General features: G+C 39.4%; 1 protein-coding gene across 4 annotated transcripts; it reads right to left on the reverse strand.

Annotated features, from left to right (window-relative positions):
- Window positions 1–20,082: 20,082 nt before the first annotated feature.
- GABRG2 (gamma-aminobutyric acid type A receptor subunit gamma2) lies at window positions 20,083–115,536 on the reverse strand. 4 transcript variants are annotated; one of them, XM_038740084.1, is made up of 10 exons: window positions 114,664–115,527; window positions 91,176–91,324; window positions 84,840–84,907; window positions 81,555–81,775; window positions 79,487–79,569; window positions 74,581–74,718; window positions 35,424–35,576; window positions 29,309–29,514; window positions 23,553–23,576; window positions 20,083–22,175 (listed from the first exon to the last, which is right to left on the reverse strand). In XM_038740084.1, the coding sequence occupies exons 1-10, from the start codon at window positions 114,702–114,704 to the stop codon at window positions 21,900–21,902; spliced, it is 1,359 nt and encodes a 452-aa protein (XP_038596012.1). In that variant the 5' UTR covers window positions 114,705–115,527; the 3' UTR covers window positions 20,083–21,899. The 4 variants fall into 4 exon arrangements, with proteins under 4 accessions (XP_038596012.1, XP_038596011.1, XP_038596013.1 ...); XM_038740083.1 differs by having other exon boundaries at window positions 91,176–91,327; XM_038740085.1 differs by lacking the exon at window positions 23,553–23,576 and having other exon boundaries at window positions 91,176–91,327; window positions 114,664–115,529.
- Between the last annotated feature and the right edge of the window lie 28,643 nt (window positions 115,537–144,179).

Below are 144,179 nucleotides of genomic sequence, written 5' to 3' on the forward strand. Positions count from 1 at the left end.
TTGATTCCCTATGCTTACTGGCTCAAGGATATCTGTGAATTGATCAATCAGTTATATTTATTGAGTGCTTACTGTGTACAGTGTACTATACTAAGTGCTTGGTAGAATAGACATAGTTCTTCCCCACAACAAGTTTACAGTCTAGAGGGCAAGACAGACATTTATCTAAATACATGAAATTATGGAAACGTACATAAGTGCTATGGGCTGAGGGTGAGGAAGAAAGGATGGCCAAGACACTTTGCCTTCCACCATCTAATTTAGCTTTTGTTGGTTCTGCTGTGCCTTTCATGTTTTTCCTTTCATCCTGAATGCCTCTTTTACCCTACTGTTTCTATGAAGTCTGGCAGCAGGCAGCACAAGTCCCTCACTTTCAAGGTTCTGGCATGTTTGAGAAGTGGAGTGATGGAGCAATAGAGAAGACAAAATCTGTCATTTCCCATCTCCCTCCTGCAGGAGCACAGGATGAGCAAAAAACCTATTTTCACCACATTTTTTATAGAAATTTCACAAACATTGGAAGGATTTTGGAGATTTGTATTTGGGGGGTATTGTTTACTTTACCAAGTGCTTACTAGAATATTCTGCACCCAGTAAACAGTCAATATATGCCATTGATTGATTGATTGAAGATCAAATATTCAGTAAAAATGATAGTATTTTTAAATACCCACTTTAGGCCAAATACAAATATCAGATTGGACACTACTCCCATCTCGTATGGGGCTGACAGTCGAAGGAGTAATGGAGAAAAGATATTTCATCCTCATTTTACAGATGAAGAAACCAAAGCACAGAGAGGTTACGTGGCTTGCCCAGGGTCACATAACAGACAAGGAAAAGGGCCTGGGGCAGACCACTGGTCTCCTAATTCCCAATCTTCTGGTTTTTCCACTAGGCCAGTCTTCTTTTCAGGAAAGTTTATATGGGATTGCTGAGGCTTGCTAAACTATGACTTCTTCAACAATGCAGCTTTTTTAAAATTATTATTGCTCTCCATTGCAGGATCAGCATCATGGAACTTCAGCAAACAATCCTGGATAGCTCAGATATGTGGTGATCTAATTGATCTTATAGATTCCTACCTAAGCTGGACAAAAGAATCAAAAGCACCATATTGAGGGACCCCCAAAGTTATGGAAAGGAAAGCAGGGCTGTTAAAAGAGAGCAAGAAAGAGCAGTCAGAGAGGTAGGAGGAGAACCAGGCGAAAACAGTGTCAGAGAAAACAGCATTAGGTAGTGTTTCCAGGAGAGAAGAGTGGTCCACCCTTCAGCCATCAACCAGTCAGACTTGGAAGCTTTTGTTTTTGATTTAGAGTTTGACAAAAGTAAAGTTATGAAAAGGCAGTCAAAGAGGAAGCTGCAACTAGTAGCTTAGATTCTGTGAATGATTGCAATTCACAGTTTCTTTTTGTGCTTGATCTCACTTTCTCAAAATATAAATGCCTCAGATTCTAGCATTTGCATTTCTATTAATAAAAGCCTTTTGACAAGGAGTGAGTTGGATGAGGTCATAAATTGGTTAGACTAAAAGCATACTGTCTGGTATGCATCAAAACTACCACTGAGGAGAAAAACCCAACATCACACTATATCTGCTCCTGTTTCCAAATACATACATTAGTTGAGTCAAGCAAACAAAATTTTGGTAAAATTCACTCCATTTCACTACTGAGGATATATTTCATGAACTAATAAGCCTGTTTTTTCCCACCAGGGACTTACACATGGGTGGCAACTTTTTCAAATACAAAGGATTATTGTATTATAAACTGTCTTCGTGAGAAGTTATTGCAAAGTAGCTGCCAACTTTATTCACAGTCTGAGATGTGACTCAGTATGGAGACTGAACGGCCAGTGTACATTAAAGCTCTAAACCTTAATGCTCCACCAGTGTTTGCTTACCCACTCCAAGATTCATGTAACCTGGGGATACAGTAATTAACCCAACAGTCCAGTGTACTGTTGCAAGATTAAAAAACAGATCATTTGTTTTGTGTGACTCCCCTACTTTGTTATGAATTCCTCTAAGGCAGGGATCACAGCTACTACTACTACTACTAACGTACTCTCCCAAACAGAACAGTGCGCTGCATAGAGTAGGCACTGAATTAATATTACTGGTTGATTTTTCCCAGGATTTCTCCACCACCAGATCACATTTGGGGATTAAAAGTCTTGTATCAATTTAACAGAAAGCAGATTAACCTTTGAAAAGATTGAAGATACCATAATGAGATTTTCAGAAAATGTTGGCCTACTGCAAAGACAAAAAAAGACTGCTGTGAATTGCAGAAATCTTCACTAAAAGTTGAAAAACCACTACTACAGAGGGATGGGAAGGAAGAAGAAGGAAAAGTACTCACCAGTGTGTTTCCTCCTCCTCCTCCACTGGGTCTTCGATGGGCACTAGGGCTGGGCAGAGAGAAGGCCAGTATTCCTAGGTTGTTGGCTGGCTAGAAGCAATCAGTTCTTATAGCACTGCTCCAAAATCCCTTGGGGAAGGGAACCCAGGAAATGCTCAACAAATACCAGTGATTTCTTGAATAGAAGCAGCTTGGCTTGGGAGTCAAAGGTCCTGGGTTCTAATCCCAGCTCTGCCACTTGTCTGCTGTGTGACCTTGGGAAAGTCACTTGAATTTTCTATGCCTCAGTTACCTCATCTGTAAATTGGTATGTGGAATAGAGACTATGTCCATCCTGATTATCTTGTAGCTACCCTCCCAGTGCTGAGTACAGTGCCTTCCTGGCACATAGAAAGTGCTTAACAAATATGTCACAGCAGAGGCATCGTCTTCCAATACGGCTGCTCTGATTTAGCTCATCCAGGCCAGGACAGAGTTGTATCTCCTTCACAATGTGCAGCCTGCCCAGCTTAGCTAGTTCACTTTAGTGCTGTTACTATTTGCTTTGGCTGCTGGGGGTGAAAAAGGGTAGAAAGAGCTGGGAAAGCTCATCCTCATGGGAGTTGCATAGTATGTGGCTCACTCCCACAGATCCTTGGGCCAGGGGCTGTGGACAGCAGTGCAAGGAAGTGAGCCTCCATCCTTGCTCAGTCTCTGGCCACTTTCCGGTTCCAACCAGAGGTACAAACTAGCCCAATAAAGGTACAAACTAGTCCAATAAACCTTTGGCAGGAGGCAAATGGCCTCATTCCCAATGTACCAAGTCTGAAGAGGCTACGACTCCTATAGCTTCTGTGCTGTAGATACCTATGAAACAAAAAAATCAAGAAAATTGCGTCCAACCTGATTATCTTGTATGTGCTCTAGCATTAAATATAAAGTGCCCTGCAAGTAGTAAATACTTAACAAGTACCATTAAAAAATAAAGCTGAATAGCAAGCACCTGGTATGCTGCAAAATACCAAACCCACAAGGTACTTAGCAGTGCAGGACCAGTGGGACAAAGGAAACCCATTTATAAGTAAATAGACAATTAATATTTATCTGAGACCCTGAAAGACAGATAATGGTGTATAAGGGGGTCTGTGACTCTGGAAAGATGAATGTAGGATAATTATTAGCTCAGTTTAGAGGGAATCCGTTCTGGTTTTATGGTGCTCTTGGGATTGTCTATCAATCCGCTTAGATCCACTACTTTAGAGAGCATTATTACCCTAGTTCTAAATTTCTAAATGTGAATTATTGTCACATTCTCTATTCTTGACTTATTTACTATCACTTTATTTTTCCCTTAGTAGTGTTAATGTCAGAAAGTTAAGAGGCTGAAAAAGAAAATAATTTTGCAACAGCTTCCAGTCTTTATTTCCTGTTACTTATGCTCTATTCTCTCAAACTCATTCTCTACTGCCAGTCTGAAGTTCCTGTGAAGCAGCAGCATTAAAATGGCAACTCAACTGAAAGATAGGATAGGGAACAGCAGCGGAAAATAGTTTTTAATGGGTCTATTTTTATTTAGAAAATCTATTTTTTAGTCTGGCTATGAGAGCATGTTGCTGAAGCAGTCCTAGCTCTACATATATTAAGAAAGAATGAGTCACAGTCCTACTTTTTGACTCTAAGTTGGTTTGAAGTTGATTTCCACGTGGCAATGCCCTGAGAGGATGTATTTATCAATTAATCAATCAATTATATTCATTGAGCAGTTACTGTGTTCAGGACATTGTACTAAGCACATGGAAGAGTAACAATGCAAGTGAGTTGAATATGTTCCCTGCTCACAAGACGTTTATAATCCAGAGTGGAGAAAAACACTAAAATAAATTATGGATATGTACGGATACATTCTATGGGGCTGAGGGTGGGGTGAATATCAAGTTCTTAACGGATGCCTACCCAAGTTCAAGGGGGATGCAGAAGGGAGAAGGACTAGAGGAAAGGTGGAGGGCCAGGATGAGTCAGCGGATGAGATAGGAAAGGCAAGGTGATTGAATGCTTTAAAGCCAATGGTAAAGAGTTTATGTTGGATAAAATGGTGAATGGTTGTCTGTCTACCTCTTCTAGACTGTGAGCCCGCTGTTGGGTAGGGACCATCTCTATATGTTGCCAACTTGTACTTCCCAAGTGCTTAGTACAGTGCTCTGCAGACAGGAAGCGCTCAATAAATACGATTGAATGAATGAATGAATAAGAAAGTTCTTCAGGTGAAGGGAAACATGGACCGAACAGTTTTTTAGAAAAATGATCCAAACAGCAGAATGAAGTATGGAATGGGAAGAAACAGAATTTAGGGAGGTCAGCAAGAAGGTTGATGCAGTAGTCAATACAGGGATAGGATAAGTGAAATATCAGTTAGGATGGAGAGAAAAAGGTGGATTTTAGCAATGGAGAGGAGCATACATGTAGGCTCCACATTCTTCCCATGTCCACCATGTCCTCTTTTGCTTGTCTCTTCTCTGCTTCCTCCTGAAGAGTGGAGTCTGAAAGGGCTGGTTCATTTACCCTAGCCGATCCTTCCTAACTACCACTGTTTCAGTCTCAGTTCCACCTCCCAAAAGATTCTAGAGGTGCTCTCTTTGAGAAGAAGATGGCAAGGCAACAGTTAAATGGCCAAGGAATACATATTTACTTTGCACTCTGTAGATATGTTATTACAAACTGGGGGAAGAACAAGGAAAGGATAGGTTAGCATAAGGTAATGTAATTGCTAGAAATGCACTATTGATAGGGAGAAAGAGAAAATAAGAAAGTATTCAAATACAGCTAGTAGTACTGTAGCATTTTAAAAAACAGGGCACATCACTGAAATGCTAACATGACAATTTGTCTTTCTTTGTCTTACCCTCACAGTAGTTACATTGCTTTTAAAGAAAATGTAATCTGATAGGACTGGGTCAGAGCATGGGATTGGGTAAGAGCATGAAGCAGAGAGAATTGAAATGGGGATTTGAAGAAGGTAGACAATTAGCATCCTCTTGTGGGGTCAGGGGGCTAATTCCATGTGGTCCAACTAGACAACAACTCCTTTGCAGTTTAAATTTGGTCTATGAATAGATCAATCAATCAGTGATATTTAGTGACTGCTTCCTGGGTACAGAGCACCATACAAAGTGCTTGGGAGCATAAATACAACAGGGTATTCCCTGTCTACAAAGAGTTTGTGGTCTATGGGGGAGAAAGATATTATTATAAATTATGGATATGTGAATAAGTGCTGTGTGGGTGAGAAGGAGGTGAATATCAAGTACTTAAAGGGTAGAGATTCAAGTGCATAGGATATTGAAATCTTATTGTAAATAGAGCTGGATTAACTATTCAAAGGGGACATCTTTTCAAAATGGTCTGACTGTTATGGTTTTAGAATTAGGGCGATGCCAAAGTCCCCAGATGTCAGTATTTTTTGATATACAGTTCACTTAATCCTTCATGTTTTTATTGACTAATGTGTTGTGTGTTTTGATGGCTCTGTCCCAAAAAGGATATTAGACTCTTGTCCAGTGTGAAGCGATCTGGACTGCCCACAATCCTGCCTAGAATTTGCAGTGGGAGTGGCAGAAATAAATAGGATACTAAAATAGTAAGCTATCTAGATATGCACAATCCTTTAAAAATTCATGAAACTATAGTATAATAGTATCTCTACACACAATACGTTCATGAAAGTAGGGGGTGGAAAATCGGATTTCCCGACAGTCCCCTCAAGGTATTAAAAAAACCAATAGATCTGTAATGGTTTCAGAATATGATTTGGCTATTATGATGTATGCTTCGCCCTCACACTCACTGTCAACTAAGTGATTTCTGACTTTATCCTCTGGTATGAAACATGTTGATGCATTTCATTTTCAAGGCTTTTCTCCCTGTTTTAATTCATCCATCGTAGCCTTCGTGGAGGTAGGATTATAAGGAGCTTTGAAGGTAGTAGTGACTATGGGGAAAAGCGAGTTCTGGGCCCCAGGGATAATTTAAGCAAGGGGTCTGAAGGAGGCACTACAAGAGGGGAATACAGCCAGGTGGTAGACTGGGCAATCAATTCAAAATTTTATAAAGGTTTTAGGAATGGATATGGGAATTATAATCTTGGGTCCAGTTGTCTGTATTACTGGGATATTTCATCAATCAAATTGTATTTTTTAATACTAAAAATTGTGGTATTTCATTCAATCGTATTTATTGAGCTCTTACTGCATGCAGAGCACTGAACTAAGCACTTAGTACCGTATAACAATAGACAGACAGATTTCCTGAATTGTTAAGCACTTACTACGGGCCAGACACTGTACCGAGTGCTGGGGTGGATAGAAGAAAATCAAGGTGGACACAATCCTTGTCCCACATGGGGCTCACAGTCTTAATCCCCATTTTACTGATGAGGTAACTGGAAACACAGAGAAGCTAAGTGGCTTGCACCAGGTCACACAGCAGACAAGCAGTGGGGATCGAATTTGAACCCAGGTCTTTATGACTCCCAGGCACATTCTCTATCCACTAGGCCACATTGCCTATCTGTTGAGCACCAAGTACATGTAGAGTACTGTACTGAACTCTGGGGAGAGTACAGCAGAGCTAGAAGACATGACCTCTTTTAACGGCAATTAATTGAGTTTAATTTATGGCAAGACAGGACCAAAGCAAGACAGAATGAGTCAGAAAAGTGAAAAGGTGAGATGAATTTGGGAAAGGGTGGCAGGTTAAACATCACTATCAGGAGAGAGCAGGTCTTTGTAACAGTGAGGAAATGGAATTACTATTTAGTTCAGTGCTCTGCACACAGTAAATGCCTAATAACTATGATTGAATGAAGTTTAGAAACAGGCCCTGGGTAAATACGAGTTTGCCCCCAACAGAATTAGAGTTCCTCAGTGTAAATAGTACTGACGGAGAGGTGAATATAAGTTGGGATTGGTCAGGAAGAGGGAAGCACAAGGTAAATGCTCAGTAAGTAGCACTGACTGATTTATCTGGAAAAGGGACATACAGACATGCATCCCTTCCAGACTGTAAGCCCCTTGTGGGCAGGGAACATGTCTACCTACTCTGTTATATTGTAATAATAATAATAATGATGGTATTTGTTAAGCACTTACTATGTGCAAAGCACTATTCTAAGCGCTTGGGGGATACAAAGTAATCAGGTTGTCCCATGTGGGGCTCACAGTCTTAACCCCATTTTACAGATGAGGGAACTGAGGCCTAGAGAAGTTAAGTGGCTTGCCCAAGGTCACACAGCTGACAAGTGGCAGGGCAGGGATTAGTGGCGGCGCAGGTGCTGTGCACAAAGTACGTGTTCAATAAATAGCACTGATTGATTGATGCAGCCCCAGCGGAGGTGAGACCTGTGTCGAGGAGGTGACCGAAAAGGCTCAGGTGCTGAATCACATTTCATGCACATTAACCACTCATTCCCACACATTCACAGTCATTCACAGTCCTACAGTCGAACACACACACAAACACTCATACGCACGCGCACACACACACACACACACACACACACACACACACATAACTGTTCTCACCCAGCCAGCTGCTTGGTTCTGTTGGTGCAAAGTTATCATATGAGGTGTTAAAACAATTTAAAGAACAGGAGCAGCCCATATTGAGAGAATTGTAAACATTCCCTAATTGCTGTTCGTGAAACTGCATGTCATCTTAATAAATTATAGGAGTGGATTGTTCCCAATATCAAGGTTCACTAAAGAATAATCCGTCTAATGTGATTATTTAAAGAGTTCTAGCTAGACATAGCCTGAAAGACATCAAACATTTTAAGTGTCTTCAGTCATTTTTATCCCTGGCATGGAGGAATGGGTAGGAGTAGGGCATGGAGCCTCACTGAATCTGTTTCTGTCACTTTTCCTTGAGTTCATTCGGTCACCCACTCCTTTCCAATTTACCTAATTCAAGAGTACATGAAGAGCAGTCCTGAAACACTAGAAATCACAACCTCAGTAGTAGTCATGAAAGGAAAAATGTTTGGGAGGCAACTACTACAGTTCCGACCAATCAGTCTCTGAAGGTTATATTGGGCTATATCAATCAATCAATTGTATTTACTGAGCACTTACTGTGTGCAGAGCACTGTACTAAGTGCTTGGGAAGTACAAATTGGCAACATATAGAGACGGTCCCTACCCAACAGTGGGCTCACAGTCTATATGATGAGAAGCGGTCACATCTTGAATCCCTGTCCCTGATTCCTTTTTTTTCTGAATAATTCCAATTCCTTTAATGACTAACACTATTAATTACTCTTCTGGGTTGAGCTGAAGTTATCACATTTCATTTAGAGCCTTGACTCATCCAGACACTGAAAGAATAAGGAAATGCTTAATTTAATGGAAGGTAGAGATAATGTCAGAGACCTGGAAGTTTGATGAGTAATAGCAATTCAGTTATTCTATGCAGCATGTTATACACATCATTCCTGTTTTCGCCGACAGTAAAATAGAAAATGATTATTTGGCCTCGGTTTTCCAGAGTGCACTTTTTTTTTTCATTTTTCATTTAATCAGATTTATTGAGCGCTTACTATGTGCACAGCACTGTACTAAGCGCTTGGGAAGTACAAGTTGGCAACATACAGAGACGGTCCCTGCCCAACAACAGGCTTACCTTTACCCCTAAGCCTAGCCTAAATAAAGCTTTTGAAGAAGAGTTGATTGGGAAGAAATTCCCTAAAGACAGGAAGACTCAGTGACACCAGCTTAGAAAATGAATAGGCACTTGTTTTCTCCATGAGTCATGGACTCACTACCGAAGCTCAAATCCCTCTTACCCCAGTGCCTGTGCCCAGCTGTACATGATGACATTTCCTCCAGATTCCATACCAGGAAAAGAAAAAACAATCCTGAGTCTATATTATTTAAAAATACATTTCCATCAGCATTCCGAATTGTCTCTTTAAAAGCTATTCATTCATTCATTCATTCAATCGTATTTATTGAGCACTTTCTGTGTGCAGAGCACTGTACTAAGCGCTTGGGAAGTACAAGTCGGCAACATATAGAGACGGTCCCTACTAACAACGGGCTTATAGTCTAGAAGGCTATCTGAACTGAACCATGAGGCAGCCAGGAAGACAATCCCCTTTCCAGGGCCCGGAGGCAGCACAATGGACCTCAATACCATAATTAATAATACTAATAATAATTGTGGTCTCTGTTGAGAGCTTACTCTTTGTGAAGTACTGTAGTAGGTCACTGGGGAGATATAAATGGCACCCATTCCCTGTCCCATTTGGGGCTCACAGTCTAAGTAAGAAGATATTGAACGACCATTTTACAGATGATACTGGGCTTCAAAGAAGTGGAGTGACTTGGCCCAGGTTACACAGCAGGCAAGTGACAGAGCCGGGACTAGAACTCAGGTCCTCCAACTCCTAGGCCTGGGCTCCTCCCGCAAGACCCCGCCGCTTCTACTCTCTCTGGCGACATACAGAGCCCAGGATATGGGAAGATCAAAGTTGTGCTGGGGCACTTTTGGGGTCCAAAGGAAATTTACCAAGAACTGGGTTTTTTTTTAAGCTTTTTGGAAAGTTGCTTTTGGATGTTACCAAGCTACTCTATCGGACATGCTGAGGTTCTTGTCTAGCAGACAAATGACTTTCTAATTCCCAGTGCCCTTCCAGGAGACTTGGACTGAGATGAATCACAGCCTGTTTTTTCCTCTTAGGTGAAAGGTGACTTTTACTAAAACCCTTTGTTTCTGAAAGTCTGGAGAGCACTCTCCCAACTCAATAAACTGACAGCTTTTGAAGAGGCAAAACTGAGCAGGTTTAACACATTCATGGCCTCTACTCACCCCGAAGTTGGATCCAGCTCGGCCGCTGAGGGCTCGTTTCCTCTGGGAAAGCCCAACTCTCTGGCCTTCTGACTGATAGCTCTCCTGATCTCTTGTCAGTGCAACCCATTCCAAGGCTGAGAAATGAGACACAGATCCTTGCAAGCCAAAAGTCACATAAATTCAGGGTGTTGTCTGAGGGGAAGCTCAGTAGACCCCCACTTAAATGCTATGGACAGAAGCACTGGATCACAGAGTTCTACCAACTCTGCTATACTGTACTCTCCCAAGTGCTTAATGCAGTGTTCTGCATGCAATAAGCGCTCAATAGACACCATTGATTAACTAACTCCAAGCAGCGTGGCCTAGTGGAAAGAGCCTGAATCTAGGAGTCGGAAGACCTAGTATAGGTCTGGTATGAGATTGGAAATGGTCTGTGATCTGCTCTAAATACAATCAGAGGTGGATGCCTATCACTCTTCCCCTAGAGAAATGAAATTAAATTCACACAAATGCCAGTTTGAGACCTAAAAACTCGAGTAAACCGCTCTCAGTGCCTTTCCCAGCTCCAACTCCCTGACTCCAACTGAAGACAACAGAAGGCAGTCAAACTAAAATTTTATAAAATATCTGTTTGTCAAGAGGGTCATGGGAATCAATCGATCAATCAATCAATCGTATTTATTGAGTGCTTACTGTGCGCAGAACACTGTACTAAGCTCTTGGGAAGTACAAGCTGGAAACATATAGAGACAGTCCCTACCCAACAGTGGGCTCACAGTCTAGAATGGGAATTATAAACCTGGTTTTACTTGTTTGGATTAGTGGGAAAGCACATCAGTATATCAAATACTATTTATTGAGAACCCACTATTGGTAGTAGTGATGATGATGATGATGGCATTTGTTAAGTGCTTACGATGTGCCAAGCACTGTTCTAAGCACTGGGGGAGATACAAGGTAATTAAGTTGTCCCATGTGGGGCTCACAGTCTTAATCCCCATTTTACAGATGAGGTAACTGAGGCACAGAGAAGTTGTGACTTGCCCAAGGTCACACAGCTGACAAGTGGCGGAGTCGGGATTAGAACCCATGACCTCTGATTCCCAAGCCCGGGCTCTTTCCACTGAGCCGCGCTGGTAGCGCACTGTTAAACTCTTGGGAGAGTACAACAGAGTTAGAAGACACAATCCCATGCCTTACGTAACAACAATGAATTGAGGTTAAATTTGTGGAAAGACAGAACCACAGCACATTTTCCACAAATGAGTATTCATTAAGGACTTCTTCTGGCCTTCAATGATACCATCATTATCATATTAAGACTGTGAGCTCCATGAAGGACAGGGATTGTGTCCAACCTGATTTGCTTGCATCCACCCCAGCACTTAGTACTATGCCTGGCACACAGTAAGCACTTAGCAATACTACAATTATTATTACTATTAGTATTTAGTATCAGAAGAATCAAATGTACTTATTGAAGGCTCACAATGTGCTCAGCACTCCAATAGGCACTGGGAAACATACAGATGTATTAGAAATTATTTTCAATCTAATGGGGCAAGCAGAGATAAGGCAATCTAAGAGGAAATACAAAGCAATTATAAATGAATCAACATATATATGCACACTTACCTGAGGTGACTCAGCAATGCCAAAATAATATTCCTCCGCTTTGAAAGATACAGTATAGGAGCTTTTAGACATATGGATATGTTGGCCAATCTTAGTACAGTGGCATTATCAATTTAGCATTTTAAAACTCTGCAAGTGAACTCATAAAATAGAACCAAATCAAATTGAATTCATTATATTTTCTATTCCCTGGGAAGAGAATGTTTAGGGCTGTAGAGAACAGAGACATGGTCTATCTGCTTCTTTTTGTTTCAGTTGTTTATGTGTTTTATGTGCACTTGTATACAGCCAAAGAAAACTGGAGAATTGATTTTTAATACGCACTTCTTGGTATCCTGAAACTTAAAGAAAAGTAGGCAAAAAACTATCATGACTTTTAAAGGAAAAAATATGATTTTTGAAATTAATTATCCATCTAGGACTGTCCAAAGGCCATATATATGATAAAACTCCCAAACTAAACATGAGCATGATTGAAATAAAGTTTCCTTATGTCAAGGCATCACTTGAAAAAAAGTGACACATTCTGACAGAATTTCTCTCTTGTGTTGATGAATAGCTTTGCAATCTGCACTGGAGTTATTTCCAAAATAGCTCTCTGTGGCAATGTACCATCAAAAAGGCAGTTTTCTCCTTTTTAAAACATAGAGCTAACACCTCAACAAATGAAATACATTTTTCTTGTCACCCTAGTTCACCCTGTGCTGAGTACAATGGTCAACTATTCAAGTGGATTCCATATCCTTGTTCAAATTTCTGTTCTCTGTGCTAATCTACATGACAATAGCCTTTCACTTTGTAATGTGAAGCTGTAAAATATCATGGTAAATAAGGATGTGCGATATGGGGAAGTCATGGCTGTTGTCATGGCTTCGGGGTTTAGGAATAACAAGGATATTTGGGTCTTCAAAGTGTCAATCTGCTACATTTCACCAGAATTAAATTCAGTTTGACAAAAGAATGAACAAAATGCGAAATCAGTTCTTACAGTCCATTAGCTGAATCCATAGAGTATAAGGAACACCATTACTGGGTCTGACCAGGTGTCTCTCTCTGACTGTAGCAACTGGATGTTGTTGAAAGGACAGTATGTTGGCTGCCTTCCTCGACATCCATCCCAATAGCTACCCATGAACCAGTTAACACAACCAGGGAGGCTCATCTTTGGTAGTATTTAATGGGATTGACTAATGCAAATTCAATTTGATGGTTTTCTGCAGTCCAGAACAAGTTTTAAAGGTAAGATGAATTGACAGTTCTGTCTAATAAAGGCATTAAGACAACCTAGGGCTAAAATCACAAGGTCCATAGCTTCCCAAGATCTCTTTATGCTATAAAACTTGAGTGGATTAGCTCCAGATATAATCTTTTAAAATATGATTCACTTATTTCATTAGGAATACTTCTGATTGTATAGAGTCCACGTAGAGACTGTAAGTCTATTTCAGGAAGTCATTTACCCATTTATCATGGAAAGTTTTGTTTTTGTTTATGTTTTAATCAGGACCTGCTGACTAAAGAGACAGGAGACAAATTTGTTATTTGTTCTTTTCATTGATCATATTCAGAGTACAATATTCAATTCAATCCAACAGTAGTTGGTGACAGAAGGCAGAAAAACCTGTGCAGGGAAAGAACGTCATGCTGCCCATTATTCATTCTGTGTTCCGGAGCACCCATGGTATATTCACCTTGTACCCTGGCATTATGGAGCCAATCATCTAAGGGGGAAGCTTCTAATGAAAAGTTGCATTCCACTGTGAACATGATTTAGTTTCATAAAAATTCAGTCATTTGTTAATGTTCTCCAAGAAGCTGGAATGCGACTTTCAGATAATCAGAGTCTGGCAGTGCTTTGTTATCCCTACAAGAATTTCCCAGGTGGGATTGAAAGGATTGAAGCAATAGTTCATATTACTCTACTTTTGTCAATGTTGTTCCTTTGTTCTCTTGAGGGAGACTTGGGCAGAGTAGTTGAAGAACGAATTGTGCTCACCTTTGAGTGAAGGAGGAAGAAGAGTTCTGAAGAAATGTAGACTAATGAGGAAGGAGAGCTTGATACTTTTCAAAGTGAATTCATGGAAGCATCCTTATTAAATATTCCATATAATGATAATCTGCCCAAACAAGTCCTGCTGTGATTTTGAAACAAGAGCTGTTCAACCTGGAAGTCAGACAGCTTTGTCCCCTGATGTGCTCCACGGCTATAAATGCCAATAGACAGCTGATATGTTTCCCAGATGGTTTTCTTGTAGTTATGAGAGTGGTCTGATGATTTGCATGCCAACCCATTTAATAGGTCTTAAAGGCATTCTGTTTTCATAAATAGAGTATCCAATTTGTTATGTTTAGCTGTTGACAGGATAGAGTAATTTCTCTGTGTCCCATTTCACTCTATTGCCAAATGATTTCTAGAAGTCAATAGATTTTTGTTGGTAAATGTATGAGTCGTGATGGAAGCTATAGGAAAATAATATATGTCTATAATGTTAATGTTCTGGGCCAAGTTACAGTAGCAATTATAAAATAAAATAGGAGCTAAATATATTTTGATCTCAATCACCCCAATATTTCCTGCCAAACCACCCACCAGAAATTAAAAAAGGCCTGAATTACCCAGGTAATTGAATTCATCATCATTTAAGAGCTCAAGGAACATTTGAAGTGTTCCAAGCAAGTGTTAGGACAGAAAGGCAAATAGATTTTTTCATTTTTTCCATTGCTTGCCCTACATGGGGAAACCCCTATTTGAGTGTTCATTAAAGTGAACTAGTGTTAAATCTTGAATTACCAGATAAAGACTTGGTACGTGGCTCAGTGGGGAGCAGTGTGGCTCAGTGGAAAGAGTCCAGGCTTTGGAGTCAGAGGTCATGGGTTCAAATCCCAGCTCCACCACTTGTCAGCTGTGTGACTTTGGGCAAGTCACTTCACTTCTCTGGGCCTCAGTTACCTCATCTGTAAAATGGGGATGAAGACTGTGAGCCCCCCGTGGGACAACCTGATCACCTTGTAACCTCCCTAGAGCTTAGAACAGTGCTTTGCACACAGTAAGTGCTTAATAAATGCTATCATTATTATTAAATTGGATTTGTTTTCCTGAAGATATGAAAATAGGGTTAGACCTGAAGAGTGAGGTGACTTTCAGGGAGAGATTATTCCAAATTTTCTTATATTTGGATTTAGTTTGGTATTTGACCTTGTTCAAGTGTCACGGCAATTGCTAGAACAAAAGGAACAAGTAGGATTTTTTTTTCTTGTTTTCCTTGCTTTTATTCTAGTACAAACTCACAATTGGAGTTATTAGAAAGGATTTTCTTATTTTCATTCGCATCATTTCCTTCTATTATTATACTAAAACACCAATAAAATCTTAACTATTGAGTCATAAGTGAAAGCCTTAGCTGTTTGCTTCTGTCAACAACTGTGCATTAAGAAGATGAAGGCACAGCAGTATCTCCTGTAAGGATATGCAATGTCAGGAGGCCCAGAAAGATACAAAGTTCTAGGACCACAGGCTAAGCCTCTACCTCAATATGAGATAATATGGATGGCTCACTGTATAATTTATCATCACTCCTGGAGAAATTATTCAAATGAATGTCCTATCATTGTTAAGGATCCCCAAGATGAACACCTAGCCAAGTTGGAGGCTCAGAGTATCACTGGTACACTCACTTGCTATGTATACAGTTAGAGCTTAATAGATTCCACTGATTGCTTGATTGATTGGCCACTGAAAATTGGAAACATTGTTCAGTAGCACCCTGTTATCTGAACAGTCGTATTTAAGAATAAGCTGTTCATCCTGACTATGCTTGAAAGGCTGATCTAAATGTTTTTGGGTAAGCACTTTAAAGAGGCAGTTTGGCTGGACTCTAGACATACACAGATTATCAGGGTTGCATTGTCAAGAAGCTCATTAAAACTGTACTCTCCCTCTTGAGATCACCTCCACACTTGGCTTCTACTCTCTGCAAGTGGAAACCTTGAGCATTCTGCAAACTCCATTTTTACATACACACTTGTTTCAGTTTGTCATCCTCATCTTCAGTGGTATTTATCGAGCACTTACTAAGAGCGTGGAAGAATGCAATACAACAGAGTTGGTAGACACATTCCCTGCTCACAGTGAAATCACAGTCTAGAGTGGTGCAGAGACGCTGCATTTAGTTGTGTGAGGTCAGCATCTCCAGTTTTTCCATCAATATGTTCTTCCATCTTTTCACTAAATCAATCAATTGTATTTATTGAGCACTTACTCTGTGCAGAGCACTGTACTAAGCGCTTGTAATGATCCTTCTGCAAGAAGCATCTCTACCTGTACTTCTTACTCCATTTCTTCTCTTATTTATGGTATTTGTTCAGCACTTACTATGTGCCAGGCACTGTTCTGCTCTTTGGTGTAGATACAAAGTAATCAGGTTGGACACAGTCCATGTCCCACATGGGGCTCACAGTCTTAATCCACATTTTACATACGAGGTAACTGAGGCCCAGAGAAGTTGAATGACTTGTCTGAGGTCACACAGCAGACAAGTGGCAGAGCTGGGATTAAACAGGTGCTTTTGACTCCTAGGCCCATGCTTAATCCAGTAGGCCATGCTGCTTCTAGAAACTCTTGTCTCCATTCTTCTCCCTTCCATCACCATTAGGCCCTATCAAGTTATCAGACTCTATTCTTTTCCTTCTGCCTTCAAATATGCCCATGTCTCCTATCCTTAAAAAAGCCTTTCTTGATTCTCCAGCCTCTTTCACCTATTACCAAATCTATCCACACTCCTGAAATGGGTTGTTTCTAATCATTGCCTCATGGTCCCTTCACCAACTCTCTTCTTGACCCACTACAATGAACCCCCTTTACTCCATTGAAATTGTGCTCTCTAATGTCACCAGTGACCTATTTAAGCCAAATCAAATGGGCTCTACTTTGCCCATTCCTCCTTCTCCTCTCAGCTGTCTTTAACACTGTGAACCAGTTCCTCCTTTTTGAAAGATGCTATTAAACTTGTTTTTTTTAGAAAACAGTACTAAACTGGTTCTCCTACTTCTCTGACCACTCCTTTTCTGTTTCATCCACTGGCTTCTCTTCCTTCTCTCTTGCCTTAACTGTCAATGGTCCTGCAAGGCTCTCTCCTGGTTCTACTATTCTTCTCACACATTAGCTGCTTTCTCAGAACTAAAGCTACCTAGCACCTTTAAGTAGATGATCCCAAAATCCAACTCTCCAGCCTTTAAGTAGATGATCTCAAAATCTAACTCTCCAGCCCCAACCTCTCATCTAACCTGTAATCCTGGATCTCAGTCAATCCATCAAACTTTTATTGAGTAACACTGTTGGCAGAAAATTGTAATAAGCACTTGGGAGAATACAACACCAATACATATAACCAATACATCCCCTGCCCACAATAAGCTTACAGTCCAGGGCATCTCCATTTGGATGTCCCAACTGGCTCCTCAAACGTAACGTTTCTAAAACTATTCACCTAGCACTACCTTCTCCAGTTTACTTTTTCTGGATGTTTATACTTGAGCAATCACTACTCATCAGTTACTTTTCTGGGGATAATCGATAAAAGTTGAATTCATATATGTTAACTTGTAATTATCTGCAGAAATATACAGGTCTGAGACCCCAGTTCCCAAGTGGAACGCTCTATGCCACAAAGCTCAGGACATTTTTAAAGGGAAATGGGGAACAGAAGCTGAGTCAATGCAATCTGCTTAAGAAGAAAGCAAAAAGAAATGCGAGCAAACACTTGAAATATTATGAGAGCAGACTTTGATAATAACTGCAGTATTTCATAATGGCAACAAGAGCCAGCCCTAGTCCATATGGACTAGCTGCCACAATGTATTATCAACTGAGAACATTCATTATCAAATGTGGCTTTAGACCTGTTCAGTAGGCAGGCACTGAGATTCAGGAGGATCTCTAAACTGAAGAATTTGAAACTATCAATATACTTGACCGAGGCAATTGGTCAGTTGAGCCACTTTGAGAAATTCATCAAGATTCTAAGGTAATGCCAGAATTGACTTCACATCAGAGATGACAATATCTTCTCTGACACTTTCTCACTGTGAGTGGGATCAAAGAAACCTGTGCACTAAATAAAGTTCAATGCAACTTATACTATGCAGACATGCTCTGCACACAGTAAGCGCTCAATAAATACGATTGAATGAATGATAAGTGATAGAACAGTTAAGTTGTTGTTGTTAAAGTGCAATTGTGATCTTACGGAAAACCTTTCCAATTCAACAGGCTCTGAGCACTGTTAACATCCTATAGACAATTATACAATATATATTATTTATTTATGATGATTGTGCCCAACTGCATACAAATACAAATGCAAATAATATGAATAAATTAGCAGCATCAGCCCAGGACTACAGACTGATGAAAACTTGAGTTAAACTGAAGACAACTCTACCAACATCAGAAAAAAAGTGAGTTTCTTTTATGAGAGACAGTTTAAGAAAACAAAGGGACAACATTCTTAGGACAAAATTTAGTTAACAGTTGGAATGGTACCCAAACATTTATGGTGGTAATACTGGACCTACCCACCATATTTATCAATGCCACATCAATACCACTTGTGTACATTTGCACATATTTATTACTATATTTTATTAATGATGTGTATATACCTATAAAGCAGCGTGGCTCAGTGGAAAGAGCCTCGGCTTGGGAATCAGAGGTCATGGGTTCTAATCCCAGCTCCACCACTTGTCAGCTGTGTGACTTTGGGCAAGTCACTGAACTTCTCTGAGCCTCAGTTACCTCATCTGTAAAATGGGGTTTAAGACTGTGAGCCCCACGTGGGGCAACCTGATCACTTTGTATCCCCCCCCAGCGCTGAGAACAGTGCTTTGCATGTAGTAACAAATGATATCGTTATTATCATTATTATTATTCTATTTCTCTATTTTTGATGCTATTGATGCCTAATTGTTTTGTTGTCTGTCTCCCCCTTCTAGACTCTGAGCCCGTTGTTATGTAGGGATTGTCTCTGTTGCCGAATTGTACTTTCCAGGCTCTTAGTACAGTGCTCTGCACACAGTAAGTGCTCAATAAATATGATTGAATGATTGAATGAAATGAGGCACAGACAGAGTAGCCTAGAATGCTATCTTGCATGAGAAAAAAAATTAACAGTAGCCACCTTTGTAAATACAGGAGCAAACTCTATGTAATTGAGGAACTAAATCCTTTTCTTAATTTACTAATTTAAGCCAGTCTCAATCAGAGATTGATCTGGGCTTTGAGGCCTTTGCACTCAAGAAAATAAAATTTCTACAGAAGGGTTTAAATCAACCTATGTCAGATTTCAGAAAGTTTAGGTTATAACAAGAATGTTAGACTTTGAGGTGGGTTGCTATGTGGTCCATGGAGCATTTTAAAAAATTAACACATTATCCTGCCACCTAATTCCTTCCACCCTGGCACTTGTGGTTTTTTTAACTGAGTTAAGAATTCCAGGCACTCCAAGGAAGGAAACTAGATACTTCCACATTTTTGGTCTCCCAACTGTGTACACTCAAGATCTTTGAGGATTGTAAACAGTGTTCTAAAAAATGTATCAGTAGATAAGCTATGTGACACATGAATGTTCTCCCATTTTTGTATGCCTTTCACTCCCTGACTTACCTGCATTTTCAAAAGAAGGAATCTGTTCAATTTGAACATTTGAGATTGATAACCCAGCCTATGGAATATTCATTTGGTGAATTATAAAGTGTCATTACCTTGTTACAAAGAACAAAACGTGAATATTGATCAACCTTTGTGAAAATACAGCCTTTGTGGTATTTCTGTACACAACTCTTATTCTTATAAAAAAAATGCACACTAGTTGAGCAACTCCTTCACTGGCTCTGTGTTAAGAGCTGTCCTTAAGACAACTCTGCCTCAAGGAAGGGAATTAATGAAGATGATAGAATGAATATTCTCTTAAAAATGCAAAATGCAAGAATAAGAGATTAGGAATCACAGTCCAGAAATAAACAGAAATAAAATATAGAGGTGCTAGGAAAATAAGCACAAGAAGTTAAAATTAATGTGGAAAGCAATGAAGAGTCAGTGGAGGTATGTATTTAATAGGCTTAAAGTATTATCTCACCCTAAAAATTATGAGTATTTAACCTATGATCTGATTGGAATGGTTCTCTCAAAACAAAGACATTGATTACAGGAAAACAATTTGAAAAACAGTAAACCCCAAATGTACCACAAGCATGTCACCATAGATTTGAGTGCAGCGATTTTATTGTAAAAGTCCACGGGTGTGTGTGTGCAGTTCCTTTATGAAAAGGTCTTCAAATACATTTGACAAGGAACAGTTGATGATTAAGATTAGTTTACCTTTCTAAGCATGTGGATTTCCAAAACTATACAAACATTGGAAAACTATCTTACAGTCCATTACAGACCTAATTTGTATCATGATAACAATTATACATCTCTCAGCATTGAATCTGCCAACAACTCTCCTAAAGTCAACATTTTAAATCTTTGACAAAAAAAGAAACAAACTGTTGTATGTACATGTGCTTAAGGTTGCATAATTGAGCATCTCATAGGTATGATCAAAAGTTTTGAAAACCAGTCATTGAATGAGGTACAAGTTTTACCCGGGTGGGTCCGTTGTCTAAATGAGCTAACCCAATGTCGTTGGTTTATTAGCAGACACTTTCCTTCCCTTTTTCATTTTTAAGATTGGAAATTGTATGTTAGCTATGATTTTGAGTGAATTATGAGAAAGGCTGTCATAAAGGAGAAGCAATATAGGTAGAAAGCTAACCTAATGCATATAGGAGACATTTATAATGTTCAAAATGAACAGAACATTGTCTAAAACAGATGTTATTTTCTGTAATGATTAATAAAAGCCAAAGGTTTTTCAAACCATTCTGATTATTTTAAAGGGATCACCCCAGAAGCACCCTATGTGAAATGACTATTCAAGTTCATATTCAATATAGAAGGAATCATAAGGAGCTAATGGACTGGTAGCTTGCAGCAAATCTGGCAATGTATAATCATTTCTATTGAGACCTAAGAAACAGGAAAAGGGGGTAAAAAAACAGCAAGCACAAACAATTACTTTATAAAGTAGAAGAGAATACATTAGCCATCTTTTTTGTAGGTAGAATGTTTGAAGAGAAAAATGTAGATTATTCTGTCTTTATATTATGTAAGGGACTTTAAGGTAAGGTGTAAGGTTAAGTGTCTTACAGAAAAGGCTAATTTAATCTTCATGCAGGAGGAAAAGGGCAGACATGATAATAGAAAGAATCTTTTTGATTTTAATCCACACATTTCAGGTACAACAGTTTAGCCCAAGACACAAAATAAAAGACAATACTTAATGGTACCTTTGCTTCATTTATTTTGCCCCCAAATGATGCATGCACTAGACTTCAGCTCTACAAGGAATTTAAATACTGTATTTACAACATATTACATGTGCTCTTAAAGTTTAGCGTGGTAATTTTCTACTTCAACTTGGGGGATTTAACAAGGAGGGATACTTGTCAGGCCTAGTGACATTTATTAGAAATGAGAGAATGCTTCCAAGTTCCTGAATGGAATAAAGATTGACTCTATCTTTACCCCAAGTGAACACTTCATACATCCCTTTAAATTTCAGCATGTATTTTTCTGATGGAAGGGTCAAACTCCCTTAGAGAGAAAAGTTCTCAATTTTCCCCTCCTTTTCTACAAGCATTTATCTGTTCCAACTGATATAACTGCATGAGACTTGTTTGGTTTCATTATGTATATATATGTATATATATATACATATATATATATATATTTGTGTATATATATAGTTTTGAATCACAGGTTTCAAACATATTAAAATGGTAACGCTCAAATCACAATAACCAAAGGAGAGTTGGGGACAAACAATATGGTATGAATAGTATTACTGGATTATTGGCACTAAAGAATTCAGAACATTTGAAAAGCATGTCAGAGATTCTTTAAGTGGACTTAAAAAGGGAATCATTTCCCCATGGAATTCACCCAGTAAGGCCCATGTCACTGCTCTGTTTTGGGTTTTAAAGGTAAAGGTAGGAGACCCAATAAACCAGGTTGAACAAACAGAATGCGGTAGGAAAGAAGATCCGGGCATAGGAGTCCATTTTGGCAATGCGGATGTGTATTCTTCCATGCCTCCATGCCCCTGTTCGACAATCTTCAAAACAGCAGAAGAAACTGGCACAGTCCTTGCCATCAAGACACTCGTATCCATACTCTTCATCTCGGTTTTGAAGGTGTGTGGCATTGTTCATTTGAATAGTAGCTGATCTGGGTCGGATGTCAATTGTCGGTGCCTACAGCAAACGAGGACGGATAAATGGAAGAGGAGAGAAAAGGACCATTACACTGAGCAGGATACAGAGTTCGATCTAGAAAGTAGTCAGTGTGGATGATGATTCTCCAGTTAGGAAATCAAGGAATTGCTACAGCATTATGATCGACACTGGCAACGTTAAAATTATGAAAAGAGCACACTTACAGATTTCATATTTTGAGCTAAGCAGTGCAGCTTAAAATAATATTAGAAAGCTAATGGCTATAGCAAGGAATCTGAATACCAAATAAACTAAAAGATTAAGAGGTTAAATTAAAATAGGTAATGGCACTTTATTTTCAAATTTTGATGCAAAATTTGAAATATGGAGGCATCTTATGGCTTTGCATGTGAGCAAAAATAAATATTAAAAGGCAAATTTTAAAATGAAGTCTGGGCCATGCTTGTAGGCAAATAACCTAGCCAATAAAAGTAAAAAGAATGTTTATGGCAATTCTATTATAACTGCTCAGGACTAATAAAAGGTACTCAGATTTCTAACTCACTACTGTGATATATTCTTTAAATCTGTGTAGCTCCATATCTAACATTTACCATCTATAAGCCTCAAAATGTCAGCCATGAACATCTACAAATGAATGAATGCTTAAAATGAATACTACTAAACCAGCGTGGCAAATAGTTTGAGCGCTAATGTACAGACACTAGCATCAGTTAATACATGCTCCTCTATTAATACTACTTGGCTAGTTGAAATACAGTTACAAAATTGTGGAATTACTTCAGAATTAGAGTTATTTGATCTTAGTCTTTGGACACGGAAGAAGTTCATCTTAACATTTGAAGTGAACTTCTAAAATTCAAAAGGAAATCAATGTCCATCTGTATTTGAAAATTTGAATAGAACTAGCATTTAAAGACCAAGTAAGAGAACTAAATACATGCATATTAAACCTTTCAAATACTGAGCTTTTCCACAGAATCTTATTAAAAAGCTGATTTGGAGGTCAGATTGGAGGTTTGCGTTTCAATAAAGAATTTGCAAATGGGTTCGCTTTGAGTTCCAAAAGCCTTTCAGGCTTTAGAGGAGCAATGAAATCTCATCTCAGAACAGGGACAAACAACTTTTCAATTTTGTAAGAGTCCCTCTTATCTCTTTATTCTCTAACAATGCTAGCAGCTCTTGAATTTAAAACAAGTTCAACATCACTGTGCGCTGTTGTTTGGGCTGCTGAATCAACTCTACAAATATACTTTTAGATCCACAGAACTTTCTACTTCTTTCATGTATTACCTGGAGTAGAATGCTTAAATGTCTACTAAAAAATTCCATTTAAGCGTTAATAGTTAAATTCAGCAGTCGCATGCAGTGAATTTCCATTCCAAAAAATTATACCTTGAAGGAAAACATCCGAAGAAGCTTTTGTTTTGTAGACAGAAAAGAGAATTAAAATTTTAAAATGAAAAGAAGAGAGAAAAGGAAGAGGAAATAAGATAAATTAAAGATATATTTTCAAAATGTAGTAATTAAAATGGAATAGAAAATATAAATAGAAAAGGGCAGTCCCTTAATTATTGATACAACATATGACTGGGGTGGAAAAATCTCATTCTCAGTGATTCTAGTGAAATTTTGTAGAAGCAACCACAACTGCACCCTGATAAGAAACCATGATTGTAACTGCATTTCCCTCCCAACCAACCCCAATCCCAAAATGCTTTGGTGTTTTGTGCATATTTTAGTGCATATGCATTAAGTGCATATTTCCTGTAGTTTTCTATTCAATGTCTACATGACTCACTGTTATTTTTATCAAATTATTAGTGTCGAATAGTAACATAATTATCATCAGTATAAAATTGTGAGGAAAGTATTTTTTTTCCCCCTTAGCACCCCATTAGTGCCATCTCTCCTTCATACATTAGGTCGATAGTTGATTTAATCAAACAATCAATCAATGGTATTTATTGAACACTTACTATGTGCAGAGTACTGTACTAAGCACTTGGGAGAGTACAATACAACAGAATTAGCAGACACATTGCCTGCCCATAACAAGCTTGTGGTCAAAGAGAGGGTGTCAGACATTAGTATGAATAAATAAATAATTTAGAATATCTAATTCCAAGATATGTACATATCTGCTGTGGTATTGTGAGTGGGGCAACTATAAGATGTCCAGATCTAAATGCATAGATGACACGGAAGAAAGAATGAGCTGATTAAAAGAGGGCCTAATTGAAGATGGGCACATGGAGGAGATTTGACCTTAATAGTGTTTTTAGGGTAGAAAGATTTGTTGTTTGGTATATATGGATGGAGAAGGAGTTCCAGGCTAGTGGAATGGTCTGCAGCAAGAGAGACAAGATCGGGGCCCAGTGAGTAAAGTGGAGGTAGAAGAATGGCATATGCGGGCTGGGTGTAATAATAGGTCAATGATGTGAGGTAGAATGGGCAAGCTGATTAGTGGTTGAAAGCTAACGGTAAGGAATTTCTGTTTGATGCAAAGATGGATGGGCATCCATTGTAGGTTCTTGAGGAGTGGGGAGACTTGGACTGAATATTTTTATTGATAAATGATGTGTGCAGCAGAGTGAAGTATGGACTGCAGTGGGGAGAGGCAGGAGGCCAGGAGATCAGCGAGATGGCAGATTCAGTAGTCAAGGCGGGTAGGACAAGACTTGGATCAGCATGGTACAGTTTGGAGAGAGAAGGAAGGGCAGATTTTAGCAGTGCTGTGAAGATAGAACTGACAGGATTTGGTCACAGATTAAATATTTATTAATTAATTAGAGAAGCAGCGTGGCTCAGTGGAATGAGCACGGGCTTGGGAGTCAGAAGTCATGGGTTCTAATTCAGGCTCCGCCACTTGTCAGCTATGTGGCCTTGGGCAAGTCACTTAACTTCTCTGTGCCTCAGTTACCTCATCTGTAAAATGGAGATGAAGACTGTGAGCCCCACGTGGGACAATCTGATCACCTTGTAACCTCCACAGCGCTTAGAACAGTGCCTTGCCCATAGTAAGTGCTTAATAAATGCCATTATTATTATTATTAAATATGTGGGTGGAATGAGAATGATGATTCGAGGACAACACCAAGGTTATGGGTTTGTGAGATAGGGAGGATAGGGGGTTGTCCATTTACAGGGGAAAATGCCCAATACATTTTGAGTGTTTTCTGGAATTTTTGTAGTTTAGTTTTCTCAAGCTCCTCTATCATCTCTAAACGTCTGGTTTGGAATCCAAGTCTTCCATTTCTCTATATGGAAACAGATTTTCAGCAATCACAAATCCTGGCGAGACAACAACAAGGGTATTTCCTGTGGATTTTTCAGTAACTGCTTGAAAGCCTGTTATCACATCATTGTTACTGCTAGCAGGTAATAGTGCAAAGTGTTAATAGAACCATCTTATTAGCCAAAGAAAGAAATGGGTAAGGGAGGAGGGGGAATGAGGAACAGCACAACAAAGAAAAAAATCATGGATAAGAAGAGAGAAAGAGTTCAAAAAGGAGGGGGAATCTGCAAAGAGGAACAGCACATTTCATATTTTGAAAACAGGTTAGCAAATTATACAGAGTACTGGGGTCATGACCTCCCTCAATCCACTTATAGAACCATATTTGCATATAATTTACTTGGATGGCAGTCAATTTGGTCCGATAAAAAGACAGGAGGGGGTCTCCTAAGCCATGGAAAATGTAATGCCCATGGAAAGAGTCCTCATGGACCCAACTAGAATCACCAAGTCTGACCTTGCTCCTAAAATTTGGAATAAATGGGGCTTTTGCCTATCAACTTCCTTCTCCCAATGGACTCATATTCTTCTCACTTCCCAAGCCACATTCTGACCTCTGAACCTTTGGTCAAAGCCTTTCCCCATCCTACAGTGCCCTCCTCTGTTAGGTCTATCAAACCAAATCTCCTCCCTACTTCAAAGCCTTTTGGAAAAGTTGCATTCCCTGATTAATTTCCCTACTCTTCTAGTCATGTCACCCACTCAGACTCCTTACTATGTATGTATTTATGTTGGTCTATTTCTTATTGATTGATTTATCTATTTGGATATCAATTAATCCTAACTACTTCCACCTACTTAACTTTTACCAATTAAGGTCACTTTCTCTTTCCCATTATACTGCAAGTTCTTTCAGGAAGAGGATCATGCCTGCATACATTTGGCATAGAATATGCTGTTAGCATGGTCTCTTCCATTTTGTGCACAGGTAAATACAAGGATGATCCACCTATTTAACTGTTATCAACTAATGCCACTTTCTAAGTTCTTTCAGAAAAGAGATCATATCTGCATACAATGTGGTTTTAACATGGCCTCTTCCATCACGTGAACAGGTAAATAAAAAGATGAAGTACTTTTTTCTTACTGGAAATATATATGAATAATTGATATCCAAGTAGATCAACCAATAATAGACCAACATAAATGCAAACATAGTAAGGAGTCTGAGTGGATGGCATGGCTAGAACAATAGGGAAAGTAATCAGGGAATGTGACTTTTCCAAAAGGCTTTGAAGTAGGAAGGAGATTTGGTTTGATAGACCTAACAGAGGAGGGCACTGTAGGATGGGGAAAAGCTTTGACCAAAGGTTCAGAGGTGAGAATGTGGCTTGGGAAGTGAGAAGAATATGAGTTAGTCCAGTGGGAGGAGGACGTTGATACGGAAAAGCACCTTTATTCCAAATTTTTAAAAATAATGTTATATTACCAGCAACCAGGTGAAACCTGGGCATGATGATTTAGGGCCCTTAGTACAGCTAAACCTGAGGGAAGAATGTCCTTCCTGATCATGAGGGCACAATGTTATAACGAGTGTCGAGAAATTACAACAATGCTTGTATAGACCACACCAACCAGATAACAATATTCAAAGAGTTCTCAAAGCACATAAGGTCCTTAGGGGAGCAAACTCTCTCCAACTTACACTCTCAATGGAAATCCATCAGTCACACTTTCCCCATCACCTTAGGAATGAAATTCCAGTATTGCCATCACCATCACCAAAGCAATTGTCAATAGCATAGAATCTGAAAGTTCAATGAGGAATACTACCTGGGAGAAGAGAGCTTTTTTTTTTCAAAAGCAATGCTTCCCCCTGTCATCAGCGAACAGTTGTTCAGAAGATTCCATGACAGCTGGACATATTTTATGGCTAGCAAACAAGTCCACTTGTTTCATCTTGCTAACTGGAAGGTCAACCATTTCATTTCTTACTATCCCAGTCCTCTCCCAGTTTTTCCACAGTTCCACTCACCTTCCTTCCTTTAAATTTGTGCCCCTCAGCTCCCTACCTCCTCCCCTAGGTTAGTCACTCAAGACTCCCAAATCTGTTCCCTCCTTTGGTCTCAGGCTTAACCTGTCATCCTTACTACATCCATGAGTATTCCTATCGAGCAAAACCTCCTCACTATTGTCTTCGAAGCTCTCCATCACCTTGCCCCTTCTTACCTCACCTCCCTCCTCTGCTTTTACATCCCAGCCCACACACTCCACTCCTGTAGTGCTAACCTTCTCACTGTGCCTCTTTCTCGCCTGACCGGTCGTCGACCCTTGGCCATGTCTTACCTCTGGCTGATAATGCCCTCCCTCCTCAAATCCTCCAAACTAGCACACTTCCCCCATTCATAGTCCCACTGAAAGCTTACTCCCTCCAGGAGGCTTTCCCAGACTAAGTCCCCCTTTTCCTCTGCTCCCCCACCCCTCCCCATCACCCCAACTCTCTTGCTTTACTCTACCCTCCACCCCACAGCACTTGTGTATATATGTACATATTTATAATTATAATTCTATGTATTTTTATTAATGATGTGTATATATCTACAAATCTATTTATTCATAATGATGCTACTGATGGCCATTTACTTGTTTTGATGTCTGTCTTCCCCCTTCTAGAGTCTGTTGTGGGCAGGGATTGTCTCTATTTGTTGCTGAATTGTACTTCCCAAGGGCTTAGTACAGTGTTCTGCACACAGTAAGCGCTCAATAAATACAATTGAATGAATGAATGAAAGAATGTTCCCTCCAACTACCTTGCCAGGAATACCACAGATGGTGGAACATCAGGGAGAGGACTTCGATTGGGTGGATGGGGTAGACTAGAAGGGGAACACCACCATCTTACTGTCTTCCTAGTCTTCATCCCATGCCCATCACTATGAAGGCTAGAGATGTGGACTGGGACAGAGCAGCCAAGGAGTGGGGGCAGGTACAGGAATGGAAGGATGAGTTGAAGAACTTCAGGGCCCCTGTAGTAGGATAGAGTTCCCAGGCCTGGGCTACCTTAGAGTTAAAACAGTCTCTTCGTATCAAGTGATAATCCAGGTGGGGATAGGGGAACAGGAGACTTGTGGAGACACAGATTAGAAGAAGGCTGGGAATGCAGGGATCGGGGTAGGGAGTTGGAGTGGGTAAAATTTATAAACCAAAAACAAATTTTAATGACTTACCTGGATATCAGCTGGCAGTGACAGAGTGATTTACGTTGGGAAAGTCAGTGAGAGGAAATAATTCTTTTTTATCATCTACCCATTTAAAGTTCCCCAGTCTCACAGACCAACAGTATTGAGAAATCGTCCCTCCACTCCGAAGTTCCTTATCTCACAGTTATCCTCATTTGGAAACTTGACAGTTTTGGAATCTATTCACACCATTTGGGTTTGGTTCCAATAAAATGTGATTTTTGTTTCAAAGTAAAAGTCTATGCATGTTGGTCTCAAATCAAGCTTTGTGAATCCCCCTGAACAGAGGTGTATGGGACTTGAATGTGGCCCCCAAATTCCAATAATAGACAATGAAAGGACTATAGAAAAAAGCCAGTGAGGCCTAATATATAAATAGAATATGGGTAAATCATCTATCAGTGTATTTCCCTTAGTGAAGACATAATTGCCATAATTTACAGAGTGCACACTTTCATGAATATAATGCTTATATAATTTTTTAATTTACAAAATACATTTCATGAGGAGTCTGACCCTGAGAAATTGTCTTTAATGACTGAAAGAATCTGTTATTCCTTTTGTATAGCTGGCTCAAATTACTAGCAAGAACCACAATTTAAATGTGGCCTTGAATAGCAGAACTAAGATGTACATCAAAAAAGCTGATGACCTTAGAGTAAATTGGTACATACTGGATTTTTCTTCTTTTTGTCTTTATCTTTACTCGGTTTTCGGTTACTGACGAAGTAATGCAGGGTGCCATATTCCACCAGGGCGGAGAAAACAAAAATAAAACAAACTGACACAAAAAGATCCATTGCTGTCACATAGGAGACCTTGGGGAGAGATTTACGGGCAATTGTACTCAGTGTAGTCATTGTCAGGACAGTTGTAATACCTGTTAAGAAGACAGAATTGGGGGGAAAAGATTACACATATTGACAAAGGAATTTTGTCATCAAGCTTTTGTTGACTCGTTTCCAGGATGCCCTAAGAGCTAATTTATAGTGAGACTCTTGCACAGCAAGTCATGGGTGTTAGAAAGTTCTCAATATGGCAGGAACTTGGCTTAGAGTGTGTGTATATGTATGCTAATATGAGTGAAATGGATGTTGTCACCTATACTGAATTCACATGAAAGAAATCAACCAGCCACCAACAGTAGTCTTTGCATTTGATTCATGAATTCATTCATTCAATCATATTTATTGAGTACTTAATGTATGCAAAGCACTGTACCAAGCAATTGGGAGAGTACAATATAACCATAAACCGACACATTCCTTGAGCTTACAGTCCAGAGACCAGCTTACAGTCTAAAGATGCCAAAGACAGAGGCTGAATCTATAAAAAATATTAGCATATGCAAAGTAACACTGAGTAAATCACATTAATACTGTGAAATTCCATTTCTGGCATTTTATAACAATACTAGAAAATGTAAAACGTCTATTTACATTTTAAGCCAGTGGCCAGTGCATATCAGAATCTGAGTTTGTCTGTGCTGGGCTTTATGATTCATTGCCCCTTCAAAAAAATTAAAACTACCTCTAATTATTATATTCCCACCATGCTGCTCACAGCCTTGTAAACTGGCAAGTCATAATCAGTAACACCTGGCAAAGAGGCAGGACCCCCCCCCCCCCCCCAACCCCGGCCCCCCATCATTCCTAGCAGGACTCTGTTAAATAGGTTTAGCATATGAAGTAGAACCAGCAAATAGAACTTTCATTCATTCAATCATTTTTATTAGGTGTTTACTGTGTGCAGAGCACTATACTAAGTGCTTGGGAAAGTACAATACAAGAATAAAGAGTGACAATCCCCGCATACAAAGAGCTCAGTCTAGAGGTGGGGATACAGACATCAATGTAAATAAACAGACATCAGTGCAAATAAATAAAATTACAGATATATACATAAGTGCTATGGGGCTGGGAAGGGGGGTAGAGTCAAAGGAGCAAGTCAGGGCGATGCAGAAGGGAGTAGAAGATGAGAAAAAGTGAGGCTTAGTCTGGGAAGGCTCTTGGTTGCATGGAAATGTAAACTGAAATTTTGGAAAACTCACAAGGGAAGCTTTTTTCTTTTTACTTACTAACCCCTCCTTATCAGTCACCTGCTATTTCTCAAGAGGATGTCTCCTGCTAATTCTCTAAATCCATTTTCTGGGCATATGCCACTCACCCTATTTCCTCTCACCTCTTCAAAGCCGTAGCCTCTCACCCTCTTCTCCCTCTCTCCCTGCTACTCTGAGCTTCTTCCTTTGTTTGTTTCTTTCCTCCACCTTAAAACATAACCAAGTCTTCTCCATCTCTCTACCTCATAGGCCACTCTGTCTCACTATTGCCCTACTGCCATATGCTTTCATTGCTAGTCAAACTCCCGGACTGGTTAATTATGCCCGCAGTATGCCCAATGTATTAGAGTCTCCTGCCACCAGTGCCAACTCAGAACCTATCCAAGGAAACAAGACATCAAGATTCCTGTCTGTTTCTCCAGGCAGAAAGCCTGTTGCAACTCTATTTTAGCACCTCATGGTTTTTCAGCTTGACAGCTGCTAGTTATGATTTTCTACCCCTTCTTAGTCCTATTCTATTTCTTTCATTTCTGTGTCAAATCTCCTGGAGATTTGGAGGCTTGGAAGAAGAGAAAGAGAGATGAGGAGGATAAAGGTGGAGAGCAAAGAAAATATGGAAAAATACTGTCTGTCCCAGAATGAAAAAAAACCAGATAGGGGAATAATGAAAAAGCACAACCAGAGAAATAAAATACCTCGAGAGAAAATGAGAGAAACAAATAGAGGTGTTAGAAAACAAAAGGTATCCCATTTCTACAATTCAAAATGCCTCTGCTTCCCACCTGTTGTGCTTAATCTGCTGCCCACCCGTTGTGCTTAATTTATATGCTTGCTTTAACCACCCTATTCTAGGTGTTCTTTGTATGTAGTTCAGTGGTTCCAAGTTTTCCCCAAGTCACAACTTAATGAAATATTTAATTTCACAATTTGTTGGCAAAATGGGCCCTACTTTTGCACCATCTTCACAAGTATATTATGAATTCTGTACCTAAAGTGGGTCTAGGCATCCTGAGGAAACTCAACAGGTGCTTTTGATGATGATGAAGGAGGAATGAGAAAATGGGTGATTTGATTAATTGAACCTATCCTCCTGGTGATTTGATTAATTGAACCTATCCTCCTTCCTAAGCCCCTCTTATGGCCAGTTTGTATTTTAGAAAACTGCACATTGCATAATTGCATGTTCCATTCCTGCCTGACAATCAGTCTGTGAATTCCAGTAAAGGTTGGTGCATTTTTCACCATATCCACAAGATCATTCTATCTTTGTATGCAGCAACATTAAGAGTTTACACAGTCAAACAAGTGGGATCTCCTTCCTGATTCATTCTTGGGATGAGAATGCTTATCTGGGACTGAAAATAACTCAAGAAATTGTATTTATTATGCACTTACTTGATACATAGTCCTGTGCTAAGTGCTTGGAAGAGTAAAATAGGGAAACTAGACACAATCCCTGCCCTAACAGGACTTAATAATAATAATGATAATATAATTATAGTACTTGTTAAGCACTTACTATGTGCCAAGCACTGTTCTAAGCATTGGGGTAGATTCAGGCATATCGGATGGGGCACAGTCTCTGTCCCACATGAGGCTCACAGTCTTAATCCCCATTATATAGATGAGACAACTGAGGCACAGAGAAGTTAAGTGACTTGTCCAAGGACACAGCAGATATGTGGCAGAGCTGGAATTAGAACCCAGGTCCTATTGACTTTCAGGCCCATGCTCTATCTACTAATCCACACTGGAGAGACAATACTAAAAGGAATTATAGGTAGGGAGAAGAAACCAAGAATAATATATATGTATGTATGTATTACAGGGAGGAGCAAGAACTGTGAGTGCCTAAATGGTTATGTGATGTAGAATTTCTAAGGTTGACAGAAGCTGATGCAAATAGGATGGGGATTCTAATTAGAATATAATTAAAACTAACACTTTTTATATTAAATAAGTGTTAACCTAACTTTCCCCTTTTTATTTCACTTTAAGTGTTCCAGTGCAGTTAATATACAACGGTGGAAGTGATGGTCAATATTAAACAGAATATAGTGTTGTTTTAATTTGACATGAGATAATTTGGGTGAAAAAAATTGCTCCATACATATTTTATATTGTTGAAAGGAAAGAGAAAGATCAGTTTGCAATTGATCCTGGGGTCTAAGAGTCAGTATGATCTTTTTTAAAATGCATCATTATGAACTCTTAAGATTCCTCCTGAAATCCAAAGGTAATGAAATAGATGCTAATCACATCTCATATGTGGCATAATGGCATTTATAGTTTACTCACTGATTCATTGCTTTATATTTTATAAATCACTTATTCATTTATATTAATGTCTGTCTCCCCCTCTAGACTGTAGGCTCATTATGGGAAGGGCACATGTCTGCTAACTCTGGTGTATTGTACCCTACCAAACTCTCAGTTCAGCCCCCTGCACATAGAAAATGCTCAATAAATACCACTGATTGATTGATTTAGCAAAGTTTCTCTGTGACATTGGCAACCCAGTTTAATGACCAAGTGAATTTTGAAGTGCTCGTGTGATAAATCCCTCATGAATGACCTGGCCCCAGTGTTACTTAACCTAAAATGCCTTTTTCTCAGTCCATATTCATGGTCTACATGACCTGTAATGAAATGGAAAGTTAACAAGTGTGTAGGTATTTGGTCTGAACAAAAAGCTGGAAAGTGAAATTCCTAACACCTACATGCTCCAAGTTAATAGCTTTGTAAACCTTTCTTCTAAAAGAGGGAGAATTTCTGGATAATCAAAGAAATAGGAGAAATATTTCATTCAGTCATTCAGTGGTATTAATTGAACACCTATTGTGTGCAGAGCACTGTACTAAGCACAAGGGAAAGTACACCATAATAGCTTTTTCCCAGTGCTTCCCACCTTGCAGATCTGTATTTCAGTCAATCAATGGGATTTACCGTGTACAGAGAGCACTGTACTAAGCATTTGGGAGAATACAACAGAGTTGTACACGTGTTTCCTTCCCACAACGAGCTTAGAGTTTAGAGGGGGAGACAGATATTATTATTATAAATAAATTGCATTTATGTACAGAAGTACTGTGAGGTTGAAGGTGGGACAAGTACTAAATGTCCAAAAGTTATGGATGGCATAGTGGATTCAGCGCTTAGAACAGTGCTTTGCACATAGTAAGCGCTTAACAAATACCATCATTATTATTATTATTATAGAGCATGGGCCTAGGAGTCAAAAGGTCATGAGTTCTAATCCTGGCTCCACCACTAGTCTGCTGTGTGACCTTGGGCAAGTAACTTCACTTCTCTGTGCCTCAGTTATCTCATCTGTAAAATGGAGATTGAGACTGTGAGCCTCCCATGGGTCAGGGACTGTGTCCAACCCGATTTGCTTATATCCACTCCAGCACTTTGCAAATTGCCTGGCACATGGTAACCACATAACAAATGCCATGATTATTATTATTATTATTAGAAGGGAGAGGGAGCTGGGGAAGAGGGCATGACTGATCAAGCCTAGACCTCTTGGAGGAGTTGTGTCCTTAATAATCTTTGAGGCTGGGGAGAGCATACCCAATACGAGAGTGGAAATGGGCTGACTAAAAGCGGCTACACATGGAGTTGAAAGGAGGTGTCTTGATAGATGACATGTTTCAAACGAAGTTTAACCTCAATAAGGTGCTATGACAGCAGGCTTTTAGGCAAACCACTGTGGCAGCCAGGGCAGTATGGAGTATTAATAAAGAAAAGGAAGATTTTCTTTCAGAACATTTTAGAAAATTATGAAGCTAGTAGGCAAAACCGAAAACAGCACCATACACTGGATGGCAAATTGGTCAGTCAAGTGAGGATAACTTTTGTTTATGAATAATGTGACAATAACTTTGTGGCTTTTTCACCAATCCATGTTTACGTAAAACTTGAGATCAGAGTTCTATGCATCTATATACACTTTCCCTAAAGTGTTTTATTTCTGCGGCCTCTTTGTTGGCAGGTGGGTTTTTTTCATCTAAGACAAAAGCACATTAAAGAGATATCAAGATCTGTAAATTAAATCTGGATATTGAATAATAATAATAATGGCATTTGTTAAGTGCTTACTATGTGCAAAGCACTGTTCTAAGTGCTGCATACAAATCAAGATGAATCCTTTCACTAAGAAGTTGCCTGATGTTGGCAACCCTGTTTCCTCTTCACAGAGTTAATAATTAGGATATCAATAAAGCTAAAATTGAGGCTAGGTTCACAAAACTTTTTTTTAGCATCTACACTTGGAAACTGAATGGCAGCATTTTGTATGTGTGGAAAAAAGCTTGTTGAAAGTATAGCTTTTAATATCAGAAAGTTTACCCCTAGAGCCTGGAGTGTTTCCTGTTGTCTGATGAAGAAATAAATGTAACACAAAGGAAAAATAGGAGAGTGTACAATATTTCAATCTGAGTTGTGCAGAAAAATTAAATGTTTAATTAAATGAAAAACTTATTTTGTCATAAAATGGTTATATTAGAAGCTTGCAACACAATGTGTTCATATAAGTCAAATTTCCTTATAAAATTATAAGCTTTGAACATGGAAAAAATGTATCTTTCGTATTTGTAATGTCGATTAGGTTATGGGAGCTATGAAAACCCATTTGGGTTACAATTGGAAAAATGTAATATTCACAGAGGCCAAGTTCCCAGTCTATATAGAAGATTATAGCACCAAAAAAAGGAAAAGCATCTCACCTAAAGAGGTTCTGGCAGGAACTGCATCCTTGTTGATCCAGAAAGATACCCAGGATAGCACAACAATTAGTGTGCAAGGGATGTAAGTTTGGATAGTGAAATAACCCATTCTTCGGCTCAGATCAAAGTAAACTGACATTACTACATAATCACCTGAAAAAAACACAAGCAGATTTGTTTTAATTCTTCTAAAAACAGGGTTTGAAGATGTTTCACTTTCCAAGCAGTACACAATGAATGCAGTAGCAAACTTGAAAGTGTTTATTCATCATCTGCACCCATAAGTTGCATTTATTGAGCACTTACTGTGTGCAGAGCATTGTTCTAAGCAGTTGGGACAGTCAAGTGTGCATAGAATCTGTACCAGACATGCATCTTCGAATGTTATTATCCATGTTGTTAATGTTTTGGGTTGAACCTTTATATTATTTCTTTTCTCATATGTCCATTCCTAATGCATCCCACCCTTTTTAGGTTCTGTGACAATGTGTGTCATTTATTATCCTTGTATAGTTCTGTGCACCAAGTAAGGTTAAAATATAATAGTAATGATGATAATAACAATATTAATGTTCAGTTTGCTATATCTCCTTTAGTAAGGGTTTGACATAATATGTCATAAATAAGCTACATTTCCCTTAAAACGAGAAATATTCAAATTGTAGTTTACTCTGTTGTTTTAGAAGTATTGAAGTAACAATATTTGTTAGAAAAGATGCATTTCAGTTCATTAAACCCACTATTCCCTTTCTGTTTGACCTCTCTTTTATAGATTTTGCTTGTCATAAAAATTTTAAATGATATATTTGGATGTCAAGACTACACCTCTCCCTGCATAATCACACATTCTGAGTTTCTATACAGCCAGGATAAACAACTATGCCACCCCAAACAACATATTATTTTACTCACACTAATTTAAAGATTTGAACAGACATTGCCTTTGCTCATTTGCAAGGTTTCTCTACTTCAAATGTAGATCCATTTATCCATTCACAATTAGGGCTTAATTATTCACCTGTGACAATAATGAGCACTTTCTATGAATTACTTCAGAGGTACATCCTTTTATCAATCAATTATATTTATTACATGCTTACTGTGTTCGGAGCACTGTACTAAGTTCTTGGAAGAGTACAGTAAGACTGAGTTGGAAGGCACATTCCCTGCCAACAACGAGCTCACAGTCTAGATAGGGAAACAGATATCAATATAAATAAATAAATTATGGATATGTACACAAGTCCAGTCAGGCTGAGGGAGAGTTGGATCAGGCAAGCTGATGGTAAGGAGTTTCTGTTTGATATAAAGGTGGATGGACACCACTGGAAACTCTTTCATTCATTCATTTATTCATTCAATTGTATTTATTGAGTGCTTACTGTGTGCAGAGTATTGTACTAAGCACTTGGAAGTACAATTCAGCCACAGATAGAGACAGTCCCTACCCCACAATGGGCTCACAGTCTATAAGGGGGAGACAAGGGCAGCAGCACAGGAGTGAGGGAGCAGGGACTGAAGCGCGGAGGCCGAGGAAATAGGGACTGAATGTTCTGTAGAAAAATGATCTGGGCAGCAGAGTGAACTCTGGACTGGAGCGCTCAGAGTCAGAAGGTAGGGAGATCAGCAAGGAGGCTGACATACTAATCAAGGCAGGATAGGCCATAGTGCTTGGATTACCATGGTAGCAGTTTGGATGGAGAGGAAAGGACAGATTTTAGCAAAGTGTTGAAGGTTGAACCAACAAGATGTAGTGATAGGTTGATTATGTGGGTTAAATGAGAGAGAAAAGTCGAGGATAATGACAAGGTTACAGGCTTGAGAGACGGGAAGGATGGTGCTGCTGTCTACAGTGATGGGAAAATCAGGGAAGGACAGGGTTTGGATGGAAAGATAGGTGTTCTCTTCGGGACATGTTAGGTTTGAGGTATTGGCAGGACATCCAAGTAGCAATGTCTTGGAGGCAGGAGGAAATGTGAGACTGCAGAGAGGGAGAAAAGAAGGGCTGGATACATAGATATGGGTACCATCTGAATAGAGGTGGTAGTTGAAGCCGTGGGAGAAAATGAGTGAATAGAGCATGGGCCTGGGAGACAGAAGGATATGAGTTCTCCTACTGGCTCTGCCATTTGTCTGTTGTGTGACCTTGGGCAAATCATTTCACTTCTCTGTGCCTTCATTATCTCGACTGTGAAGTAGGGGGGTAAAGATTGTGAGCCATGTGTGGGACAGGGAATGAGTCCAACTCGATTTGCTTGTATCTACCCGAGCGCTTAAAACAGTGTCTTGCACAAAGGGAGTGATTAACCAACACTACAGTTAGTAATAAAAAGGGACCCAGAACTTAGCCATGAGGCACACCCACAGTTAGAGAATGGGAGGCAGAGAAGAAGCCCGTGAAAGAGATTGAGAATGAGTTTCTTAAAATGAAAAACCTAATATTACTGCTTATAGGCCTACAGAGCTATTTTTTCCTAAACAGAATTGGGCAACTGGCAAGCTAACTTGATATTTACCCAGTAATAACACAAGGTGAAAGCTTTAATTTGGAAAGACAGCACCAGGTTAGAAGGAGATAAATTCTTCAATCAGAAATTGTCCAGCCGGAAACAGTGTGCACCCATGGCGGTACCATGAACATTAGAGAGAGAAATTCCTTGGAATTCCTTTTGCATGCTAAGTGGATTTTAGTTAATCTTCCAAGGTTACTTGTAATCCTCAGATATTAAATGACCTTGATTTTTAGTTCAGAGTGAAAAAGTCAATGCAAGAGCTCACTTCTTTCTAACAGCAAAAAATGTTTTTTCCACAAACTAACCATTTCTTCTCCCTATTTTTTCAACTAAATAAGACCTGAAGGGGATTTTTAAAAATTTTATATAAGAGGAGGAGGGAATGGCATAAAAAGGAGAATTTGTTACATAGTAATTCTTGCTGATGTGAGAATCTTTTAAATGGGAATTACACAGGCTATCCTTGGGTTCATCAGAAACGCTTACTGAAATGGAATTTACAAGGTCTTGCATTTTTCAATATAAACAAGTTGGAAAAACAGAATATCACTAAGTGCAACAAATTATAGTTTTTAAAAAGACAACCAAGTGGAATTGATGTTGTGGCATAGCCCAGAAGTCACTCTTCCTCCCGAGGCAACATCTCGAAAGGATTTGTGATAATCAAGCCAAATTTCTCTAAGTAAATTAGAAGAATAGTTTTTCTTGTGAGGATCCAGGAGAGTGGAATGGAGAGTCCTGACAGTCAGGGTCATTCATCAGTGCTTCCAATTTAAGGTCAGCTATTTCTTTACAAATAGCTGTATTTTAGATCCCAAATCTCATCTCTGCATGGAAAACCTGGACTGACAGAACCTGTCCCAGCCCTAGAAGAGCAGCAATGTGGCTTATTCTTTCATTCAATTGTATTTAACGAGTTCTTACTGTGTGTAGCACTAAGCGCTGGTTTAGTGGATAGAGAATAGGCCTGGAGCTTTAGGGCCTGGCTCTAATCCTAGCTCCACTATTTATGTGCTGTGTGACCTTGGGCAAGCACTACACTTTTCTTTGTGTCCGTTATCTCATCTGTAAAATGGAGATTAAGACTGTGAGCCCCATGTGGGACATCAACCGGATCCAACCTGATTATCTTCTATCTATCCCAGATCTTTGTACAGTAGCAGGCACATAGTAAGTGTGTAACAAATACCACAAAAAATGAACTTTTAGGATACATTTTTGCCCTAGGATCCAGGAACACGGTTAAATTTACCCAGGCAATATGCAGCAGAGATAGCAGCTCAGAAACAGAAATGAGGCAACAAGGAGGAAAGTGATTTACTTAGCTTAGTTTGGTTTTTGTATTACCTAAATTTACCAACAATCAATCAATCATATTTATTGAGTGCTTGCTGTGTGCAGAGTGCTTTACTAAGTGTTTCAGAGACTATAATGTAGCAGAGTTAGTAGGCCTGTTTCCTGCCCATAGGGTGCAACATATTGCTCACTTTGCCCATGGAGACAAACTCTCTGATTTTTACATTCTGGCTACCCAAACCCATCAATCAAAATAACCACTGCTGGATAATTACCTTTTAAAGAGGAATCTCAAACTTTCTATGTCCTAGTTACATTTGCTTTTGGTTCCTTTAAATTTCAAAATTTATATTCTTGGATTGTAAATAGGCTACAATGGTTAAAGAGTTAGTATTTGTTCTAAAATATCTATAACTGAGTTATCTTACTGACCACATAGTTTTATTTAATCATACTGAAACGTGGGCCAATTGGGTCAAAAAATCCAATTCCACCAATTCAGTATCACTAATTCTTCAGTTTCTCAGGGTTCAGGTATCAAATGAGTATAGCTGGTAGTTAGTCAGTGTCCAACTTGATATTTCTATGTATCTGAAGTAATGGCATTTAAAAAATCAGTTGTGTTCCTGACTTGATCTGCTATCGAGTGTGACAGACACAAGCTTTGAGAGCTGGCACTTAGCAGTGTGCCAAGATTCTGCTTTAGGCAACTAAAGATTACTTAAAACAAACTAAAAATACTCACAAAGCGAGCTCTGTGCTAATTAAATAACTTTAGTGGAGTTGAGCAAATATTGGTCATGCTCGGAAATGATCTCCCTTGAGGGCCCGGTGTGTTTCCAAGCTGTTTTATAGCAGTGAAGATAAGAGGGTAAAGACAGGGTGTGGAATACTGGAGGGGACTACAGCACTACACTTCCACTGGGACCCAAAGCCAGGTCACCAAATCTCCCTGAGCCTTCTTTCCTTCACTTTAAAAATGCAGACACTTATACAGACTGTTAACTTCCTCCAAGGAATGTTTCAAGAGTAACTTGATTTGTTCAAAGTCTCAAAAAGCATCTTGATCTCCTCAATGAGCATTTTTTCTCCTCAGGCTGGAAGGTTTCATGCATTTTCCCCCTTTTCCACCTTAGGGGTTTATTTTCTATATCTTTGTGATCTATTGATTCACAAGGGAATCCTAACAAGGTAAATATTTTGTACCGCATTTGCCCAGAACTTTTTACTTGCCTCCAGGGTAGTCTACTATAAAAAAAACCCTCATGAAAATATCCATACTCTTGCCAACATGTTTCCTTTGCTGCTGCTACAATCCTTCCATATTTTTCCCCTATCACAAACGTATTTACCTCTGCCTAAACTCCCTACTCCTGAGAGACCCTCAGGAACAGCCCTGAAAGCAGCAGCAGGGGGGAAGCAGGGCTCCTGGCTGTTAGCTTCCAACCCGTTTAAAAATAAAAAACCTAATCAAAATGGTAAGTAGTCTTTAGATTACCCAAGAGGCTTCAAGGTGAACCCGCTATTTTTATACGTCATCCTGAGATATGTAAAAGCATGAGCAATTATATTATATTATAAGCAGGTCAGAAAAATAGGACCAAGTGTCCCTTATAGAAGCATCCACTCAGTGTTCTTTACCCTAGGGACACATTCAGTATCTGATTTTCAAAGTAAAAACCCTCGAAATGTCACAGTCACATTTTGCAGTGAACATTAAAATTTCCCACTGGAAGTTCATGTCAAAATCTCAACATACTGGCACTAGGTTCCCTGAAAAACCAAAGCCTCACATTGCTACAAATGCTACCAGGATCAGAACAGTAATATGAGCTTTGGGGAATAAAAAACATAAAATAAAAATCTGAATTAAGTTTTCAATGGGAGCTCTTTTATGGAGGAATAATAAGCTGAAATGACATTGGCCACAGTAAGATGCAGAAAGACACAGGAATGTCAGCAAATTATGCAGATAATACAGACTCGAAATTGCGCATCTGGGATCCAATTTTCTGGATTTCATGGCCAAAATAATATTTGCATTTTAAACCTCAACATCTCTTCAGGCCTCTAAAACCTTCAATGGTTATGCATTCATTTCCTTACCAAGCAGAAACTCCTCTCATCAAATAGTTTTCTCTCCTACCAACCCAGCCATGCTCTTTCCACTACACCCCAGCTTGTAGGCACCATTCCTCTTAAACTAACCTAATCACGTGCTCTTTCTCATTTCTTTTGCTGTTGACATATATGCTCCTCTCTGCTGGGGCTTTCCTCCCACTTCAAGTCCCATCAATCATCAAAGGCAATTCTTTGTATCACCCCATGCAATTCTTGATTATTCCTGTTCATCTGTTTGTTACTGGATTCAGAAATTTGGGAGCCATTAAATATCTTTAACACTTTATTCGTGTAAAGGTTATCCCTTGCTGTGCGCTTTCCTACCCACAAGACTGGGTTTCATTTGTTTCTCAACACCACTTTTCCTGAAACATTTAGCTTAAAGAAAATCAATCAGTAGTATTTACTGAGTGCTTACTGTGCACAAAACACTTAGCACTGGCAGAGAATAAATACAACAGAGTTGGTGGTCACATTTCCTGCCCACCATGAAAATCTGGGCGGGGAACCATCTAGACCACAGAACAGGGTAAGTTATTTCTTAACTCTCTATAGTTCCCTACATTACAAAATACTCCTCAGCATTGATTTAAGCCTATATACCTACATATTTTTAATATACTTGCCAACATGGTCTGTTCAAGGAATTAAATTTCCTTAATCATTATGAATGTTGCTTTGTAATTGCAAACATGTGATTTGCACACAAAATATTTGTAATGGAATCATTTAGGCTAAATGGCTCCTAATTTTTTATTGGCATGTGTGAAAAGGCTACCTGTGGTGCCTTGGGGCACTGATATAATGTAATCATACTTGTCCCCATGTTTGTACAGTCAACAATATATCTCAAATCCATAACAACTGTAATTCATTCCAATTATTATAATAAGTAGGTCACAGATTTGTGACGATAAAATTATGCTTTCCTTTTGTTCAACTCTAGTTACAAAGTGCTGACTAATTATATATCAGTATTGAAAGTGTAGTTATTTGTGACAATACAATATTCTTTATGCCTAGCTTCCCCTTTATACCATATTATTGTGACATCAGCAGTTCTGCTAATAAGCCTTATTCCCCAAACCAAGTAATATATGTTTTTTGATGTGCTTTAGGAGCAATTCTGAGCTGTGCACAAACTTTCCACTCCCTTGGTTGTGTTATTTTGAAGTACTTAGAGCTCTTTAGAGATATGCTATTTAATCAATCAATCAATGGTATTTATTGAGCACTTGCTATGTGCAAAGCACTGTATTAAGTGCTTGAGAGAATACAGTACAACAGAATTCATAGATACATTCCCTGCCCATAGCAAGTTTATAAGAACAGTGTTATTGCTTTCATAGTATCTTCTGACATTGTCTACAGGAAATTCATAAATGTAAAGAGAGTGAGACTAATGTAACCTCCTTAGCACTTAGAACAGTGCTTTGCATAGTCAGTGCTTAATAAATGCCATCATTATATTATTATAATGGTTGGGGTGGTCTGCAAAGAGGGGAGGCCTGTCCAGGGAATCCTGTTGGAAACCATTCAAAACCTATGGCTATTCCTCTTTTGAGGATCATTTTAGCCTGAAATATACACTTTACTAAGTTTGAAGACAATAACTTTCAAATCAGAGTACTTTTCCTCTAGAAGGAGAAGTAGAGAGGAGAGGCACGGAGAACAAGTTGTTAGGAGGAATCAGAGGTACAGACACATCATATGAATCTCCACAAAGATTGGGCTCATGAGTTAGTTGTTGGATGTGCAGTGGTTTTTTTATACATGAAAAATACAGAGATGAACTGGAAACCTCTCTCTGTTGTTCAGGTCGACAGAGCAGTTCCAAAAGAATGCATTCCACAATGTCTTGCTGGATTGTTAAGAAAGCTCAAATAACTGAAGTCTGTTCCTCCACAAAACTGCTATAAGAGCTTAGGTTTGTGAAAATAATGATCCAAATTACTTTTTTGGGCTGACACTTTCAATGGTGATAGTGAATTTGAAATGTGTTCTCTACCCATTTATTATTTATTGTTTATTTATCATTCCCTGCCCACAACAAGCTTACTGTCTAGAGAGAGATAGACATTAAGTTGTCACCCTATCTCTCTCCTACCTGTCCTTTCCAAACTCCTAGAATGAGTTGTCTACACTCACTGACAAATTCCTCAACTCTAACTCTCTCCTAGACCCCCTCCAATCTGGCTTCCGTCCCCTACACTCCACGGAAACTGCCCTCTAAAAGGTCACCAGTGACTTCCTTCTTACCAAATCCAATGGCTCTTACTCTATTCTAATCCCCCTCGACCTCTCAGCTGCCTTCAACACTGGACCATCCTCTTCTCCTCAACATGCTATCCGACACTGGCTTCACAGACTCCATCCTCTACTGGTTCTCCTCTTGTCTCTCTGGCTGTTCAGTCTCAGTCTCCTTTGTGGGATCCTCCATTCCCTCTCATGACCTTACTGTAGGGGTTCCTCAAGGGTTAGTTCTTGGTCCTCTTTTGTTCTCCGTCTATACTCACTCCCTTGGTGAACTCATTTGCTCCCATGGCTTCAACTATCATCTCTACGTTGATGACACCCAAATCTACATCTCCACCCCTGTTCTCTCTCCCTCCCTCCAGGGTCATATCTCCTCCTGTCTTCAGGACAACTCCATCTGGATGTCTGCTGCCATCTAAAACTCAACATGTCCAAGACTGAACTCCTTATCTTCCTTCCCAAACCCTGTCCTCTCTCTGACTTTCCCATCACTGTAGACGCCACTACCATCCTTCCCCTCTCACAAGACCTCATCCTTGGTGTCATCCTTGACTCCACTCTCTCATTCACCCCACACATCCAATCCGTCACCAAAACCTGCCAGTCTCACCTCCCCAACACCGCCAAGATCCTCCCTTTCCTCTCCATCCAAACGACTACCTCGCTGGTTCAATCTCTCATCCTATCCCGACTGGATTACTGCATCAGCCTCCTTTCTGATGTCCCATCCTTCTGTCTCTTCCTGCTTCAGTCTATATGTCACTCTGCTGCCCAGATTATCTTTCTACAGAAATGCTCCGGGCATGTCACTCCCCCGCTCAAAAATCTCCAGTGGTTGCCTATCAACCTTTGAATCAAGCAAAAACTCCTCACTCTTGGCTTCAAACCTCTCCATCACCTCACCCCTTCCTACCTCACCTCCCTTCTCCCCTTCTACAGCCCAGCCCACACACTCCGCTCCTCTGCCGCTAACCTCCTCACTGTGCCTCATTCTCACCTGTCGCGTCATTGACCCCTGGCCCACATCCTACCTGTGGCCTGGAATGCCCTTTCTCCACACATCTGCCAAACTAGCTCTCTTCCTTCCCTCAAAGCCCTACTGAGAGCTCACCTCCTCCAGGAGGCCTTCCCACATGGAGTTCCCCCCTTTTTTCTCTCCTCTTCCCCTCCCCATCGCCCCCCCGCTCTACCTCCTTTCCTCCCCACAGCAGTTGTGTATATTTGTACATATTTATTACTTTATTTTATTAATGATATGTATATAGCTATAATTCTATTTTTTCTGATGGTGTTAACACCTGTTTTGTTTTGTCATCTGTCTCCCCCTTCTAGACTATGAGTCCATTGTTGGGTAGGGATCGTCTCTATATGTTGCCGATTTGTACTTCCCAAGCAGCTAGTGCTGTGCTCTGCATACAGTAAGTGCTCAATAGGTTCGATTGAATGAATGAATTAATATAACTAAATTAATTAAAGATATGTACATAAGTGCTGTGTAGTTGATGGAGGGGTGAATGAAGGTACAAAATCCAAGTGTAAGGGTGACAGAAGGAGTGGAAGAAGGGGAAATGAGGGCTTAGTCAGGTAAGGCCTCTAGGAAGAGGTGTGCATTTAATAAGGCTTTGAAAGTGGGATAGTAATTGTCTGTCAGATATGAAGAGGGAGGGCATTATGGGTCATAGGTAGGATGTGGGTGAAAGGTCAGTGGTGAGATGGACAAGACCATGGTACAGTGACTAGGTTGGCATTCGAAGAATGAAGTGATCAGGCTGGGTTGTAGTAGGAGAGCAGCGAGATGAGGTAGAAGGGGGCAAGATGAGTGCTTGAAAGCCAGTGGTAAAGAGTTTCTGTTTAATACAGAGGTGGATGGGCACCACTGGAGCTTCTTGAGGAGTGGAGAAATGTGGTTTGAATGCTTTTGTAGAAATATGATCAAGGCAGGAGAATGAACTACGGACTGGACCGGGAAGAGACACATAGCAGGGAGGCAAAGATGGATGCTGATACAGTCAAGGTGTGATAGAGTAAGTGCTTGGATCGATGTGGTAGCAGTTTAGATGAAGAGGAAAGGGTGGATTTTAGCAATGTTGTGAAAGTTGAAATGACGGATTTAGTGGTAAATTGAATATAAGGGTTGAATGAGGGAGAAGAGTGAAGGACAAGGCCAAGGTTATGGGCTTGTGAGACAGGAAGGATGGTGATGCTATCTACAGCGATGGGAAAATCAGAGGAGGACAGGATTTGGGTGGGGAGATAAGGAATTCTGTTTCGGACATGTTATGTTTCAGATGTCAGCAGAATGTCTTGAAGTTTGGAGGAAATGTGAGACTGCAGAGGAGAGAGATGAGGGCTGGAGATGTAGATTTGGATATCATCTGCACAGAAGTGGTAGTTGAAGCCATGAGTGTGAATGAGTGCTGCAAGTGAGTGGGTGTAGATGGACACTAGAATAGGACCAGAACCTAGCCTTGAGGGACTCCCGAAGGAGGTGGGAGGCAAAGAGGAACCCGCGAAAGAGACTGAGAATGAGTGGCCAGATAGATAGAAGGAGAACCAGAAGAGGCAATGTCAGTTAGGCCAAGGTTGGTTAATGTTTCCAGGAAAAGAGGGTGGTTGACAGTGTCAAAGGCAGCTGAGAGGCTGAGGAGAATTAAGATGTAGTAGAGGTCAGTCTTCAGATTTGGCAAGAGAAAGGTCATTTGTGAGGGCAGTTTCTGTAGGGTGGAGTGGAAAGAAGCCAGATTATAGGGGGTCAAGGAGAAAATTGGAGGAGAGGAAATGAGACAGCAGGTGTAGAAAACTCACTCAAGGATTTTGGAATGGAGTGTTAGGAGGAAGAGGGGTTGATAACTGGAGGGAGCCATGGGGTCAAGGGAGGGTAGACATGAGCATGTTTGAAAGCATTGGGGAAAAAGCCATTGGAAAGTAAACAGTTGAAGATGGCAGTCAGGAAGGGAGAAGGAAGGGAGCAAATGCTTCGATAAGGTTTGAAGATTTGGGGTCAGCAAGCAGGTGGAGAAGATGGATTTTGAGAGAAGACAGGAGATCTTCTCTTGAGATATTGCTGGGAAATATGGGAGAGTTGAAGAAGAGGCAAAAGGAGGGAGAGAGTGGAAAGCAACAGAAGAGATTTTAGGATTTTAGAGATTTCTCCCCTTGTGATTGTAAACTCTTTTTGGACAGGGAATATTCCTACCAACTCTGTTACATCATACTCTTCCAACCACTTAGTATAGTGCTCTGTGCATGTAATAATAATCAATAAATGATTTATTGATTGATTGATAGTGCAATCAGACCACTTGAATGCATTATTGAAAAATCTGTAAAAATTGTAATAAAAACAACTGTTTTTTATGGTATTTGTGGTATGGCTTTTTTATGGTATTTACTATGTGTCAAACACTGTTCTAAGCCCTGGGGTAGGTGTAAGTTAATTAGTTTGCACACAGTCCCTGTTCTGCATGGGGCTCACAGCTTAAGTAAGGGGGAGAATAGGTATTTGATCCCCATTTTACTTTTGAGGACACTGAAACCACAAGGAAGTTTGCTAAGTGTTTTGTCCAAGGTCACGGAGCAAGCAATTAGCAGAGGTCAGGATTAGGTCCTCTGACTCCTAGGCCTGTTTTAATAATAATAATGATGACATTTATTAAGCACTTACTATGTGCAAAACACTGTTCTAAGCACTGGGGAGGTTACAAGGTGATCAGGTTGTCCCACGGAGGGCTCACAACCTTAATCCCCATTTTACAGATGAGGTAAATGAGGCACAGAGAAGTTAAGTGAGTTGCCCAAAGTCACACAGCTGACAAGCGACGGAGCCAGGATTAGAACCCATGAACTCTGACTCCAAAGTCCGTGCTCTTTCCACTGAGCCACGCTGCTCCTTTCCACTAGGCCAGCTGCTTCTTTGTTGTTGCAATGATTGCCAAAACACCCTCTTACTCTTCAAACAGACATTGTACAAATATGTGTGGTATGTTCCTTTTTCAGTTAGAACTAGCAGTACAAAAAGACTTGCTCTATAGTGTCCACAGACCACATAAAACTTATGAAGAATCAACTAAATTAAGGTATTCATATGCTAGAAAGATGCATTAGAAAAGTAATTTTATCCCCTACTGTGTGGACATATTTAAACATGAGTACTTGTCTGTAAGAATTCATCCATAGTTTTTGGAGTTGTGTTTCATTAATCTATTTCTAGCATTGACATTTTATGAGCTGAACATTTCCACAGGGGTAATTAAGAAGAGAACTATTTTTTAGAACAAGGTACTGTCACCGCCTTGACCGACCATGGTGACCACTGGTTCCAGAACTCCTATCCCCAGGTTATAATGTACTGAATATATTCTCATCATCCACATAATGATCTGTCTATTCTACTATTTAAGCCCTGATTTAAAATAACAATAATGTCATTTATGGAATGTCCATTATATGCTAAACCCTGAGGTTATCTTTTCATAAACAATCCCTGTCCCTTAGGATACTCACAATCTATATTATTCTCATTTTACAGATAAAGAAAACTGAGGTTCAGAGATGTTAGGCAACTTGCCCATAGTCACACAGCACCCTCATGGCAGAAGTGGGATGTGAATCCGGGTGTTCTAACTTCCATTCTTGTACTCTTTTGCTTTGCTTCTTCACTTAATATGCTTCAGTTTATTCTCTTACATTTCTGTTTCTTTTTCCTCCGATCTGTAACTAATTTTGTGTCTCTATCGCATTTTAGATGATAAACTCCTTGAGAGCAGGGATCCAGTATGCTACAGCTACTGTATTATGCCAAAAGCTTAGTTCAGTGATCTGCATGTAAAAGGTGAAAACTGTGATGAAAAAGACTATTTAAGGTGTGAGTTGCTTGAGGAATGGGATTGTGTACTTTAATTGTATGCATCCAAATCCTTAGGACTGATCTTTGCATTACTGATGTTAATGATAAAGTACTTCTATAAAGATTTAGATACTAATACGAGGAATACCAACATTTGACAAGCTGATTGTCTTGTGAGATTTCAGTACTCAAAAGGACAGTAATGCCCAATTTTAGAAATGGAAAAGAGTGATTGAATCACATGGAATTGGAAAACTAAACATTAGTGGCCTATTATTCTTCATCACATACTGTGCACTTGGCAACACTATCACCTATCAATATAAAAACATTCTGGGCTATTTACGATCTTGAATGCTGGTATCTTTTTGTCTATATCACAGTGTAGGATATATGGATCACATAGGCATGAATGAAGTGGTTCACATAACAATGACAACAGTGAACTGTACTATTCTACAGAAAAAGCACAAAGGAAATATGTGATAATGCCTTCTCTGGAGAAGTTTATAATTTAAATGGTTCTTCTGCATATCCTGCTTAAGATTTTCCCATTTCACTGACCATAAAACAGGTGCTTGAGATTCCTTCTAGCTATTTGCTTCTCATAGTTTTCATCCATATGCTTGAATTATATTTCCACTCATGGCAAAGGAAAATTATTATTTTCCACAAGTGGCAAATTCACACTCTGTTGCCCAGTAGTTATATGACCTATAACTTATAATAATAATAATAATGGTATTTGTTAAGTGCTTACTATGTTCCAGGTACTGTTCTAAGCACGGGGGTAGATACAAGTTAATCGGGTTGATCACAGTCCCTGTCCCACATAGAGCTCACAGTCATCATCCCCATTTTACAGGTGAGGGAACCAAGGCACAGAGAAGTTAAGTGACTTGCCCAATGTCACACAGCAGACAAGTGCTGTGAAGCACTTGAGAAGTAGTGTGGTTCAGTGGAAAGAGCACGGGCTTTGGAGTCAGAGGCCATGGGTTCAAATCCTGCTGCCACTTGTCAGCTGTGTGACTTTGGGCAAGTCACGTAACTTCTCTGTACCTCAGTTACCTCATCTGTAAAATGGGGATTAAGACTGTGAGCCCCCCGTGGGACAAACTGATCACCTTGTAACCTCCCCAGCGCTTAGAACAGTGCTTTGCACATAGTAAGTGCTTAATAAATCCCATTTAGAAAAGTGGCAGAGCCAGAATTAGAACCCATGACCTCCACTAGGTCTATCCACTAGGCAAGGCTGCATCTCACGTAAAATGACCTCCTGTAAAATGAAGTCAGATATGCTAATATGCATTTAAATTTTGTGAGTAATTCTTTGCACACCAACTACTCAAAGATTTGATTTTGGTTTTGCTCTTTTGCAAAGAAACGACTGCCAACACCTGATCTTTATAAGCTCCTTGATGTCAGCAATCATGTGTACCAGAGTGATGGTATTAAATTCTCCCAAGCACTTTGTACACTGACCTGCACATGACAAGCAGCCTGGCTCGGTGGCAAGAACATAAGCTTGGGAGTCAGAAGACATTGGTTCCAATCCCGGCTCTACCGCTTATCAGCTGTGTGTCTTTGGGCAAGCCACTTAACTCCTCCGTGCCTCAGTTACCTCATCTGTAAAATGGGAATTGAGACTGTGAGCCCCACGTGGGGCAACCTGACTACCTTTTATCTACCCCAGCGCTAAGAACAGTGCTTGGCACTTAGTAAGTGCTTAACAAATACCATAATTATCATTATAATAATAGTTATTATTATAAGCACTCGATAAATACCATTGATTGATTCATCAATGAACAGAGGAAGCAGCCAGAAATATCAGAGAAATCACATCTGTTTTCCATCCCTGAGACCAGGTAACTCAGAATATTCAGATCTAAGCTACGATCATAATTTAATTGTCATTCAGTAAAGCAATGCCAAGTCTTTGAGAACCTTGCACTACAGCCATTTGCGTAAGATTATCTTTAGGATTCAGATATCTGCAAGGCTGGTTTTCAATTTTCGAGCCAAAGAACACGTTTTAGCTACAGCCTGTTCGGTGCAGGGAATTTTTTTTTTCAAAGGAAAGTTAGTGAGCCGGGTTTGACGTCAAGCACATTCTGTTCATGGAGGTAAAATAGAATTGCTTTGATGTGTAGAATGCCAATCCTGCCGAAGCAGCCACTGTAAAAGATGTGGTAGAATAATAACTAAAATAAACATCCCCATAAATTAAAACCACATCAATATTATTAGTGACTGAAAGACTGAGAAGTCTGAATTCTGATTTCTCTCAAATGCAGTTGTCTGTTCATTCTACAGATTGCATTACAGTTTGGTTCCATTTTTAATTATAACAGTAAACACAAGCAGTCTGCAGGTCTTTAGTTAAAGATTTTTCTGCATCATTGTTTTAATTGCTTATACTTAGGGAGTTATAAGAATTTAGTTGCCTCAACTCTGAAGTATATTTTTAGCTTAGGTGTTAACTAGATCAAATTTAAATAACTCATTTGTGAGTCAGCAATGGAATCAGAATTAAAGAACTTTGGTTGATTTATTTTTTTCTTTCACCATCACAATTTTTTAAAAAAATTCATAACAAAAAAGGGCATAGCTGATCCCCAGTGTAAGCTAATTACTTTGCTATTTTGAATTCAAATGAAAGATTAAAGACTATCCTCTTAGGTGAAACAGCTGCATGTTCACATTGCTATGGGTAAACAAAAGGAATGAGTTTTCAGAGAACCTGACAAAAATTTAAATGTAACAGCAATGATAATGCAATAGATAAGAACCCCTTGGAAGGAAACTGGCATTAACAAATCAGTGATGCTTATTTAGCCCTTACTGTATGCAGAGCACTGTACTAAACTCACTGCCTGTCCACAATGAGCTTTCAGTCAAAAAATAATAAATAAATGTAAATGATTTGCAAATTTGAAGTCAATCTATCCCTCTTTCAATAGCCTAACCTACAGGAAGAATTATCTCTGCTTAATCATCACAAATTAATCAAAAATCTCACAACAGTAGTAGCTAATTGAGAAACCCTGTCGCCTGGTGGGAAGAGCATGGGCCTGGGAATCAGAGGTCCTGGGTTCTAATGTGCTCTGTAATGTTCATTCATTCATTCAGTCAGTCAATCGTATTTATTGAGTGCTTACTGTGTGCAGAGCACTGTACTAAGCGCTTGGGAAGTACAAATCGGCAACATAAAGAAACGGTCCCTACCCAACAGTGGGCTCACAGTCTAGAAGGGGAGACAGACAACAAAATAAAACATGTAGACAGGTGTCAAAATCATCAGAACAAATAGAATTAAAGCTATTAATAGAATGAATGTTGGCAAATCGCTAAATTTCCCTATGCCTCATTTTCCTCATCTGTAAATACCAGTTATCCCTCCTACTTAGACTGAAAACCTATGTGGGACATTGACTGTGTTTGACCTGATTGTCTTGTACAGTGCTTGGCACATAGTACATATGTAATAATGACCATAATTAGTATCATTTGGAATCTCCTTGGAAAGATGTTCAACAGTTCTATAATACTTGCCAAGTGACCTCCATTTGTAAAGTCCAAATTTCTCATCCTGGAATTTAAACCAGTTTTCTTTCATACTATCGAAGATGAATAGCTAGGCTTTCCTTGGTTCCAGGCCAGTAATAAGAGCATGACTCTGGAGAGAACAGAAAGCCAGTTTGGATGTCTGCCCGAGGGAGAGATGGACATTAAAAATGAGCTGCCAGTGATTTTCTACCCATCTCTTCTCTGAGCTCAAAACTGCTTAAAGGAATAAATTGGGAGAGAATAGAGTAGGTAGGTGACTGATTGCAGCTCCCTTGCCCTGCACTCAATAGCAGAGAGTTAGACCCATTCATTTTTTAATGGTATTTGTTAAGCATTTACTAGGTGCCAGGCACTTTCCTAGTGGCTGGAGCAGATATAAGAAAAACAGATGGACCACATCCCACGTGGAACTCACAGTATTAATCCCTACTTTACAGCTAAAGTAACTGAGGCACAGGGAAATTAAGTGACTTGCCCAAGGTCATACAGTAGACAAGTAGCAAAGTCGGATTAGAATCCAGGTCCCCTGACTCACAGACCATTGCTCTTTCCGCTACACCACACTGCTTCCCATTCCATTACTCAATTTCTCAAGAGTATTTGTTTCTAATTTTTTTTATAAAGGAACATATAACAAACCAGATAAACCACTGAAAATAAGTATTTAGAAAAAATGCATTGAATACCAATGCACTGCAAACAATAAACATCTCTATGAATTCATAATTTTTCAATTCCCTCTGCCCAAAATGCATTTTGAAAAACCAACAAGTGGCCCTGTTTATATAGCCAACCAAACACAGTTTGATTTTGTGGAAAGTTCTGTGAAAATATAGCTGCATAAAATACTTTTTTGAGCATCAAAGAGAGTATCAACTGTTACTAGGTAGGCTTTCACATATAAATAATGGAAGATTGCACTTAAAACTCGATTTAAAAAAATAACATAACAGTCTTTGTGTCTTGAAATTAGAAGTGGATATTTTCCATTTATCTATGGTAAATTGGAACTAAAAGCATAATGATGGAAAAGCACACAAAGGAATAATTTTAAATTGAAGAAATATTGAAGAGAGGCTTCCCAAAATATTTATGAGAAAATTGTCCCTTACCATATTTTCCCCCAGTGGCTGAATAAAAAAAAAAAAATCAAGTGGTACTACATAAACTGTTTTTCTTCCAAAATGAAAGACACCTCAATCTCAGAATGCAGCGTCTTCATCCCAAATGTTTCTCTTTACAAGCTCAATTATTTGACCTGCTGAATGCAACAAGGGAAATGAGGAATAGAAACAGTTCCATGCTGTCTCCCCATGAGAGTGTTCGCTGTATTCATTTCATGGCTCCTCTTGAAAAGAAGAAATAGATTTCAAGGGTATATTTGTCCCTAACAGCCAAGGTTTTAGGCTTGTTCTATATTAGTAAATGGTTAGAATTGATGCTTTGGTCTAAAATATTCATGTATTTGATCTTCAGTTATTTTTTGTTAAACACTGAATTGGATACCTGACCATTATTAAAGGAACTGAATATAGAGAAAATGACTAAGTAGAAAGAAAAAAGGTATTTGAGTTTTATAGTAATGTGAATCACCAGAGAGGAAAATAAGCCTGAAGTACAATAGAGTGAACAATCTGAAAATACTATATTGAGATAATTTTGAGTACTCCAGAAAGTAACTACAAAGATAGGTCTAACTGTGCTTTGGCCTATCCAAACTCCATTCTTGATGTCTTGGGAATGGCATTTTCCCAACTGTTTTTCAGAGGATAACTTCCTTTTGTGTCATTTCATGGAAAGATATTTTCTTGAACTTTAAGCATTTGCATTTCCCCTATATTAGAGAGTATCTTATGAAATTCTGAACACAGTGATGCAGAGTGCATGGAGTTTTAAAGGCACTGTTGAGTTGGAACGAGCAGACAATATTCAGCTAACTGATGCAAAGACTGTGAGCCCACTGTTGGGTAGGGACTGTCTCTATGTGATGCCAATTTGTACTTCCCAAGCGCTTAGTACAGTGCTCTGCACATAGTAAGCGCTCAATAAATATGATTGATTGATTGATTGATATAACAGAAAGTCATACTGTTAAGTACATTTATCATTGTTTCTTAAAACAGTATTTAGGTTGATGGTTACAAACACTTAATTCCATAATTTACAAATGAAAAAGTACATCTGAATAGTAACTTTTCTTCCTTGAAAAGTGACATACATCATCAATCAATGGTATTTATTAAATGCTTCCGATGTACTCTATGGTAGAGCATTGCGATTGCAATAAAAGCAAACACATGTAATCACCCTTACTTAGACATTATTTCCCCTACTTAGACTTCTGGGTGCCTGTGTCTAGGACATGCAGTGATGTGTATAGTCTGTTGCATCATACTGTGTAGCACTGGTCACTTGCAAGGTGATATGGAATAAATTGAACCATATTCAGCCAAATTGTCCAGTCCACAGTCCTCCAAAGAGTAAACCTATTTATATCATCAGCTAATCTACTGAGTGGAAAACACATTACTTTTCAGACACAGTGGAATTGACCAGGAAATAAATGACTGACACACACCTTACACAAAGATTTGGTCCTTACACAAAGGTTCTGACCAGCCTCCTCTTGAACTAACAACATTATCTCCCTTGGTAAACAATGAGCTTCATCTTCTTTCTGTTTAGAGGAAACTTGGGAGTCGCTGAGATCATCAGGATGATAATAATTACAACACTAGAAGTTCAGGTTAGCCACAGTTTCAAATTTAACATACTAATTATTTCTGTGTTCCAGCAAATAGAGCTCCTTTGACAGTAATACAGTCCCTATTTTTGACACTTGGATTTGACACTTGGATTTCTATACTACTGGTCACTACCCAGCTTTTTGGGTTGTTTTTTTTTTGCCTGCTGTGGTTAGTGGTCTTAGGTGCACTTGTTCATGTTTTCATTCTTTTAGAAAGGATGTAATGCTATCAAACCGATCACCTGCTGAGAAATGAACAAATATGCTTTTCTTATGTATTCATTTGTATAAGAGTTATGTTCTGTGACCCATTAGTATATTTGACAACCCGAATATTCCAGATTAAAGCAAAATTTAATCTCATGGTTGAAAATCATAAGCTTCCTCATTTGACATTTTTTAAACAGAGGTCAGAGGGCAGAGGATGACCAGGTTGTTAGACTTTACAACCTTGTGAGGGAGTCTAAGGGAAGTAAATAGTGTCTAATGGGCTAAAACACATCTCAGGATTGCACCTGCAGAGTTTCCAGTACTCTACCAGTATTGACTATGGGAGGGAGAGTAAAGCAGAAGCATGCCCACTCCATTCCCAGCTTGGGCAATGCTGGAAGGCAATCTGCTATAAGTAAAAATTCCCCTATTCTGAGCAGCAGCAGTATGGGAGAGAGTCTAGGGTGGAGACTCGATTTTACTGAGTGGAAGGAGGCAATGGTAAACCAATTCTGTATTTTCACCAAGAAAACTCTTGGATACACAATCAGAATGATTGCAGATATAGGTGGGGCATTCCGGGACAGATGTGTCCATGGCGTTGCTATAGGTCGGAGACAACTCGACCAGTATAAGACAAAAAACAAAATGGGTTAAAAATGGGTAGGTTTTTCTCAAGCAGAGATATTTATTGAGCACTTAAGGCATATAGAGCACTACATTAAACACTTATTATACTTATAATCCAGTTTCTGCTTCTGTATGCAGATGATTCCCAAATCTATATCTTCAGTCAGGACTGAATTTGAATCTTTCTCCTCTGCAGTCTCCTATTTTCTCCTGCCATCTCTACTTGGAAGAAGTCCCGCCAACACCTCCAACTTAACATGTCCAAAATAGAACTCCTCATCTTCCCCTCAAACCTAGTCCGCCTCATAGCTTTCCCATCACTGTAGACAGCACCACCATTCTCCCTGTCTCACAAACCCATAATCATGGCATTATCCTTGATTTATCTTTTTTTGTTAGCCCAGCATATTTAATGTCATCAAACCTGTCAATTCTAGCTTCACCATATTACTAAAATCTATCCATCCAAACTCTGATTCGAGTACTATCCTATCCCACCTTGACCAGAATCAGCCTCCTAATGTTGACCTCCTTGCACTCTGTCTCTCCCCACTGCAGTCTATACTTTACTCTGCTTTCCACATCATTTTTCTAACTAAATTTTGTACACAGTTTCCCACTTATCCAGAACCTCTAGTAGTTTCCCATCCACCTCAGCATCACACGGAAATGCCTAAACATTGTCTTTAAAGCACTCAATCACCTTACTCCTATCTTACCTTCTTGATTTCTACTATAACCCAGAATGCTCACTTCACTTATCTAAAACTATCCTACTCATTGTACCTTGATCTTATCCATCTCATCACTCCTTCTAGCCTGAAACTCCCTTCCATACATATCCAACTGACTAGCACTCTTCCCACCTTAAAAGCCTTATAACAATGACATATCCTCCAAGAGTCATTCCCCAACTAAGCCCTAATTTACCCTACTCCCCTCTCTATTTTGTATAACCCTTCACTTGGAATTGTACCCTTTATTTACCCTACCCTCAGTTCCACAACCCGTTTGTACTTTATCCAGAATCTACTTTAATGTCCATCTCCCCCTCTAAACCTAAAGTTCTTTATAGGCAGAGAAAATGTCTACCAACTCTCCCAAGTGCTTAGTACAGTGCTCTGCATGCAGTAAGCACTCAATAAATACAGTACGTTGATTGATTGATTTTTAAAATTAGGTTTTGGTAGCGTTTTGGTGGGTGATCATTTACTGAAGATATTTTATATTTGAGTGATATTCTGATTATTAACATTAATGATAAAAATTATGGTATTTGTTAAGTGCTTACTATGTGCACTTAACTATAAGTTAAGTTCTGGGGTAAGTACAAGGTAATTACACATGGGGATCACATTCTAAGTAGAAGGGAATACAAGTATTGAATTTTAATTTTGCAGATGAGGGAACTGAGAGACAGAGAAGTTAAGTGACTCGGCTGAGGTCATGTAGTAGGCAAGTGGCATTGCTGAGATTAGAACTCAGGTCCTCTGACTCCCAGGACTATGATCTCTCCAATAGGTCATGCTGTTTCCCTAGTTGTTTCAATATATTTTTCTACAGTGCCCAGTCTCAAAAGATACGCACTGGATCATAAAATGTTGTTTTTAAGGCTTAGTGGAAAGAGCGTGGGCTTGGGAGTCAGAGGACATGGGTTCTAATCCTGACTCTACCACTTGTCTGCTGTGTGACCTTGGGCAAGTCACTTAACTTCTCTGTGCCTCAGTTACCTCATCTGTAAAATGGGGATTAAAAGTGTAAGCCCCATGTGGGACAACCTGATTAGCTTGTATCTACTCCAGCACTTAGAACAGTGCTTGGCACATAGTAAGTGCTTAACAAATATCATCATTATTATTATTTTTACTTATTTTAAACGATGTGATTGACACTCCACACATATTTTCAAATATAGCTTGACATAATATTATGATCCCCCAAAGGGTTCCAAACAAATTAAAATAGTCCAAAGTTTTACTTTAGACCACATTATAAAGCTTTCACTGAACCTAGTGAAAAACCTAACACCAGTACAAAGGGAACTGGAGAGGTGTATAGCTTATATAATATTTGCTCGTTTTGCCACTCTGATGCCCTTAGAGTTGTCAAGGAATGAGGTAAATTCAGCAAACTGAATTCCCATCAGGTCTGCCCGCTTGAAATCTCTACACTTTTCATTCTATTATTTAGTTTGTCCTAACAACAGAATTCAAAAGGGTAAGTATTATTATCCTTTATTTTGTAGAAAGAAAATTTTGGCTTAGTTATGAAGCAATCTTGAACTGTCAGGGGAGGGAGATCTGACAAGAAAATATAGTAGTTAGTTTCCATCTCTCTTCATATCTTCAGAAATGTCGTGTTTAAAAACGTTGCAACTTTATCAAACATACCCAAAAATGTGTTTCCTTTTTTGTCTTCATTTCACAGGCACTACCAGGGAAAATATTTATCCTGTTACTAGTAACAAACATAGCAGACATTCACCCGTTGAAGGCTATTGGGTTCTTTTAGATCAATAGCTTTCACTAAAGCTATTAAAGAGAAATAGTAAATTAATACAGTACAATAGCAATCATTCATGTCAAAGGACACTTAGTATTTCTTCAATTATTTGGTATTTAAAATTGAAAAGCTGATATAATAATCAGTCAATTGAAAGTGTTTATTAAGCTCCTGCTCTGAGGAGAATATAACCCTTTACTAATATATATATTAGTATATAATATATATACTATTATATATATATAATATAATATCAATCAATCAATCAATCAAATGTATTGAGTGCTTACTGTGTGCAGAGCACTGTACTAAGTGCTTGGGAATTACAAGTTGGCAACATATAGAGACAGTCCCTACCCAACAGTGGGCTCACAGTCTACATATTAATATAATATATATACAGTGTAGTACAACACTATACTAATATATAATAGATTTAGGAGAAATGATCCCAGTCCTCTAGGAGCTTCCAATCTAATTGGGGAGATAGATAAAAATAATTTTAAGACTGGAGGAGGAAGAAAAGAGTGTTTATGTAATAAGGTATGTGAAATATATGCATTAAGGGTTACATACAGTTGTGAGTACAACACTGCTTAGGTAGAACAGAAGTACTGAAGTGGTCCTTTGAATGATATGAGTTGAGCCATAATGAGAGGTTAGTTTGAGAGGAACAAAGAGTGGGCCTATGGTGAAGTGGTAAAAAAAGAGTGGAAAAATAGGAAGGAGAGAGCTTACCAAGAATCTTAAAATCAATGGTTAGGAGTTTCTGCTTGATGTAGAGAGCAATGGGAATGTGTGCAGAATGATGCCTCAGAAAATCAGTGTGGGCAGGAGAGTGAAGTGTGTATTGGAGAAGGGAAATGTAGAAAGAAGGGAGATCAATGAGGAGGTTGATGCAGTAGTGAAGCTGGGAAAAGTGCTTTGATTAGCAGGGTTGCTGTTTGGATGGAGATAAAGGGCTGGATCATGGAAATTATGTGGAGAAAAAAACTATCAGGATTTGGCAACAGCTTTAACATGGGGTTTAAAATAGAAGGCGGAGTCAAGGATATTGTCAAGGTGATGGGCTTAAGCTATACAGATGATATGGTATTGAGCAATGCAGAGGATATTGCTAATGAGAAATTTAGGTGGAGGAGAGGATTTAGGAGAAAGATGAGGATTTTACTTTTGGACATACTGAGATTGAGGTGCTGGTGAGATATCCATGCATGGCTATAGGAAGTGAAGACTGCTGATATGTCAGATCTACTAAGGCAGTTTCAAAGTTATAGGCATAGAGTGGTTTCTTTTCCTTTTCTAGTGAATTTTCTTTTTCCTTTGGACTTCAGGTGGAAATGTTATACAATGTCCCTGAAAGCTTTATCAGAGAGTTCTGTAATCCTCACTTTATCAGTTCAGCCACTCTTGGGTTAAGAGGACACAGCAGTGTTTTGAAAAAAAAACCTGCCTCAGGAATAGTAATTCCAAAATTTAGGAATGGGTTCCCTGAACCAGACAGCTCCCCCTCTTCTCCGCCCAAAGCAACTTTCCATCCATTCATTGAAAACACCTGTCTTTCCACTGGGGAACAACAATAGCTGTAGATATATAAAGAAAAATAGAAAAAAAGGAAAATAAGACAATATACTGAGCCAGGAGGAACCTGATGAGAATATGAAAATGATTTTTGCCCTTTTCCAACTCACTTTAGATTAACTGACTTTTCAGCAAGGACAATCCACTTTTTTATGGTATTTGTTAAGTGCTTACTATGTGCAAAGCACTGTTCTAAGCGCTGGGGAGGTTACAAGATGATCAGGTTGTCCCATGGGGGGCTCACAGTCTTAATCCCCATTTTCCAGATGAGGGAACTGAGGCACAGAGAAGTTAAGTGACTTGCTCAAAGTCACACAGCTGACATTTGGCAGAGCCGGGATTTGAACCTGTAACCTCAGACTCCAAAGCCTGTGCTCTTTCCACTGACCCATGCTGCTTCTCACTGCCACGGTGATTCAGCAGTTCATCTCCATAGACATATCTATTTAGACTCTAATGCCACCATTCCAAGAGTCAACTTTATTATGCACAAACACACAGGCATTTGCACACCAAATAAAAGGGGAAAAGTGCAAATGAGGAGATAAGGAGAGAGAGAAAATAGAATGAGGAGCATAGGATGCACAAGTAAGAAAAATTCTAAATTGATAATCGATTTTTAAATAGTCCATGACAATTCTGAAATTATATTTTTAATGTAAACTAGGATACCTGGAGTATTTGAGTTTTTAGGAGAATAGTTTCTTCATTCCAAAGAAACCTCAGGTGACACTCCCTTGAAATATGTATGCACATGTCAATGATGTCTCTTAGATTTCTGCCAATACCATTTTTATAAAATACTTGTCACACTAAAATTGGTCTTGAAATATTTCGAAGAGCTTAATTCTCTCTCAATGTCATTATGCCAATCCAAAAAAAGAAAAAAAATACTATTTTCACCAAAGAGAAAAGTTAGTAATTTTCCCATAGAGGCTAATGACTAGAACTGTAGTCAAGTATAGTAGCTAAGAGACTTCATTATTTCCCAGACTACAATATAGTCCATTTATTTACCTAAATAACACTAAATGGTGAAAGCCAAATGAATATAGTACATGATAACACCTATTACCCTTGGTAATGTCTTTACCTAACCACAGAATGATTCAGTAATTCACAATGGGTTTCTCAACATTCACAAAAATCACGAGGTCCAATTTTAGTACACAAATATATTTTTCTTCGATTGAGTCAAGAAGCTCTCAGAATTTGCTTTATCATGTTCTTAATCAGGGTGAGTGAATTTCATTCATTCATTCATTCAATGAGTGCTTACTATGTGCAGACCACTGTAACTATACACTTGGGAAGTACAAATCGGCAACATATAGAGACAGTCCCTACCCAAAAACGGGTTCACAGTCTAGAGAGCGTGACTGAGGCAAATGACTGACAGACTCAGATGGAATCAGATAAATTCAAATCAGAGCATCCATCTTCTTGCTCATGTCTGTACAGCTGAAGAAATCACTGTGGACAAATCCTCTCTCCCAGTCCATTCCAAACTGCACTCTGATGTTAGAAACATGACATTAAATTAAAGGGACAGTGCACAAGGAAAAAATCTACTTGGTTTTCTATGGAGGAGATGAAAATAATATCCAAAGCCTTAATAACCCTTTGCTAAATAGATTTGGAAAAATCCATATCACTTAGGTAGCTACTGATTCTAAGAATGTGCTGTTGAAGATATGATTTTCATCAGTTCGATTAATAAAACTGATGTGACTGACAAGGTTTACACCAGGCTGCCTGGCAAATTCTTCCACAGTTGTCTTTATTATTACCCCATCTGCCTCGTGTGGCTTTGGTTGATGTCATGGTTGATGTCATGATATCCCTGTTGATGTCATGGTCTCCCAAAGACTCCCTTCTCCATTACAGTTAGCTCAGTCCAATTGCTGAACTTTATATTTACTGTTGTTTCCCAGCTGTCCAGTTCAATGCTTGATTGTTGCCTAAGGCTATTCTTTATTGTGTCTTTTAAGAATTTCTAATGTTCACCAGTTCCAGGCCAGTTTAAGGTTAATTATGTCCCATGCAGACAGGATGTAATGAACATTGCTTCAGTGCAGGAAACTGCCATCCAAGACCTCAGCGTTTGTGCTCCTACCTTGATATCTGACACTGGGTATGCCAGAAGAAAGCATTGTTCTTGGTACTACTCTAAATGTTTTATATGGTATCTCATGTGCAGGTAGATCTTCCCAACTAGTTGGCAAAAACTCCTTTGGGTCAGGATTTGTGTCTACCAGTGCTATTGTATTGTACTGTGTTGTGTTGTGTTGTGTTGGAGAAGCAGCATGGCTCAGTGGAAAGAGCATGGGCTTTGGAGTCAGAGGTCATGGGTTCAAATTCCAGCTCTGCCAACTGTCAGCTGTGTGACTATGGACAAGTCATTTCACTTCTCTGTGCCTCAGTTACCTCATCTGTAAAATGGGGGTTAAAGCTGTGAGCCCTCCGTGGGACAACCTGATCACCTTGTAACCTCCCCAGCACTTAGAACAGTGCTTGGCACATAGTAGGTGCTTAACAAATACCATCATTGTTATTATTATTACTCTCCCAAGGATTTAATACAGTGTCTTGCAAACCGAAAGCACTCAATAAATACTACTTTGTGTACTTCACTTTTTCCAAATACAGTTTTTGGAGGGTTGCTTTCACAAACAAGTGGCCCACTGAATGACACTAGTCTTCAACCAAAGCCATTGTTGGGTAGGGATTGTCTTCATTTGTTGCTGAACTGTACTTTCCAACTGCTTAGTACAGTGCTCTGCACACAGTAAGCACTCAATAAATATGATTGAATGAATGAAGTGGCATACTTAGTCATGGATGAAGTGAATAAACAGTCCTGGAATTTTTCATGTAATATTACAAGTTCAAAAAGGCACATGGAGACCACGTTTGAAGATACCCCTTTAACGTAAGGGTTTTAAAATTTTTTTGCTACTCTCCAAACTAAAAGGCAAACTGAAGCCCAATCATCAAATCTATGATAATCTAAAGTTCAGAACTTTGGTGTACCTCCCAAGAGACACATAAGAGAAATAAAGATATAGTGGTTTTAGGTAGAATGATGAGTTCATTCAGCAGCAGTTTTCTGAAAAAATCAAATAGGTCTTTTGTATCTTATTTACATTATTCCAAATTGTATATGAGATGTATAGAACAAAATATCTTGGCTGAGAGGGTTACCAAATTGCCTTGTACCACCATGGAACTGAATTACAATTTTATTTACTAAGTGATGGGATTTAATTGTCAAGAACAACCTTGGAGGCATATGTGTTTATTATTAGGTATGTGGATTTGCTAGAGACAATTCCAAAGTTACTTCAAATGAGCAGTCCTAGCAAGCAAACCCTTAGTATCAAGCTATTATTGCCATTGAATGAAAGCGAAAACATGAAATTCTGTACCAATATTCTTGTGTCACTCTTTCGGATTTAGATATAGCTCTTACCCTTCAGAATATAAAGTAAAAGTGAAATTACTTTTAGATATGGATGATGATTTATTACCAAATTACTGTTCCAAAAATAAGTGTAATTTTTTATTCCAGTACCTAAACCAATTTCCATTTCCAAAACTGAAACAGATATTTTTTTACTGTGTATTACTCTATTATGGATTTTTTATGATATTTTTAAGCACTTACTAGGTATCAAGCACTGTTCTAAGTGCTGGGGTAGATACAAGTTAATCACTTTGATACAGTTCCTGTTCCACATGGGGCTCACAGGCTCGGGATCTAATACTCAATTTAGTTTTAATGTGCTCAGCCTATTTTCTTCTTCTGCTACAGAAATTATTTGAGCACAGATTTGCCTTAACTTTTTAATATTATCTCACACTCTACTGAGCTTCATTCTATTGCAGTGAAACTATGCAAAAGCTCATTGTAAATATGCACCATTATTACAGGTTGTCCTTTGTCCATTACACTCTAAATTGTATTTCTTCCAGCAGCTCACATTCTTCATGCATCCTTAAAGAATGATAATGAGGCATTAATCACTTGCAGTATTGTAGTAGAATACAGGAATAGATTAATAAAGTCTGATTTATGTCAGATTAATGCCAGGATGTCATTATCATTATTATTATGGTACTTATAAAGTGCTTATTATGTAAATTAATATCAACTGTAGGGGTAGATCAAAGATACTCAGGTCAGACACAGTCCCTGCCCTATGTAAAGCTATCTCCTCTGGGGTAAACATTTTCAGTACCACATACTGTTTTTGTGCTTTTGACTGAGATCTCCAACACAAAATAAAATTTCGCACAGTAAAATGTTAAATTAGTTAATATTTTGTTGAATCTGCAAGAAAAGAAACTGACAAAAATTAATTGTTTTGATGCCATATTTGTATGCGTAAAGAATTCTGCTAAAAATATTAAAGATCAATTCAGAATTTAGAACAGAGATAAAAAAGTGCAGACCAATTTTCTTTTCTGTTAATTTTTATTCTGTGTTTTACACTTTGTGCAACTACCAGGCTAATATAATTGTTATTTTAAATTTGCATCTCTCGATTAGCTGGAAGATGTAATGTACTAATTGTCATCTTGGTTGTTACTGCTAATTGATAAACATATGCAACTGGGCCAACAGTAGACACCTTGAAAATATTTATTCAGTCCGACAATTCCCATCACTCTTCAATTATTTTGGTTTTAATCTCTCTTATTTTTCTCACATTATCTAAAGCTAATTCATCACATGTAGCTAATCGTGACTACAGAGCCGCTAGCTACTTAGAGGCCAACTTGACCCTAAAAAGTAATGAGAGGGTAATTCTCAGAACGAGAGAGGTTTCATGCCTCAGCTGTTTTCTCCTCTAGGGTAAGCCATTTTTCTTTGCTGAGGTGACTCATTTTGATGTGTGCTCATGAGCTGGAAAGATAGAGAGTAAGGTGGGGGAATCATGGAGATTGGAATTTCAGCAGGAAAATCTTTCATCTGTTCCAAAGAGAGGAAGAGGTCTTTATCCAAGAGTACAAATGTGCAAACTACCCTGGAGGCCCGTGAAGCCCATGTGGGAGGGAGCTTTGTCTGGCCCAATTATCTTGTTGCTATCCCAGTGCTTGGCACATAATACGCATTTAACAAATACCACAAATATTATTATTATAATTACTGCAAAGAAATTTAAGAGTATTTTGCTTATTTACCTGTAGGGATTGAAGTAGGTTGACATCTACTTTCCATTACCTGAAATAATTACAATTATCTTGTAAGGATGTTCCTATCAATTGTAAACTCCTTGAGGGCAGGGAGCTTGGGTATTGTTTCTCTTGCACAAACCAAGTACTTGTCACTCAGTAGATGTTCAAGACTATTAATTGATTGATTGAGGTTGAGACTTGGGTGTACGCCCCGCCAAACTATCTCCCTCTATTCTGTAAGTTCTGTAGTAAGTGCTTAGAACAGTACTCTGGACACAGTAAACACTCCATGAATACCACGAATTGAATGATCCCCAGAACATAGATTTCTAATGAAAGTGGGACACATAGAAAGTTTAGCCCTTCTATCTAATTTCTTCCCACTGTTTTGTTTAGGCAATTACTCTGCCAAAACCTACAGGCAGCATATTTCTCTTCAGGACCAGGCTAAAAAACTCAGCCTTCAAGGCTGTAGAGAGGTAAACATACCATTACTCATCTCTGCTACCCTTCCTTTAGAACCTATTCTTAGAAAGAGGAAGAACAGTCCCAGCTTCTTTTAGAGTACTTAGTAAAATATATGCAACTGGCCAAATAGCCACTTGGATTTTCTGCTGTCATCGATTCTCATATTTCCTAATCCAGTGGAGCTTTACTGTTATAAGCACTCCCTCAGTGCTTGCAGGATACCTGCCTTCCAGCAACTAGTTTTTAGAGAACTTATTCAGTAACTTGAAAATACATACGGCATGTAGGTGGTGGGGATGAGAGAGTTAATGGCTGTCTACTCTATGTCCCAAGTGCTTAATACAGTGGCTCTGCACATAGTAAGTGCTCAGTAATGATGGACTAATTGATTTAATGGGTTCTCTCTGGTGAGTTCAGGTCTCTGAGCCAATAAACTTGGTTCAACCTGGTATGAAGTCACACTCTGTTCCAACCTACCAAAAGCCAGTACTGTGAGTCCCTTGTAGACAGGACCGTGGCTACAAACTCTACTGTATTGTTATCTCCCAAACCCCTACTACAATGCTCAGCACACAGTAAGTGCTTATTGTTTTGCTACCTTTTTGTCATTGGACAGAGTTCTGCCCAAGCAGTAGTTCCTGAGCTACTGCCTCAAAGATTTTTGATGATACTTGCAGTCTGTTGAACTGAAAGAGTTTCTTTGTGTTTTGGAAGTTTATCCTAACTCCAGCTTGATGCATATTCTAATTCCACCTTCCAAATTGCATCCTTAAGCTTGGAAGCATACGATTAGTTTAGCACGATTGGACCTACCACGCACTGCAAGAAGCAGCATTGCATAGCGGATAGAGCACGGGCTTGGGAGCCAGAAGGTCATGGGTTCTAATCCCAGCTCCGCCACTTGTCTGCTGTATGACTGTGGGCACGTCACTTCTCTGAGCCACAGTTACTTCATCTGTAAAATGGGGATTAACATTGTGAGCCCCATGTGGGACATGGACTGTGTCCAACCCGATTGCTTGTATGCACCCCAGCACTTAGTATAGTACGTGGCACATAGTAAGCACTTAACAAATACCTTAAGTATCATTATTATTATTATTATTATTATTGTTTCCTTCTGCTTATTATGGGGAAATGTTCAGGCATGGAATATTTAGCTCTGGCTTAACTAATCTTACTGCTATGGTGTAGCCTAAGTGTCTTGTTGAATTCCATCATAGGACAGGCAAGTTTACTTAGCAAGTTCTAGAGAACTGATCCATTGATGGTATCAAATGCATATATATAACACAGATGAACGTTGTTTAAAGACCTTGGAGTTGCTATTTTTAAGCAGCAAAGATCGTTATCATTGATATGACTAGCCTACTGACAATGACAGTTATGTAGAAAATATGGACAGCTGACATCCTTTCTATTCAAAGGATGTCAGAGAAGCAGAGAAGCAGCATGGCTCAGTGGAAAGAGCACGGTCTTGGGAGCCAGAGGTCATGGGTTCTAATCCTGCTCCCCCACATGTCTGCTGTGTGACCTTGGGCAAGTCACTTAAATTCTCTGAGCCTCAGTTACCTCATCTGTAAAATGGGGATTAAGACTGTGAGCTCCACGTGGGACAATCTGATCACCTTGCATCTTCCCCCAGGGCTTAGAACAATGCTTTGCACATACTAAGCACTTAACAAATGCCATCATTATTATTCAAGAACATATGCTCATAGAATGAGCACTAGTAGGGCTAGCAAATAATTAGGTGAATGATACCAGTTTGACCTTCAGCCTACTTTCATTTAAAAAAAAAACTTCCCTTTGTCATTTGTCGTTTCTTTTATCTCCAAATACCCTAATTCTTATGCATTAGAGTCTTTGCAATCCAATATCCTCTTTAAATCCAGTTGATGTTCTGATTTGCCATGCTTTCCCAAGCCTTTTCAGATCAAAACCAAATAGCAGTCCCTACATGAAAGCATCCCTACATAAAAGTATTAGGCACTTCTAATGACATTCCCACCAAGGACCTTGGGATCTGACATACACAATGTATTTTGTTAATATCAGTGCATTACTTAATGAAGAAACATAAGATAAACCATTTTATTAAAATCTCTTAATCTTACAGAGCTTCAAGGCTTGACTGCCTGCCAAAGGTTCATTTCATTATACTACATCAAAATCAGCTGAGGGCCTTGAAACTTGTTCTATTTCATGAGATGAAAACCCTAACGAAGAATAATATTGGAACAGAGATGGAGTTCAAACCTAGTTTTATAACTACTATGCTTCTTGAAAGATTCAGCCAGTTACATATATAATAATAAATATGAATGTGTTAATTGGTTGTCACATGGGGAAAAACAAAAGCTTGTATTGTCTATTTACAGCGTATGCTCCTTGAGGGATATGTTAACTGTTAGCCAGGAGTTCTGCTATGATCCCTTTTCCCCAAAAAGCCTTTAGGCAGTAAGGGAGCTGCATTGTAGTGCATCAGTATTACTCTCTAAAATGTTTTATTGAGTAATACTTCCTGGTCAATTCTGATCTCAAGAAAATGAATTCTGAAACATGGAATGTGAAGCTAGTCAGCTAGCAAAATAATATTTTTAGTTGTGTGAAACTGAAGGAGCACTGAAATGCATTTATCTCAAGGCATTTTGGTGGGTTGCCTTAAGGTAAAATCACCTTATTGAACATTAACACAGTTTTTATTGCTTGATCTTTAGTACAGTGCTTTGCACACAGCAGGCAGTCAACAAATAATAATAATGACTGACTGCTTCTATTTCTGTTGTCAACCACATGCCTCATTTCACAGCAAATAGAAAAGCGGGATTCTGAAACTCAAGTCTGCTCTGCTTCCAGCTCCTGCCTGGACTCTTTTAATATTTTCATTTTAGAGGTGAGCAAACTCAGACCTAATAAACACAGGCTTTTCAATGGCAGCTGGGACTAGGAAATGTTTAAAGGTGAGGCCTTATAAAAATAGCAAACAGAATTATTTCCCAGAAAAAGTAAAAATGGAATTAAGGAGGACAGGACAGTCAACTTGTCAATTTTAAAAAGATAAATCATATTTGATTAATTTAGCTAAATATCTTCTTCATTAATATCTTTGTCCTCCATTCTTACCTGTGATGTAATGACAAAGTTGACACAATCCAAAGTCCAAAAGATGATATTTTCTATAAGGGCACTGTTAGTCCTTTTTAAGTTCAACAGTCACAGTATCTCAATTATTTTAAAAGCTTTTGTAGGCTTTTATGAATCCTAAAAACTGCCTAGGGTGAGGAGGTGGTTGAATTTCTCATTTCTATGAGTCCTTCTGAAATAGGTGTTTGGATGCATAAATAAAATTGGATTATAAATTGAATGAGGAGGGTATTAGCAATTTAGGGAGGAATTCATGTTTTCTTGACTTTTGATTTTTCTAAAGCAGAAGATAGAATATCAGCATTCAGAATTACTACTAGTGATGGTTATTCATTTATTCATTCATTTAATCATATTGAGCACTTACTGTGTGCAGAGCACTGTACTAAGCGCTTGAGAAGGACATGTTGGCAACATATAGAGACAGTCCCTACCCAGCAACCTAGTGCAAGTCATTTTCTCCTTTCACATGAGCAATCCCAGTCTTACATGCTTGAATAAAAATGTATTCACAAAAAATAATGACAGCCAACTTAAAACACAATTTAATACATTGAAATGATGACCCACATAGGGTGTTGTTGCTAGAGAATAATTATTACTGTTTACAGAGTAATTTTTTTTTCTGAAAATTAAGTGAAAATACTATAACAACATTTCTCACATATTCTTTTATGATATTTGGTATCCTATATGTAGAAAAATATATATGCCTATATAAAAAGTCTTAAGGAAACCTAGTTTTACATTTGTATATTCATTCATCTCAACATCAGACTCTCAAGCTTCAGAACACTTGGAATTGCCTTCTGCTACTATTACACACCTATAACTTTTTAGACATATTGTAGAAAACACATTTATAACAATTTAACAGGAAGGGAAACAAGCTTTCAGAAGATCAGAGAAACTAAGCCTTCATGGAATCATCTTGAAGCCTTTAGGTATATGTAAAAGAAACTAAATAGAAACAATAGGTTATGTTGATGCCTATTTAAATTGTAATCAATCAATCAATAGCGTTTATTGAGCACTTACTGTGTACAAAACACTATACTGAGTGCTTGAAAAAATACAATACAACGTATTTGGGCAAGGAGTCAGCAACCAGATAGATGACATTCTGTACATCAAGGTACAGAAAGGAGGATGGCACTAAAAGAAGTGAAATGTGTGGGTTGAGTTGTAGTAGGAGATCAGTGAGATAGGAGAGGGAGAGCAAATAAATTTAGCACTGTCAAGCCATGGTAAGGAGTTCCTATTTGATGTGGTGGTGAGGAGACAAGCACTGGAGGTACTTTAGGAGTGGAAACGTCTAAAACTGAATTTTTTTTAGAAAACATGATCTGGGCAGCAGAGTGAGGTATGGACAGAAGAGGGGAGAGACAGTGAAAGAAGCTCAGTGGGGAAACGATGGAGTACTACAGCACAGAAGTGCTTTTCTGGGCTGAGGACTGAAGTATGCACTGAATAGGAGAGGGATGGAAGTTAGAGAGACCAGTATGGAGGTGGCTGTAGAAGCCAAACCGAGATATGACAAGGCTCTAGTCAAGAGTGATGATAGGATAGAGAGGAAGGTTGGATCCTGAAAATCTTGTAGAGGGAAAACTGGCAGGATTTGGAACAGATTAACTGTGGGGTGTGAAAGAGAGGTAGGAATAAATGTTAATGTCAATGTTGTGGGACTGAGATATGTAGAGGAAGGTAGAGTTCTTTACTGTGATGGGAAAATTGGATAGGAGTAGAACATATGGAATTGAATTTACCTTGCCAAAACTTGTCATTCTTGTAATGAGCCTAATAAATGATCCCATTAATTTTGTGATTTTGGCAGTTATAAGGTGAAGAAAAGCATTGTCTTCAAACTCACAAATAACTAAAGTCCTTTTAAATTAATGAAAGGCATCAATATGCATCTTTGCTATACAACAGATTTTATATCTGTCATATTATCATTGAGGTTTCTTAATGATAATTAATTAACTCTTGTGAAGATGGTGGTGTAACTCTTCAAATGCACCATTTTTTCACAGATTATTTCAGTAAGTAAAATGTCTATGATCTAGGAATGACAGTATATAGAGTCTAAGATTATATTTTTTCATACTTCTATTCACTCTCAGTGTGCCTTATTGGAAATTCTTAAAAGAAGTAAAATGCTAACTTAAAGATGAGCAGCAGTTTATGTTTAAATAGATTTAATATAAGGTCATGTGTGATGTGCCTTAATTGAGAAGTGCCCTCAAAGTGAAAACTCCTTTGTTCTTTGGGGCTGGGGAACTTTAGTTACTGCTTTTTTTCCCCTCCAAGAAACAAAGTATGTTCATATTTCCTACAGACAAGATGAAATATGTCCAATTTTCTCCCTTTCCAATCATCTGTATCTTAAGGAATAGAAATAGCTAACATCCCACATCTGGGTGAGATCTGACAATGAGTTTGTATTTGGAATGATACCAGAATTATGAACAGCTCTTTAAGGCTTGTTGTATATTTGGAGGAAAATGCTGCTCTCAGTGGAAAGGCAATGACTTTCACTTTTCCTAGTAAAAGAACCTGAAACCTAGCACAATGCAACCCTGAGAAGCTGAAAAGGATTCCAATCTCAGAGAAAAGGTCACCCCACGCACAGTCAAACTGGAACAGTGCCTAGAGCCACTAGTAAGAAGGACCTGCCTATAGTAAGAAGCCAATAATCCAACCACCTCCTGTTATCCTACTAAAAGCCTAAAAGTTTCTCCCATCAGAATCTCACCCTAATGATAGTGACATACCCGGAAACAGCAAATCATTAACTTAGATGGTGCACCTTAGAAAGTGCAGAACCAATAGAAGTAGAATGTCATTGTGCCTTATGATGGTTCAGAAACTCCTGTGTTAGCGGGAGTCTCAGAGAAAAGGAATTAGGAAAAAGGATATTGGGTTGTAAACAAGATTGCCTTCTTTTAAGAAGTTTATATGTCTGTAAACCTAGTAGGTAACAATTGTCTCTTACCTGGTCTTAATTGAACTGAAAGGAACACTGAGCTTCATCAATGTCATGCATTTTAAATTTGTAATGATTTTCTCATGGTGTTACTTACTGTCACTCATCAATAGTATTTCTGGTTTTACGAGCTAAAAGCCTACTTCTGATACTACGTCTATCTGACAACACCAGAGGTGCTGGTGCTGGAGCGCAAATGCCACACCAACTGCACAGACAGTGTGGCTCATTGGAAAGAGCACAGGCTTTGGAGTCAGAGGTCATGGGTTCAAATCCTGACTCCGCCAATTGTCAGCTGTGTGACTTTGGGAAAGTCACTTCACTTCTCTGGGCCTCAGTTACCTCATATGTAAAATGGGGATTAAGACTGTGAGCCCAAAGTGGGACAACCTGATCACCTTGTATCCTCCCCAGCGCTTAGAACAGTGCTTTGCACATAGTAAGCGCTTAACAAATGCCATCATCATTATATATGGATAAATGCACACACACAGTGTGTGTGCATGTGTGTGTGTGTGTGTGTGTGTGTGTGTGAGAGAGAGAGAGAGAGAGAGTGAGTGATGTCCATTTATATGAAAGAGATGAATACAGGAGCATAAAGCAATATAGTCAAAGACAGGAAGTGAAAGAACAAAAGAACACTCACTCTGGATTTTGAGAAGTACTAATATACTATGTACTATACTATGTTTTGTGTGTGTGTGTGTGTGTGTGTGTGTGTGTGTGTGTGTGTGTGCTTGTGTGTACATGGCTGAAAGGGCCGATGTGAGACCCACAGGCCTAATTGCATTGTGCACAGATTATGTAGACAATCCTACTTAACCTCATCTATTCCAATGGCCCTCTGTATTCCAGAGTTAGATGTGCCGTTGATTGAATAGTCCTTCAAGTCCAAAGGATCAAACTGGGGTTGATCAGTAATCCACCTTTGAGGAATATTTTTGTGCAAATCCCTAACTCTGGGTGATTCATTCATTCATTCAATCATATTTATTGAGCGCTTACTGTGTGCAGAGCACTGTACTAAGTGCTTGGGAAGTACAAGTTGGCAACATATAGAGACGGTCCCTACCCAACAGCGGGTTCACAGTTGATAAGGGGGAGACAGACAACAAAACAAACCATATTAACAAAATAAAATAAATAGAATAAATATGTACAAGTAAGATGGGGAGGGGAAGAGGAAGGAGGGGGCTCAGTCTGGGAAGGCCTCCTGGAGGAAGTGAGCTCTCAGTAGGACTTTGAAGGGAGGAAGAGAGCTAGCTTGGCGGATGTGGAGAGGGAGGGCATTCCAGGCCAGGGGGAGGATGTGGGCCAGGGGTCGATGGCGAGACAGGTGAGAGTGAGGCCCATTGAGGAGGTTAGTGGCAGAGGTGCAGAGGGTGCGGACTGGGCTGGAGAAGGAAAGAAGGGAGGTGAGGTAGGATGGGGCGAGGTGATGGACAGCCTTGAAGCCATGAATGAGGAGTTTTTGCCTGATGCATAGGTTGATTGGTAGCCACTGGAGACTTTTGAGGAGGGGAGTAACATGCCCAGAGTGTTTCTGTACAAAGACAATCTGGGCAGCAGCGTGAAGTATAGATTGAACTGGGGAGAGACACGAGGATGGGAGATCAGAGAGAAGGCTGAGGCAGTAGTCCAGACAGGATAGGATGAGAGATTGAACGATCAGGGTAGTGGTTTGGATGGATAGTAAAGGGCGGATCTTGGTGATGTTGCGGAGGTGAGACCGGCAGGTTTTGGTGACAGATTGGATGTGAGAGGTGAACGAGAGAGTGGAGTCGAGGATGACACCAAGCTTGCGGCCTTGTGAGACGGGAAGGATGCTAGTGCCGTCAACAGTGATGGGAAAGTCAGGGAGTGGGCAGGGTTTGGGAGGGAAGATAAGGAGTTCAGTCCTGGACATATTGAGTTTTAGATGGCGAGCAGACATCCAGATGGAGATGTCCTGAAGGCAGGAGGAGTTACGAGCCTGGAGGGAGAGAGAGAGAGCAGGGACAGAGATGTAGATTTGGGTGTCATCAGCGAAGAGGTGATAGTTGAAGCTGTGGGAGCGAATGAGTTCACTAAGGGAGTGAGTGTAGATAGAGAACAGAAGGGGACCAAGAAGGGGACAAAGGGTGATCCAGGGGGGTCTCTGTAGAATAAGGGGTGGTAGCTCCTAGCCGTATTTTCTTTCCCTCTATGAATTGTACTACAATCCACTTGTCCCTTCCTTCCAAATATATGATGCGGTTATTCTGAATTTTCTGAGGAAGCTGCTCCAGCTTTGTCTGGAAGGATTATACTAGTCTGATATACACTCTTTGGTCATTCAATTAATTCATTTTAAATTTCAAAATGAAAAGTATGGTTACACTTTGAGCTGAAAGAGTAAAGGTCCTTTTTTTCCTAACAATGTTTCCAGATGAATAGTAATGTTCCATTTCAGGATGCTTCAAGAAAGTGAGAAATTGAAGAAAAAGAATCTATAGCAAATCCAAATATTTTATATTAAAGTTTCACCCAGTCTGTCCTGTTAATAACACCCACCAACCACCCAATAGTCAGTGATTTTACAATGTCCCCAAAATCATATTAAAAAAAATAGAATCCTTTCATATTGAGTAAATGCACTACTATTTCTGTTTCTACTGAAAGCTCAGTCATTCCTGTTCTACTATTTTAAATGAGAAGATACCAATATGTATATGTATATATTTATGTATATATACATTTATACAATCATATATAACATAAATATTAAATGAAAAGAAATTCAGTATATGTTTTTAGCAGCCAAAATATGTTCTAACATCTCATTTCAGCTTTTATTTGTTTCCACTTAAAGGAATTAAGCAACAGTTTGCCCATATGATGTTATCAATCACTTTTATTTAGTACTTTTGGAATAGTTAATGTAACACTTCTGGAATACTTAATGGAACAGAAATGTTGCTGTATAGACCATCACAATCACCTAGGTTGGCCTCTAGTGTTTCTACAGGATAATTCTCATTTTAAGAACTGTAGATGACATTTGAAGAAAATAACTCCCGAGGAAGAGGAAGACAATTTTTTCATGTAACATTTCTATGAAGAGTTCAGAAAAACGTAATTCTTACCTGAAGTTGTTTTCACTACCTCAGTAGTATTTCTCAGTCCAACAAATGAAAACTGATAGAGTCTCCAAGACCTTGTATCTCCTACTTCAACAGAACTACGCTTCCACTGATAAATTATTTCTTCCCTCGGGTAGCCATCTTCCATGCAATTAAAAAAAAAAAAGACAAAGCTAGTATTTTTCTATTTTACTATTATATAAGAACTATTTGATTATCCAGGTACAAGCACAAAATATTCTATAAAGGGAAGAACCAAAATTTTCACTATTTATTGATTTTTGTAGCAGTGCCAATTGTAGCCAAATCTATAATAGGACTGATTTTCCAATTGAAAGGTTATTCAGGTTCTTTTCTTATCCTCCCTCTTTCTCTGTCTTCTGGCGTTTTTGCCATTTTTCATTCACTGCTATTTTTCATTTATTGCTGCCTCCAGCAAAGAACACAAAAGGGAAGCCATTAGAAAAGTTTATAATTGGTAAAATGCATTATTCTACTAAAGACTTTGTAGGAAAAGGATTAAAACTAATGGCTAAAATGAAATTTAAAGATTATCTGTGGATTTCATTTATTCACACTAAGCCTTTCCCAATTAGTTTGAATAATTGAAAGTTGACTTTCATATTTTTAATCAGGCATAAGTTGTATCTAACCTTCTTGAAGAAAGACTGCAGCTAATAGAACAGGATAAGTAGTCAGCTATAAATAAATCTTGTACTTTTATCTGACCTTGGGTAGGTTCATTATCATTATGTATCTGAAAAATTGAAAGTAAAAGTATTTCATCTCAGCTGATTGTTGAAATCTTTTATGCGTGTGATTAGGTGCTTTCATTTTCTTAGCTGACTGTATTAAGAATGCAACACAATGTAATTAAAGTTCAGTTCTATCTATTAAATTGCTCTGTCATATATTTGCCTTGCCTAGTACATTAATTGATGAGAACTTATCTACTGAGTGCTTCATGGGAGGCTAACCGTAAACAGGAATTTTATTTTCTGGGGAAAAAGGAATCTAAATAAAAGTGAATATTATTTGAATTCACTTACTTGTACAAGACTAGTCATTGCTGAGCACCCAGAAATTCTGATGGATTTCCTGTAAGTTTATAAACTCTACTTCACAAATTATGTATGTGGAAATTCATCATTAAACACCATTACAAATGTTATCAAACTAGACTTCCTTAATAAAAGGGGATGCTTCCAGAGCAGGGTAGGTTTACTCTACCTGTAGCATGTACTATAGAGGTATATTAATTTACTTTTATTACATACAATAATTTAATAGTCAGTGTACTATTGACTGACTGCCTGATCAATCCATTAATCAATAGTATGTACTGAGCCCCTACTACACAGTGTGGAACATTGTACCAGGTACTTGGAGGAGAGTTATAGAATTGACAGATTTCTTTTCTTTAACATAAACACATGAGTAGTTCACTTCCCTGAAACTGCCCCTAAAAAGTTAGTAATTATCTCCTTCTTGCCAAATCCAACAGCCTCTACTACATCCTAATCCTCCTAGACTCTCAGCTGCCTTTAACACTGTCGACCACCACCTTCTCCTGAAAATGTTATTCAACTTGTTTTCTTGGGCACTGTCCTCTCTTGGTTCCCCTCCTATCTCACTGGCTGCTCATTCTCAGTCTCTTTCACGGGCTCCTCCTCTGCCTCCCAACCCCTAACTTTTGGAATCCATTAAGGCTCAGTTTTGAGTCCCCATCAACACCCATTCCCTTGGATAATTCATCTTATCCTATGGCTTCGGCTATGTGGATGATTACCAAATCTCCATCTCTAGCCCCAATCTTTCTCCTTCTTTGCAGTCTTGTATTTCCTCCTGCCTTAAGAACATCTCTATTTGGATATCCTGCTGACACCTCGAAATTAACATGTCCAAAATATAATTCCTCATATTCCAACTAAAGCCCTCCCCTCTTCCTGACTTTCCCATCATTGTAGACATTACCACCACCCTCCCTGTCTCACAAACCAGTAACCTTGGCGTTGTCTTTGACTTATCTTTCTCATTCAAGCCACATATTCAATCTGTAACTAAATCCTGTTGGTTCCCACCATCACTAAATTCCATCTTTCCTTTCCATCCAAACTGCTACCATGTTAATCCAAGCATTTATCCTATTCTGCCTTCATTACTACATCAGCCTCCTTGCTAATCTCCCTGTCTCTTGTCTCTTGCCATTTTGGTCCCTACTTTGCTGCCTGGATCATTTTCTGAAAAAAATATTCAGTCCACATTTCCTTACTCCTCAAGAACCTTCAGTGGTTGCCCATTCACCACCACATCAAACAGAAACTGTTTACTGTAGGTTTAAAACACTCAATCTCCTTGCCCCTGACTCCTTACCTCCTTGATTTCCTGCTACAACCCAGTACTCACACTTCATTCCTCTAATGCCAACCTACTCACTGCACCTCAACCATGTCTATCTTACTGCCAACCCCTTACTTAGAATGGCCTTCCCTCTTCACATCAAACAGATGATCAATTTCCCCCTCCACCAAAGCCTTATTAAAGTCATATCTTCTCCAGGATGCCTTCCCCTAGTCTTCTTTCCTCATTTCCTCTTATTACACCTATTTTTGCTTTACCCTTGAACTAGGATGTTCACCCTTTACTCATCCCACTATGAGCCCCACACTCAATCAATTATCGTATTTACTGTGTGCCTATCACTGTACTAAGAACAATGGCAAAGTACAATATAACAGAGTTGGTATACACTTTTCCTTTCCACAAGGACTATAGTGTAGAGGGGGAAGCAGACATTAATATAAATAAATAAATTACAGATACATACTTAAGTGCTGTGGGACTGGGGGAGGGGTGAGTAAAGGATGCAAATCCAAGTGCAAGGATGATGCTGAAGGGAAAGGGAGAAGAGGAAATGAGGGCCTAGTTGGGGAAGACCTTTTCAAGACGTGTCTTCAATATTCATTCATTCAATCGTATTTATTGAGCGCTTACTTTGTGCAGAACACTGTACTAAGTATTTGGGAAGTACAATTCAGCAATAAAGAGAGACAGTCCCTGCCCACAATGGTCTTACAGCCTAGAAGGGGGGAGACAGATATCAAAACAAGTAAACAGACATCAATAGCGTCAATATATATATGTATAATTATAGATATATACACATCAAAACAAGTAAACAGGCATTAATATAAATGAAATTATAGCTATATACATATATACGCAAGTGCTGAGGGATGGTGGGGTAGAGCAAAGGGAGAGAGTCAGGGTGAAGGGAGGGGAGGGGGAGCTGAGGAAAAGGGAAGCTTACTCTGGGAAGTCTCTTGAAGGAGGTGAGCCTTCAGTAGGGCTTTGAAGGTCGTGGGGGAGTTTGATTGTTTGGTGGATTTGAGGAGGGGAAGGCATTCCAGGCCAGAGGTAGGACATGGGCCAGGGGTCGACAGTGGGACAGGTGAAAACCAGGCACAGTGAGAAGGTGAGCACCAGAGGAGTAGAGTGTGCAGGCTGGGATTTAGAGGGAGAGAAGGGTCATTAAGGCTTTGAAGGTTGGGAGAGTGTCTGTCAAAGTAATTTAAAGCCAATGGTATGGAGTTTCTATTTGATGTGAAGGTGGTTGGGTAACCACTGGAAATTCTTAAGGAGTGGTGAGACATGGACAGAACAGCATTTTTGTATGTATCCATAATTTATTTATATTAATGTCTGTGTCCCCCTTTAAACTGTAAAATCATTGTGGGCAGGAAATATGTCAACCAACTCTGTTACATTTTACTCTCCCTAGTGCTTAATACACTGTTCCATACATAATAAATGCTCAATGAATATGATTAATTATATCATTATATCACTATCACAATAATAATGATGATGGCATTTATTAAGTGCTTACTATGTGCAAAGCACTGTTCTAAGCACTGGGAAGGTTACAAGGTGATCAGGTTGTCCCATGGGGGGCTCACAGTCTTAATCCCCATTTTACAGATGAGGTAACTGAGACCCAGGAAAGTTAAGTGACTTGCCCAAAGTCACACAGCTGACAATTGGCAGAGCTGGGATTTGAACCCATGAGCCCTGACTCCAAAGCCTGTGCTCTTTACACTGAGCCATGCTGCTTCTCATAAACACGCTGCTTCTCAAGACTGTGAGACCGTTATTGGGTAGGGACCGTCTCTATATGTTGCCAACTTGCACTTCCCAAGCGCTTAGTGCAGTGCTCTGCACACAGTAAGTGCTCAATAAATACGATTGAAAGAATGACTGAATGAAACATTGAGTTGTCTCTACTGCAGAGTCAAGTATGCTACACTGTTGTAATGTATATCAGTTCTGCTAAAACGCATGTTCTCACTATGCATTTTGTCTAGAACATCGTTTGTGAACAAGGGAATAGTTGTCTGACAATATAAGTATGTTTGGTTATAGCACACAGCTGTTTGGAAGAAATGAATTATGTGCAATTGCACAGGTAAGCAGCATTGTAATGGGCAAATACTATAGCCCAAGTTTTTCTAAATGCAGAGATTTGCAATAATAGGACCCTTGTATTATAGTAAAATTGGGCATAAACCTATTTGATTATTGTATTGAGGGGGCTTGTTCATGGTTTGAAAAAGCTTCCAATATCATGGACCTAAGTATTTGAGTTGTCAAAAATGTTAATATCAAAATTACTATCTCACAAATAAGTCTGCAAAAATGTAGTAGGTTTTGATTATCAGTACTGTGGAAAACTAAAAAAATTCTTATTTTCCCTCTTTCACTTGAATTCCAGGTCCTTATCTGATCTCAGACACCAATTATTCACTGTCAAATGACTGCCTTTTACCAACTTTGTTAATTCAATGTTGCTAGCTCTAAAATTAATCTAATGGAGGCAATCAGGATGGGACTATTAGAAAATGTTACTTACAGCTTGAGAATTCCAGTGGGCAGGAATGTTCATCCATTGGAAAATTATGCAACTGTAACTGACATTCAGCATCTATAGTTAATCTAAGAACAAACAAATGGTCAGTGTTTAGATTGATCAAATAGAAACTTCTCACAACCTCTCTCTCTTTCTCTCTCTCTCTTGCTCTCTCCTCTGTCTCTCAGCTTTTACCTAGGCTTTCTGGGCTTTCTGCATGATGAATTTGGCTCTAAATGTACTTTAAGTTTCCTTCCTCATTCCTGAATATCTCTGAGGCCAAGGACTTTTTCTTGGGTTCCTGGAAAGAATTCTGGCTTGCTGATAAAATATTCTTTACCTGATTTGTTTTCTCATACCCTAGAAGTCTCCCTCATCACCTCCATCCTTCAGCCCTAATGGTCAAAAGAAAAAAAATGACATCTATATCAGGAATGGCTTAATATAGTACTCTCCCCATAGTAAGCACTTGATAAATATGATTTAGATGAATGTGTGTGTGTGTGTGTGTATTTGTGTAAGTGAATGAACAAGTGAATGAACAGTTTGTGAATCTCATCTGCGTCTTTCTTTTTCCTCTAGGGAGAAAGAGTCTTCTCTTGTTCAGTGATATAGGTGTATTGGTATTAATAGGCATGTGATTTATGAAGTGTTCACTATGTACAAAGCACTGTGATTAGCATTGCATAGAAACAGGAACAATCTGATAAGATACAATCTGTTTTTCCAGATGGGACTCAGACTAAGATGCAGGAACACAATTATCTATCTTTCCTTTGACAGGTGAAAAAACTGAAGCCCAGAGAAATGAAGTGACTTTCACAAGATTACACAGCAGCAAGTGGCAAAACCTGGCTCTTCCAACTCTCAGTCTTATGCTTTTTCCACTAGACCATACTGTCTCATATCCAAACTCTCCCAAGATCTGAGTACAGTGCTCTTCACATAATAAGCACCCAATAAATACAATTGTTGTTGATGTAACCATTCTTTTCTTTCCTACCCCATAAAATATCAACTTCTACATATGCATACATAACTGCATCATATCTACATGCCCTTTTATACTCACTTCAAACATACACATATGCACATAAACCTAGTCAATATCCATATCCACCCACTTATGTACATATGTGCCACATACACATACAGTAGTTAGTAGTCTCATTTTAAGAAACACAGAATCATGAGTTTCCAACAGGACACAGATGTATAAACCAAATCACACATGACACAGGAACCAGAAATAAATACAGAGAGTTATGCAGAAGTACAGCGCCAGAGGAGGAGTGTGATAGAAAAAAACACAAGGAAAAAACAATGGAAAGCATGAAAAAGAAAACATTGTCTATCAAATCCAAAGACTGGAGATTTTTGTTAATTTGCTATTCATTCAAGGTAAAAAAGATATAGTTTAATTTTATTTGAATTCTACAATACAGTAAAGCTTTGCGTATTTCAAACTACGGCTGTCCAGACTGAAATGGTAATATGACTAGGTTATAGAGGTATTTTTAATGCATTTTTACTAAAGTTTGTAGTTGTTGAATTTTATGGATTTGTGTGTGTGTGTGTGTGTGTGTGTGTGTGTGTGTGTGTGTGTGCATGCACTAAGTTTATGTTTGGCATCATGGTGTACTCGTCTAACTTTATCTATTTGAATCTGCTTGAGCAGCAGGAGATTCAATTATCTTTCCCCCCTGCTCTCTCCCTGCTGTCTCTGTATAGTTCCTTCTGCTTACAGATTAATTGAGAATGTATTAACCAAAATCAAAACCTACTTTCCTTTACAGTGGGAGAAAGAGCAAAAGGACGATGTGGGGTGTGTATTTGTCTGAGGGATCACAAATTCTTCATTAGTAGAACCCAAATTAAAGAACTTTTACTGCAATTTTCTGAAATAAAAGAGAAAAGAAAACTGACTTTTGCTCTTAACCATATGCTTACGTTGTACTAAATGCTCCTAAACTGAAACAAGCTTTTAATTCCTTCTCTTTCCACCATCTAGGAAGCTCGATTTCTCTTTCCCTTACTTCAGTGAATAGGAATTTAAAACCAAGCAATGCACCTTAGTGTATATAAAACTCTGCCATCATTCCAGATTCTTAACATCCGATTTGGCGTTGTGATCCAGTGAGCGTCAGCTTTCTTGGAGTTTCTAAAAAAGGTGTCCGGAATCCAGATTTTCCCCACCATGTTGCTATTTAACCTGAGGACTTTTATAGTGCTGTTAAATTTCAGACGTCTGTCATACCAGGTTTGGGCAAAAAAGATATCAATTGTATATTCCTGTTACATGAAACACAAAAAGAAAGTAAATAATTTCAAGAGAATTGCAGCGTATCTTTGTAAGACACTTCAAATTCTGTTGAATATTTTACTGACTTCTGGGGACAAATTAATACCTTTTCAGTATTTATTAATTCATAAAGGAATGAAAGATTGTTTCGCAAGAGTTAGAAGCAAAGAAACACATTGTCGTTTCCAGACCAGTACTCATATTTCCTCAACAAACAGAATTGTTTCAGTCAATTCTGCCGCGAGTGTCCAGTTTTTATGCAATTGTGTCAGTTTATTATCCTGGGGAACTTATCAGAGCATAGATATCTATGTCAAGTGAAAAAGTGCTTCACTCCAGATCAGCTCCAGTAGTTCCCAGCACAACCCAGAAGCTAGCCTATTCAAGCAGTGCAATATTTATGGCACTGAAACATCTCTATAGACTCATCTCAAATTCAGCTTCAAACAGAAAAGCACATATCAACTCTACTGATGTAATTTTGACTGCAGACCAATTGACATTCAACCCAGTTGATTTTACAAGAAGAGGCTGCTACACACCAAACAGGTTTCATGGAAATTCTGTGTCCTGGCGGTGCTGCCAGGTCTAGAGATTTGGAAATTGGATTCTTAATTTGGAGTGATGTTGATTCAGATGAAAAGGGATTAGGTAAATGAAGTTTCCCTCCCTTTCACCCAACCTCCCATAGTGATGCATTCTTCCCATCTCCCTATCTTACAAGAATTTAAATTTAGCCCATCTGTTCTTAAGATGTCAGAAGACATCAGGTCCTGGATTATCTTAGATCATGGAGTATCTTGTCAAATCATCATAAATGAAGGGAAGAGAGAGGAAGCATGCTGGGAAATTGGTAGAAAGGTACTTTATCTTATTTTTCTTTAGCTAGTACAGATTATATTTACCACCTAAGCATTTTTATAACTTACTTTTAAAAGCCCTTGTTTCTGGTATGTGAAGCACTTTGCTGCACATCCCAGACACACAGAACTGATGTAAATATTCTTATATTTTACAATTTCCCCTATCCATCTAGCCTGTAAGTTTCTTGTGGGCAGTGATTGCACCTGGCAACTCCATTGTATAGTACTTTCCCAAGCACTTAGTGCAGTATACTAAGGACTCAATATAAGGAAGCACTCAATAAATACCATGGCTCTCAGGACCTCTTATTCACTAGGTTTTTTGAGGATTATTGCTTATGGAAAGTTAAAGTGAAATGCCCACTGGCTGAAGATTTGATAGTTGATTTTAGGCAATTTGCCTGGTCTTTGACTCTTCCCTCTGCTGCTCCTCCACTGCAATGCTTCTTTCCCTAGCATGGCTCTTGTCACCTTAGCTTTTTACCCCCAATAATGATATCCTTTCTCATTTCCTGGGGCCCTTAGACCAGGATACATTTTATTCACTAGTAGAATGAATGTATTTCTTCACAGCAGTGTCTTTTTTTTCACTATACATAGTGTTCTGGCCACCTGATAGGTGTTAAAATGGTCTCCAGGGCCTCAAGCCATGCCAGCATCCCTAGTATTCAACCAGAATGATCCCAGGACCTCAGCTCTGAGCAATGACATCGGGATCCCCCAAGACAAGGACTGTTGAGCAGTGTTTTATATCGAAGTGCTTAATATAGTGCTCTGCACACAGTAAGTGTTCACAGAAAATGTGATTGAATGAATTAATTAGCTATGCAGCATTGATAGGAGAGCTCCCAATCTCAGAAGCAGCATGATTCAGTGGAAAGAGCATAGGCTTTGGAGTCTGAGGTCATGGGTTCAAATCCCAGCTCTGCCACTTGTCAGCTGTGTGACTTTGGGCAAGTCACTTAACTTCTCTGTGCCTCAGTTACCTCATCTGTAAAATGGGGATTAAGATTGTGAGCCTCCCGTGGGACAACCTTATCACCTTGTAACCTCCCCAGTGCTTAGAACAGCACTTTGCACATAGTAAATGCCTAATAAATGCCATCATTATTATTATCAACTTGAGTGGGAGGGGATTGCAGCAGAAGATGAGGAAGAATGGGACAGGGTATCCAACATGGATGCAAACTCCAGTGAAGACACAGACAAAATAATGGGATCCTGATCTTGAGCCTAGCACTATTTGCAGAATAATAATAATAATAATAATAATAATAATAATAATAATAATAATAGGCATTTGTTAAGTGCTTACTATGTGAAAAGCACTGTTCTAAGCGCTGGGGAGGATACAGGGTGATCAGGTTGTCCCACGTGGGGCTCACAGTTTTAATCCCCATTTTACAGATGAGGTAACTGAGGCCCAGAGAAGTTAAGTGACTTGCCCAAGATCACACAGCAGACATGTGGCGGAGTCAGGATTTGAACCCGTGACCTCTGACTCCAAAGCCCGTGCTCTTTCCACTGAGCCATGCTGCTTCTCTGCTCAAGCTGCAGAAGGTGAAAGGAGTCGGGGAGAAAGGTTCTGAGGTCCCTGAGGCCAAAGATCCACTGGGAAGCGGAATTAAGCCAGTGCTCTGAGGTGCCTATGAAGGATGAAAAATGGAAGACAGCCTTTCCTTAGGCTTTGTCTCCTCTGCATCCAATTCCATAGAGACCAGGCCCAACTGTTGGACAGAGTCTGGGGTGGAGCACAGCCACCACGACCACAGTCAAGAGAATATTTGGGAACTGTAGGGCAGGAACTGGATTTGATGAAAGATAGTTGACTAATTGCTTTCTCCATCTAGCAACCATATTGAAAATAGCACCCAAAGCATCAGGTATTTACAAGATAGTGACTGCTTTTTAATACCTAATGTAGTAGTGAATTTTGTTAGGTCCATTTCAAAAAAACTATTACATTTTATCACCTAGAACACATGAAATCATAGTCCTGGTAATATGTCTGCTGTACCATTTGAGAACAAATTCGTCCAATTCTTCCCTTCCCATTAATCTCCTAATATTTCTCCAACACAGAAATAAACAAACCCACAATATTTACTTTTCTATTCTTCCAAAACATTATCCCATGAAGTCAGTAAATATGTAATACCTTGGAGGCATAGACAAAATACCAGAAACTTACCATATTGATAGCATTCACTGGACCGATGCTATTTACATACATGTCAGTGTGAATTAATGTTGGTTTCACTGCAAATAAAACAATAAACAAGCTTTGCATAACTGTGTTAAAGTCCAGAATATTAATATCACAGTTTAATTCAACTAATAAAATACATATGATTAGAAAATTCATGAATCTACTCACTTAATGTTATGGCATTTAATGTTAATTTTATCACACATTCCAAATATGATCTCCGATAAGAGCAATGTAACAAAACCTTGTGTCCAATACATCCTGAGGTCAAGCTTTTGAGGAATAAAGCCCTCATATTCCCTAATCAGAGTCAGTTATGCTCTTTGATCTGCACTCTGTTTAAGTACTTGAGATTCGCCCTAAGCCGTAAAGTACTTATGTATATATCTGTCATTTATTTCAATAACCATTATCTTCTTAGACTGTAAGCTCTTGTGGACATGAAATGTGTCCTCCAATTCTGTTATATAGTACTCTCCCAAATGTAAACGCTGCTCTGAACGGGGAAAGTGGTAAGTAAATATCATTGATTGACTGAGTGAAGTGAAATTGAAGACCAAGCTGAGAAACATGCAAGACCATAGGTGGGATGCCAGATTGGAAAGGACCAGGCTAACTGCCACCAGTCCAATGATTTCATCTCCCTACAAGCTACATCGCTCCATGTACCCTTCCATAGCACAGATGAAGAATAGAGACAGATTTGTTCTCAGTACCAACAAAGATGGGATCCTGTGGAGATGGCATAAGCACTAAGCAGTTTCCTGATTGTAACTTGCATAATTGATTAAGAAGCCCTTGGAAGCATAGAAACATAGCAAACTGTCCAAATGTGAAAGCATGTGCTCAGCCCCAACTTCTGATGAAGTCACCCAAAACGATGAAAACTGATGCAGCACCAGTGTTTGATGGCATTTTTGAAGAAATCAGTAAGGAAGGAGAGAACGTAATGCTTAGATATTTGCGTAGTCATCTTTGGATATGTTGGGAGTATTTCACTGCTTTTTATTACTGGCAGAAACCTCTGAATAAGCTACTGGATCATAATGTGGATTCTTACCAAGGTAAGACCATAGATCATCAGATGTGATTTTTGTGGCATTAAAGATACAAGGGAACTGAGGCGAACATGCCACCAACTCTATTTGACTCCATCAACAGAGCTGGGCCCTGGCAACAGCTAAAGGGTTTGACTTCCCTGAAATATTCATTCATTCAATCATATTTATTGAGCACTTACTGTTTGCAGAGCACTGTACTAAGCGCTTGGGAAGTACAAGTTGGAAACATATGGAGACGGTCCCTACCCAACAACGGGCTCACAGTCTAGAAGATCAAGATCATCAGACTACAACAGTAGAGTTTGAGCTTCTTGAGGGCAAGAATCATGCCTTCTAACTCTGTTGCACTTTTCCAAGCACTGTAGGAATGCTACATTCTGCACACTGTAGGAGTTTAGTAAATACCACTGATTTATCAAATAATTCAGATTGAATGGAACTTGTCTGACCATTTTCCCATCACCACTGGCATAAACAGGATTGTGTGGAAGGACTGCTGCTGCTCAATTTATTCCACAGTGTCAAGTGTGGAGATGTAAGCAGGGGCTTAGGAAGGTGTATGTGTTTGAATCCAATTCATCAGAAGCACTGGGCAGACTCATCCAAGACTTGCCGTTTGCTGATTTCAGTGTACTCAGGGAATAAATCACTTCACAGTCAGCACAGTGATATGGACTGACAATGAAACAGAAGAAAGCCAAAACTAGGTGTCAGCCTGCATCCAGGTAGAAGTTAACACAACTAAAGATCTTCATAGTATCACAGAACTTTATTCTTTCACCCATTATCATTATTATTATGTTATTTGTTAAGCATTTACTATGTGTCAAACACTGTTCTAAGTGCCAGGGTAGATACAAGGTATTCAGATTGTCCCACGAGGAGCTCACAGTCTTAATCTCCATTTAACAGATAAGATAACTGAGGCATAGAGCAATTAAGTGACTTCCCCAAGGTCTCACAGCAGACAAGTGACAGAACAGCGATTGGAACTCACGTCCTCTGACTCCCAAGCCCATGCTTGGTCCTGCCGTCGACCCCCGGCCCACGTCATCCCCCTGGCCTGGAATGCCCTCCCTCTGCCCATCCGCCAAGCTAGCTCTCTTCCTCGCTTCAAGGCCCTACTGAGAGCTCATCTCCTCCAGGTGGCCTTCCCAGACTGAGCTCCCTCCTTCCTCTCCCCCACCTCCCCTTCCCTATCCCCCCTGCCTTACCTCCTTCCCCTCCCCACAGCACCTGTATATATGTATATATGTTTGTACGTATTTATTACTCTATTTTATTTGTACATATTTATTCTATCTATTTTATTTTGTTAATATGTTTTGTTTTGTTCCCTGTCTCCCCCTTCTAGACTGTGAGCCCACTGTTTGGTAGGGATGGTCTCTATATGTTGCCAACCTGTACTTCCCAAGTGCTTAGTACAGTGCTCTGTACACAGTAAGCGCTCAATAAATTCGATTGAATGAATGAATGCTCTTGCCACTAGGCCATGCTGCCTCTCGTCAATGCGTTATTCAAATGATAGAAGAGGGACAGAGTAGAAAATCCTTGTTAGCAACACGGAATATCATGCTTCATATCAAACCAGTCAGGTAGGAGCTATCCACTGGGACAGTGGGTAGGGGCCTGGGCTTCCTTCTGGGAGAGACCCAGTGCATGTTGCCATGGGCAGGACTGCAGAACGAAACACTACATATGAGGTCTTTGGTAACCTTAAATCCCTCTCAAGTTATCTGAGGGTACACCCAATGCATGTTGCCATGGGCAGGACTGCAGAATGAAACACTACATATGAGGACTTTGGTAACCTTAAATCCCTCTCAAGTTATCCGAGGGTACACACTAGCAATAACACAATGATGATAACTTCTCTCTCGTATATACACCACATATAGATGGTGTAACAGCAGCATAAAATTCGTGCCAACTTTGCCGACAGAGTTCACTCCAGGACACCAGATGGGGACTTCACAGCCCCTCTTGGTCTTCGGCTCAGAGGTTATGGCTAACTGTTTTTAGCTTGTCAGAACTACCCTTGCCTACTTCCCTACTTATTGGTTCAACGGATATAAACTATGCACCGTGGCTCAGTGGAAAGAGCATGGGCTTTGGAGTTAGAGGTAACGGGTTCAAATCCCAGCTCCTCCAATTGGCAGCTGTGTGACTTTGGGCAAGTCACTTAACTTCTTTGGGCCTCAGTTACCTCATCTGTAAAATGGGGATTAAGACTGTGAACCCTCTATGGGACAACCTGATCACCTTGTAACCTCTCCAGCACTTAGAACAGTGCTTTGCACATAGTAAGTGCTTAATAAACGCCATTATTATTATTATTATAGCTAACAACCACCCTCCTGCTCCCCTTCCTCCTGGCTATCTCAGTTTTCCTTGACTGTTCTCTGATTGATCAGCTCATTAAATTCTATCAGGGTGACTGGACTGCTCTGTTTACTGGTCCATTGACTAGGCAACAGTCATTTGCTTTTGGGTTTTACACTAATAGCTCCTTCGGGGAGAGCAAATGTATCTGTCACTACAGCAGTGTGGCTCAGAGGAAGGAGAACGGGTTTGGGAGTCAGAGGTCATGCATTCTAATACCGACCCTGCCATTTGTCTGCTGTGTGACTTTGGGCAAGTCACTTAACTTCTCTGTGCTTCAGTTCCCTCATCTGGAAAATGGGGATTAAGACTCTGAGTCCCATGTGGGATGACCTGATTACCTTGTATCCCCCCAGTGCTTAGAACAGTGCTTGGAACATAGTAAGTGCTTAACAAATACTATCATTATTATTATTATATTGTAATCTCCCAATCACATTGTACAGTGCTCTGCATACTGTGCTTCATAAATAACATTGACTGATTGGCTAAGCATCGATTAAGTATGATCTTACTAAAAGTGTTCCCTATCCTTCAGATACTGCTAGTACTGTTACTTTACCTTCTATGGCTCCCTAATATTAGTGTAAAACTCAGCAAGAACCTTTATGCCACTACCATCATAATCATCAAAGCTCAAATCCCTGGTATTGAAAGCTTAATGAAAACCTCCAGGAACTGCAGGTACAAGTTAACTCCCTGTTCAGCCACAAAATTTAGTTCTGTTGACTCTTAACCAGTTGGAAGTGAACCCACTCCTGAATCTCATGTACTTCTGCCTGAAACAATTCTCTGGATGCTTTTTCAGCTGAAACCTCTGGTTCAGCAGATACATTTAATTTTCCAGATGGTTGAGGGGCAGCTTCACCAATGTGAGCCATCAACATTAAATGGAAGGACAAGATTACCAACAATGAAGCCTTAGAACAGTCATCTCATCAGAATTGAGACAATGCACAACTTCTTTGTGGGGGGGAAAGAAGGAGAATGTATAATAATAGGTTGTCCAAGCTGTGCTTTACTGTGAATCAAAAGAGAGTGCACACAAGCAGAGAGGGCAGATTGAATGTTTAAAATACACTGTTGAGCAAAGTCTCAACCCAAGGGAAGAAACAGTGGACTGTTGGAAGTTTTGAACAGCTGATGGACCAGTGGCTTGTACCTATTAGAGGAGGAAATACCAAGCGGCAGTCTCACAAGCAATAGACCCTCAAGAGGCAATGCAGCAGCACTGTTAGAAACCAGCTTGACATGCACATAATTCTAAATGAACTATTGATAATACATCTGTCTTTCTAGCCATGTCTATGTATATTGTTACAGCTTCACTATATGTAGCCTCACCTTTGCAAATGAATAACTAAGACATATATATGTCAAGTGAAATGATATTATTAAATCTTATTCACCATAATAATGGGAATAGGGAGACCTGGGCCTTAGATTTTCTTGAAGTCTTTTATTACTCAGAACATGCAAAAATTCTAATTTGATTGCTGAATTAATATTTTCCTGGGTTTCTTACCATTGCTAACAAACACTCCTCTCCAACATCGTAGCATTTTTTACTCAAGATATTAGGTGAGTCAATCCTGAGTTAGAAATATTTGTCCTGGGTGGTCACAATCTGAACAGCAATGACTGCCACTCAGAAGCAAAAGCCTCATTTGGTTTATCTCATGAACAGAGGAAGCTAACTGTTTTACAGAGGAACATTGCATGATTTTAAATGTACATATTCCATATCAGATCCACTATTTAATAACAAAATATATCACTGAGAAGACTAAGGAGGAATACCAGCATTTGTCCAGAAAAACTTGATGTTATCAATTACCAATTTCTGTCACCGCAACTAGTGACTTGCAGAAATGCCTAACTTTTGCAGAAAACCCCTTTTAAAAATATTTCAAATAAGGTGTAAATGTGTAATGTGAACTTTCAAATCACCTATAAACATTAGATACATTCCATAAAAATGATTTTGGTCAAAATGAAAACTATCACATTTTCCAACACATCTTACTTTTCTACATCTTGAAACAAAGGTGTTGAATCAGACATTTAATATTGAAAGACTGAGTTTAACAATTCCAGTGAACCCTGAAATGATGCCTGTGGATAAATCAAGACCGTCTGAAATCAAACATAAGTAAAAGGATAAAATACACAGCAATTTTTTAGATGCTACATTCCATCAATCTCTTGTTACCACATTCTTCCAGAGAAATATGGCCAACACAAAATTAATCTTCCTGACAGACAATGTAATAATTTCAAGCCTTTTATCAAAAAATACTAGAAATCTAGTTTGGGAATACAAACCTCCTTGTTCAGAGGTCTGTGACTAAGAATTTTTAAAATTATGTTACCTGTGAGTGTCAAATTTCATTTTACAATGGCTCTAAAGTTGTCTAAATGGATGATCAGCCATCCATTTCAGGATACAGTTGAAATTGATGGAAAATGCCCTCTAAACTTGTTCAGCTACATTGCCAGTTCTCCTCTTCCCTGCTGTTTTGTAATTTCTGTCAGCTCTTTGTTCTTTCTTCCAGTATCACTTCTTCTGGAACAATATTGCTTCTTCTCTTTAGTTCCTACCATGGGTCCCTTGGACATCAGGGCCAACAATCTTTCAAATGTCCTTGAAAAAGTACATCACCTCGATTAAGTTCTGCCCCTGCCTTCTTGTGACCTTCTTCCTCTGAACATATATTCCTTATCTCATTCCAACCATAGTACTAGAACCTCTTTATAAAAAAAAATATGAAAGACAGGCAAAAACTCCATTATGATGATTTGTTTTGATACTGGAACCAGCTGAATTAGCTTTCCAAACTTTGCCCCTACTCAGCAGGAAGAGTTGAGAACTCACCTCCTATGTCAGGTCTCAGCTTATTGTCATACCCCTCCAGAAGACCATTTAAAATATAGGTGACATCACTTTCTTGGACTTTGGGTGTCAAGACCCATGTTTTGTTAGTAGTGTAATCCTCATAATCATCATCTGCCTTTTGGCTGGAGCTGCTAGGGGAAGACAAATTGGATAAGAAAAAATTCATAAAGAGTCACATATTTCAAACACAGAGTATGAAAACATTAAGCAGGTTAAAGAACTGTGTAGACTATTGGACATCCCACCCCTAGTCTAGAAATGAAGTAAAATCCAACGTAATTAGTTGCTGTACATACTGATCGATGTAGCTCACTCAAGGGTACTTTCCACTAACCCAGCAATCATTTTCGATCTGCCCTCCAATGTATAAATAACTGCTTCTTTATCAGTTATTTCTGTCCTTTAGTATATCTATTTGTTCCTATCTGATTCAGAAGGGACCTATTAAAATGTGCTTAGCTGTCACTATTCTGGTGGAAGTTATACATAAATGATCAATTTATATGCAGAGAATTCAATTGTTATGTTTCCTCTTCCTCCTTAGAGAGTTTAGTTTGACCCACCCTGTTAATGAGGGAAGAGATGAATAATTAGATTCACTCCAACAAACTGTTGAACAGCCTCTCCCTACTAAATTGACCTCAACTTTGCAGGGCAATGAAAGGTTTGGATTTGCACTGCCTCTTTTCCCCAATTTTCCCCAATGGAGGCTGAGGTTTCTGGTGTGTTGTCAATAAACTCATCTGTAAAATAGGGTTGAAATACCTGAGCTCCCTCCCTCTTACACTGTGAGCTCTGTCTGGGAAAGGGACTGTGTCTTTCTTGATTTTCTTATATCTACCAATCATTTGATTTAGTGCTTGGTAGAATGTAAGGGCTTAACAAATATCTCTATTAAATACCACAGAAAAAAGCAAATGGAATTCTCAGGATCTTGTAACTGGCAAAAAATAAAGACTGAAACAGAAATCACTTTTCTAATATAATTTAATGACAATGCATTAATTGCTGAGAACAATATTGATTTTTTTTTCTTCAGGTGAATAGTCAAGCTCACAGGTGAAGAGTCTGATTAATCATGTCTGGTAGTTGATAGATGTATTAGCACAACATTGTACTTTATTGGCCCCTTCAATATTTGTCATCTTTACAGAAAGGTATTACAACTTGGAAAACTACTGATCAATTCATGGCTTCATGTTTATCAATATCTCACAGGTCACTAGATGAAGCATCAGTAAACATGCACAAACCTGCATTAGTTTTAAAGTGAATTATCCCGTGATATTTACTTTTCATTGAAAAAAAACCCCTAGCATCAAATGTTAATTAAGGGTCCTGAAGTGGATGTGCAGGTGAAAATGAATGTCTTTTTATTCATTTGGCAGATTTGTCTTTTTATGAATTTGGCAGATTTGTTTGGACCTTAGGAAGGAATTATAGAATATCAGGTTTATTACCAGTGAAGCAGGCTTACTCTGAGATTATGTAGAATCTATTTCAGAATGTTTTGGCTTTCACAAGTCTGGATGAAATGGATTATATGTTCTATTGAAGCATAATCTATATGGGACTCTACAAAAATAAACCCCAACTGTCTTTGAATTATTAGTCTCAGGAGTTTGTTTTCTTCTAGAGATAGACAAGGGATGCATAGCAACAAACTAGGACTGAAATCATAGAGAAATCTAGGAGAAATACCAGATTAGAAACTCCACTCAAGATCCTGTTGATAGCTCTGTAAAGGTGCCAAAAATCATGACCTAACCAGACTCCCAAACAGAATGATGTCCAAAGTCAAGATTTAATCACAAAAAAATTGTACAAAAAGAAGAGACGAAGACTAAGTTCACATAATGACATGAAAATTCACTGAGGTTTAGAGCTGCAAATGCAATACTTGATTGCCTGATTACCAAAAATAATTCCTAATGAATTTAGTAATTTGGGAACCTCAAGACTTTCTTTTGGAAAGTGGCTGGAAAAGCTTTTAGACTAAAATATCTCCAAATTAGCTCTTCCTTGCTTCTATTTTGTTCGAGGAGCTTAAATAGAAATACCTCACAATATTTCTTCTAGCACTTCAAGCACATTACTTCACCACTCTTGTTGTAGCCAGGTTCTATAGGAACAGCAGGCAGGAGAAGCACAGCACAGCAGAAAGGGTCTTTACACTACTGGCAAAGAAGCCAACTATTCCGAGAATGTCCCAGGAGCTTCTGGAAAATACAGGAAAACTAGCCTCTTTGCTCCCTGGAGCCTATATTTTTTTCTAGTCTTTCTTCTGTAAATCTCTTGCCAGTTCTCTTAGCAAGGCCTGCTTGAAAGGGTTTTAAAGAAAACTTCTTCAGCTGTGACATCACCATTTAATAGATAGCCAGGCTTCACTCTGACTTTTTTTTCGCTAAGACTTCAACTTCCAATACCAACGGCCTCAATTCCCTCCGACATTAAATTTTCCCTAGTTCAAAAGGACGTTATGACCTCATACAAAGGAAATTCTTCCAGCTTCTCAGGGGAGAAAAAAATCCTTCTACTTCTGTTTGTGCTGAGTCCATCATCCTAGCATCTACTTACCGGACCTTCAAAAATAGGAAAGTAGAAAAGAGAGTTATTAAAGCCAAGATAAAGGCTGCTTTGGGGAATTTTAGTAATATTTCTCTATCAAAGACCCTACCTATTGTAGGTCCTCAAGATGTGAGAGTCAGACTGAACCACTAGAAGACTGTTCCTCTACAACCAGTGCCTATTACTCTCACCATATCCATTGAATTCTTGTCTCGTGTTTTTGTATTTTCACCTTTTCTTTACACCAAATCCCTCCCCGCTTTTACTGTTGGATTGTGAGGTCTCTGAGTATCAGGGACTGTGCTTGTATTTGACCTGAGAATTTTATTCTCAGGACTTAGTACAGTGCTTTTTACAGAGTAGGCACTTAATAACTACTATTATTACTTAGATGAGTACAAATAACTATATTTACTACAGCTGATACTAGACCCCTGGAAAGCCTCCACTGGTAGAGCTATAATTTAGACCAGGTAGTACATTTCCTGGGAAGAAAATTAAGGGCCCAAATGTTATGAATAAATGAAGCTGTTTCCAATGCTTTCTCCTTTGAGATCTAAATTACAGGGGCAGATGTATCACCTGGGTAACTTTCCAGAATCATCTTAAAAAAATGTCTTGCTCATTCAGCCCTGGCTGCTTAACAATGAGGTGTTTTCCTTATAATGAAGCTCCCTGAATATCTACTGAATAATAGGCAACTCCACTTGGGAATGAGATGTTGCACATTATGGAAACTTCTAGCTGATCTGTGAGTTTCCAGTATCACAGAGTTCAGTTTTGACACTAGGAATTGCTCACTATAAAACTCTAATTAGAGCCATGGTTCACACTGTGGAAGAGGGAACCAACATCTGTCTTAATTTCTGGATTGTAACTGTACAATTTGCCAAGATATTTCTTAGAGCTCATCTTCTGCATGAACTTTGTTTTTAATGTTTATCCTTGAAACATAAACACACACAAAACAGTACAAAACCACCAGGAATTTGGGACAAAGCATTTGATATTTCCACTCTATTATGTGCCATATCATGATTAGCTCCTGCTGCTGTTGCTATGCCACCTCCTCTTCATGTCAAATATTCTTAATACCCATTCCAGGATGAAGTCAAGGTTAAAAACATGATTTAATCAACTCGTATCTCCTACATTTGTGAGATAGGTTTGTTCCCCTAGAGAAGTTGTTAAAACATAACCTCTATAAATCAGTTTCCCCTGCACTTTAATACTTCTTATTCCTACATTTAGAAATAGAAAATAGAGTTATGCTTTTACATATCATAATTTTAATTCCACTGTTCAAATATAAGGACAACTCCATCAGGTAGTGTAACTAGGCAACTAGCACCTTCCTGGACAACAGTATTCTTATGAAGTTGATCTGTTTTTTCCTCACATCTAAATTCTGAAAAATCAAACCTTTAATATTTTGAGAGCTGTTACTGTTGGTCATTTACATATGGTGGCATTTCTCGCTTTTTTATATCTAAAACAATTCATGATTAAAACAACTTAGAAAAACAGTCTAGAGCTAGTCTGGGTTTGTATGGCAAAATTTCTCAGTTTTGATAATCTCGCAGTCTGGAGCTTAGTGGAGTCTAAATAGTGATTTGGAGGTGGCAGGGGTAGAGGGCCTTCCTTGAGACATCTCCAGATTTATGAGTCAATCAATCAATTGTATTTATGGAGCAGTTCTGTGCACAGAGCACTGTACTCAGCACTTAGGAGAGTACACCAAAAAAGATGAGGTAGATATGTTCATTTTATCCTTTTGGAGCTATGGTGTTTTCACTCCTAATTGGGTGAATGATAGTGATTGGTGAACTTGTGTGTTTTCATGTAGTTCCTCTATTAAAATACAAAAATCTATTCTGTACAGTTCCTATAGTGAAAAAAAATCTGATTCAAAAATGTTCATTACCACTTCAACTGTCCACTGCTATTTTGGTATATTATTCAAAATAGTTTCCCAGTAATGTTTAAATGTTTAATGTTTAAAAGAATATATTCAGACTAGGTTCTTGTCTACTTCTGTCTACTTTTGTTGTGGTGAGCCCACAACAAGCTGCCATATTTGTGACTGTTTGTGATCCTATGAGCCCATTGTTGGGTAGGGACTGTCTCTATATGTCACCAACTTGTACTTTCCACGTGCATAGCACACAGTAAGTGCTCAATAAATACGACTGAATGAATGAATCCTGCAAACAACAAAGAAGAGAACTACAAAGGCACTGATGGACCCTACTTGAGACAGGTGATTGCTGGCCTGTGGCGGCAGAGCATGGTTGGAGACTTGGTCTTCTCTCCCTGATCTACCCAGTAACAGGCCTGGACCAATCAACGAGTGCCATGGAGAGTCACAGCTGCAGCGCCTAAGGCAGATAAAAGGTGGCTGCTTTGAATAATGAGAAGCAGGAGGGAAGAGCACATGGAGAGAGGCAAGCATTCAGGAAAGAAACATGCAAGAGAGCAAGCAGAAGCAGCAGGAGAGTAGCACTCGGAAGCAGAAAGAAGAAACATTGACAGAATGGGTTCCTTGGACTGACAGAATGGTACTGGGCCACTGGCAGAATGGTATTGGACCCTTGGTGGAGTGAGTGAGAGTGTATATGTGGTACTCACTTGCACGTTCATGAAACTTTCCACAGTAAACTTGGTTGTTGGTGGTGTGGTTTGACTCTACTATATGTCACTGAGAGATGAAGAGAACTAGGAGAGCATGGTGCCAGTGAAGCCAAGGTTGGATAATATTTCCAGGAGAAAGGTATGATCCACTGCATTGAAGGCAGATGAGAGGTCGAGGAGGATTAGGATGGAGTAGAGGCAACTGAATTTGGGAAGAAGACCATTGGTGACCTTTGAGAGAGAAGTTTCTGTGGAGTGCAGGGGATGGTAACCAGATTGGAGGTGGTCAAGGAGAGAATTGGAGGAGTTTGGAGAGGAATGGTGGTTGCTATCTACCTTTGCATTAAACGGAAGCAACTTATCTTAAGACTTAAAACTCTCAATCACCTCACCACCTCTTATTCATCACTGAGTTCCTACTACACTTTTCACTCTAATGGCAACATAGTCGCTGTAACTTTCTCCTCTATATTGCTGCCAACTCCCTTTTCCACATTATTCTTCTGACCTAGTACTCACTCTACCATCTTATGACAGCTCTCTACTCTCCCCATATTCAAAACCTTATTAAAATCACACTAAGTCCAACTCTTCCTGCACTAAGACCTCGTTCCTCCTAATCTCGCTCCCTTTTTCTAGATCTGTACCCTTTAAGCACTTGATATTCACCTCACTGTCCCTAGCTTTTATGTACATAACTATAATTTATTTTAATGTTTGTCTCTCCCCTTCTAGATGGTAAGCATCCTGCAAACAGTGAGCATGTATACCAATTCTATTGTATTGTACTTTCCCAAGCTTTAGTACAGTACAAACACTAAGCTAAACAAATACCATCAATTGATTGATTAAAACGTCTCTATTTTTGAGTAGTCTAAACTACTTACCTATATGCCACCTCCGAGATGATAATATAAATCTAAGATTCAGAGATCTTAGATCTCTGAAAAAGTATATCTTATAGGTAGATAAATGATTGATAGCCAGATCAATCATTTTAACTGCTCTCTGTGTTAAAATTCATCTTAAATAATGACGTTGGAACCTGATTGGAAAGCTTATATAGGCCAGGAATACCAAGTGTGGAAGTCACTTTTCATATCAAAATGATATTTGTACATTGATCATTCATTTTAACCTTCTTTAAGGAAAACAATGAGAATCCTCTGACATTCTCAGAATGAATTTAGGAAGCCCACCAAAAATGCTATTTCAGTCTTCTTCACTCAAACATGGGGACAGATATGAATCTTGGATGTTAAAAAAAAAAAAATAAGGTTTGTAGGCATGATGGAGAACTGGTCCTAAGTTTAGCTCCATTTAGATGAGAAAAGTTGAACTCATAGTTCATTCTGTGCACCGTGTGGGTGGACAGTAAATACTACATGAACTGAGTGCGGGAGGTAGCTAGCATGGAGAGATTGATGGAAGATAGAGAATAAAACCTCTATTCCCGAAGTATGGGGCAATATTAGGAAATGTACTGCTATCAGAAAGAGAGCAAAAAAGAAAGGTTAAAGCCAAGTAATGTTCAGTATAAGTACTAGGAAGGATCACTAGTTTTAAGGGAGACATAGAAAGCCTGGATTAGACACTCAAGAAGCAGGGTGGCCTAGTGAACAAAGCATGGTCCACGGATTCAGAACTTGGGTTCTAACCCCAGCTTCACCATTCGTCTGCTGTGTGATTTCAGGCAAGTTATTTAACTTCTCTGTGCCTCGGTTACCTAATCTGCAATAATAGTGATAATAATTATGGTACTTGTTAAGCACTGTATGCCAAGCACTGATCTAGGTGCTGGGGTAGATATAAATTAATAACTTTGGTCACAGTCCCTGTCCCACATAGAGCTCACATTCTCAATTCCTGTTTACCAAGTTTACTGAACTGAGGCACAGAGAATAATAATAATAATAATAATGGTATTTGTTAAGTACTTACTATGTGCAAAGCACTGTTCTAAGCACCAGGGGGGATACAAGGTGATCAGGTTGTCCCATGTGGGGCTCATAGTCTTAATCCCCATTTTATAGATGAGGGAACTGAGGCACAGAGAAGTTGTGACTTGCCCAAAGTCACACAGCTGACAAGTGACAGAGCCGGGACTAGAACCCATGACCTCTGACTCCCAAGCCCGGGCTCTTTCCACTGAGCCATGCTGATTCTCATGCTCACCACTTCTTTGAAGTGAGAAGTTAAGAAGCAAAGTGACTTGCCCAAGGACACACAACAGACATGTGGCAGAGCTGGGATTAAAATTCAGGTCCTTCTGACTTCCACTGCTCTATCCACTGAGCCACATTTGTGAATGGAGATTAGGACTGTGAGTCCCTTATGGGACATGGACTCCCTCCAACCTGATTATCTTGTATTAGCTTCCCAGGCCATAGTACAGTACGAGGCACATAGTAAATGTTTAGTAAATACCATAAAAAAATCAATAAACCAATGGTATTTGAGCATTCATTGAGTGTAGAGCACTGGGAGAGTACAATACAAGAGAAGTGGTTAGCATGCTCCCTACTATCGGGAATTTACCATCTATAGGGAGAAACAGACATAAAATAAATTACAGGTAGGTACATAAGTGCTAACAGGTTGAGGGTTGGGTGAATATAAAGTGCTTAAATAGTACAGATCTAGGTGTGACCTAATGGATAAAAGATAGGACCTGGAGGTCAGAAAGAGCTAGATTCTAATTTTGACTCCACAGCTCATCTGCTGAGTGACTTTGGACAAATCCTTAACTTCTCTTTGCCTCAGTAGCCTCATCTTTAAAATAAGGATTAAGACAGTGAGACCTATATGGGACATGGATTGTGTCCAACATGATTAGCTTAGTACCTTGCACCTAGAAAGTGCTTAACGAATACTATTTGAACGCAGAAGGGAAAGGGACTACAGGTGATGAATGCTTAGTCAGAGAAGGTCTCTTGGAGTTTGTGATTTCAATAAGTCTTTGAAGGTGGGGAGAGTGGTGGCCTGTCATGTGAAGGGGAAGGGATTTTCAGTCCAGAGGGAGGACATAAGGCATCAGTGGCGAGGCAGTAAGGACAGAGGTACAGTGAGTAGGTTAGCGATTGAAGAATAAGACTTGAACTGAATGGGTCTGGGGGGAAAATGATCCAGGATGCCAGGTGAAATGTGAACTGGAGTTGGAAGAGACAGAAGGCTGATGCAGTAGTCAAGGTGGAGGATATCTTTCCACCCAAACCATGTCTTCTCGCTGTCTTACCCAAAACTGTAGTTTATACCACTATCTTCCCTGTTTCTCAAGTCTGTAATCTTGGCATTAGCCTCAATTCATCTCTTTCATTCATCCAACATATTCAATCAGTTCTACCTTCACAACAACATTAAAATCTGATCTTTCGTATACATTCAAACTCCTACTCTCCTGATCAAAAAACGCTTATCATATGTCACCTTGACTACTGCATCAGGAGACTGACCTCCCTGTCTCCTCATCAAGATGAAGTAGCTACTGGTATATGGTCTTTAAGCAAAACAATATTCAGTGGAATCCAGGGAATTCTGAAAACTCTGTTGATGCACGTAAGAAACTAAGTCCTTTGAAGCCTTAATTTGCTGGATTTACATCAAATGTAAAGCCTGAATTGAAAGCAAGGGATGGAGAGACTTGATATTTGCTTCTTCAAAAAGTTTATGCTCATATCCTGCCATGCTAATCACAGCAATGCTTTAGTTATAACCCCTGAACCTAGACAGCAGTTTCCACATCTTGCCAGCAAAACTGTAAGTCCTCTGTGAATCTAATCTCTTGATATGTCTTTGAAAATCTGTGTTTCAGAGAACTCGTTAAAACTCCAGGCATGGGCATAAAACTGCACTGCAAACTATTTCACATAAGCCAATTTATCTGCATTTTCTAAAGTCTCCAGCCTTCAAACCAAGGAAGAGCTTTGTCTCCCTATACTTATTCTCACTAATGAAAGGTTGAGGATAAAATTCTATTTGTCATAATGAAAATATGCCCATAAAGTTGTCTAATCCTGGTGTTAGAAGAAATAGACAATTTGATCTTTCAGTTGCTTTTAATCTCTCCGGGACACCCATTAGTGTTCTCATATGAAGAGTAGGATAAAGAGTAGATCAGAAGTGGTCAAGCCTCATGAATAGAAAGGTCCCAAACAAAAGCATAATATGATTGACAACTGTATATATGAAATAATTCCTTTTACTGGGTTGGAAAGCAGGAATCCTGGAGGTGGTGGGGCAGTAAGTGCTAGAGAGCAGTGTTTCTTGGGAGAAGGGGGTGGGAGGAGTGAGCGGTGAAAACAAGGAGCCAGAGATGGTGGAAGTAGGGGTGGATGCTCCATTCCTCTCTGGCCATTTCCCCTGTGGATGGAGGAACTACTCTTGCCAAAAGAACTGGAGCAGCAGCATACTGTAGCCCATCAATGTGGTGGCAAAATAATGAATAATAAACTATGAGCTATGTGATAGGTGATAAAGGCCACAGATGACACATGAGCCATAGTTTGGCTACTACCTGTATTTTTGTTGGCCTTTCCTAACGCTTGTTGCCAAAACCCTTAAGCCCTTATTTTTTGAATGTGAAACCTTTGGGGCCAGAGAACATGTCTATAGCTCATCTATGTCTTTCTCTGTAAGTGCTTAGCACATTGCTCTATGTACAGTAAGTGCTGCTTTGCACACAATAAGTTAACAAATACTACTAAACTTGGAATAGTCAACTAGGTGAACAAGTTCTGCTCATAGTATAAGTCTAACATTCCACAAGTTTATTAATGAGAATAAAGCACAAAATACAAATGATCAAGACTTCTCTAATTCCTGTTACAGTCTTGGATTTTTATAGTGCAAATATAATTTATAGCCACTGTTAACAAAATTCATTGTTGTTTCCAGTAAATAAATGGTTAGTAAGGTGCTAAAAATTCATCTTTAGCTGTTCAAAAAGCACCCTCAATAAATTATGCAGTTTTTGAAAATGCCTGTTGTAATCTCATCATAACATACTTCAAAGTAAGGTGATATTTTCAGGGCTTTAAAATGTACCAACTGTAAGGTAACTGGCTTCTTAATAGCCAACTGGATTCCCTTTTTTAAAGAACTAAGGGCAGTTCTGTGCGCACAAGCTCACACACCAACAACTTCTTTCTGATTTACTCTCCTAATAATTCCCATTTATTATTTTATCTCCCTATACCAATATTAGATCATTACAACAAAAAATTTTCAGGACTGAAGCATAGTCCTCTAGAATGTATGCTATTATCCTAGGAACATATTGGTTAATTCTGTTTTATTGTACTCTTCTTAGTGCTTAATACAGTGCTCTGCACATAGTAAGCACTCAATAAACACCTTCAAATGATAGTGTCAATTTTCCAACTATTTCAAGTAGATGAATTATTTTGACTTTAATTACCTGGACAAACAGTAGGATAGTTCAAGTTCACTCATTTCTCCCATCTCAAAATCAAACTAATCGAAAGATTCTTTAATCCTTATGTGTGTGTACTCACATAGCATTGTAGTGGAAGGTCCTAGTCATTTTTAGTTCACTAAAGGAAACTAGGGGCCAAGATGTACTCTGGACACATCAAATAATTAGATCATGTACTATAATAACATTTTCTCATTCATTTCCCCTTGGACCACAGATTATTTTATAACAGAGAACATAAAAGCCACAGTGCCTAGAGCATTGAGTTAATAACTACACATACTGTAAATATTCCGCTAACGATGCTGATAGTTTGATCCTTCCATATTAAGGGATAAAAACAAAACTTGACATTAAATTTACTAGATTCAAATAAGATACTTCTGTTAAATTTATTCTATCATTTGAAAAAAGTGCCATTCATGCTGTTTTCTGGAAAGATTAGGTTAGTTTAAATTAACTAATGAATGAAAGTGTATGTTAAAATTAATGAAATGGTTATTGGCAGATGTGAATTTGTGTGCTAAAATTTATATTGTAAAAGGTACAATATTTCTCTTCTGACTATGGCATTGTTTGGATTCCTCTGATTACATATGATTGAAAAAATTGTAATTAAAACTTTGGTATTACTCAAACAAGGCCAATGCTAATTTGGGGAAGCACATTCTGAACCAACTGTGTCAGTGTTGGGTGAAAAATAACTAAAGATTTTCCACTCACTCTGAATATTATCATGCTTTGACTGTAAACAGATATTTTGAAGTCAGCTTCAGGGGATAAAGGATACCACTTTGATTTACATTGAAGGGAAAATGTGCCAGATATTTCAGTTAGTATCAGACACTTTTGAGGAACTAGATCTATGCTTTTAACCCATCACATACCTTTAATCAACTCAAATGATAAGGCATCCTTTCACTCAAGGCCGGAAGGGATAGATGCAGCTTCTAAAATCCCCCTGTGGGACAACCTGATCACCTTGTAACCTCCCCAGTGCTTAGAACAGTGCTTTGCACATAGTAAGCGCTTAATGAATGCCATCATTATTATTATTATTATTTTTTAAAAGACTAAAAACATAGAACATACACCTAATAAATAATAATGGCATTTGTTAAGCGTTTACTATGTGCAAAGCACTGTTCTAAGCGCTGGGTATACACCTACCTATACACAGACTAATCCCCAATTCAATCTGCTACACTGGGTGTGTATTATTTGGGTAAATGAATCCTTAAAGTACAAAAGGGGCAGAACTGTTCTGACCAAGTAGAAAGTATAAAGGCATATCTAGGACAACTACTCCACTGAGCAGAACATTTATAACAAAGCTCCATCATCGAGTTGTCCCTACTGTTCCACAAACAGAGAAGTAGCAAGATTAATTCTCTAAATTGGGGAAACTACGATATCAAAATGGGAATTCCCTTTCCTGTGCTTCAGTGCCTAATAGGTTTTACAGCTTTTGAAGAACATCTTCAAATCATCCATAATGCAGCACCTCAAATACAATTCTCTGAGAATGGCTGTTTCCAGGAGACAACTTCTATCCTATCAATAGTCCAGGGTAAAATATTATATTGAAGTTGAAGTTTTATTACTCACATTAATATTTTAGTCATAGAGATTTGGCTTATCTTTCAGGATTATTGCTATCATAGCCAACTCCCAAGACATTCACTTAGAGCAGTAGATGTTCAAATCTTGATTTCTTCAATGTAGACTCTCATCCCTGGGAATTAATATTCTATAGCCTCTGAGCTGAGTACTAAAATTAATGTGAGTACCAGTCCAAGACAAATTAGCTTGTGCCTGTTGGTTGTTATTAAAGAACCACTTTGACAATAAGCATCAGGAATATTATAGGATTGAAAGTACCTTGCAAAGTGGTGAATACTGTCATTTACTTAGTTGTACTGTTAAGTTTGCACTGCTGTATTTTCTGAAAAGAAATAGAACAATGAAAGAAAACTGTCAATAGAATCTGAATCTGGGATATCTGTACACTGGTTTAGCTCCAGTCCAAATGAGTATGAGGGATCAAGAGATGAGATACAGTACATAAAGAAAGGTTTTTGCAGATAATAGATCTGTACAAATAAATGTTTGCAAAATGAGTTCTTAATTCCTGATTTTAATCTGTCTACTGGTTTCGTGGATAAATTACAGATGTGGAGCAATTTTCCTATGTTTGGTTTCAAATGAAATCCTGTCAGAGAAAGGATGCCTTCAATTTATATGCCATTTGACCATCCCATTTACATGCCATTATGAATTGTCTTTTCCCAAAACATTTTTTGATAACAGAAATGTCAGACTAAAGGCAGAGGCTTACCATTCAGAACTATCGTAACACATATAGTCTTTTAATTTCGGTTCTATCCTGTAATAGAGGCTAGAATTGAATGATCTATTGGTTGATCTGAAGCTCAGAAAATTCAATCAATCATATTTATCGAGCACTACTCTGTGCAGCGGCCTGTACTAAACACTGGGAAGAATACCGTATAAGAGAGTTGGTAAACATGTTCCCTGCCATGAGCTTACAGTCTAGAGATGAAAAGTGTTCTGTAAATTCCAGCATTATTCTCATTATTATATATGTAAAATCAGTTTTTATGCAGTGACAAAATTCAGTGACATGATTTACAAGGAAAAGAAAAATCCACTTTTTCGTAGTGATAGGTGAGGTGCTTCTACAATTCTGAAGATTGAGCATCTTAATTCATTCCTGGGTGACCATAATGAAAAATGATGATATGAATGAGTTCACAGAAGACTTTTTATTGCCTCATTAAGTTTTCATAATAATAATTTAATGGCATTTGTTAGTTTAGAACAGTGCACAGCACTTAGAACAGTGCTTGGCACATAGTAAGTGCTTAACAAATACCATGATTATTATTATTATTATTAAGTACTTACTATGTGAAAGGCACTGTACAAAGCACTTGAGTAGATACAGGATAAACAGCTCATGTCTGACATAAGGTTGAAGTCTTAATCCCTATTTTACAGATTTATCCTTGAATGGTATTTATTGAGAGCTTGCTATGTGGAAAACACTGAATAAATGCTTAGGTGAGTATAATACAACAGAATTAGTAGAGACATTCTCTGCCCATAATGAAAGGTTACAGTCTAGAGGATGAGTCTACAGTCTACAGGAATCTACAGTTAGAGATGAGAAAACTGAGGATCAGAGAAGTTAAGGTCAGGTCACACAGCATACCAGTGGTGAGACTAGGATTAGAACTCAGGTTTTCCTAATGCCAGGCTCATTCTCTTCCCACTAGGCCATGGTGCTCCTCTTGTGTTTGAAACTGTAAAACTTATATTAGGCAATGACCAGTGTTAAAGGGCAAAGCAGAAAATCTCAAGATATTAGGCAATGACCAATGTTAAAGGGCAAAGCAGAAAATCTCAAGACAAAAAAAAACCAGCTAGGTAAAAGTACACACACACACACACACACACACCCACACACACACACACACCCCCCCCCCCCCCCCCCCCCCTTCTTTTAAAACTCATACTGATAAGCAGGAATCTGTATTAAAGTTTCATATGCTGTTTGACCAAAATTCTCAAAGAACTCTCACTAGATTATTTGGGGGACTAAATCAAGGTAATTTATTCATTAAATTTCTGTTACACTTTGTCCTATCACCCAGATTTCAAGATTCTTCATTCATTCAATCATATTTTTTGAGCATTTACTGTGTGCAAGGCACTGTACTAAGCAACTGGGAAAGTACAGTATAAAAACCAAGAGACACATTCCTGTCTACAACAAGCTCACATTCTAGAGGGCGAGGTGCTTATTGTGCTGTGATTACCTCTTTATTTTGTGAATGAAAGTTGGACTAGAAACCTAAGTTTCATTGAGGTAGCTGGGTTTTATAGCCAACAATAACATCAAAAATGGAAAACAGCCTTCTCTGGTGGAGCTTCCTGGAGTGTTTTCTTTGAAAGAGTGACCTGGAGGGGCAGATGGTTGCATATTTGCAGTAAAAAATAAAGTAAAATGCTACAGCAGGGAGTCCTTTGAGTGTCTGTGTTAGCAAGGGAATTCTCATCAGCAGCATGCAAGCTCCCAGCTGTAGTTAATGACAATATGAGCCTCTAATATGATCCCTTTAGGTAGTCCAGTTTTTGTTCACTTTTTACTAAGTATACTGAATTGTTCTGTGCTTATTTTGAGGTGTTTCATTTGTTGAAAAATGCTGTGCAATATCTGTTAGTAAAATTAACTTTGTGGGGGGCGGTTGTTGTTTATGTAGAGAAGTTTAATAAGAAAATGATCTCACAGTTTTAAATCTGGAAAGAAGATTCACAAGCCAACACTGAATGTCTAAATGACAGAACAGAAGCATTATACAGGAACACTAAATTCTCACCAAATCACATCAGTCAGTCATAGGTATTTTATTGAGCAGCTACTCTGATGGCAAGCAAATGTACATCTAGTGGTTCTTAAAGGGAATTAAAATATATTATATGGTGATTCATTTGTAAACGATCCAGGTCAGGGAAGGTAACAAAAGGCTCTCAAACATTGAATGTCATGTTAAAATACACACTTCTCATACTAATATGAAACACTTGAAATACATGAAGTCAGAGATACAGGAGGAGAGACAGAAGTGAGGAGAGATTAATTATGCATCTAGCTTGAGAAGTGCCTTTAGAGAATAAATAGGTTCAGAGAATGATTTGTATCTTTAAACCTAAAAGATTGGCAGTACTAGTAAGATGGTGAAGAAATTTAATATTGACTTTCTTTTTTAAAACTCAGTTACTAAATCATTAATCAGAGTCTAACCAGACAAAATAGATTACAATCCCCAAATCTTCCTGACCAATATGCACAAAGGAATTTTGAAGGCAGATCAGGATCTAGTTACTGTAACATTCAACTGGGTTCATACAAGCCAAGTGAAATGCGGAGTTCACTCACTTACCTAGCATTTAAACCCCAAATCCTGCCAAAGAAGGCAAATACATGTTTATGAATAGAATTATCTAAATTAAGCAGACTTCACTGCTCCCCATTCTACCTGAGACAGCCATAGTGACACTAATCTTTCCATTTCATTTGTCTGGGCTCAATTTTAATGGGTCTTTTTCACACAGAGTTGGGTTCTGATTGGTTTGCAGGCCTAAGCCTCCCACCCATTATGAATTTTCTATGTTGTCCATATGGCCCCAAATCATAAAATAGTTACCTTGTTGCTGCACTTCCATCTGGGAAAATACAAATTACACGGTACTTTGAAAAATACTTAGAGTTTTACCTGATACTTATTGGCCATTGCACTTCCAATTTGCATTCAATCCAACAAAAGACGGATTGCTAACTAGCAAAGCCTGACATACCCTTTCGGTAACCTCAGCATCCCTAAGTAGGTTTGGAAGGGAGACTAGTAGTTTCTGCCCTCACTAATAGGATAATTGCATCCATTTAACACAAATGCTGCTAAGGTAAACTTGGAGGGTATGGCTTGCCCCCTATGGCTTCACTGTGAAAATGGAATTGTTCATCTAAGAAAAAATATGATTACTTAGTTTAGACCCAACCTTTGTTCAGTGGAGTCTATAAAACTACTATAAGGCATTTTAGAACCTGTGACTTACTAAGTGACTTAAAAATGTCTTTATTTTGAAATAAAGACCCAGGTAAGAGAGGCCGAAAAAGACCACGGAACTTCGATCTTCTATCACCCACTCTTTCCCTATTATCAATCTTTCTGGTTCTTTTGCAATTATTATTGTACTTGTAAAGCCCTTTATATGTGTCAAAGCATTCTTCTAAGGACTGGAAGAATAATAATATAATAATAACATAATAATCAGGTCAGACATAGTCCCCGCCCCTCCCAGGGCTCACAGTCCAAGAAGAGTGGGTATGTTCTTTCTATTTTACAGAAGAGGAAAATTAGCCACAGAGTGATTACCTGCTTTACCTAAGTAACCAGGTCATTGGCAGTCAGAGCTGAGACTAGACCCCAAGTCTCAAACCCTAGCCGTACACAGTCCATTAGATCACATTGCCTCTCACATTAATGTCATATTTGAAATCTCCTGATGTAGAATAATGAAGTTGTGGAAGGAAGAGTTGGATGTAGAAAATACTCATAGATTCAAGAAGAATTTGGATACATTAATAAATACGATTTTATTACAAAGGAGAAAAACTAGTGCTAATAAAGGGCTATTTATAAAAGTTATAATGGTTTATCGCTTAGATTCAGGGTTAACGTATCTATTTGGATAAAACCTGTGGACACCAATACTAAAATGAATTAACTGAGAATCGGATTACTGTTTCATGTAGTGAATATCCAAGCATCAGGTTCTGATGTATCTCCACCCCATGTAAGCCAATGCAAAAGACAACTAAATGCGGACGTCAATTTTAGCCTTAAATATTTTCTATTCTACCCATGGATTAATCCATATTGTCATGTTATGTGTTGTAATAAGGCATTCTGAAAGTTTGGCATTGATGTAGTTCTTTACATTTGCACAGAGGTCCCTTGTAATTTGTATAATGATATAGAATTATTGCCACATTATACATTCTTTTGTCATATCGAAAGAATTAACCAGATTCTGAATTGTATTTTTTATGCTACTAAGATTTGTTCTTGGAAGAGACTGTCTCATTTTTCTTGTACCTTGCCTCCTGGGTATCAAAAAATATGAATGATAGTCTATAATCCTCTAAAATAGGAAAAGTTTTGTTCTTTGAGATTTAGAATTCAAGGTCTCTTTTCAAGAAGAAAATGTTGTCCCCGAAAGTATTTTTGTGTATGTTAATGTGCAAATTTGACTAGTTTAAACATTTTAGGAAAGTCTACACCAACAAAGTGTAGATTTAAGGCCATTACCCAAATAATTTAGTAATAAAGGGATCTCACCCTGAAATTATCAGCTAATTTAGAGGTTTATTTTTTTGTCTGTTTGTGTGACCCAAATAATTTAACCCAATGCTTCTCTTCTAATGCAGGCCAGCTGGAAAAAAAAATACCCAAAACCAAAAAATAAAAAATAAAATAGTGCAAAAAAGGACCAGATCCCTTTGAACTCTTTCCAGCCTAAAATTGTTTTCAAGCTCTTTTCCCATTATCACACTGAGAAAGATATCTGACCATATGGCAACAAGTTTAAATCCTGAACCTGAATCAACACTCTAGTTAGGCAAAAGACTATCTTCCTATTCAGGATTTTTTTTTTCCAATGAAATTTTCAGGATAAGTCTTGTGGTTTACTCATGATATCAGATAAAGTAAACCTGAGGCTCTGCTTGAGTATAGTATAAAAGCTATAGGTGGGTTTTGAAGATCTCACCAATATATGCAGATACACACTAGAATTCCCCCTTGAAAATCTAGTCCAGGAGTCCTTGATGCCAGCACATCAGCTTTAAGTGCAGACCCTAACATGTAGGGTTTGCCACTATCCCCCTTCTTCACATTTCAGATCTCTCAGCCAACTTTCTGTCAGCTAGTAAGATAATCCTTATAATCCAGAAAGGCCAGCAGAAGGCTTGGCTGATGTGAGAGAAGGCAAAGCCACAAACACAACTAAGTATGTGGTTTCTAGGGGAAGTCAGTAAACACAAAGGGGGAAGTTCTAAACTGGACCTGATGGCTTTGTGTATTTTACATACCCAACACCCTCAGACAACTTGCAATCTTTGTGGTGTATCATGAAACATTAGCTGAGGAGAACCATAACTGTAGTTGCCTCATGAATTCTGATGTCATTCCAATACAGTAATTGATATGTAGTTTGTCAGGTTTTTTTCACATCACCACCTTCTACCAGCGGTTTTTATTTCACTCCCTCATTGCTGCCTGGGTGGCCACAGGGTTTTCTCTAGGAGAGGGGCAGTCCAGCAGCAGGCTATTGTGAGACAAGATGATCTGCCAGTATTTTGTGTATGACATGACAATCACGCAGATGCTCAGAACCACGGGACATTGATAACAGGCTTACTGTCTTATTGTTGATTTACAGCGAGAATACTAGTGATCAATCCTTTCATTTGGTTGGAAATAAATCTGTAACTAGAAGGACATATGCAGCAGGTGCTGTCTGTTCATATTCTGTTTTCATAGCTGATGCAGACATGTTGAGAGCATTTTATTTTTACCTTAATCTATAAGAATGACAAGGAAGAGCTGCTTGCTTAATGGATCGCTTTGTGATATGAACAGTAGGGTACAAACAATGATAATGCAAACATAGAAATCAAGTAGGTCATTGTACTTCCTATAAATTGAATAGCCCCAGGTGGTGTCAGTTGAGCTCTGTTATCTACTTACTGAAAACTCTGCTGACTGCAGAATTGTGTTAAGATAAGTGTGTGTCCTCAGGTTCAAATAAGTGAAATATTATAAAGTGAACTCTAGCTTCAGGCACCTTATAAGGGAAAACAGTTAGGTTTTCTCTCAAACTTGTCATATCAGTCTCTAAATTTTTACAAGTGGTGTTTTCAATCTTAACAAGATGAGTTATGAACCCCATGACCCAAGGATGGCAGATTAGTTTTATGTCTTGTTTCCCCAACAGATATTGCATTTTTGAAAATGCTTCAAGTGTTTGTTTACTTATAGTGAAACAAGACAAGCATGGGGTTTTTCTGTATCATTGCAAATTATTGCTTCTGACTTTAGTACCTCGATTTAGATTGTGTGCTGCAGGTGGGACAGGTATACAACCAGATTTATTTGTATCTACCCAGCGCTTAGAACGGTGCTTGAAACATAGTAAATGCTTCACAAATGTCATCAAAAAAAGTTCTCTGACAAGTCTTCTGTACTACCCCACCAAGATTCCAATCTTTGTGTCATATAATAATAATAATAATAATAATAATGGCATTTACTGAGTGCTTACTATGTGCAAAGCACTGTTCTAAGCACTGGTGAGGTTACAGACTGATCAGGTTGTCCCACGGGGGGCTCACAATCTTAATCCCCATTTTACAGATGAGGTACCTGAGGCCCAGAAAAGTGAAGTGACCTGCCCAAAGTCACACAAGCTGACAAGTGGCGGAGCCAAGATTTGAACCCATGACCTCTGACTCCAAAGCCCTGGCTGTTTCCACTGAGCCATGCTGGAGGATTTTTTCCTTCCTCTGAAATGTATTTATAACTCCTATTAAGGAAATGACTTGAAAAAACTTCCCATCTAAAGACACATTTCATATTGTAGTTAATGTGTCACTAAACTGGGAGACAGTGTGACTTCCTTGGGCTCGAAAATGAGAGGTCAAGAAGGTGACCCAGAAGCCATCTTGAATACCCTCTTGTCATTAGCATACCATTGCTTCATTTATTGAAACACTAAGTTTTCCCTCCACAATTAAAACAGGCACTTTAGGGACAAACCACACAAGAGTATTCCGGTCCAATTGGATTCAGGGAAAAGGTTCAGCAGCTCTCCTCCTGGGAGGGGCATAGAGAAAAACAGGAGATGAGAGGATGGGCCACCACTCCTGAACCTGTGTGTCTTCGTTAGATTTTGATCTTCAATTCTAAGAAAAGGCAAGGATCGACACCAAGAGCGGTGTTATCTTACCGAGGGAATTAGTGTTTTCAGACAGAGGAGCAACAGAAAGACAGGTCGATTATTCACAAACGAAGACTTCCCAGCAGAGGCCTCCACCTCTATTTAGACCTCCCTTCTAGGAGGGTATTAATGAAAGCACAGTCTGATCTCCTAGTCAAGAGGGGACTTCGGCCTCGAAACTCCCACTGGCTCTGCTCTGTGCCCCGCCAGATGGTCTGTCCCTTGCTCATTTTCTCATTTTCGTTTTCTCCTGGGAGAGGCCACCTATCCTACGGTATCCTCTGGGATGGGAAAGGTCGGCAGAGTGGTGGAGGGAGAGGGGGGCAAGGGAGATGTGTCTCCTGAGAGAAACGTGGAGACCCCCTCTCCCCCCAACATCCTCCCTTTTATAATGATAATGTTGATAATTGTTAAGCGCTATGTGCCAAGCACTGTCCTAAGGGCTGGGGGGATACAAGGTAATAAAGGTTGTCCCACGTGGGGCTCACAATCTCAATCCCCATTTTACAGATGAGGGAACTGACGCCCAGAGAAGTGAAGTGACTTGCCCAAAGTCACCAAGCTGAGAAGTGGCAGAGTCGGGATTAGAACCCAGGACCTCTGACTCCCAAGCCCGGGCTCCTGCCCCTAAGCCACGCCGCTCCCTTTGTCTCCAGGCTTCTGGACTCATTCATTCATTCATTCAATCGTATTTATTGAGCGCTTACTGTGTGCAGAGCACTGAACTAAGCGCTTGGGAAGTACAAGTGGGCATTTCCCCTCCGTCCCCCCAGCTCTGCTCCCCTGCTGTTCCCGCTGCCCCCGTTCCTCTTCCCGTGAGAAGCAGCGTGGCTCAGTGGAAAGTGCCCGGGCTTTGGAGTCAGAGGTCATGGGTTCAAATCCCGGCTCCGCCACTTGTCAGCTGGGTGACTTTGGGCAAGTCACTTCACTTCTCTGGGCCTCGGTTCCCTCATCTGGAAAATGGGGATGAAGACTGGGAGCCCCCCCGTGGGACAACCCGATCACCTTGCAACCTTCCCAGCGCTTATAACAGTGCTTTGCACAGAGGAAGCGTTTAATAAATGCCATTATTATTCCCGGGACAAGCTGCCCGCCGTCTCGGCTTCCCTCTTCTCTCCCTTACAGCGTGGCTCAGTGGAAAGAGCACGGGCTTTGGAGTCAGAGGTCATGGGTTCAAATCCCGGCTCCGCCACTTGTCAGCTGGGTGACTTTGGGCAAGTCACTGGGCCTCAGTTCCCTCATCTGGAAAATGGGGATGAAGACTGGGAGCCCCCCCCCCCCCCCCCCCCCCGTGGGACAACCTGATCACCTTGCAACCTTCCCAGCGCTTAGAACAGGGCTTTGCACAGAGTAAGCGTTTAATAAATGCCATTATCATTCCCGGGACAAGCTGCCCGCCGGCTCGGCTTCCCTCTTCTCTCCCTTCCCTGCAGAGATCCCGGGAAATTCCCGGGAGGCCGGCTCCAAAATGGCAGCGGGAGGAGAGGGTCTGGGATCGGCTGAGCCTCGAGGCCCAGGAGAGAAGGAGCAGGGTGGGTTGGATGGGAGAGGTCCGGGTCAGGGTCATCTTAGACGCCCCCGTGCCCCCGGCGCGTAGTAAGCGCCTAACCAGGCCCTGGCTATTAGTCTTAGTATTTTCCCTCGGCCTCCGCCCTTCCCCATTCCTTTCTGCGGTCCCGGGTCTCCCGACTGGGCGTGCCGAGCTATCAATCAATTAATCAATTGTATTTATTGAGCGCTTACTGTGTGCAGAGCACTGTACTAAGCGCTTGGGAAGTACAAGTTGGCAACATAGAGAGACGGTCCCTACCCAACAGTGGACTCGGCCCGGCTGCAGGGTTTGCACCGCCTCTCGCCCTGTGCTGAGCGCTGGGCGCCTTGGGCCCCGGCCTGGCAGGGACAGAGGGACACAGAGAGAGAGAGAGAGGGAGAGAGAGAGAAAAAGAGAGAGAGAGAGAAAGAGAGAGAGAAAAAGAGAAAGAGAGAGAGAGAGAGAGAAAGAGAGAGAGAGAGAGAGGTAGGGAGCTGGGGGGCGCTGTCCCCGGTGCTGAACCGTCTCTGCCCCGCCCGGGCCTCCAGCCGGGGGGCTATACTAATAATAGTAATAATAATAAGGCTGAGAATGATGATGATAATAATAATGATGACAACAATAATGATCGTGATCATGGTGATAATAATAACCATGAGAATAATAATGGTGATAATATTACCAATCATAATGATGATAATGGTGATAATGGTTATGATAACAATAATGATAGTTGAAATAATGATGATGATAACAGTGATGATGATGGTGATGATAATGATAATGGTGATAATGAGAACAATAAGACTGATGATAGTGATGATAATGGTGATGATAACAATGATGATAATGGTGATAATAGGAACAATAAGAATGATGACAGTGATGATAATGGTGATGATAACAATGATGATAATGGTGATAATAAGAACAACAAGAATGATGATAGTGATGATAATGGTAATGATAATAATGGTGATAATAACAATAAGAATGATGATGATGATAATGGTGATGATAACAATAATGATAATGGTGATAATAATAACAATAATAATGATGATAGTGATGATAATGGTGATAATAATAACAATAATAATGGTGATAGTGATAATGGTGATGATAATAATGATAATGGTGATAATAATAACAATAATAATGATGATAGTGATGATAATGGTGATGATAATAATGATGATGATAATAACATTAATAATAATGTTAATGATGATAACAATAATGATACTGATGATGATGATGATAATAATAATAGTAATAATGATGGCATTTGTTAAGCGCTTCCTAGCTGCCCGGGGAAGTCGGGCTAAGGCGGCCCCTCCGGCGTCCAGCTCCGGGGCAGGGTCTCCCCTGGGTCCCGGACCTCTCCCTAGGAGGGGGCTCAACGCCACCCTGTGCCCCCCAAAGCTCTCTTAGCCGCGGCCTCGAATCCCTGGCGAGGCTGGCCCCCAAATCCGGGAGCGCCTCCAGGACGCGAGAGGAAAATGCCAGGAGAGCCGTCTCCTTTTAGCCCATCCAAGTCCTTCATCCCCGGGTACCCTTATGCTCCAGGCGCCAGAACGGAAGCCCAGCAGTCCCTCCGTCTGCAAAGCCCCCGCTTCTCCAAGTACCACCTCCGGGCACAACAAACCGTGGTCTTTTCCCCCTCCCCCTCCCCTTCCCCTTTCCGACAAAGAGAAGCCGAAAGCAGCGCATCTTACCCCCGGTTGAACGAGAACAGGATCAGTAGCCAGAGCATCATTTTCGGGGACAATGCAGGAGTGGAGAGTGCTGAGCTCCTCGGATTGGGTGCAACTGAAGAACTCAGCTGTCTTCTTCTTTGGTCCTGGCAGGCAGATCGCGCTCTTCTTTACGACCGTTATTCTTTTTGTTGTGATTATTGTGATGGTTTCGGCGGTGTCCCCACCCCCAGCCTAGCGGGTCCCGCCGGTGGGATGATACATTGCGCCCAGCTGCGGGAATTAATATTCAGGGGGCAGCTATCACATCGGCACAACCCTTGCAGATACAATCGAAACGTCAGCTCAGGCAGCGGGCAGCGGCTTCCAAATCTTGGGGAGTAGTATAATGGAGAAGAAAGCAGGGGGAGAAAAAGCTCATGGAGTGAGCCGAGGCGGGGGAGAACCACACACACACGTCCACACACGCTCCCCACACAGGCACACGCTCACGAATCCCCCCACTGAATCCATCGGTCGGGAAAAAAACGGGAAAAAAAAATCACCGGGGCGTCTGCCCGAATGCAGATGAACTCTGAGGTCAAAGTGGAAGCGATGCACGCTGCTGCAGCACGGATTGACACATGCGTGGTGTCATCCGGGGGGCTTTCTAACCTTTGGTTACACGGATGCAAGCGTGTTTGAGCCAAGCTAAGAGGGGCAATGTCCGCTGGGCGCCGAAGGTTTCCTCGGTGGCAATTGCTGAAGAGCCTCAGATTGGTTATGGAGCTTCAGAGAGAGTGGTTAGAGCGCGCTCCCATCCAGCCATCCAGGGGAAGAAGATCTGGGGGAGGGGTGACTGTTGCTATGAAACCCATGGGCGAAGGAGGGGTGGAGAGGAAGAAGTATTGGTGGAGTCGTATGAATGAGGCGGTGATGGTTGTAATAGGATTAAGGAATGTGTAGGAATAAGATTTACCCTCCCACCCAGCCTCGTTCCCTTTCCTACCCCTTCTAGTAAGAAGAGGAGAGGTGCCAACTGCAAACCGGCCGGAGCACACCGCATAGAGTGAAGAACAACAGCCACCCAAACCGACAGAGAGCGGGGCGGGGGACATTTAGTTAATGGACCCCATGGCTTCAGCCAAGTAAATCCATTTTAGAGGGCTGGAGGACTTCCTGTAGGAGGAAGGGGTGGGGATGGATGGGGATATTGTTGCTGTGGACTGCCACTCTAGGCACTGGATTGGTTTTTGGGTTGTTGTTTTTTTTAACCACGTTTCATCCCAAGGATGGGTTACCATGGACACGGAGGAGCCAGAGAAGGTATCTGATTGTTGAAAAACGTTTCCTGTTTCACAGATGGGGAAACCCCACTGAATCATCGGGAAAGGAGTAGGGAAGGAGTTGGGAGAGGGAGGGTCAGAGGTCTCCGGACAATCTTCCTTTTACAGCCCCCCTTTGGGGAGAGACACAGTGTAGAAGCTTTGGGAAGTGTTAATGATGATGAGGCAAATGATGAAATGATGGTTCAGTTGAGGAGTTCAGATTTGCCTCAGTGTCAGACTGGAACGTGCAGACGATTGCCCCAGACTGGGTTTAGACATGCCCCACGTGTCCTGTGCCTCTTTTGAGAGAGAAGGTTTAACCATGGCAGGAGTTGTCTATTCATAGGAACCCAGCAGCAGGTAGTTGGTAAGTGAAATAAGGTGGTGCCCACCCCTATAACTTGGTTAGGTTCCTCCGTTATATACATGAGACAAGCACATGAATGAATTATAGGATGGTATAGTGCCAGTGACACTGACTGGGAAAAAAATAAATAAATCCTCTGAATGAAATTCTGCATGTCTTTAGATGTTCCAGCATCCAGGATGGAAATAGGGTCCTATGTGGAATGAGAGTCACTTTATGCTACATACATGGCTATTAAACACCAAACAAACTTTCCAGTTAGGATCTGATGGCTTTCTCCTGCCCCCTATTTCTTTTAAACTAGGGTACAATGTATCAAATCTCTAATCATTTTTCAGTTTTCCTCCAGCCTATGGCTTTATCAAATTCTGCCTCCATATGTAAACATCAAAAAGAACAGATGCTTTTGTGACTGTATTTTTAGTGTGGAGAAATTCGGTCTCTATATTGCACATTGTATTAGTTTTTACCTCTTCCCAATGCACGTTGCACTTTGCAAAGATGCCATTATTCTAATACATTAACCAGTTGGTCTCGCCAATGAACTGCATACCCTTTCTTGAGTGATGCCACATTCATTACACTTTATTGTATCTTTAAAACCATTCTCATGGAACGCACTCTTAGTGGAAAACAGGAAGACAAAAGAGAGCTTGAGGCTGTACTAAAATGGTTAGAGAATGAACACCACATCACCGATGAAATGTACTTATTGCCTTAGGAAATTTTCGGGAAAAGAAGACATGATTCCCGATCCCATGGTAATATAATAGAGGAGGCAACACATAAGAAGACAAACAGGATAATGCAGATTTAAACCAAGCCCAAGTAAATAAATATTTGCATTAGGTAATGCATGAGTGGTGTGGTAAGTGTAGGAGTGATCTGAATGAGATAGAGTGGGTTAATCAATCAATGGTATTTATTGAGTGCTTACTGTGTGTAGAGTATATACTAAGCACTTGGGAGAATAAAATATAATTGAGTTGGTACGTATGATTTCTGCCCATGAGTTGCTTCCAGACTAGAGGGGGAGAAAAATATTAAAATAAATTACACAAAGGAGAAGGAGCAGAACATAAGGCTATGTACATAAGTGGGACTAAGTGCTTCAGGGTTAGTGACCAAGAACTTCAAGAAAGAGAGTTTTTTTTTTTTGAAGAAAAGTATGGATGCTGTTTGGTGAAATGGAGTTGGGAGACAGCTGATAAATGCCAACTAGAAAACTGGAATGAGCAATGGTTGGAGGTGGATGATTCAAATGGAAAGGATGATTAGGAGATTAACTTGAATAAAGAAAAATTACTTGAGTGAAGTGGAGAAGAAGATAACTAGGTAGGAAAAGGACAACTAGCAGGGAAATTTGGATACTATCTTCTGTCGATATTTTCAGCTGTGTGGCTGATGATTTCCCCTGACTCGTTAATATCTTGGTAAACTGTAATAACACACTTCCTTTGGATCTAATTTCAGCCACATAGTAATAAATATTTCCAAAGCCATGGAGTTAGCATCCTATTCTATGAAATTCTAGTATCCTTTAGGCTACAAATATTGTCAAAGTGAAACTGAGCTGGAGTAATTAAGTAGACCATTTAGATTAAAAACAACTGTTACTTCTGAAGAAAAAAGAGTTTTGACACAAACAAATTCAATTTCCTGGTGAAGACATAGGTTTTTCAGAACTTTCACCACCAGAAAGATGGCACAAAGTGCAGTAGAGTTTTATTGGCTTCCCATTTAGATCAAATTAAGTGGTCATTCCCTGGATTGGTTTGGAATCTCACCCAAGGCTATGATCAATATTCTCTCCTGCATGTAGCAAGCATCCAGCCTCCTGAAGGAACTGTCATTAAAATGATCCTTTTCTAGTCTTTCTCTCTTCATCAATCAATTAACCAATCTATTGTATTTATTGAGCACTTACTATGTACAGAACACTGTACTAAGCAATTGAGAGAGTGCAATATAACAATATAACAGACACATTCCTCTAGACATTACTCTGTTGTACTGTACTCCGCCAAGAACTTAGAAAGGTGGTCTACACACAGTAAGCATTCAGTAAACAATTTAATGGATTGATTGTCCTCTACCATCTGCATCAGTTTGGTCTTTGTCCTCATGCCCTCTATATACTGTGAGGTCCTTCTATACTGTAAGTTTCTCCCCCTAGGTCATTGTAAGGTCATTATAGGTAGGGAGTATGTCTGCTAATTCTGTTGTTTTATACTCTCCCAAGTGCTTAGTACAGTAGTATCTACACAGAGTAAATACCACTGATTGATTTATTGACTGATAGCCTCATGTCCTCCAACTCCCTACCTCCTGTCTCTGAGCACAGCTTTTCTACCTTTCTAGGTCAGTCTGTAACTATTTCCTACACTTACTAAATGTGAGTCATTTTCTTACTTTTATAAATCTCTAGAAATATGTAGCAAGAAAGGTCACTTCGTTCTGTCAAATTTGTAGTCACTAATGAAATGTTGCACTTCTCCCTAATACTGAGTAAAACATGTTTTGAGATAGAGGCCCTCTGAGAGCTCACCTACTCCAGGAGGCCTTCCCAGACTGAGCCCCTTCCTTCCTCTCCCCCTCGTCCCCCTCTCCACCCCCCCATCTTACCTCCTTCCCTTCTCCACAGCACCTGTATATATGTATATATGTTTGTACATGTTTGTTACTCTATTTATTTATTTATTTATTTATTTTACTTGTACATATCCTATTTATTTTGTTAGAATGTTTGGTTTTGCTCTCTGTCTCCCCCTTTTAGACTGTGAGCCCACTGTTGGGTAGGGACTGTCTCTGTATGTTGCCAACTTGTACTTCTCAAGCCTTTAGTACGGTGCTCTGCACACAGTAAGCGCTCAATAACTACGATTGATGATGATGATTGAAGATAGAATCAGGTCCTTGTTTATGGACAGTATTTTCAGATCTTTGGATCCTGCTAAGGCTTTTCGGTGTACTATTTGAGCTGAAGCTGAACTTAAATGCTTTCCAAGAGAGAGATTTAGTGAAGTGAAATAAGAGGAGGAGATCTAGGGCACTGCTCCAGGTAGGATATTGGAGAATGACTATTACACTACACCACCAGTTCATGAAGCAGCATGGCCACTGCATAGTGGAAAGAGCTCACGTCTGGGAGTCAAAGGACCTGGGTTCAAATCTCAGTTCTTTCACTTGCCTGCGTGACCGTGGGCAAGTCACTTAACTGCTCTGTGCCTGTTTCCTCAATTGTAAAATGACGATTTAATATCTTTCTCCCTTCTGCTTAGTCTGTGAGTCTCATGTGGGCCAGGGACCATGTCCAATCAGATTCAAATGTATCTACACTAGAATCTTTAACAGTGTTGGACAGAGTAAGTGCTCAACAACTACTATAAAAATAATAATCATTACTATAATTATTAAGTCATTTTACCTAGGCTGTGGCAGTGGTGTCAAGTACAATAGTAAGACTTCATGTTGCGGTGCATTCAGCAAGATCCCTCCACGTATCGCAAGTAAATGCACCAAAGCCATATTTAGCTCCAGGAAGAGCCAGGTATCACTCAAGAACGATAGGTAACTGATTTTTAATATCTAGGCAAATTTTTATATTTAGGCAAAGGAAGTCTGAGAATCTGCTCTGAGGAGCTGGGTTCCAAGGCACAAAGGTCATGCACTGCAACAGGGTTTTCCTTCCTACATGCTTTCAAAGCAATGGAAAGTCATATGCCCCACAAGACTGGAATTAAGAATATACTCCAAATAAAATTGGACCGGTTTGTTCTTTCATTCCCCCTGGCCTTCTTATCCACACCTCTCTAGAACATATGTGCTGGGGGATGTGCTGATACAGCTCCATTGGCATGATCTCTGTTCATGCTTGGTGGGAAGTGATTCTCTTTTCTACATAGAATCCCCTGAAGATTATGCCAGAGGACTATTAATTAAGCATTACTGTCCTCTATGTGGGAGGTAGAGAGAATAACTAATTCTTAAGGAATTCATATAGAATTTTCTGTTTTCATGGTTAGACAGTCATTTTGCAGCTCTACACAATATTGGGAGGCAGGTTTCATCACATTCTTTATTTCAGATTTGGACTTAGGTAACCAGCAAGTAGAAGGGAATTGCTCAGGATTACAACAGTGTGTAGACAGGAGGATCATGAGCCAAATCCTAGCCCTCTCAATTCCCAAAGACACGAGGTTTAACCCAGATGAACAAAAATTTCCTTAAAGTCTAATATAGCTAAGAGGATTTTTATGCCAGATGGTACCTTCAGTCCCATTTATTTTCTTGAAATTAAAATAACCATCTGAGCATCACAGTAAGCAACTTAAAAAAGCAATACGATAGTTTCTTTCCTGTAAGGATTCAAAAAAAATGAAAATTTTACCAAGAGGGTGCACGCACGCACACACACACACACACACACACACACACACACACACACACAAATTATGAAGAGATAATCCTATTAGAAAAGCCACTAAAAAAGAAAACTAAAACTAGGAATGTTCTTCAGAAGGTAACTACTTTGGGAAAGGAAGTTAGGAGTTCCCAGTTGTAGCTGAGCTCCACAGCCTGCCTTATGTGTGACCTTGGTTAAGGCCCTTAATCTCTCTATGCTTCAGTTTTTAATCTGTAAAATGGAAATGAAAATGAAAATAACTCCATATTAGCTTTATGTGGTAAAGTGATGGTGTCTGATCTAAGTATTTCATATCTACACCAGCTAGCTTGATTTGGAGCCCAAAATAAGTGCTAAATAAATACCATCATGATTATTATTAGTTTTTAGCTTCTAAAATTTTGCCCAGCCCATCGACTACATTTAAACAAACTCATTAGGTAATCTAAAGGGACATTAATTACATAACTCTTCAAGTTATTCTTTAATTCTGTTATTAGCCAGGTCCATACAAAGTGAAAATTGAATCATGTCATCTGGATTACAAAAAGCTTTTTTCCTTCAGAACATTTGAAGCAATTCTCTTTTTCGTTAGTTTATGTCAACCTGTTTTCTTCCAGAAGGAAATATTTCTGCACCCAAATCCCTTGCAAATTTTTGTAGTATTAATGGTCAGTGCGCTTTCGAAAAGTTGTCTTCATACCTTTGGATGTAGTAATAAGATATGTTGTAGTTTACAAGGTGAGCTAATTCCTTTTGAAAACTGATTTCATTTTGTTAGAGGTTCAGAATATTGAATCCTGATTCTCTAGGCTCAGTTCTATGAATTAGCTTATATTAATAAAGTCAATTTATATATGCACATCATGTAAGGTGCTTTGTATCTGAAGTTTCTAGAAACGTTTAACATTGATTAATAATATAATTCATAGGCAAAAATACTAATTCATTCAAATGCATTGAGAAACTTTATAGTATGAGTAAAAAAACCCCTAAAAACAAGATATTCTCTCTAAGGTTTATTTTATTAAAGTTTATTAAGGTGTCCATCGTTAGTCTTTCACAACATGTTTTTCTGAGTTATTCATTGTCCATCATTTAAAATTTCAGATTTAATTATGTAAATGAAGTATACATTTCTTAAAAGATCAATTCCTTAATATATAATTTTCTGCAATAAGAACTCAAGGTTGGTCTCAGAACTTGAACAATTCTCACACATGAAACTTCTGATTTGCTTTGATATCAAATTTCATCAGGTGCTGTAGAAATACTAGAATGCACTGTCATGTTAACTATCAGTTCTGTCTGAGGAAATTTCACAGCTAGCTTCAGCCTACAAAAGGCATTAAAGGAGTTGTCTTTCTATTAAGGGTTTTTTTTTTTAGGAAAAAATTAGTTATGTAACCTGCTGAATATCTGGCAATTGATTCTATTAAGACATAAAAAGGGATTAAAATATATGAATATAAAAATAATCAATGTTAGGGTTTGTGTGTATTCATGTATAGTATATTACTATATCTTTGTAAAAGATTTCTGCTTTTGACCTGAATTTACATGAAGCAGACCTGATTTTAAACACTGGCCTGGTTTTACTGAAGATTGTTCCCCGTGGGCAAAAGCAACCTTGGAAGTACGTTTCACTAGCTCTACCTGAGTCTATTCAAGGAATGTTGGTAGTCACAGATCTGTATGATTGACAGTATTTCAGATTTTTTTTTTACACCCAAGCCCTTTCCAGGCCAATTGGGAAGCATGCAAGAGAGACATGGTGGAGAATAATGATCACTATGGATCGAAGTGAATAGCTTCAGTCAGATCATTAACAATTCAAACAAAATAATCTGCCTGATTTGAGTCCAACAAAAGCTGGATTGTGTTACTATGGAACATGTGAGTTCAGAATAATTTTGGAAACTAGTGCCTTCACAGGAAGAAACACCTCCTAGGTTTGCTCTGTGTGAAGGTAATAGACAATACATGACAATCAGTGAAATAAGGTAGGCTTGGTAAGCTTGACAATACATAAGCCTTACTTTTTTTTTCTATCTCAGAGAACTCTGTATTATTTTTATGGGATAAGAACTTCTTGGTCTGATTATTTTGTATCTACCCTGGTGCAGAGCACAAAGTAACTGTTTAATGTATCATAATTATTGTTATTATATTATTCAATAATGTCCAAACAGAAACCATGAAAAGCAACTGTAAAAGTGAAATAAAGTGTGCCCTGGGTGAGCGTGTGGCATCTAGTGATGAGTTCATTACACCATTCAGTTTAAAGTGCAGGAAGATAAAGCTAGACATCCATTTCCAGAAGGTATAAGTTGTGTGGGCAATCACGCTGCCACCCCTATGAAGCTAGCACCTCTGACTATAGAGCCTTCTCACATGATAGAGAAAGAACCTGTCCACATTTCAGATTTTACTAGTTTCCCTAACCAGTTTATATGATGTAGTTGCTGATTTAGAAAATCACTCTTCTTCTATGCCAAATTATTTCCAATCTAGACTTCCTAGTTCCAAGAATCCCTGACTTCTGTTAATGACAGAGGAATCAGTTATAAAATTCAGAATCGTCTTGCTTTAAAACCAGGATGGTTCTCTTTCTTTAGCCTTCTTCCGATTTTCTGTTTCCTGACTGACAAATCTAGGTTTCTATTCTTGGGAATGAGGAATGCATGTCAATCATTTTAAAGGCAAGACTCCTCCTTTGTTAACTTTCAGCTCTTACTATAAGATTTGTCTATTGAAGATTTTCTATACTAGTTTATACAATCATTTACTTAGAAGCTTATTATTATTATTATATGCCATCAAGTTGTTTCCGATTCATAGTGACTCTATAGATATATTTTCTCCAGAACGTCCAATCTTCTGCCATAATCTATATCCTTGATAACAGTGCTTCATTATTGTTGTTATGGTTTCTATCCATCTAGCTGCTGGTCTGCTTTTTCTACATTTTCCCTGGACTTTTCCTCAGGAGCTTAGCGATTGTAAAAAGGCAGAACTTAAGATACCCAGGTAAACTATGTTCCACAGAACAAGAAACTAACAGAAGAAGCATAGTCTGGTGGAAAGAGCGTGATCCTGGCAGTCTGGAGATCCAGATCTAGTTCCAATGTGGCACAGGCCAAGAGCAAGTCACTTTTCTCCTGGAAAAAGTATCGCACCTTGCTTTGTCCTCTCCTGGTTCTCTTCCTGTCTCTCTGACTGCTCTTCAGTCTCCTGTGCAGTATTCTCTTCTGCCTTCCATCCTCTTAAAGTAGGGGCATTTCAATGTCCATCTACACCCACTCCTTTGGAGTATTCACTCCCACAACTTCAACTACCATATCTACTTGAATGATTACCCAAATCTACCTCTCCAAGCTCTGACCTCTCTCCTTTTCTGCAGTCTCCCATTTCCTCCTGCCATCAGTACACCTCTACTTGGATGTGCCACCAACATCCCAAATTTATCACGCCGAACATCTTCCCTCCCTCGCTTTCCTATCACTGTAGACAGCGCTACCATTGGCCTGTCTCCAATCCCTTTACCTTGCTATTATCCTCAACTCATTTCTGTCATTCAATGCACAGATTTAGTCATAAAAATAATAATAATAATAATGATAGCATTTATTAAGTGCTTACTATGTGCAAAGCACTGAAATGCTGTCAGTTTTACCTTCATGATGTTTCTAGAATCCACTCTTTCCACTCCAGAAAAACTGCTACTATGTTGATCCAAGTACTCATTATTTCTTACCTTGACTAATGTGTCAGCCTCTTTGCTGACCACCCTTGAATCCTATCTCTCCCTTCTCCAGACCACACTGTATTCTGCTACCCAGGTCATTTTTCCAAAAATCCTGCTCCTTTTAAACCTCCAATGGTTGCAAATCCACCTCTGCATAAAACAGAAATTCTTTACCATCACCTTTAAGGCACTCACTCAGCTCTCTCAGTACTACCTTATCTCACTCATGTCCTACAGCCATAATAGATAAGGGATGGGTGAAAAAAAGAAATATTCTTATACTCTACTTATTCCCCTAACCCTTATCTATTATGGCAGTCTTCCCCTAGTCTGTAAGATCCTTGTGGTCAGGGATTATTTCTGCCATTGTTCTACATTTTCCCAAGCATTAATATAGTGTTAATTATATATTACAATACATACATTATATAGTGTAATATACTATTACATTTTCCCAAGCATTAATTACCTATAATTAATATAGTTCTGCAACACCAAAAGCTCAATTAATGCCACTGATTGATTGATTGATTATGGTGATCACTCAGTAACCACTGTAATTTCTCAAAACATCAGGCACCAACCATATTTCCCAAGTCTACTTATTACCAGTCCAGTGCTCTTTCTGTAACAATTGTAAAAACTCTGGGAAAAGAAATATCATAAATTGTGGGAAGAGCTGGGACATGCAAGGAGTGTAAAGTAGCAACACCTCTTGGCATTAGTTGTCAATTATGTATATTCCAAGACCAGTAAAGATGTTAGTGAAAAGACCATGGGCCTGGGAGTCGGAGGATGTGAGTTATAATTCTGCTCTCTGCTGTAGGACCTTGAGCAAGTCACTGCTTCTATGTGCCACACTTACCTTATCTGTAAAATGGGGATTAACACTGTAAACCCTGTGTGGGAAATAGACTGTGTCCAACCCAATTAGCTTATATCTACCCCAACACTTAGTATAGTGCCTGGCACATAGTAAGCACTGAACAAATACCATAAAAAAATGCCTAAAGGGAACTACTTTGTTTTTGTGAGTCCAAACTAGTTGTCACAAGGGAAATTAGATTCAGTTGCAGGGTAAACAAACAAACACAATCCCCACTAATTGCACTTCCTTCATTTTGTTGGATTGAAAATACGGCTAGACGATCTTTTACCAGTTAGCAGCAGGCAGTATCCCCTCAGAGTTTGGTTTTTTTTTTTGTCGTACTTTTTTGTCATTTTGCCTGTGAGCCAGATTCACACAGTACATGGCTCTTGTGGGTGCAGCAATTTACTCCCAGGAGCCACACAGGGAAAATAAGCTCCCACCATTCACTCCTGACATGCTGCTTCTAACAGGCATTTCAAGCAGAAAATCTTTGTATTGTAGTAGAGGTCTGCATTACCCGTCCACTCTGCTCTCCCTCAATGACTCCCCCTGACCACTGACTCAGGAGTAGAAGAGGAATGGAGATATGCTTGCTACAATGGTGGCTGAATCACTATCAGTATATATCTATCAGAGAAGCAGAGTGGTTTAAGAGCAAGGGCTTGGGAGTCAGAGGTCGTAGGTTCTTATCCTGGCTCTGTCACTTGTCAGCTATGTGACTTTGGGCAAGTCACTTAGCTTCTCTGTGCCTCAGTTACCTCATATGATAAATGAGGATTAAGACTGTAAGCCCCACGTGGGACAACCTGCTTACTTTGTATCTACCCCAGCACTTAGAACAGTGCTTGGCACATAGTAAGCATCATTTTTGTGCAGAAACACTCTGGGCATGTTACTCCCTTCCTCAAAAATCTCCAGTGGCTGCCTTTCAACCTACGCATCAAGCAAAAACTCCTCACTCTCGGCTTCAAGGCTCTCCATCACCTCGTCCCCTCCTACCTCAACTCCCTTCTCTCCTTCTCCAGTCCAGCCCACACCCTCCAATCCTCTGCCGCTAACCTCCTCACTGGGCCTCGTTCTCGCCTGTCCTACCATCGACCCCAGCCCACGTCCTCCCCCTGGCCTGGAATGCCCTCCCTCCGCACATCTACCAAGCTAGCTCTCTTCCTCCCTTCAAAGGCCTACTAAGAGCTCACCTCCTCCAAGAGGCCTTCCCAGACTGAGCCTCCTTTTTTCTCTCCTCCTCCCCATCCCCCCACCCTACCTCCTTCCCCTCCCCACAGCACCTGCATATATGTTTGTACAGATTTATTACTCTACTTTACTTGTACATATTTACTATTCTATTCATTTTGTTAATGATGTGCATTTAGCTTTAATTCTATTTGTTCTGACGACTTGACACCTGTCCACATATTTTGTTTTGTTGTCTGTCTCCCCCTTCTAGACTGTGAGCCCATTGTTAGGTAGGGACCGTCTCTATATGTTGCCAACTTGTTCTTCCCAAGTGCTTAGTACAGTGCTCTGCACACAGTAAGTGCTCAATAAATACGATTGAATAAATGAATGAATAAGCACTTAACAAATACCACAATAATTATTATTATTATATTCTGGCTCCTCGATTCTTAGGCAATTCCCCAACTGTCTTTTATGACGTTAGGGTCATGTTTGCTATCCATATGCTCATATTCAGAGCACAGCATATCACACTCACCCTGCACAAGTAATGTAGGCATCCCTTGTACTTATTATAACAACCCTCTCATCAATTGCACACGTGGGGAGATTCTGGTTATCATGGAATCCTAGAGCTAGAAATATTTTGAAAGTTCACCTAATTCAACTACTTTAGGTTTACAGGTTAATGTCTATTCCAAGACAGACGACTTTCTATTCTTTGAATAAAGATCTATGCAACCTCATATTAGTAATTATTGTAGTATTTCTTATGCACCAATTCTCCAAGAATTATAATAATAATAATGGCATTTATTAAGCACTTACTATGTGCAAAGCACTGTTCTAAGCACTGGGGATGTTACAAGGTGATCAGGTTGTCCCTTGGGGGGCTCACAGTCTTAATCCCCATTTTACAGATGAGGTAACTGAGGCACAGAGAAGTTAAGTGACTTGCCCAAAGTCACACAGCTGACAATTGGCAGAGCCAGGATTTGAACCCATGAACTCTGACTCCAAAGCCCGTGCTCTTTCCACTGAGCCACACCTCTTCTCCATGAAGAATTGTACTAGGCATAGGGTTAGGTATGAGATAATCATGTAGTACAGAGTACCTGTCCTACATGGGGTCTCACAGTCTAATGGGAAGGTAGAAGATATACTTCATCCCTTCTTTAGAGATGAAGAAACTGAGGCACAACAAAGTTAAATGAAATATGCAAGGCAATACATACATCAGGCAAGTCAGCAGAGCCGGGAATAGAAAAAGGTCTCCTGATTACCAAGCCTATGCTCTTTCCACTATGTCACACTACTTCTCAGTGTAGCCTGTTTTACTTTCCTTAACGAGAAATTTCTTTGATATCTCCCATCAAACTCTTGATGTTCCGGCTTTCAATACTTGGCAGAATTAGACAAAAACTTGTAAATATCCTTATTGACATAGACTTCAAGCACATGTAACTTGAAGATGAGTTCAAGTCAATCCTTCTTTCTTTTGTTTCTAAGCAGAGTTAATTTTTCCAAAGCATTGTCACAACAACCCTGTGAGGTAAGGAGAGGCAGGTATTCAGATTCTTTACTATAAGGACAATGTCATTAAGACACAAATAAGTTGAATGGCTTGCCCATGTTTGTACATCAGGACAGTAGTATAGGCAGGTGTGGCCTAGTGGATAGAGCATGGACCTAGGAATCTGAAGGTCATGAGTCTGCTGTGTGACCTTGGGCAAGTCAATTCACTTCTCTAGGTCTCAGTTCCCTCATCTGTAAAATGGAGTTTCTACTGTGAGTGCCATGTGGATCAGGGACTCGGTCCAACCTGAATTGCTTGTATTCACCCCACCACTTAGTGAAGTGCAATGCACATAGTAAATGCTTAGCAAATACAATAATAATAACAATAATAATAATATCTCAGCCAATGCTCTTTCCACTAGACTGAAATGCACTTGGGTATCTCCCTTATGATCTTTTGTCAACCCAAGTGCTTAACATGTAGTAAACACTTAAATAAATTGTGAAAGAACCTTCCTTATCCTTCGCATCTTCAATATAATCATATGTTGAAACTTTAATTTAGACAACTGGACAATGAATGAATTGTATTTATTGAGTGCTTACTGTGGAATCACTAACAGAGATGTTAGTCATATTCCCTGACATCAACATGCTTACAGGCTAGAGGGACAGATATACTGAAGTAAATAATTTATGGACATAAGTGCTATGGGGCTGAGGGAGAGGGAGTTGGGGAAAAGAGGGGTTACTTGAGGAAGACCCTTGGAGGAGCTGTAACCTTAATAAGGCTTTGAAAGTGAGGAGAGTTGTAGTTTGGCATATTTGGAGCATATTTGGGAGAGAGCTCCAGGCTAAATGAAAGACATGAAAAGAAGCAGTTGGTGCTGAGGTACGTGAGATCGAGGCATATCGAGCCAGCTGGTGCTAGAGGAGCAAAGTGAGCTGGGCTGTACAAGACAGTGAGAAAAGGTAGAGAGGATAACCTGATTGAGTTCAAAGCCAAAGGTAAGGAGTTCCTCTTTCATGCAGAGGTGTAAGGCCAGTCATTAAAGGTTTTTGAGGAGTGGTTAGACATATACTGAATCTTTTTTTAATGAAAATTATCTACACAACAGAGTTGAATATGGACTGGAATGGAGAGAGGAGGCAGGGAGGTTAGCAAGGAGGAAGAGGAAAGGATAAACACATTTAGAATTAAAAAACACAATTTACTGACCTTTTTCTCTGATGGGCATTGGTTGGTAACAGGATTATGTCTAAAAAATGAATTGTCTTTTTATTATAAAGAAGACTAAAAATAGAAACAGGCAATAACTAGCAAACAGAAGGAATCTGAACTAGCTAAGAAGAGTGACAGGTGGCAAGGGGGACAATTTTAGCTTCACTTTTCTAAGTGGTTATTCTAAATAATTGGAAAAGAAAATATTTTAGAACTGGGACAATCATTCAGTCCAAATTCTGACTAAGATCCGTGTATGAGAGCCTTCCATTAGCATCCTTAGCAGCCAAATTCTCAAATCTGCTTCCTATGTTGCCCCAACTTAATAATCAGCTCTTCCCTCAATAAATTCATGGAGAGAGAAAACAAACACAAATTAAAACATGCACACTAGATTTCTCATACCCCTGAATACTCAAATATTTAAGAAAATGGTACTACTTCAAAAAATGAAAAATACCATCTTTTTATTTTCCTTTCTGCTGCTGTGCTTCTTTATACTTTGCATATGTTCCTCTTTCTCTCTCTCTCTACTCCTTCATGTCTCCTCAATTTCCTTTATGTCCTGCCCTTCTTTAGATCACACATCCAACTCCGTATAACCTAAGGTGTCCAGAAGGTCTCTTTGTGCCAAATTGATCTAACCACTTAAGGAATCTTGCCATCCACTGAAGACTTTAAAACACCGGGAGCTAAAGAATACTTAAAAAAATTCAAAAATTACATTTTTCTTGGAGGGCGTCACCTCACTGCTATCACCTTCAGGTCCTGTCTTTTTTTCGGACCAAGCAGGTATGAACAACTAGGACACACACTACATTGCAATTACAAATAAACTCAAGAGGAATCCTTCTATATTTAAGTAGAAAAACATTTGGCCTGATTAAAAGCAGAATCACTTAGTAGATCAAAGGACGGTGCAATCACCCAGAGACTTCTGGATAATTATTTTTACAAACTTTGGAGGCAAGATTAATGTTTCATGATCCAGATCTGGATCAGGACAAAATGCACAATGCCATGAAGAAAAATATTAAAGGCAAAAGAAAATTAACAGAGATGTTTAAAGGAGAAAAGTGGAGGAAACAGGTAGTGTTAGCTGGTGAAGGACATTAATTCATTCATTCAATCATATTTATTGAGCACATACTGTGTGCAGAGCACTGTACTAAGTACTTCGAAAGTATAATTCGGCAACAGATAGAGACAATCCCTACTCAACAAAGAGGAATGCTCTCTGAATTGAGAGGCAGGAGATGTGGGTTCTAGACACCATTCCTCTTCTGAGTCACTGTGCAACCTAGGCAAGTTATTTTACCTCTTCATGCCTATTTCTCCAAATGGATTGTGGTATTCCATTCCTTAATTTTATTCTTAAGGAATTTCCCAAGAAATTCCTACTACTACTACTGCCTGGCTCTCCTGTGTGTCCTTGGGCAAGTCACTTAACTTCTCTGTGCCTCAGTTCCTTCATCTGTAAAATGGGGAATAAAATTGTGAGCCCTATGTGGGACAGGGTCTGTATCCAACCTGATTAGCACGTTTTTACCCCAGTACTTAGAACAGTGCCTGGCATATAGTAAGTGCTTAACAATTACCATAAAAAATACATTATCTGTGCTATAACACTGCTAAGATTCTTGTCTATTTCAGCCTTCTCAAATACACTTTGAAAACAAGCATACGATAGTAAACTAATTTACCCCAAAGACCTGCAATATTTTGATCACATCCTATTTTCTCAAGTCCTCGCGCCCCCATTTTGTCTCAATACCCAATCTACTTTCCCTAGACACACAAAATTATGCCTTCAACACCCCTTTCTCTACTGAATTCAGCTCACTTGCTCTGCTATCCCTCCGATCTCATACCAGTTTGCTTCCTGTGCATAAATTGCAGAGAGCTGCTCACTTAAATCAAGATATCAGGCCAACCTTGTCCTTTTTTTAAAAGTTTTTGTTAAGCACTTAGTATGTATCCAACACTATTCGAAGCACTAGGATAGGTACAAGTTAATTAGGTTGGACACAGTCCCTGTCCCAGATGGGACTCACAGTCTAAGTAGGAGGGAGAACACGTATTTTATCGCCGTTTTAAAATTGAAGAAAATAAGGCATAAAGAAGTTAAGTGACTTGCCCCAATTTTCACAGCAAGCAATTTGCAGAGCTGGAATTAGAATCCAGGTTCTTTTACTTCCAAGACCATTCTCTTTCTTCTACACCAAGCTGTTTCTCAAACTCGTCCTTGCCTGCTTTAACTCTGCCCTCTCCTCTGTCTGGCAGTGTTATTTATTCATCCCCATTTACTCCCATGCCTATTGCTCTCACAAGTTGCTTTATATGTTTGACTAGCTCCTCATTTTCCCTTCCATCTCTTGCCCCTAATGACCTAGCCACATACTTACTCTGTTGAAGAAATTGAAACCATAAGGTGTGATCTCCCTAAAATCTCTCCTGCTCTTCACCAGTCCCTCCTTCCTCCTGCATCTTTGACTCTCCCAACTTTCCCAGCAGCATTTCAAGAGGAAACTCATCCATCCTCTCAAAATCCACCCCACCTCTTCACACCTTATCAAAACATTTACCCTCTCCCTTTTTTCCTTACTGACCACCATCTTCAAGTGTTCACGTTTCTCCACTCTTTTCAAACATGCCTATGTATCTCCTATCCTAAAATACTCTTCCTTGAATTCACCACTACCTTAGTTATTGTCTCATCTCCTTCCTACCATTCTTTTACAAACTCCCTGAGCGAGGTGCCTATACCCACTGCCTCCAATTCCTGTACTCGACTCCCTCCGCCCTTTTCATTCCACAGAAACTGCCTTTAAAATGTCACCAGTGATCTCCTTCTTGCGAATTCCAATGGCCTCTACTCTATCCTAATCTTCCTCAAGCTAGTAGCTGCCTTCAACACTGTTAATCATCCCCTACTCTTAGAAGCTTTATCCAACCTTGGCTTCACTGTCACTGCCCTCTCCTGGTTCTGCTATCTCTCTGACAGCTCCTTCTCAGTCTCTTTCACTGGTTCCCCCTCTACATTTCTCCCCCTAACTGTGGGTGTTCCTCAAGGTTCATTTCTGGTCCCCTTCTATTCTCCATCTACACCCACTCCGTGGTGAACTCATTCATTCACATGGCTTCAACTATCACTATCACCCCTTTGTGGATGATACCCAAATCTTCATCTGCAGCCCTGATCTCTCTTCATCTCTGCAGCCTCACATTTTCCCCTGCCTTCAAGACATCTCTATTTGGATATCCTGCTGTCACCTCAAACATGACATTTCCAAAATAGAAATCCTCATCTTCCCACCCAAATCCTGTCTTCCCCTTGTTGTTCCCATCACTGTGGACAGAACCACCATCCTTCCTGTCTCACAAGCCCATAACTTTGGCATTATCCTTAACTCACCTTTCTCATGCAACCCACATACAATAATGGTGGTATTTGTTAAGCACTTACTATATGCGAAGCACTGTTCTAAGTGCTGGGGTGGATACAAGGTGATCAGGTTGTCCCACGTGAGGCTTATATTCTAAATCCCCATTTTACAGATGAGGTAACTGAGGCTCAGGGAAGTTAAGTGACTTGCCCAGAGTCACACAGCTGACAAGTGGCAGAGCCGGAATTAGAACCCATGACCTCTGACTCCCAAGCCCATGCTCTATCCACTGAGCCACATTGCTTCTTGCACATTCACTATGGCATGAAATTCCGCTGGGTCAACCTTTACAACATAACTAAAATCCACCCTTGCATCTCCATCCCAACTGCTACCATGTTAATATAAGCATTTATCTTATCCCATCTTGATTATCACATCAGCCTCTTCACTGACATCCTTGCCTCCTGCTTCTCCCCTCTACAGTCCACACTTCATTCTGCTTTCAAAATAAATTTTCTACAAAACCATGTTTCCCCATTCTTTAAGGACCTCCAGTGGTTGCTCATCCACAGCCACATCAAGCAGAAGGTCTTTACTATTGACTTTAAAACACTCAATCACCTTGTTCCTGCTACCTTATCTCCCTGATTTCCTCCTACAATCCAGCCCAAACATTTCACTCCTCTAATGCCAGCCTCCGTTCCTCTGTCTTGTCTATCTCACTGCCAACCTCTCACTCACATCCTGACTCTGACCTTCCTACCCAATGGACCATCACTTGCTCCACCTTAAGAGCCTTATTAAAAATTACATATTGTCCAAGAGGCTTTCTCTGATTAATGCTTCATTTTCTCTGCTCCCCCTCCCTTCTGTGTCACAATGTACAATGTAATGGGATAGACAGAGTTAACACAAATAAAATTGTATCTAAATACTTTGAGAAGCAGCGTGGCCGTTTGGAAAGAGTATGGGCCTCGGAATCAGAGGACCTGAATTATAATCCTGGCTCCACCACTTGTCTGCTGTATGACTTTGGGGAAGTCACTTAACTTTTTTGTGCCTCAGTCACCTCATCTTTAAAATGGGCATTAATACAGTGAACCCCATGTGGACACAGACTGTATCCAACCTGATTATTTTGTATCTACCCTATCAGTACAGTGCCTGGCACATGATAAATGCTTACTACATTTTAAAAAATGTTTTGATCAAAATAGGCATTCAATTCAATTCAAGATCATTGTAAACAATAATATTTTTTGAGCATCTACTCGGTGCATATACCTGTCCTAAAAACTCAGGAAAGTATGATAATAGAAAAAGACACAGTTCTTGAATTTAAGTAGCAATTGTACTTACTACTGCTTGAACCCTATCCACCATCAACCCTCATCTCCACACTTCATTGACTTCTGAAAGTATGGACAACCTTAATTTCTGCAGACAGATGTGAAACACTAAGAGGGGATAGGAGCTGAAAAACGTGGGTGAATCGCAGGACTGATGAACATTAGTGAGGGTCCAAAATTTTTGAAAACGTCTGCTCTAACAAATTGTACCTCCTTTTAATAAATAATCTAATGGATTATTTTTTCAAAAACCCAATGATGTGAGTTGAATGGTCCAATGAACTTCATCTGTTGGTAAAAATCTTCTTTCCAGTAACTTAGTTTGCAGATGAAGTTACATGTAATTCTTAAATGTGAGTTCCATGGAGAAAGAATCATTATTTAACATTAAAATAAAGAGAAACTTTGGTTCTTAAAATAATCCTCTCTAATGGACCTTCCATAGAAGTGCTGGAAAATTTGAAAAAAAAAAGGGTGAAACATCTGTGGAAAGAAAATTTGGAAAGATATATTAAATCCTGCAAGTATAAGCAAAAAAGAAAATGAAATGTGGATTTTTCCATGTAATATTTTGTCGACATTAATAATTTTTAGCATTTAACTTGTCCAGGTTTATAAATATATAAGAATTCACAGGTGCTTGTTTTGCAACATTTTAACAGTATTGTTACTACAAATGCATTTCTTGATATGGTCAGAAATATGGTCCATAAGTGTGGTGCCCAGACTGCATATTTTCAAGCAAATTAAAGTGATTTCATAGATAGGAGCAGTAGACCTTGAAGGCATTTGTTACCAACGAGTTTGCATTTTACAGCCTAGTGTTTTTCCATATCCCTCATTTGACTGATTAAATAAAATACATCACAACAGAATGAATTTCTCCATATTGAGTTCTGCTGAATTGGGATACTTCATTTGAACTGGGGGAATGCATTACAAAATCTAGCAAAAGATAATTAAATGGAACAAACAGGAACTAAAACAGATGGCCCACGCTAGTATTTTTAGAGGTTATTTTGCTCAAGTTAATAGGACACAGAGGAGAAATCATGCTGTTTACCTTTAGGGTAATAAGAGTATAAATGCTCTTAGAATTGTAGTTTGGATTCAGTATAGAGGTAAGTAATTAAAACTTGGTGGGGATAGTCCATGACAATAACAAGCACTGAAGTTCTCTCCTGAATAGAAAAGCTACTAAACTCTTAATAGCAAATGATTAATTCTCAAGCATAAGCGATTTTTCTAACAGCCTCTATTGTGCAAGTGAACACCAAATACATGAGATTCTGCATTTTTCTTTAAAACAGTAGGTTAAGGAATTTTAAGGATTAAATGCTAGCCTTGTAAACTTCCTGAGGGTAGACATCATTTCTATGTACTCTACTGTACTGTCGCCCAAACACTTAGAGCAGTGCTCAGTTAACAGTAAGCACTCAAAAAATACTATTTATCAAAAATGCCAGCCCTCTCTTTGAGAGCTATATTAGTCATTAAACAGGTTGTGATGGTATAATCGTTTCTGATCGCCCAACCTCCTGTCTCTCCGCACTTCAGTCTGTACTTCAGTCTGCTGCCAGGATTATCTTTCTACAGAAAGGTTCTGGGTATGTCACCCCCCCTCCTCAAAAATCTCCAGTGGCTGTCTATCAACTTCTGTATCAAGCAAAAACTCCTCACTATTGGCTTGAAAGCTCTCCATCACCTTGCCCTCTCCTACCGACCTTCCTTCTCGTCGTCTACATACCAGCCCACACACTCTGCTCCTCTAGTGCTAATCTTTTCACTGTGACTCGTTCTCACCTGTCCCGATGTCGACCCCTGGCCCACGTCCTGGAATGCTCTCTCTCCTCAAATCCGCCAAAGTAGCACACTCCCCCCCTTCCTAGCCCTACTGAAAGCTCACCCTCTCCAGGAGGCCTTCCCGGACTAAGCCCCCCTTTTCCTCTGCTCCCCCTTCCCTCCCCTCACCCCCACGCTCTCCCTCTGCTGTACCCCCTCCCCACCCCAGCACTTGTGTGTATATATGTGCATATTTATAATTCTATTTATTTTATTAATTGTGTGTATAATTCTATACACATAGAATTCCAGAATCTATAATTCTATTTATTTATATTGATGCTATTGATGCCTGTTTGCTTGTTTTGATGTGAGTCTCCCCCATTCTAGACTGAGAGACCGTTGTGGACAGGGATTGTCTTTATATGTTTCTGAATTGTACTTTCCAAGGGCTAGGTACAGTGTTCTGAACACAGTAAGTGCTCAATAAATATGATCGAATGAATGAATGAATAAAAATGGAAGTTAAAGGGTTTTATTGCTTTTTCCTACTCAGTGTTTCAAAGTTAAAAGACTCATTCATTCATTCATTCATATTCATCTTGGTACATCCACACCATGTCAAAAGCTATTCATGTAAGAGTTGGGTCAAGTTTAATCCTCAATATTTGCTCAATACTTGAAATTTTTATTTGTGATTGTTCACATTTTTCTTACTTTTTCAGTGGCATATTTGGGGGGATTTTTCCTCACAAAGATTATCATTTAATCATAATTATCATAATACGAATGGTATAAACCTATTATAGGGCCCAAAATTCTTTCAAGACCTCTATATACAGTTACAGCTGAGTCATGAAACTATGTTACATCTATGCTGGAAAAGCTGGTAGCAGCTCAGAATGCTGGAGAAAGCAACAGCACCAAAGATGCAGAGGGCTCTGGATAGAAAGATTTTATTCAAGGTGCAGGGCCAGCTGGGCAAAAAGATGGAGCTTCATAGTTGTTTATTCATTTAAAATTACAGGACAAAGTGTATTCTAAACTTAACCCCATGGGAAGGAGGGAATTTTAGGAAACAGCTGCTGAAATGGGTTGGCCCTTATGAGACATGTTTCTTACCCACACAAGTTTAAACTGGTGTCTGCAGAGCAAGTTTGAGTCAATTTCACTTAAAACTATTTTTTACCAAATCCAAATTTGGTACAGACTCTATCCAACGTGATTATCTTGTATCTACCCTGGCACTTAGAGCAGTGCTTTACACATAATAGGTGCTCAACAAGTACCATAATTACCATTAATTATTAATTGAACAAGATGAAATCAGAATCCCTCTGAATGGGGAAGCAGGGGAAGCAGCATGGCTCAGTGAAAAGAGCTCGGGCTTTGGAGCCAGAGGACATGGGTTCTAATCTCGACTTGGCCACTTGTCAGCTGTGTTACTCTGGGCAAGTCACTTAACTTCTCTGGGCCTCATCCGTATAATGGGGATTAAAACTGTGAGCCCCGCTTGGGACAACCTGATCACCTTGTAACCTCCCCAGTGCTTAGAACAGTGCTTTGCACATAGTAAGCGCTTAATAAATACCATTATTCTTATTATCATTATTATTAATGAGGAGGCTTGTGAAGACTGAATTTAAGTCAGTGTATAACAGTTCTCACAAGGCAGGCCCTGCTTCTGAAGTCTGAGCCCTGAAGTTCAAGGTGGCATATTGTTAATCTAAGTAAACTCAGCTTCCTCTAGTATACTGAGAATTGCTTATCATCTGGGTGGTGTTTGAAGGTGTATTTATGGAGGACAGTCTGCCCATTCCTCTGAGATGAATTAAGTGGATGTGGAATGGAAAGTTCATGCTCTGAACAATTATTTCATAATGACAGTGCATGGTCTGCCAGATGTTCTTGTCGATATTTTGGGGAATGAACGATGATGACTATAGAAATATTTCACAACAGCCTAATCCCGGTAGAGAAATTGAATGGCCTAGACCTGAAAAGCAATGATTCAAAAGAACAGTTTCAGTTCAGTTTCCAAATTGAGGCATTTTGAAATTTGACTTTTCCACAAAACTAATTGATGTAAATAATCCTACAGCAAATTGTGACTATAAAATAATGTCATTTTTGTGGAAGTGGAACATTTCCCAAGGACCACGTCCCTCTACATACCAGTCATGGTGAATCATGGTGAGATTGCCTTGTATGGGGCCACAACAGGGCTACAGTATGCATAAGAGGTGTAGTTTAGATGACGACTGTGTTCTGGGCATTCTAGCAAATGCACTAAAATTTAGTAAAAGGGGCTGAACTATGACCCAACATGGTGCCACAGCCAGTCATATGACACAATCTGGCATTGGTCTGGTACCTGTCCCCTCATGCACATCTGTGCAGCTGTGCTAGAGGCATGGATCACACCATGATTGGACACTAGAGTGGGTGCCAGTGTTGGTTGCCCCGAACCATGGGCTAGCTGTTTCTGGAGTCAGCTCTGGGCAGACACAGGTAAAGTTGAGGCCAGCTAGGATGGAGCAACAGGGTGCCTCCTTCCATTGGTTTGGGCTTTGGCCGTAGGGGCTGCCTCTCTTCTGGCTTGAGGGATGTCCAATTGAGAAGGCCACAAACTTTTCTATGGCCAGAGTGGCCTCCAAGGGCCTATTTGGGAAAGGAAAAAGAAAAGCCAAACAAGGATTTTTCTTTTAATAAATGAAAAGAAAACAAACACAAAGCTTCTCATTTTGTCCCTCACTGGGATGAAGTCCCAAACTGCTATAAGGAGATAGGAGAACCCCTAGAAAGCATTTTCTCCTGCCATCCTGCATATCCCCTGTGTTGCCAACTTGTATTTCCCAAGTGCTTAGTACAGTGCTCTGCATATAGTAAGCACTCAATAAATACGATTGAATGAATGAATGAATCCACTGAGGGTTCACAGGCACTTTCCTGCTATGAGGGGAGGGAAAAGAAGGATTTGTCTGATCCAGGCACTGCTGTGGAGCCATGGGTTGATGAGAGGAGACATGGTCTCCTTCCCCACTGCTAGAGTGGCCTTTCCATCCCTTGGAGGGCAGACACAGATCCACTTGCTTGTGTCTGCCCACAAAGCCACACACAACCTCCATCTCTTCAACCACACAGCCCCTCCACCTTCTCTCTGTCCCCTGAAACGGCTTGGGGATATGTTGGGAAATGCCCTGATTGATCTGATCCATCTGAGAAGCCTGGACAGTGCTGCTCTAGGTAGTATCTGTTCCCATTCCTGTGGAGAAAACCACACATGTGTCCTCCACGGACAGTCCACTCCCCACATCCTCGGTCTCTTCCTCCAAAGCTTCACAGACAGTCCTGCCTCCCTTTTTCCTTGCAATAGAGAATTAGCATGATGTAATAGATAGAGCAAAGGCCTGAGATTCAGGTCATGTGTTCTAATCCCGGCTCTGTGACATGTATGCTGGGTGACCTTGGGGGCAAGTCACTTAACTTTTCTGTACCTCAGTTACCTCATCTGTAAAATGAGCATTGAGACCGTGAGCCCCAAATGGAACAGGGAATATGTCCAACCTGCTTAATTTGTACCTACCCCAGTGCTTAGAACAGTGCTTTGCACATAGTAAGCAAATAACAAGTATCATAATTATTATTATTATTGCCTCCTGGTCAGAAGATCATGTGACCTATTACTTCAAACTACGAAGACAACTGATCAGGAGTTGCTTATTTATTAGATCATCTTGAAGGATTTCACCTGATTAACATGTAGTCGTTCAAAATGTGCCAACGTATTATGGAACCTCTTGTCTACCCAAATATCCTTTCATCTTCTCAACTCTGCTTCGGTCTGACTATGAAACAGAGACAGAGGGAGAGGCAGAAAGACAACTTATGGGAATGGCAATGAGAACCAACAATGGGACCCCTGGATATCCCAATATTTTCTGGGATTTTTTGTTGTTTTCTTCCAAAGAGTACATGGAACATTCTTTCTAACATGGTGGATAAATTTGGGATAACCAATGAAAGCTCTTGCTAAGTTAATGGAGAGTGAAGTTCATATGCCCTTCACCTTCTATTTCATATTCAGTGTCTACATTTGCTAAAAAAGTATTACATTACAAAAACATTAATGGCTAAAATAATTTTTTTTAAAGTCGTTTGACCCCCAAATGTATAAAATAATAACTTGATTCACAGAAAAATTGAAAATGTGTGAATTACATTCAGGCATATTGTGAAGCCTAAGAATATTCAATCATATTTATTGAGCACTTACTGTGTGCAGAGCACTACACCAAGAGAAGCAGCATGGCTCAGTGGAAAGAGTATGGGCTTTGGAGTCAGAGGTCATGAGTTCAAATCCTGGCTCCGCCAATTGTCAGCTGTGTGACTTTGGGCAAGTCACTTAACTTCTCTGTGCCTCGGTTACCTCATCTGTAAAATGGGAATTAAGACTGTGAGCCCCCTGTGGGACAACCTGATCACCTGGTTATCTCCCCAGCACTTAGAACAGTGCTTTGCACATAGTAAGCGCTTAACAAATGCCATTATTATTATTATATGAATATTGAATTGAATTGAATATGAACCAGGATAATGACATTCAAAAAAGAGAATAACATTATAGTTAAGGGGATGGAATATTTTGGTGTTCGCTGCCCATGTTTTAATTTGGGATTGTGCTCTTGGGTGTTATTATCTCCATTTCCTTATACTCTGCTCTTCTAGCCAGATTCACTATGACTTGTTTTAAAGTCAGGCACTTTGGGAAACTGCAAGAACACTTCTAGGCCATGAGGGACTACTTGAAGTAATGCAATAGTCATTTACTAAATGATAGCCCAGTGGCCCTACTCATGCTTGCATTTAGTTGCACCTGATTCCAGATGTCAGCTCAGTTCCTAATCTTTCATTTCTATCTAATCCTAGACTCTCAGACTGTCACATATGAAATGATTCAGATAACAGCATAGACATTTTTAAATCCTTTATTGAAAATAATAATAAAAAATAGGTTAGTAAGATAATTTGTGATATCCAGAAATCCACTGGGATAGCTGAGGGAAGGATGGATCCAAAAAAAAAAAAGAACTAGCAAAACTTCTAGAGCATGAACTTATTTATCTTGTCATCACAATCATCCTCTCCCCGAATTTTTTCTAATTTTCTTATTGGTGAAACACTGCAGGTGGCAGCTGAAGGGGAAATAATTTGGGTTTTGTTCTAACTACTACATATTCCCATGCTTCAACTTCCTGACTTCCCTTTCTCTTCTGCCTCCAGATGAGCCTGAGGGCCATTGATGTTTCATTAAGGATTGTAGGTGATTACACATTGCAGAGCCCTAAACTGGTGCAAGGAGATTCAAAGAAAGTACAATACATAATCGCTAACCTCAAAGAATCTACACTCTAAAGGAAATTATGACAGACAGATATACACCAAACACAAATGACTGAGCATAAAAGTTAATCAAGAATAAAGAAGGCAAATATGGATTAAGAACTATGAACACTAAAGGATAGTCAATGGGAGAGGGAATGGAGGTTAATCTGGAAAGGCTCCCTGAGGAGATTGTTTTTTGTAGAAAATCACTAAAGGGCTAGAGATAATTTCAGTTTATAGACACAAATTAGTTCAGTACATTATTTTTTAAGAAGAGCTTAGAGGATCTCTCATGAAATAATTTATCCATAAAGGCCTTTAATTGGCAAAGAGTTTGGGAGAGGATCTCCTTTCCAATTTACATACTTCTTACAGGAGTTGAGTTAGGAATTCTACTCAACATATCATAATTGAAGATTAGGCAGATAAAACTACGTGGCTATAAGAACACACCCATAAAGTCCACACTCTCCTTTTTCTTGGAATTCATTTTATTAGGCTACACCAATACTACTGCTATTGGAACAAAAGAAAAACCTTAAGGAATATGTATAGCATAAATAGTAATAACAGGAGAGGAAACAAATAAAGAAAACGTGTCAGTAGTAATAGCATTTATTGAGTTTCTACTTGGTTCAGTGCACTTGGGAAGTACAAAATAATGAAGTGATGTTTCCTTCCCCAAAGAGGGCACAAACGTGAAAATAAGAGGAGAAATGAGTGTGTGCATTTGTTTTTGGTTTGTTTTTAAAGAGCTTCCCTGTCCTTTCATACCATTTAGAGATCCCAACTTTAGATTCCAGTACTGATATCATTGATGATTCATAATCTTCATGCTCCCACTCAGAAGGTGACAGTTCCAGGACAATTTTTAGGTGGAGAAAAATTCCTCACTTACCCAGCAAGAACAAGATGGATTTTGCAAGCTTTCAATCCACTCAAAATGGTCCTCTTATTGGATAGATTATTCAATAAGAAATCCTAAAATTCCTTCTTAACATAATTTATTGAACTTATTTGGGGCTATAAATTGGAGTAATTTTTATCCTTCCATCTCTCTTCAGTAAATACTTTTAAATTTTAATATAGGCAGAATGTCAGAGTACATAACTTTTTATTTAGAAGACAATTTACCTGACAACTTGTGGTGATTTTTTCCTGCATAGCAAGAGTATGATGCAAATTTATTTTGTCCACTCTGTGTTGCACCAAGTAGCAACTCAGAAAGAAGAACCTAGGCTTAGAGAAGCAAAGTTAGGAAGGGCACTTAGATTTCAAGAGTGCACTCAGCATGGGCAAGGACCATCCCTTTTCCTCAATTGTATTCCCCCAGGCTCTACCAAGAGTAGATATTTAAAGAATGAATTTGATTCTGCCATACAAGAACAGGGTCCAATTAATCCTGGGACTTTAGAGTCTACAGTTCTCAGTACTGGGGTCCCTACACCCAATCATTTTCCCTAGATGTGCTATTCAAGGCAACTCATGATTGGTGCATTGTGCATATAGTGCCTGAAACAAATCTTCCCAAGATGGCCACTTTGGATGCACAATGGCTGAGGGTGTGGGCTGGGCTTCAGGTTGACCTTTCATCTCTGTTCTCTGTCCTTTTCCTCTGTTACCTGAGATCCAGTGCATACACAGCAGTCATTTTGCATTTTTATGAAAAAGAGAGTTGTGGCTGAGTGGTAGGGAGGAGACTATATGGAATTTCACCCCTGGAACTCAAGTGTAGACCCTAGGTACTCACTTAGGTTAGCCCTGGTTATTCCATGCTCCCATTTCTTCTCTGACTTCCCTCATTCATTCATTCATTCATTCAATCATATTGAGCTCTTACTGTGTACAGAACACACAGTACAATACAGCAATAAAAAGAGAAAATCCCTTCCCTCCATTCCCCCCTCATCCTTCCTTCCACCTCAAGCAAAGCATAACCCCAGAGATGAAAAAGCCTACTGTCTGCCCAAGTCCTGCTGTGACAGATCCTTAAAGGGTCATCACCATTCCAAGTGGATCTGTTATGGTTAAGGGCAGGCAGAATATTAATGGTTAGATTTTGAGATAAAGGTATGACACTGAGTCCATTTGTGGTGTGCATAGGATTCCAGGAAGTAAGTTTGTTGTGTTTCCATTGACAGGGAATAAATACCTGGGAGGCTGATGAATTTTTCCTAGAAAAATGAAAAGGTGAAATAGTATTGAAGCCTTGTCAAGAAGAGTACAATTCCAATCTCTGTGATGTACTCATCTAGGCAACTGTAAAATTCAGGTTTAACTAAAGAATGGAAAGTTAGTTTCTCTTAGGTGTGATTTATGCCTGTGATTGCCTTTTAGGAGATCTGACAGGCATTTTACTTCACTGAGTAACAATTATTGTTACGATGTATTTCAATGGTTTTAATTAATGCTTCAGATTGGATCTAACATTTGGGTGACCTTGAGAAGAACACAGTGTTTTTTAAATGCAAAGGTCCAGGAGATAATTTCATCTTTTTCTTTTTCAGAGAACAAACCTTCAAACCAATAAATCTGTTAGCTCAGTGGAATTGCTCTTTGAATTTATTTAATTCAATGTTTAAATAATCGCTCATTTTGTGTGTGTGTGTGTGTGTGTGTGTGTGTGTTAGCCTTCATTTTCCAAAAATGATAATACTGACTGCGATACCCTACCTATGAGTGTTATTGAAAATGTCTTCTCACTTTTTAAAATGGTATTTGTTAAGCACTTATGCAGTCTTCTTAATATTAATCTTCAGAATATTTCTTGACTACTAGTTCCTTTATTATTGATTATCAATACCAGGAGGGAAAAATTGTCAGTTATTTTAATCTTATCTCCATCCATACACTGTGTTAGGAAGACTTGCTATGAAGAGCCTGGAAAAAGTCCTGAAATGTCCTGATGTAACAATTGCCACAAAAATACAAACTCTACGACAGTGTAGATGACAATGACAATAGATTGACAATGGATGTCAATCCAGTCACAATGTATGGCTCTGAAAGCTGGGC

Source organism: Tachyglossus aculeatus, chromosome X1, assembly GCF_015852505.1.
Source record: "Tachyglossus aculeatus isolate mTacAcu1 chromosome X1, mTacAcu1.pri, whole genome shotgun sequence".
Lineage (NCBI taxonomy): Eukaryota > Metazoa > Chordata > Mammalia > Monotremata > Tachyglossidae > Tachyglossus > Tachyglossus aculeatus.

Bases quoted from the DNA above. Each gene is read 5' to 3' on its own strand.
- GABRG2 (XM_038740083.1), bottom strand. From the start codon at position 114,704: ATGATGCTCTGGCTACTGATCCTGTTCTCGTTCAACCGGGG. The intron at 84,908-91,175 runs GTGAGTTCTCAA...TTTTATTTGCAG, and splicing joins GCTGAGACCTGACATAGGAG to TGAAACCAACATTAATTCAC. The intron at 23,577-29,308 runs GTATGTACCAAT...ACAAAACAAAAG, and splicing joins ACAAAAAGAAGAAAAATCCA to CTTCTTCGGATGTTTTCCTT.